The sequence below is a fragment of the Archocentrus centrarchus genome, chromosome 19 (genome assembly GCF_007364275.1).
Source record: "Archocentrus centrarchus isolate MPI-CPG fArcCen1 chromosome 19, fArcCen1, whole genome shotgun sequence".
Classification (NCBI taxonomy): Eukaryota; Metazoa; Chordata; class Actinopteri; order Cichliformes; family Cichlidae; genus Archocentrus; species Archocentrus centrarchus.
This window is the reverse complement of record NC_044364.1, coordinates 3,951,258-4,068,990: the sequence shown is the minus strand read 5'-3', so window position 1 is coordinate 4,068,990 and position 117,733 is coordinate 3,951,258. Positions and strand designations below refer to the sequence as shown.

The 117,733-nt window shown below is 40.6% G+C and overlaps 2 protein-coding genes across 2 annotated transcripts; one reads left to right on the top strand and one right to left on the bottom strand.

Annotated features, from left to right (window-relative positions):
* The first annotated feature begins 7,430 nt into the window (after window positions 1–7,430).
* Window positions 7,431–113,258, top strand: rab26 (RAB26, member RAS oncogene family). The gene is made up of 9 exons (XM_030755161.1): window positions 7,431–7,724; window positions 11,130–11,240; window positions 60,339–60,380; window positions 65,011–65,077; window positions 77,218–77,270; window positions 106,071–106,136; window positions 108,402–108,458; window positions 109,148–109,224; window positions 112,301–113,258. The coding sequence occupies exons 1-9, from the start codon at window positions 7,548–7,550 to the stop codon at window positions 112,401–112,403; spliced, it is 753 nt and encodes a 250-aa protein (XP_030611021.1). The 5' UTR covers window positions 7,431–7,547; the 3' UTR covers window positions 112,404–113,258.
* LOC115798339 (uncharacterized) lies at window positions 93,830–96,253 on the bottom strand. Its single transcript, XM_030755160.1, has 3 exons — window positions 96,215–96,253; window positions 94,720–95,768; window positions 93,830–94,080 (listed from the first exon to the last, which is right to left on the bottom strand). The coding sequence occupies exons 2-3, from the start codon at window positions 95,750–95,752 to the stop codon at window positions 94,019–94,021; spliced, it is 1,095 nt and encodes a 364-aa protein (XP_030611020.1). The 5' UTR covers window positions 95,753–95,768; window positions 96,215–96,253; the 3' UTR covers window positions 93,830–94,018.
* Window positions 113,259–117,733: the final 4,475 nt, after the last annotated feature.

Here is a 117,733-nt window from a genome sequence, read left to right as displayed (position 1 = left end):
ATGGTGATGGATGACAGACGTTTAACTGTTAATCAGATAATGCTGTAGGCATCTCCCCTGAACGAGTTGAGAACATTATGCATAACAGTCTTGGCAGGTCAAAGGGTTCCACTCAGTGGGTACCACAACTTTTGACGTCTGATCAAAAGCACATCAAGCTGGTCTCACCTGTACATGTGTGTATGTATATATACAGTATATATATATATATATATATATATATATATATATATATAAAATGTACACCTTTGTCACAGCAGAGGTTTTTTTAAATACCATACATTGACTTTTGATTTGTAATGGTTATTATTTTCTTGTAATGATTTCTTTTTTCTCTCCAGTTTTGGGTTAGAAGTGAACACGGGTCCCGATTGGAGTTAGAACCGCTGGTTACTGATTATTTTTCAGCTCTGAAACATATTTGTTATCTGGAGGCCTGAAACGGTCTGACCGATGTGATAAATTCTCCATTTAAAATGCACTTTCCAAACTTCAGAGGATCGTGTTTACGGTTGCAGTGAAATATGGGGCTGTTCTGAAAGTCTTCACAGTAAAATACTGGACAAAACAAGCTGGATTTGAACCAATAAATTTGACCCGTTCTGTGATGAAGCGGTTTTGGTCTGTGTTCGTGGGCCATCAATTTGTCAGCATGAACATTCAGCATCCGCTAAGGTCTGATTTATGTCTTTATATTACAGGCACAATTACTGAGGACTGCCTGAGAAATACACTTTCACTTATAATTATATACAATTTAAATTCATTTGTTCTAAATCTATATAGAAAATTCCCCCTTTCATATAAATGATATTGAAAATTTAGCTAATTTCTAGTAGGAATATTGCTTGCAGCATAAAGGGATTTGTCCAAGCAAAACAATAATCTGCACTAAGAACATAACACTTGCCTGTTTAGATAAAACCTGAATACAAATTAATCCTGTTTTACACTGAAGTCATGCAAATAGAAATTATGTGTGCATCTTTAGTAAGGATCCAAGTTTCTGAATGTTACAGTAACATAAAAAGGCCATTAGATGGTGCTGTTCTCCATGTAATTGATCAGTTCAGGGCTTGGTGACTTTATTCCTCCAGAGTCAGTACTTCACAAAGATTGTCCTCAAACTGAGTGGGTCCACAGTGTGTTTGTGAGGTGTGTAGGCGCTGCAGCACCGCCGTCCTCTATCTGTTAATGACAAACTGAGAGAATCTTCAAAGACTGCTGAATTCTTACAAACAGTCTTTGTATTCTGCTCATGTCTGAGATATATTTCAACAGCTGCTTTAATCATACCTTTTCAGCATGTGCATTGATGTTTAAATATAAACTTCAATGTTTGTCTCCAACAGCCGTGTGAAGTACCGCAAACCATCTGTTTAAAACTGATCTTTAAAGAGAAAGAGAGAAAAGGAGTAATGATATTTTTCTGTGTATTTGACACAGTGGATGTGTATTTTTGATAAATGAGCACTTACACTGTGGCTGACAAAGTAATTTCCACCTTGCTTGCTTCATAGATAAATAATAGCTCCCTAGCCTGAAGATGGAGGGTGCAGTATTCCCTGGAAAATCGTGATGACTGACTACTGTGTATCCTATGTAGACCCATATTTTTCAATCTTAAATAATCAGAATTGCATGTGAAAAAAAATGTGTGACTCAGCAAGGCTTCCTTTTATTTAATCCAATGATGCTCAGACATTTCCTATTTAACCGGCCATCTACAGATGAGTATTGTTGCTATTTAACTCCTGTGACATCCTGTGATCCCTTCACATATTCTTTGCGTCCCTCCTCCCATTTCGGGGAACCCCTGCTGTAAGCATAAACTGTATATAAAGGATGGACATCACCCACAGTGATGCAACCCCTTGAAGCCCCTTTGTGAAACCTCGAGCGTGTGTTTATCTTGGTGTTTTTACACCTGGCTGTAAATCCAAAGGGCACACATTGATTGGCTAGCGACTTGTGATTGAAAAATCAGTATCCAATGAGGATAATCAGGTTTACCCTCTATTCTGGCTCTAGTAATGACGGTAATTTACAAATAGAACTTCATTTTAGAGTCAGTATGACTTGAAGTTAACAACTGAGCCCATAATCGAACCCTTGATGTCCATTAAAAAGAATGCTGATTTAAGACACTTCCATGCTGCCTTCATTTTTCAGATCTGGATGCTACATCCATCTTTTATATGCAGTTATAAGAAATGGATGTTAGCTTAGTTTCAGCTACACCACACCTTAAGCTTGACACCAATGCATAACCACCTTAATCTGAAATTCCCCTAACAGCAGCTAGCAGACTTTGAATTCTTGGCTTCTCTCTAGTTATACTTTTGTCTTAATACTATTGTCCTGACCACTAAATTCAGGTCCTCAAACAAGTGGAAGCACTTCAGGGAATTGTTGCTCTGTCTTCCTGAACTTTGTGTAAGTAATAAAATGAGATTTCGCATACATGCCATTCTTGTGGTTGGGAAATTAAATTAGACTACGATAAATGTAGTCACACAGAATTTTGGTTTGTTTATGTCTGTACTTGATAACAGTACTTGATGTGATAACACAGTTAGGCTTGTGTGGACTTTACTGTAATCTAGTGGTCACTCTGTTTTGAGGCAGTTAAAAGTCCACAAGTTCTTCAGTGCAAACAATGGGAGGACGTACATCTCTACATACAGGTTGTGGTGGTAGCAACACTTGGTGCAGCCACCTTGTGGCAGCACCTATTGAGATGGTTGAATGCAATCATGATAGCCTATGTTAACTTTTAACCAGTTCCTCACTTATTTCACAGTGTTTAATTAATTTATTAGGATTCTAAATATCACAATTCATTAATTTGATTAAGTGCTTAATATATCTCCTTTTATTTATTAAACACCAAACTCTTCAGGTCTCTACAAAAATGCTCTAATGTGGCATATTCTATGGAGAGGGCAGCTAAAAGTACAGTCAGTCATTTTTTGAAAATGCTGTACTCATAAATATACATTGATTAATGTGTAATTATATCATCCAACAAACTGATGCATTCTCACAAACTTAGAATCAATCCCATCTTGAAGCTTGTAGCTGAGATGGACACGCTGTTCCACGTAATCTTGTTTAATGTATGTGACTAGAGACATAAAATGCCTTATAAGTTACTTTTAATTTAAAAATGAAAAATAATTCTTTCAAAATATATATGACCATTTAACATTTGTACATGTATATTTTCATCATCTCTTTCTCATTCTGTCTCCTCCTGCACCACTGCTCTCTCCCCCTTCATTTCCTCTTCCCAGTATTGTCTAAATTATTTATTGTCAGTAGATTAGACATGCGACCCTCTTGTCTCTGGACAGCTGACAAGGAGCCGGCTAAACAACAACAGCTGGTTATAAGCTAACGTCATGACAGCTAATGTAGCCTAAAAATCACACATTTAATTACATTCTCACATTGTGTCCAAGTCCAACAATGTTGGATCCATTTCAAAGAAAGTTTTATTAACAGCGGCTAACAGTGGTAAAAACAGCAGTGCTTACTGACAGAAAGGTTCAGGATATCCTCAACAACTCACTTCAGTATCGCTTTCACTGGTCAGAGTTGAGCTTCACTGACTCATCAACTTAAATCAGACTCCTGTCACAAAGTTTTACAGCCTCCTCCAGAGTAAATGGATGTGAACGCCTGGCATTATTGACAACAGCGGACTGACAGCCGACACTCACTACAGAACAGCAGTCAGTTTTTGAGGTGACTCAGGGTTAAAAACATAAAACACTGCAAAATATTTAATTAACACATCTGTTTGGTTTTACTGATTTATTGCTAAGTGTTTATTATTCAAATATGTGAAACTATAGCGTGTACAAAAATGTTTTTATACAAAAACAGTAGCAGAAACATGCCAGCCGGCTGCGGCCTTCATGGGATACTGTCTAAATTTGATGTTTTTTGATCTGTCTTGGCTGACAGAAAGATGTTTTTCCTACAGTGGCATTCATAGCTGGGGTTATGCCTTTGAATTGGGAGGGGTATGAAAACAGGACTCTGCAATCTACTGACATCTAGTGGTGAGATTTTACACACTGTAACTTTAAGCAGCTCAACAGCTAGTCAGTGTGGTGGATGGGTGTGAATTTGGCTTGCTCCTTGTTGGTATTTGACACTCATTGGTTCTGACAATGCAGCACTCTCACATGGATATTTTTAATAGCCTGATCATCAAACATATTTACCCCCCCCCAACACACACACACACACACACTCACATACACGCACAAATAAGTCTCCCCTGCACTATCACTTCTGTGGTCTGTCTTGAAATTTTACAGTACCAGTGTGCAAACTTTTGACTCTTACTGTATGTGACTGTTATGGTGAACTTACAGACTGGATGCTGCATCACATAGCCATCCATTGTGCACCCTGATTGCATGAGCCACAGCAAGGTGGTGCATCTCTCCACAGCTCCAGTGTGCCACGTTCCCAGTTGTCCTCTGATATAATATTAAAGCGGAGGTGGCTGCAGGCTGGCTATGATAAAAAGGGGTGTGGGTTGCAGGTTTGATTCTCTGCTGGGAAACTCAGGCCAGAAGAAGTGAATGAATCACATTGCAGATGCATCAATGATTTCTTAGAGTTGTCTAGCACCCACCGGTTTCTCTGGAAAGGTGTTGGTGTGAAAGCTTCTAACTGAATTAGGCTGCAGTGAAAAAGGATGCTCAGCAAATCTTCTATGAACATAACAGGTCATATACAGTACGCATCCCAGCAAAATGAGTCAGCAGTGCAGCGCATCATCCTTTGTTAACCATTACATAAAAAGCTTTTTAAAGTGTGTGTTGTCACAACGCACGTAGGAAAATGACTGTTTACTTGCCAGAAGGTAGAGCGCTCCTGAATATAAAGGAGTGACTCATATGGTCCTTTTCTGTAACCTGGTAGCTACTGTATTGTCTTCAGCTCGGCCTGAGCCTACACACACACACACACACACACACACACACACACACACACACACACACACACACACACACACACAAAGTAATAATTGGTTGGGTCAAATCTCAGTGCACAGCGTCAAAATCATATGTTGCACTAGACGAGCGCATCATCCACCAAGGCCAGCACCCTATATTGTAGTTTTAATGAATGTCGGCAGGATCTGCCCTGCAGTGTAATGGGTCACGCCATTGCTGATGCTCCATGTTTCCACCAAGTTTCTTGAAATTCACTTACTTTATTGCCTATTGATCACATACGTGAACCATGGCGCCCAACTTAGTAGAAGAAAAATGATCAAAAATTAACGATCAGCTGTGAATTGTCAGAAAACTGAAACGCCCCAAAAACAATGAGCTAGCTACACTTTATGAATTCATAATCAACTGGTGGGTCAACCCAGAATGCTAAGTCTGCACCGGCATTGCTCTGAGAGCTGCTGCTTAAAAATATGCTGTATAAAAATTGATAACAGAATACTAAATTATGACGTAATCAATACACAGTGTGCAGCACTTTGTATCTTGGAGGATGCGGTACATGACACGGTGGATCCCTTACAGTTTGTGGAGGATGCAGTGGCGGCGCTCTTAAATCTTGCACCGAGACTTTGAGGGATGCTGGAACCACACATTTTCTTTTTATTGACATTCGCTCCTGGTTTGAATTGTATTCAGCCACATCTTCTTGCACACAGACTCCAATATATATAGATTTTAGCACACTGTGTTGGCTCACTGGCTTTTTATCAAACAGATCCTGAGGGGCTCGGTTATTGGAACCCTGTCCAGTAGGCTTTCATTCTCAAATGGATCCTCTTAGGACTGTGTGCTTTTTTTTTATTTAATCTTTTCTATAGCTTATGTACTCTAATGAGTATGAGAGCAGCCCTAGATCAAGATTTGTCCTTAAGGATGTCGACAGCTTTATAATTATAAGATCCCGGCCCAGTCCTTGATGAATTTAACCTGTATGTTCTCCAAAGAAACATCGTTGAGGTGTGCTGTGATAGTTTCTGGTGCCAGTGACCTTCGGCATCTGTACAAAATGAAGGTCTTCTCAAGGGCACGAGCCACTGCTTTGGAAGCCTCTGCATCATTTATGTGTTGAGTTCTGATGGTTTGGGCTCCCCTAATGTAAGACCTATAGATGCAAAGTCATTTGATCCATCTGCGAGTGTTTTTCTAAATCAAATTTTAAACATTTACCATCATGGTGACAGTAGAGGACAGTGGGAATTTCTACTGTGTTTTGTACATTATACTGTATGTATGTATTGTGTTGAAATCTTACCTGCAAAGCAAATCGCCTCATAGGGCAAGTTTTACTCTACTCTGACATAAGACTGAGTATGGGCCTAATAAAAATCTTTGCCCTTTGATCCCCAGGACCAATTTTGATATGTTTAAGGCTCTGTGGTGCTTTTGCTTTCCCCTCTTGAGCTGCACAGTGTTGTCATATCTTTCCCTTTTCTGGTGCCTGAGATTATAGTCCTCTACAAATGTGTATGGCCGTACCAAACCCTCTATTCCAGTTAAATAATTGACGATACTCATTGGACTAATGGGTTAAGCATAACCATTTAGGTTTTTTTTTTTTTTACTGCTCTAATGCAACTCTGAATCTCAAACATAACAGCTAATAGTTTACACTGGGCAACCTGAAGTCCCACATTTTACAGGATGCCTGCTTTACAGCTGTTGCACCTGTGCACCCTGTACCCAGGAGGTGCTGCCTCAATAGAATTGGACACTACAGAGATGCAGCCTTGAATCTGAAAGTGTCTGTAAAGACCAGCAAGTCTTCCTATTATGAGCAGTTCCACCGATTCAAAGTCTGAATCGGTGCCAGAAGCAAGCTGGACCTTTAAGAGAGAAATACACCCAAAACAGAATTTACATTTTTATTGTGCGGTGGGATTTGCATCAAAAACTGAAGCCGTAGCCTATATGAGATGTGAAAGTGCCGGCAAGAGAGCTGCATCGTATTGTAAAGCTTTCCAGTGAGCTAATATAATGGCGGATTTCGGTCTCTTGTCCTCCCTAAAACAAATTTCATGTGGATTGATCCATCAGTCAAGTCCAGCAGTTTCAGGAATCTTCTTTCTCCAGCCGTAACAGGGCTGCTTTTGTCCAACATGATTTGAAAAGTGTGTGGCTTTTATGTTTTTTTATTTATTGATTTTCATTTTAGGGTGGATTTTCCCTCTGAACGCACGCTTTCTCCCGCTCCCGACATCACATTACGAGAGAGAAAGGGAGAGAGAGAGAGCGCTGTTTACATTGTGAACAGATCTCAGATTTACAGTCATCCAGCTGCACCGCCGAGCCCACAGCTGCCTCTCTTCAAAGCCAGTTTTTTGTCCGATAATCAGTCCCTAATTGACGCTTTACGCACAGTCATGATTTTGACGCACAGGTGAACTTACTTCACCTCAACGCACCCCGACCAGAACTCAACGAGGTTAAAAAAAAAGTGTTCAGTTCACACTCGCCTCCTCGTTTTTCTTTCCTAATTGCTCGAAGCAGAGCAGGTTTGTCCAAATCATGTCCAGGAAGAAGGCAGCGAAAGGCAAAGGGAGCTCCAAGAGCCCCAAGGCATCTCCGAGCAGCGGGAGGACGGGGAAAGGTCTGACCGCAGCCGCTGCTCCGTCCTCCGGACTGGTCTATCCCAGCAGACCGTCCATCAGCAACAGCGGAGAGTTTTATGACATTTCCTTCAAGGTGAGTTAGGTGTGCTCGATTTAGCGACTTTACCGGATAAATTAAGTGCGAGCTGCAGCAGCCGGTTTAAACAAAGAAACTCACTTTTAAAAAGTGTGGTGGTATCTTCTTTGTTAGAGGTGTGCTTATGTGCAGTGGCTGAGTGAATGTCTGCAGAGATGAATTTTAGAAGATGATTAATTTGGTCCTAAAAAGCAGTTTTTTTTGTTTGTTTTTTTATAACGGTAGTGGGCTTTATGTCATTAGTTTTGAAGTTTTCAGATGTGTCAGTATGTGGAAGTTAGTTTGAGCCTATTTTTTGTCTTGTGTATATTTTTATTTCAGAATTTCCTTGTATGAGTGAACATTTTTCCAAGTTACTATCTAATATTTTGACTGCAGTGCAAGTAGCTTTATATACATTATACAAAGCCTTTTATTCATTTTTAAACAGGCTTCTTTAGCCAGTCATGAAACAAAACTTTAAATTAGAAAAACATATGTAACATATACAGAAACACATGCTGTACGCTTGCAAAAATAAATAAATACACAAGCTGGATTTCAGATCTTCATTTCCACAGTCATAGTTTTTCTGCTGTGCTTGAAATTTCATCGTGTTTACCTTCCAAACTGCTCTCACATGCACGAAATGCTGCTCAGTGCATCCGGTGTCTCCTTTCAGGCTCCAAAGTTTAGGAACACTGAGTGTTGTGGCGTACATGTAGTCCAGTGCAATAACATGGAAATGATGTGATGGAGAGGGGCTTCTATTATTAATGAGATCAGTTAACAGCACTGAAGGAGAACAGAGGCGCTTTTTGTTTAACAGGAGTGGAGCTGACAAAATAAGTAAATGCTACCGCCGTCCCACGGTGAGGTTACTTTTTTGGGCTGACCTGATATCTGTGTTAGGGGGCAGATGCCATCAACACTGAATGTCAGTTTAAATTTCCCTCACAAAATGTAATTTCGATGCTTTCCCTTCTTTCCTGTCTCTCTCCACTGTTGTAGCTGGCTAAAACACGACATTTTCAGACCTTTAAAACCATATTTATAAAAAGTATCAGAAGACCCACTGGTTGACAGTTTCAGCAACCGCTATCTCTGTATTCTGAGCTGAAATGTACAGAATTAACACTAAATTATATTCATTATGACTTGAAACAAGCAATTGAGCCCAAAAGCTCAACAGAAAAGTGTTTGCTGAGGTCAGAAAACAGGTGAGCTGACGGTTGTTTTCCCACAGACACTCATTTCTTTAAGAGTCTTCAGGAACAGTTCTCCAGGCCTCTTGAAAGACATCCAAAGCTCTTCTTTTCTTTTCTTCTGTTCTCTCAAAATCATCCCCCAATGGTTCATTAATGTTAAGGTTTGGGCTCTGGGGAGGCCAATCCATGACTCATAGTGTTCAATTATGTGTTTGTCTGCAGTGCATCGATGTCATGCTGAAAAATGAAGCAAAAATCAGATGTTATTACATGGTGGATCAAAATCAGATGGTGCTTCCCCGCACTAACTTTTCAGTCTGGTTTTTGTGTAATTTGGCACACCTCAGCCTTTCCTTCCTGTTTCCCTTCCTTAAGAATGGCTTCTTGACAGCCACAGCTTGACACTGAGACCATTTCTGATGAGGCTTCAGTGAACAGTAGATGGATCAACTGAAGAGCCAGATGCACCTCTCAGGTGTCGAGGACATAACTTTCAGATACTGTTCATCTGCTTTACATAGTTTTTAGGTCAGCCACTTATTCTTTTGTCTTCGCCTTGTCCAGTTTCTTCAGTTTTTTTAAGGACACAGTGCACTCCATGCTGAAGTATACCAAGATAAATTTTCATTTAATAGTTCTTTGGGAACCACCTTATTGGTAAATAAAAAAATATATATATATATAATTTTATGCCTGTCAAACTGTGATGAAAAAGCAGCCAATGTCTAAAGAAAAACTGGAAAGCCTGAAGATCTATTACTCAACACCACTTTAAAAATTACGCCTGGCTCCTTGGAAGCAAAATATAAAGAAGAGAGGTGGCTCAAGACTTTTACACAGTACTGTAGATTTTGTTTTAAATAAAACATTTCAACTCTTAACTTTTTATGAATGATAAGTGACAAACTAGAAGAGCCAGATTTGTATCCCCACCCAAGTTTAATGGTTCTACCTTTGTGAAAGCGCCACAACTCCACCACCAAATTCGGTGATGTTTGCATACTTTTGCTAAGAGACAGACAAGGCAAGCAAACTGCAGTGATCCACATGTATGTATTCTGACAGTGGAACAATTTTCATTTATCATTTTGTCTTTGTACCTTACTGTGTAACAATGGCTTTAATTAGAAAACAGTTAAGACCAAGCTTTTGTGAAAGCCCTTGAATTAAACCTGAAAGTCTGCAGTTCAATCATATCTTGATTGTTTGAATTGAACTGGCCAAATACTTACAGACCTTGACTGTAACTCTGCCTCGGCTCTCGCCTTGGCTGAAACAATTAATAATGACGGAGCATTGACACAGGACATACATAATTGAAACTATGAAATGGAGATGAAAAAGACTAATGATATTCTACACTGGGCATATGCAAATCTAAATTCTCATTATGTGGGTGGCAGCTGGTATTAGTATTGCACCCTGATTAGCAACTGTTCCCATGATAGACTGGCCAAAATCACAGCTCCACTTTGACTTCGTGTGGTACTCCCACTTGTAACAGTTCAGTGTCTCAAATATCACCTCTGATCACCGCGAATTAAACTCAGTCAACGTTTATATCAGAGTTGACTGCTAGACTAGAGGTAAAAATATGTTATATATAAAATGACACAAAAATGAGCAGAATTTTGTGTGTTGGATGAGAAAGAAAGAAAGAAACACAGTGTGGATTTCGGGGTGGCTGTAGCTCAGTAGGTAGAGCAGGTCACCTACTGATCGGAAGGTCAGCGGTTCGAATCCTGGCTACTCCAGGCTACATGCCAATGTATCCTTGGGCAAGATACTTAACCCCAAGTTGCTCTCCGACCGTTCTGTCGGAGTATGAATGTGAGTGAATGTTAGGTAATTAAAAGCACTTAGCTTCATAAAAATGGAAGTGCTTGTATGAATGGGAGTGCATGGGTGAATGCAAACAGGTTGTATAAGCGCTTTGAGTGCTCTGACTGAGTAGAAAAGCGCTATATAAGAACTAGTCCATTTACCATTTATTAGTCTGTACTCTCTGCTCTTTCCCAGTGGAGTCAGTGGAAAGAATATGGGAGTGTGTATGTGTGTGTGTGTGTGTCTATTGCCTAAACTCCTGTGTATTTGTAGATAAGTTTTTCACCTGAACTTTTTCCCTTCCCTACCTCAACCATCTTCCCACGCACACATGTGCAAGACTTAGAGTTTTATCAACCAATACATTTTCACCTACTCTGCTCTGTCTCAGGTGATGCTCGTGGGGGATTCAGGTGTGGGAAAGACTTGTCTGCTGGTTCGCTTCAAAGATGGAGCCTTTCTGGCTGGGAGCTTCATCTCCACCGTGGGAATTGACTTCAGGGTAAGCGCTGACTTACCGGCCACACACTGAGGAAGAAAAAGTGTCAACTTTTCAGATGTGTCACTGTGTTTTGTGTACATACAGCCATTCCTAAATAATATTTTAAAAGTGTTCTATCATGACACAGAAGTGGGGAGCTTAAATTTAGCATGATCCACAATGAACATGTTTAGATTCATGTTTATTAGATTTTTCTTTTAAATAAACACTGCAGATATTTAGTATTGTATGGTCATTAGACAGAATAACAATAAGAGGCTACATTCTCACAATCACATCTTTATTAAAGCTCTTGATACCCAGTAAATACGATTTTAATAGCTTCAACAGCAAGTGTAAACTTATAAATATATAACAATGGTTTTCAGTCAAATATGAGACATTGTAGGCTTAAATCAGGACTGGCACTATTTTCCAGTGCCAAAGAGGAAACTTCCAGCCATAGTCTCCATAATGTTCTCCTTGACACTGGGCTGCAAAATCAGTATCTCTTAAAATCTTCACTTGGGAAGTGCATTGATTTTCAAGGACAGCAGCAGCAAGTGGGAGAGATTGAGGGTGTATTGGTGTGTGACTGTCTAATGACCAGCCTTTAAACCCTGCCTGTCCCCGAGGGGACGCAACAAAAAAGTTTTAATTAAAGTAAGTTTATTTATTGATGGGTTAATTTTATTTTTTATTTTATTTTCTTACTGCTAATAGCTAATCCAATGTCTGCCCATTGTGCTCTAGGGGAAATTACAGGTGAGGGTTACAGTGCCAGTAAGAAAGGAAAGAAAAGAAAAACGGCCACACTTTAAGTGTCCCAACTTGGGACTAGAAGCAGTGACCTGTTACAGTTTTATACTGTCTTGTTGCTTCCCTAAGCAAGATCTCTGTTACTGCAGAATCTGACACAGCTGTTTAGAGCAGGAAAAAACTCCCCTAAGAGGCTATTTCTTGATGCTGTCATCCAGAGCGGCTTATGGTAGAACAAGTGTAAGAGCAGAAAGCGGTTAAATTACATAAATTAAAGGCGAATGCACAATATCTGAAAGCCCTGTTAATGTGGCACACCAGGGTGTCTTTGGTTGTATGTTAATTAATACCACTAACACAAATACTGTAGGAGCCATGCTGTATACTGAGCAACATACTGGTTGCTGTTTCACAAGGGAAGTCAGTGTCTCAAGATACATATGAGGAAAAGGAGCAAAAGTAAAATTGGTTTGGTGTAGCCAGCAAAGGCAGTAACTGGGGGGGGCAAACACACCATTAGATGCAAGAAAACAGAACAGCAAACGAGGTAAAAATAGATAAAAGTGTTTTATCGCCAGTTGACAGACAAAAAGACTGAAAAAGGAAGAACTGGTCATTATCACTTTGCAAGCAGAATACAGAGCTTTAAAAAACTTTCAAAGATTCTGCATCAAAACCATAATTGTTCTTCTGACCAAGCTTCGGCTGTTATTGTGCTCTGTGTGTCTGTGGCCTCATTATCACTTCGATGCCATGAAACCGTCTTTCCTGGAAATACGAGGGGACGGTGTGAGCAGATTACTATGATAAATAATGTATTGGTTATTTCAAAGATGCACATTTGATATCTGTGATCACTCAGTCTTTGTTTTTTGCTGTATCTGATTTGTTTTATCGTTGGTGGATTTGTGCATTGCATTAGTGCTCACTTGTTCGCATATTGTTCTTGACATTCCCTAGTGTCTAATCCCAACCATATTCCCAAGAAATTGCTTTTGCTACATGCTTTTGTTATTGTGATGAGAAGAGTAATATTATTTCATAACGGTAGGCAAAACATGAACCATGAGCCTGATTGTAGCGTCTGTATGTACTGTATGTATGTCTGTATGTACCCCATCTCCAAACTTTGTGTGAACATCGTCACACATACAGCAATTATTAGCTTTTATATATTTTTAAAAAGCAATTATAAATCCCTGTCTTTGGATTTTATATTCCTCATCCCTCTGAGAATGCGATGTCACATTCTCTGTTTGCGTTCAATATTCGTCGCCTGCGCGTAACTTAGAAGTCACCAAAATTTGTATCCGCGACAGAATTGTATTTGCGTCGTCACGACTGCGGCCAAAGACACTTATCTCCCCTGTTTGTTTTGAGTTGTCCTCTTGGATGGGTGTTCTGGAACTTCTTTTTGTTACATGTTTCATGTAATGACAGTAAATTGATTCTGATTATTGAATATATAAGAATTTGATATAGCGCCTTGCAAAAACTGCTTCTAGGACAGGTTTTTGTGAGGAAAAAGATTAATGTAGCCACCTATTTGTTTTGGACTCCATATTTTGAAGCCTTAACATTTTGGCTGCTGACATGTTGCCTTTTGTTTTTGGAGCCACAAGTGAAAATACTTGGATGAGAGGCTGATAAGCTAAGGTATCAGCTAATGCTAGCTAGCTTGGTTAGCAAGCTATAAACTGCGTGGTGCAATATTCATATATCTGCTGATTAACGTGGAGTATCGGTTAACCAAATACTAGAATTTCATTCACAAACTAAGACCAAACTTCTTGGATGGTCATGCTATAGCATCAGTCAGATAATCTGTTAAAATGTTGCACACACAGTAGGGAGGTCCAGTTTAATGAGTCCAATTAGCAGAGGTGAGGCCTAGCAGGCCTAGGCTTCAGCTGCTTTTTATCATCAACCTGTCAATCAAAGTGGCCACACCCCCCAGGCCCAGTACACAGGTGGATTTTGAGAGTCTGTGGGTTTTTATTTATTTTAAAGCCAGCTTCAAGTGGCACTTAGAGGAACTGCAGTTTTTGCCATTTCTTCTCAGGCTTCGGAAGTTACCTCTTAGCCAGGTGATGCTTAGCCTAGCAAAAATTTTTAGCAGCTGTATAAAATGAGAACGTTTTTCATTCACACACTCATACAAGGTGCTGGCCAGCTATTAAAGGGGCAGGCTGGGGATCAGTGTTCAGCCCAGCAACGCTTTGGCATATGGAGGGGATCAAACAGCCACCCCTGGGCTTAGTGTGCAACCTTTCCTGTCACTTGAGCCACAGCCAACCTGATGTGAGAGTCAGATTTCTCTCTTGGCAAAAAAAAAAAAAAAAGAAAATAGCCATACTTCTAAAACATGTGGAGCGATTCCTTTAGCCCTTTTTAAAATGCCTGTTTTACTTTTGTCAGAGGTGGCAGCTAGATAGCCTGCCCTGATGTTCAAGGTCTAGAACTCACAAGCACTCCCACGCACGCTGACATTAACGTTTACTCCTCATTAATGCGTCTGCTCAGGCTCTCTTCTCTTTAGTCTCTTCCTCTGTATGTATGTTTTTGAAGTCTTGAGCACTTGGTGACAGATTTCAGTTATTATTAGCAGCTTGAATATCTGTGCTGGAGACTGAAAGAAACACTCCTCAACAGTCGTTTGAAATGCATCTGCTTCGTCAGGCTACTTATTGGATCATGTGCTCATTAGACATGAAAATAATCCATGTGTGGTTTACACTTTAGTGTGGCTGTTTTTTAATTATACAGATTTAACGGGATGCTCTTTTTTTTTTTTTAAGACAGCAGAATCTACTTCCTGTGTTTCTTTAGTGAGCTAAAAATTACCATGAAGTGTGTGGCTTCTCTTGGCAGACAGTATATCTGCCTGCATTAGCTTTGCTGAATTAATTTCACTTTCAAAAGATGATTGGAGGCGCTTGCCATTAACATTTTGTCTTTACTTTACCCCTCTGCTTCAGATACTGCTATCAGCTCGTGCTGAACTGTAAGTGATGGGCGTCAGAGCTTATCTGCGAGGACACTTGGGTAATTAAGGTGTCTTTGTTCTCATAACTTGACGGGTACCTGAGGGCAGTATCCTAAAAGCTCAGTGAAAATCTTTAATTGGCACTGTCAGTGATATTTGAAGATATGTAATTAATATTTAGCAGCTCGCAGGCGACACAGTGCTGCACAGGTCACCTCGACTCTCACCCCATGCTTAATTAAAATGAACATTCTGAGTTAAACTGCTCAAATTGTTACTTGGGTGAGTTTTCAGTATGAAAAAGAAACGTGAGACAATATAAAATTATATTAGCAGGTTAACAAAAAACTTACCTGGTGTCATAGCTGCAGCCTGTGTGTTCATGCACCTATTGGGACAGGAACGGTGAAACTGAAGTGTTGTAATGTGCGGCTGTGAAGTTAAACTATGATGTGTTCCAGCACTGAGTGTTTAAAACGGGCTCTTTCAGCTCTGTCAGGGATCTGCAGCAATGTGACCTTTTTTATATTTAAGATAATGAGGAGTATGTGTCAGCAGCACCCAGCAGGAAAAAAGTTTTTGGAAGAGGGTGCAGCCTAACTTCTGACTGCTTTTTTATTTATATTTTTTTTAACTTGACAGGAAGAAATGATGAGTCAGAAATCAAACTTCAAACGCTGCTCTCACACTCGTCTGTTTTTTTTTTGTCTTTTTCTGGGAGAAGTTTGTCAGAATTGCTGATGGGATTTACCTGTTTCCGTGGTGGGCGAATGGCAGGTTGTATTCCCGTATTTTTTTGCTCTGCTGTCAATTATTTGTGCTTTCTCTCATTACCACAGTGTGGCTTTTCTCTCCCTTTCTCCACCTTTTCACTCAGCTTTAAATGATGCTGCACAGCACCAGGCTGGCTAATCATTAAACAAAATGCTGCACAGCTCACGTCTACATACATGATGTGTGTGTGTGTGTTTTTTGTGTGTGTGAGAGCATGACATGTAGGCCTTTAGAGTTAATAGCCAGGTTTGCTCATGATTGTGGGAATACAGCTGTCTATACAGGAGCAATTACAGAAACCTGCATCTGCACTGAGAACAGTTTAAAGTAGATGGATCCCTGATGCATCTTTGTGGCTTAGAGGACCACATACTGCAGTGTAACTCACATTAGTATTACTGCACATGTGCTGGTGGCATAACTGAATAGAGCATAAATCTAGCCCAAAGTTGGTGGTATCTGCAAGCCACTTTGCAACCCACGTCTACCCTAGCTCCTCCTCTCAAGCTGACTAAATTAGTGCCATATCTGTAGTCACCAGTGGCTGCTCTGTGCTGTGCTGGTGTCTTGCTGCTTCTCTCCTTGCCTCTGACTTTCCTTGTATGCACACGGTGGAGCGGCGGGGTGTGCTTGCCCTAATTTATGCATTCCACGTATCCACATGGAAGAGCGGGGAGGTCCCAGAACAGGGCTATGCTGCCAAATATAAATTACTGCAGATGGAAATAACAATCGTCTTTTGACTATAATGGTCCTAACTGAGCTGTAGAGATTTTACTTTGCATAATCATCACGTCTTAATATCTGAACTTTATACTTTTCAAGATATAACTTTATAAACCTGTGGGTTGGATTCGAGGAAAATTGCTCAGCTCCTTCCACAGCGAATGGAGCTCAGGATTTTAACATATATTTTATGCCAAATGAAAGAAGGACTGAAAATACACAGGAGAAATAATACCCATTGTGTTTGTCCCCCTTGGTAATGACTAACTAGAAAATAAATTACTTTGCAACATGGGAGCAATAAGAGTGCAGCAAATGCAACTGAAAGTGTCTTTTGAGAAAACGAGGACCAGGAAAACAGACTCTAGTCTGCATTTTCATTAGAACAAAAAGGAAAGGAAGACAAACTTAAAATCACATTTTTAGACAACGAGCTACGCAGCAGGCTCATCGAGCTAAACATGATTGCATGCTGTGGAAATGTACCTCTTCTCCTGTAAATTACCCACTGAAAGAGAAGTCACTTCCTGTTTTTCTGTTTTACTTTGTGTCCCGAGGTTAGATTTGGAGAAAAAAAGCTGCAGGACTGATTTATGGGGAAAAAAACTGGACGGTGCTGTTTCTCTTCCAGGGAAAATTAAAGTAGCTCCTTTTGAAAATGTGTCGTGAGCGATAAGATGTGAGAGAAAATGTTTGTCCTCCTCACCAAAGACAAAGAGAGAAGTTGGACTTTGCAGGGGAAGATGTACAGCGACGTTCTTTGGTCTGGGTTGGACATTGGAAGAACATGTGGTAGTTGGTCAGTTTTCCACGTGGATCATCAAAGTCAAATCATGCCACTTACTCTTAAAATGACCCAATTTCCCTAAACTGCTCACTGGAAAGGTTTTCTAAAAGCTTTCCTTTGTTGACTGCATTATGGGGCAAAATTATCCATGTTTCCTGTTCCTCCTGAGCAAACCTCCAGAGCAAAAAATTGGACGAGGTTGTCTGCGGTGGAAGATGATTCTGAGTTTGTGGTGAAGGCAGATGGTGGATGGCGGGAAAAACTACCAGGAAATCGTGGTTACTCTTCAGTAATGGTGAAACGCTCCTGACAGGCAGCTCTGGTAATATCAGAAAATGCCATCTTTATTCAGAAGGTTCTCCATGAATGTTTCCTGAAAATGTTGAAGCACAGAAGGTAAAAGCTGCTCGTAGTTGCAGTAGATTCTCAGTAAATGTTTGCAAGCCTAAACTGTTGCAGTGAACATTAAGCATGTGAGGCTAAGCCTGCTTTATAAGGCTGGGAAGCAGCAGTGTTAATGGAAAATGTGTTAATTTTAGACACTGGCAGTATTACTCCTGTGAGATAAAAGCTACATCTCCTGGCTGTGATCTCAGTAATTCAATAATTCAGTGATCTCAGTTCTTACCAATCAGTATTGGTATTTTGTCCCTGTATACTTTTTTTTTTTTTTTTTTTTTTTACACACATATGCAGAGGGGTGTTAGAACATGCTGCCTTACTATACACATTCACAGCAAATCTTTATTTTCTGAATAAACATTGGGAAATTCAGCAAATTTCCCAGTCATGTGCTTTAATAAATATAATATTTATGCTTTCTGCTTCCTTTTTTGTAATTTACCACTGACCGCATTGGACAATACTGGTTGTCATGGTAACAACACACAGGTACACCAAAGGCAATTTTCTGTGCACAATTTGAAAAAGGTAGAAGGCAGAGTCTGCATTATGCATGCACTGGCAAAGACATCGACAGCCACACACTGTGACTCAGTAGGACACATGCTCCTGTCATCCACTCAGTATTGGATCACTGTGTAATTGTAGAATGAATCACAGACGTCTTTACAGCCTACCTGTGTGTCTGTGGTACCTGGAAGACTATATGTTGTGGGATTTGCCAGTGACCTGATGTATCCAGGATTTACATTACGTATGCAGATCTCTTGACATCTCTTGTGTAACACTGTGTAAGCTCAGGACTCTGTTGTGTACAGTGAGATGCTCTGAGACAGTGTGGGCCCTATAAAGTGGAGATGTCTCAGATTATGATGTATTATACAATTATTTTGTATTTCCCTGTAATAGTGATCTATATGGAAGGTAGGTTTCCTTTGCTGACTGCAGTTCTTATTTATTTTTAAGAATATCTTTATTAATCATTAATAATAAATACATTTTCCTCATAGTACTGTCACCTTTTCACAAAATGTTTTCATCTTCCTACACTGCCAAACACAGGGAGGATCATAAGCAGTATCTGTAATTATCAACAACAGTTCAACATGAATTAACACTTTCAGCACAAAACATAAAACTGTTAACTGCAAACTGGTTTGTGCATTCAAAGCTGCCATTTCTCCTACTGATGGCAGCTCAGGTGTCTTTATAATCTTATGATCTCTCCAACCCGTCATGTGTTATCTCAATGGGAACGCTGCATTTACGGTCTCGAGGTCCCTCTTGAACTCTGGTACCATTGTCCTGTTAAAAATTCACGCAGACATGGCACGCACACAGTTTCAAGAACCCTTAAAACCAACATTTCCCACAGTTTGACCCATGTTGGTGGACGGGAGGTACGGGTCAAAATGGACTCGGAACAGTTTCAATGTCAAAAATCAGTAATATCTGTGTCAAATTAGAATATTTTCATTTTTGTGTATTTTGGGCAGCTTCAGGGTCGTCAAATTTTTACTGCTGTTAAATGACAAAATGTATCAAACTAGACTCGAGCACCACATTTGGAGGTTGATGGGGTTGATGGTGGAGGCCCAAGTTTGGTTAAAATGTGTCAGATTTTCTTACCTCATTTGTATTCGATTTTAATACATTATTAATTCAAGTTGCCTTACTTGGATCGGTAAAGGCGTTACAATCTGCTGGGTTTGGGAAGACTTTTTCACATTTTGCTGTACAGTTGCAAATGATATTCTTTTACAAACTGTTCCCATTTTACTTTTTAGTGCTTAAAACCTTTGCATATATTTGTGTTTGAAGCACACACTTAGTAAATGTGCTGCATTCATAATAAGGAAGCCTACAAAGGTTATGGTACCAGGCTGTGCTGTGGGAAGAAAACAAGCAGAGGACCGACAGCATAATAATCATAATATACTTCATGATATCAAAATGTGTGATCATTTTTGCTCGAGGCACTGATCCATAATTAAATCGCCCCCTTTCAAAAAATTTCAAACCCTGAACTCACCTGCATCGCCATGATCGTTGTGGGAAGTTTCCTTTCAGTCTGCAGCTCACGGTCTTCTCCTGCAGTATCTGCTGAAAATAAGCCATATGTAGATGCACTTCAGTATTCATGAATAAGCAAAATGATGAAACACACTCATGCTAATAAGCTGCCACAGGATAACATCAGTACAAAGCCACATTTTCTCCACTCTTACATAACCTATCATTCCTGTTCTTTTTGCCTTTTATTTAAAGCCTCCTTCTAGATTTTAATTTACGTTTACCTCGCTCTTCTTTTTGTAAACCCTGGTTAATAATTTCTGTAGTTTAAGAACATTTATCTTTTTTGCTAATAAACAGTAGACCTGGAAACCCTGGGGACAGATAACCAGTAAACTGAGATGTTTACAGAATTTAATGTATTGGTCTGCTTTTAGCATTTTTTTTTTTTTTTTTTTTTTTCTTTTGCATCACGCAACTGTTCATGTGCTTGTTGGGTTCCCAGGAGACCGTTGTTATGGACCAGTAACCTTGACAACGATGCAATGCGATGAATATGTGGCACTGCTTCCACCAGACTCAGTTCGTTTGGCTGGCAGATGGCTTTCAGGCTTTTTTGAGCTTCAGGGTTATCAGAGGTCTTTCTCTGGTGACAGGGCATGTTGAAGTTGTTGCTGTTACTGTTGCAGCCACGGAGCAAACTATGACCATAATCTCCACGTGATAAATTTACAGACAGGTTTGCTCAAAAGGAACATTTTAGTTCCCATTCTTACAGATTGGAAGCGTTCCAATTCTATCACAGTGTTGTAGTGAAGGCAGCTGAACGCCTCCACTGGAGCAAGTCTGGGTTGAAGTGTCAGCCTGTCCCAGCTGTCATAGGGCGAGAGGCAGGATATACCCTGGACAGGTCGCCAGTCTGTCGCAGGGCTAACACAGCGAGACAGACAACCATCCACACTCACATTCACACCTAATGGGCAATTTAGAATTACCAGTTAACCTAACCCCACTAACTGCAGACTGCTTCTACAAACATCTGTGAAAGAATGGGTCGCTCTCAGGAGCTCAGTGAATTCCAGCATGGTACCGTGATAGGATGATACCTGTGCAACAAGTCCAGTTGGGAATTTTCCTCATTACTAAATATTCCACAGTCAGCTGTTAGTGGGATTATAACAAAGTGGAAGTGATCGGAACAACAGCAACTCAACCATGAAGTGGCAGGCCGTGTAAAATCACAGAGTGGGGTCAGAGGTTGCTGAGGGTCATAGTGCACAGAGGTCACCAACTTTCAGCAGAGTCAATCACTACAGACCTCCAAACTTCATGTGGCCTTCAGATCAGCTCAAGAACAGTGTGTAGAGAGCTTCATGGAATGGGTTTCCATGGCAGCTGCATCCAAGCCTTACATCACCAAGCTCAAGTTTGGTGGAGGGGGGGTTATGGTGTGGGGGTGTTTTTCAGGAGTTGGGCTCGGCCCCTTAGTTCCAGTGAAAGGAACTCTTAATGCTTCAGCATACCAAGACATTTGGGACAATTTGATGCTCCCAACTCTGTGGGAACAGTTTGGGGATGGCCCCTTCCTGTTCCAACATGACTGCACACCAGTGCACAAAGCAGCTCCATAAAGACATGGATGAGCCAGTTTGGTGTGGAAGAACTTGACTGGCCTGCACAGAGTCCTGACCTCAGCCTGATAGAACACCTTTGGGATGAATTAGAGTGGAGACTGTGTCTGACCTCACAAATACCTTTCTGGGAGATTAACACTATCCCAATTCTTGTGGAAAGCCTTCCCAGAGGAGGTGGGCCAACTTCATATTAAACCCTATGGTAACATTGAAATTAATCAAATCCTGATTAAGTATATATTTCATTAGGGATGTAATGATTGTCGGCCATTTGAGTCATACCTCAGGAGAATGAATAAGAAAAAAAAAAATACTTTTTTTTTAACCATATGATCATAATTGGATTTCAAACCCTAAATGAAGTCCATTATTCTGATGTTTTTCCAATTCACTCTTTACCAGAGCAATTTTTTTAGTAATGAAAGCTTTCACCAGCCCAGCTTTTACCAGGCGTTAATGACCAACAGCTCCATTTGGCTAATTAGCCTATCATTACCGACGACATTTCTCTAGCTATATTTACACACACACACACACACGCGCACACACACACTGTTTACACCAACACAAAATGTGCTCTTAATTAGAAATGGACAAACAGACCGCTCAGCTAAAGTGTGTGTTTTACCACAGAGCTCGCGGGCTGTGACTAGAGACTGTGGAAGTCCCGTCTGGCTTTCAGAAACATTGCAGCCTTAGTTTTTATTGATGTGTAACAGTGGAAGCTTTATCATATAAACAAGTGGGTCTCACTGCTACAACAGTTTTCACTGTCACTTAAAGTAAAACACATTGGATGATGACAGATGACCAATCATTATGGACCCTTCCAATGATTTTTATGGCTAGCAAAAGGTAATTGCCTTGTGATGCACTCTGAAAGTGTGGAGCAGAGTCAACCAGCATTTGTAATCAATCAGTGTTTTTGGCACCTCATCAATGCAAGTCAAATTATTCTTATCATTATTATCATTATTACTTAAATTGCTTTTCTTATCATATGATGTGAGAGGGAAAAATGCAAAAGTGGCCACTGTCATGAGTTAATCATAGTATAAGAGATAAAAGTCTAATAAGGCTTCTTTTTCTTATATGGGATACCTGCCAGCAGTCCTTCACTGTGCTGCTCTTTCTTTCCTGTGTCAGAGAAACCTTCAGAGCTCTTACTGTAGGCCAAAGACCTCATATCACACCTAGAAATATCATTCAATTAACAAAAAAATCAAGAACTGTGGTATTGATCTCATATCTCCTGCTCCACCTGGGAGAAGTAAAGGCTTTTCTTTATGAAAACCTAAAGCTGCTTGTGGATCTTCCCAGGCACAATTTGGAGTGGGCACAGCTCAGTGGGAGAGAACTCATTATTTGCAAAGGAATGCAGCTAACCTGCGGTTTGATTTAAGGGACTTCAAAAAGCCTCTCCTTTCTCAAGACTGGCGGTCTTACTGCTGGAGGCTGGGTAGAAGCAGAAGATTGCTCCAGCAGTCCTGATATATTTGATGAGGTGCGGTACTCCCATCTGTGACTCAAAGCAGTCGGGCCGGATTGAGGTTATGTGCACAGTGCTTGGTGGTAAGGCCAGGAAACGAGTTCTAGTGTCTTTCTTCAACTCTGTTTTTTCTCTTTTAAACTCCTCAGCATGATCACTCTGACCATCACCAAATACCAAATCTAAAGGTAAAGGAAAAGACTCACCAACCATCACTCAGGACTCTGTCACTTGTGAAGGAGCACTTTGGTTTTTTTAATGAACCACTTTCCACTTTGTCAGATCTCCAAAAAACTATATAAACTTCATCTATATTCAGTGAGTAATCTCATCAACGTTAATCCCCATTCTGGGAATTTTAACAGCTCTGCCACCAGCTGGTCATTCATAATCTTGCATATTTGGTGGTGGCACTGACCTAGGGTCAGAAAAGCAATTTTGTTGACCTACTTGAAGTCATAATGTAGAGATGTTCAATATAAAATGATTTAATTGAATGGCTTCAGGATTTACATCCAAACCGTGACAGTAAGTACAGTTCAGTCAGCTGCAATAAGCAAACATTAAGGGTTCATAGCTGCTGTGTTGAGGCCACTTTTCCCTAAAGCATTGATTCATTATTGTGAAGCAGCCTTCATGAGCCCCGAGTCCACTGCAGCTTTCCTCCTAAAGACAGAAAATTCATTTCTAAGCAGCTGTTTTCCAGCTTTTATAACGCAAAGCGTTTGCAAAAGTGCAGCCTCCACTAAGGTGTTTTTCCTTTTCTTCTTCTGATTTATGGAAAGCTGCCATCAGCCTATATCCATCCAGCAGTTTGTGAGCAGCTCTCATAATCCAGCAGCCTTTTACGGTGCTTTTGGCACAGGTGACATGTCCTGCCCTCCTCATTATGTCTGAGCCAGGTACATTTGTGGGTCATAACCACTGACTCTGTGCCTGGGAATTTTTTTAATAATGTAAAGTTAATAAAATTATGGAAACACAAGTTTTGAATTGATACACACCTAATAACTTGGCAATTGAACTCTCTCTGTCTTCCAGTCTGACTCTGATCTGCTCCTTCATTCCTATCAGAAGCTGATGAATTTAACGCACCTCATCAGTGGAAAAACTATCATGTTTATGATGTTATGATTGGTTAGTTTGTTGATTTGTTAGCAAAAGTATTCGTCTGTTCTGAGAGCCGCACAATACATTCCTGCTTCTGTACAAAATGGAAAATGGCAGCTCTTTTCTTTGGCACTGTAATAATACTGTGCCAGTATACCAGTGTAAAATGCCAAATGACTAAGCACAACTATAGACTGTATTTAAAAGATTGAGTAGCCACATTGACATTAGTGGAAGTCTGTTTGTGAAGTCTCAAACTGAGTGCATTTTCCATCTTTCCATCCACCACAGTTGCTGACCTGACTGAGAGGCCATTTTCCCGTAGACGTACTGATCTCCCGACGGTCCTGTTCACACTTGATTTTGCAGGCAAAATAGCAACAAGCATGAAACTGAGGGGGAAGTAGAGGAAAAAGGGAGCTCAAAGGACAATTTTGTGCTTCCTATTAAACATAAAATCCCAGGAGCTTGTTTTATTTCTTATCTTCATAGACTCACAAGGATAACACACTGACATGTTGCTTAAGGAATATTTATTAGCAATAGCTGCAGGTAAACGTGCATCTTATCCCAGAGCATCGTAACACAGACCAGAGGGATCCAATCAATCAAGTCGCATGGTCCAATCAGATTCAGGTACCTTCAGTGACCTGCAGGACCAAGCATTATCAGAGAATATTACATACATAATATTATCTAACTGTTCACCGTTACTGAATTAGCAAGCTGGCACGGTATAATGTTTAGCATAATGCTAATTAGCCCCTACTCCATCACACATGCGCACCGAGCTGAAATTTTGTTTTCTGGCTAGAATCCTGTAATAATTGTAAAGGAAGTGAATTTATTACTTATCCATGTGGATACTGGAGTTAGGGGCATGCTTCTTTGATTGACAGGTGTACTGACGAGGAGCTTTAGGCCTCACTTCTACTTACTGAACTGATTGAACTAGGCTGGTTTGTCTTGTTGGTGAATTTAGTAACATTTTAAATGTAACTGTATTTGATAAATATTTTGGTCAATCCATGAAGTTTTCCATTCACGTTTGGTAAAATTCTAGTATTAGCACTAATTAGCATCTGCGCATTAAAAGCATACAGTTTGATTGTAGCTTGCTAACCAAGCTTGCTAGTCTTAGCTAAGAACTTAGCATTCTGCCCTTTTGTCCAAATATGGTTACTTCTAGTTGTATTGTAGGCAACATCTTTCACATTATATATGCTTAATTGTTGTAAGCAAATAAATGAATATATTAATTTTTATAGCTTTAAATAAATTTAAATATTAATTATTGAAATTTTATATTGAAACTTTACATTTACCTTTGATCCAGTGTGGTATCCTGCGAGTGTTCATGCTTAAATTTTAATTTTAATTGTATGCCACAAAACTATTCACATTCCTGTAAGTTGCCACAGAAAGAAAAAGGAAATCATCCTGCTTCCCTCACACAGGGATGCCCGCTTCATTTACACAAACTCACAGAATTGTACTGTGGCGCTCGGCTGGAAGGCACGAAGCGCACAACAGGCATAATTGTTGACGCGCTGAAACACACTGCTCATTCACTTTTTTTTCCCAGCCTCCTTTTCTCTGCCACTTCATGGATCCAAACTGGCAACTTTGAAGGCCCTGCGAGTTTTTGTTTTTATTGGCTTTGCACAGCCTTGGAGCAGCATCTTCAAACACGTTTCTATAAATAAATCCGTGCATAACTTTGAGAGGTTTAAGGCTGACCTTCAGGTTATTATTGTCACGGGTGGGAATGAGATTTATAATTAGAATTTTTTTTTATACTAAGGAGGTGAGGTTGGAAAATGAATTGTAAGACTAGCTTTGCTATTTAATAAAAACATAGAGTGGATGATGATTACTTGGCAGTTTCTGTGCCCAAAGATGACAGAGGATAATTTTGAGTGAGCAGCTGGTTTTTTTTTTTATGCATCTGTTAGTGAATGAATACTAGATGGATGGATTAAAATTGTAGCTAACAATCTCCATTTCAAACTCTGTGGATAAAAATGTGTGCGTAATTTGTTATGAGAAGTAACAACACAGCTGTATTCACTTCTGTTCCCTCATCTGTATGTATCCCTTCATGTCCACAGAGCACAATTTCACAGTGCAGTGCTTTCATTTGGTTTCAACAAATTATTTACACAGATGCTACACTTGTGTCATATTTAGGAAAATGCATACTAAGGCTCATCAGGACATGAGTGGCACTCAGTGGAATTTTTAATATTTTTTTGTATTGTTACAGAGATTAGCACACTTCAGTGACATAATTACATGCAAGATTTAAAAAAATTAGCTTAAGCAGCAAAGATCAGCCCTCGCGAGTAAGAATTTCAGATTTTGTATTTAAATCCGTTTTGGATAAATAGGAAATAACAAGCAAACTGCGAACATAAATGGTCAAAAGAGGCACCTTTGCCCAGTACAGAGGAGATGATAAAAACCTTTTACCAAATGGGAGTGATTATACACATATACAGCAACACGAAGGTGAGACTTTTTCAGCAGTTGTAGTGGAAGTAAATTAGAAAAGTTACAGTCTCTATGCTACAGAGCACAAAATAACCTTTGCATCATTGATTTTTGAAAAGTTTCAGCAGCAGCCACCGGGCACAGTTACAGTCAAAGCCGCAAATGCTAGCATAAAGGAAGGAACTCTGAAATACTTCCACATACTGTGCAAAATAAATGAAATCAAAGTAGTCCACTGAAACAAAAAAGTTATTTATAATAAAACCCTCATCCAGTTAGCTGACTTGCACGGGGGGAGCAGACGAATGGCAGGTTTCGGCTGTGCAGGAAGGACGATTCTAACGTGTTGAACGAGCTGCTGCATTTCAGATTCTTCCCAGAGCGCCAAAGCTCCCACTCCACATCATTAGACCCCTCCTGTTCACGCCGGCTCTTCTTCCGGCTCTCGACTGAGGCGCACGCGTTTCTCCTCTCCCTACTCCTCCTGTCCCTACCCTTATGTTTTACCCGATTTTGCTGCTTCGCTGTGCTTTAAGAGCCTCTCTTTACATATGCTTCGAACTGAAATTAAGATTATGGATCTGGTCAGCTGGTCTCTCAATGCATCGAGCAAGTTTTTCTCCACAAGGAGACTCGGAAAAGGAGAACTGCCTGCCTGAGTGGAACAACCCGGCATGCCTCATGGATAACCCCCTACCTGGCCTTGGGACAGCAGGGAAATCTCATTATCTCCTGGAGCTATATAAACAGATGCTCTTCCCCTGCCTGTCCCGTGACCTCTGTGATCTGGTATCCCAGCAGCCTGGCTACCGATTATTCCCCTCTTATCAGGTACTGTTTAGTCGAGGACAGCTGGAAGGCTCCACAGTATCCTGGACTTCTCACCTCAGCCGGCTCCCCTCGCCCCGCCCTACCCTGTTGCTTTTCCATGCATTTATGCTGTATGTGCTTACTATGCAGAGGTTTTTCAACATCATACTGTGCCCCCGATTATGGGGCAAAATATGAGATGTTTTTTTTTTTTCCCTCACCTATCCTATTGTTGTTTTCACTTGCTTTCCCTCCCTGCTACGGTAGCGCCTGTATAACGGCTGCATGACCGCAGACACCTGTCTCCCCTGTTTGTTCTGTTTGTATTCTTCTTGGATGGGTGTTCTGGAACGTACTTTTCATTGTATACTTGTGTACAATGATAATAAAGTTGAATCTAATCTAATCAGGACTTGTGGTGAACGTCAGATGTTTTGAAGTTTAAATTTCCTCACTTCTTGAGTAGCAAGTAGCAGACGCAGAATGAAGCAACTTATCCACAATTTAGTTTGGCAACAGGTGATGTTGCCCCAACTGTGACGCTGTAGCCTCTGAGGTAAAACTCACTGGTTAGTGAAATCCCATTAAGGAGCCTTTTAGCTGAATGATTGTTGCTGTTGCCATCTTGGTTGGTTAAAACATGATGTGACAAGCGAGCAGTTCATCTAACTGTGAAATCAAGAAAACTTTGTGATCAACTAGTTGTTAGCCAATGAGTGTATTGTGGACTTTTATCTGTGCCTAGCATTCTCACACACACACACACACACACACACACACACACACACACACACACACACACACACACACAGACACACACACTCTGATGGACGCACTGGAGGAAACTGGGGTCTAGTCCAAGGATACTTCAGCAAATGGACTCAAGGAGTCAGGGATCGAGCCACTGACCTTCAGATTGCCACCTGCTTGACCCGCTCTACCAACTGAGCCTCAGCTGCTCTTGATAAAAAAAAACAAAAAAACATATATTGCATAATATTGCAGTTCCCCCTAAAAGAGGCACCAACTAAAAATCTTGTCAAATATGCACGCTGGTGGGAAATCTTGTTAGTATCTAGAAAGTCTTCAAAGCTGAAAGAAGACCCTGCGGGCCACAGGAGACCGAGATCATCTAAGGAGTTGAGCCCAGTCCAGAAATAACTGCGAGAGTCACAGAACGCTTCATGTGCTCGCTGGCTTAGTGGAACAGCGGCTTCAAAGAGCCTTTGGTTCTTCTTCTGATCACAGTCAGAGGAACCAACGAACACTTTGTGTACAAATTCTTAAATGAGGAACTTTTGGGATTGCTTTTACCTTCTAAACTTTGGGTTTTGAGAATCCGTTACCTATGCTTACATCAGAAAGCATAACAGCTGGCGTCTGCATTTTCATGCATATTTCATACATATTCATAGGCTCTCAAAGCAAAATATCTGGTTTTAAACTTGAGAAAAGTAAGTATTATAATCAGATAGCAAAGTCCTGTTTAAATGGTTTTCGTTTTGCAGCTCTGTACTGTAGAAACTCATATGCACTGAATAATAAGGTGCAAACTATACTGTGCTTGGATGTAGGGTTACCACCGCGGGATACTCAATAAAACCAGTGTCTAGTAACACTTATTTAAATGCGACGAGTGGAAGTGAAGTGTGTCATCTTTTTTTCATGCCTGCCCTTTTCATGTCATAGATCAAACTTCCTTATATTAAATTCTTATTAACGTGTTGGAAGGGCGAGACCGTACCCAGGTGATCAATTAATGCTCCTCCAAGACGGCTTCTCTGGAAATATTACAGTCACAGCTCCGCCTGTGTGCCCCATCTGCAGTGAATCAACCCTAATCCCATACAATGACGTTTACAAATCATAGCTTTGCACAAGCTCTGCTGAAAGGTGGCGCCGGGGTTGTATTTCTTTTTTAAGCATGAAGGTGATGTTGCCACAGCACAGCATACAGTCACGCAACCGCACACGCTGTTGTAGAGAAAGCTGTAGTGGTGTTTGACTCAGTGTGTGTTTGGAGAGCTGGAATTTTATGTATGCTTGGTGCCACTTCCTCATCCCGTGAATGCAAATGTGTTGTTACATTTTAGTCACTGATGTGTTTACAGGTGAGACGGGCACATTTTACTTCTGTGAATTAGTTTGGTATTTTTACATTTGCTATACATGAACTCTTTCTCTTAAATTAGCCAAAGCTCGCTCGGGAAAGCTAAGCTAACTAGCATGAAGAATAAGGCTTTAAATGCAGCGAGATGCCAAAATAATATTTAATAATTAGCTACATCACTGCACATAATTTTAAGTGAATTAAGCGATGTTGCTGCTGTTCAATTAGCTATTTAATTTTAGCCTTAACGTTCATATATGTATTTTTTTTGCACTACCTCACAGTATAAGGGCTTCACTATGGGCCTGTGGTTTTTACTTTTAACAATGTTGTTTTTAATGTAGATTAAACTATTGTTATTCCCCATGTAGCTGCTGTAACACAGTAATTTCCTTTGCTGCATCAATAAAGTATCTGTCTGTTTTAGCTAAAATGCAAGATGTTACTTAAAAGGATACTGTTAATAATGAGCTGTAGTTTGTAATTACTTAAATACATGCAGGTTGCATTAGTTTTAGCCTGGGTAATTTTATGTAAGTAGTGTGAATATGTGTAGAGGGAGTTTCAGAAACCCTGTTTTTATATTTAATTTTTATTTACTTACATTTATTAAGTTGATATGCAGTGATGAAAAATACCATCGCTCTGGTCATTACTTTCAGAGCTAAATAATCTTTATACAGGGGTTGGACAATGAAACTGAAACACCTGTCATTTTAGTGTGGGAGGTTTCATGGCTAAATTGGACCAGCCTGGTGGCCAGTCTTAATTAATTGCACCAGTAAGAGCAGAGTGTGAAGTTCCAATTAGCAGGGTAAGAGCACAGTTTTGCTCAAAATATTGCAATGCACACAACATTATGGGTGACATACCAGAGTTCAAAAGAGGACAAATTGTTGGTGCACGTCTTGCTGGGGCATCTGTGACCAAGACAGCAAGTCTTTGTGATGTATCAAGAGCCACGGTATCCAGGGTAATGTCAGCATACCACCAAGAAGGATGAACCACATCCAACAGGATTAACTGTGGACGCAAGAGGAAGCTGTCTGAAAGGGATGTTCGGGTGCTAACCCGGATTGTATCCAAAAAACATAAAACCACAGCTGCCCAAATCACGGCAGAATTAAATGTGCACCTCAACTCTCCTGTTTCCACCAAAACTGTCCGTCGGGAGCTCCACAGGGTCAATATACACGGCCGGGCTGCTATAGCCAAACCTTTGGTCACTCGTGCCAATGACAAACGTCGGTTTCAATGGTGCAAGGAGCGCAAATCTTGGGCTGTGGACAATGTGAAACATGTATTGTTCTCTGATGAGTCCACCTTTACTGTTTTCCCACATCCGGGAGAGTTACGGTGTGGAGAAGCCCCAAAGAAGCATACCACCCAGACTGTTGCATGCCCAGAGTGAAGCATGGGGGTGGATCAATGATGGTATGAGCTGCCATATCCTGGCATTCCCTTGGCCCAATACTTGTGCTAGATGGGCGCGTCACTGCCAAGGACTGCCGAACCATTCTGGAGGACCATGTGCATCCAGTGGTTCAAACATTGTATCCTGAAGACGGGGCCGTGTGTCAGGATGACAATGCACCAATACACACAACAAGACTGGTGAAAGATTGGTTTGATGAACATGAAAGTGAAGTTGAACATCTCCCATGGCCTGCACAGTCACCAGATCTAAATATTATTGAGCCACTTCGGGGTGTTTTGGAGGAGCGAGTCAGGAAATGTTTTCCTCCACCAGCATCACGTCGTGACCTGGCCACTATCCTGCAAGAAGAATGGCTTAAAATCCCTCTGACCGCTGTGCAGGACTTGTATATGTCATTCCCAAGACGAATTGACGCTGTACTGGCCGCAAAAGGAGACCCTACACCATACTAATAAATTATTGTGGTCTAAAACCAGGTGTTTCAGTTTCATTGTCCAACCCCTGTATGTGACCTATGTGCAGGATTCATCTGATTGTGATGAAGGCCATGATTCTCTGGACCTTTTTTTTTTTTTTAACTAAAGTGATCACTGGGACTCACACAGAACAAAAATATGATATATATATATATATATATATATAATATATATATATATATATATATATATATATATATATATATATATATATATATATATATATAATATAATGTTTATATAAAAAAAACCCCTCTGTAAGCAGCAGGTTAAATCACTGTGTTTCTACTGTAGCATTTTTGAAACATTTTCTTTATTTTCATTTAATTTCCTTCTGTTCTCTCTCAATAATTCATGTAGCATTGCCGGTAAGATCTCCATGTCAGGATATGATGTTTTTCAGGGTTATGACCATAAAATAACAGTATCAAGTAGTAGGGAAATGGCTACTTAGATAATGTTTGAATAGCAGTTGACACTGATTATAAGGAAGCGAACATCAAGTTTGAAGGATGACAAGAAAATGAAACATTGGTGCCTCTATTTTTTTTGTAATTATATGGTCATTATTTAACCCATAAAGCAGAAATCTATTTCTTTTTGTTTCCTGTTTTGTCAGAATGGTTAAAAAAAAAAAAAATCTGTGTATATACAACATCCTAATTTTTTGATTACATGGTGAAATTCAGCTAAACAAAGGTTATAAGTCTGTAAACATTCTCTGACAGCGTCTCACTATTCAAAGCTACTATTTGTGAGTGCAACTCAAGGACACAGGAAAAAGAAATAAAGGTATTTGATCTGAACAATGAGGACTGAAGCTGAAAGCTCTGACAAGTGCATCAGCCTCCTGGCTGAAAATAGTTTGCTCTGTGTTGTAGCTATTTCCAGGCACTCTACCAATCACTGTTTCTCTGTGCTGTGGCAACATCCCATGCAGCCTTCAATTTATGTTTTGTTGATGAACAGCAGTGTATTTGCACCATGCCTCAACAATAAGGTAAATTTAGCTTCAGTGTGTCTGAGCAGTATTGCAGTAGTAGCAAAAATACTTAGTCCAAGGAAGACTAAGTAATACTTACCATCTGTTGATCCGGGCATAATTCAGCAAGTAAAATATAATAATATACATTAAAAATGAACAACTGTTGTATAATAATCAAACGTGTCAGGGAAAAAAATTCTACTGGTTCCAAAAACTAAAGAAATTACCAAAAAATAAACAATTTCAAGACAAAACCTTAACTTTGAATATTACTGGCTAAAGAAATCAGTAAATTTTCCTTGGTCAGGCTACTGTTTTGTTTTTGGTTTGTTTTGTTTATTAATCTCAAGTTTTTCTCTGGTTACATAAAATACTCGTGTTTAACTATACTCCAAGTTATTATTTATGTAATGTAGAATTGCACTGAAAATATATATGTGAATCATTTTCATCTCTATTTAAATAAATAATAGAAGTATTTGTTTTATATATTAAGTTTTACCTAATATATACAAAATCACTCAGAACTGATCATATACAATTAACTAACTGCAATAAATCTTTACTTGGTGTTTTGAAAATACTGTTATTTATAACTGTTCTAAAATTGGCAGATTTATAAATGAGCTAAATGTACTTTCCTGAAAACCAGGATCACCTACAGCTGTTACATGAACTGCAGTTGAGTTCTCTCGTTATACACAAGACGTCCACCTGCTCACACTCTGTGTACAAGCTAGCATCATCCAAATTGGTAATGAGGAAATAAATTCAATTGGCTGGCTGATCCCAGACCAGCCCCCAGTGTAGTTATCTACTCAATCATGCAGGCGTTAGCTAACATAGCCCATACAAAGAGAACTCAGATGGTGACTGTAGTTTTCCTCTTGTGTTGGTTAAATTCTAGTTTAATGAGATGGATTTTATTAGATAATAATAATTACCTGCAAATTACCTACACATGTGGACAAATTGCCTGATACTCAGCAGGTTGTTTGCAAACATTATTGCTAGCAAAATGCTTCCTGAAGGAGCATTCACTTTTCTTTTTTGTTTTTGTGGCATTTGTTTCGGAGTTTGTGTTGTGTTCGGAGACACCTGTTTGTTGACGTTTGTTGGTTATTAAATTTTTTTAGGCCACCGTTAGCTAGTGTAGTTCAGTGTTGACACTAGGAGAGGAAGACAGGCTTTGAGGCAACTGGGAGAGTGGAGGGAAGGATTAATGTTTTAAGTTATGCCACAATCTGTTCAGATATTGGCAATATGAATTGTCTAATACGGCGGTTTTCAAAGTGTGAGGCGCGCCTCCCCTAGGGGGCGCCAGAGCACTTTAGGGGAGGCGGGGTGCGAGGGAAAAAATAAACCGGGAAAAGAAGCTATCTGCTTGCTGTCTACTGATGTGAGAGAAAGAATGGACAAATTTTTAGTAAAGAAAAAGGCAGGGGAGACAAGCTCTGGCCTAAGTAGAAAAATGAAAAAAGGGCGTATTTGCCATACAAAGGCCCTGATAAAATAATTAAAATGGGAGGAAATGTTTTAGAATGTTCATGCGTTAAATTTCATTCAGATAAAGTGTCATTTTAAAAGATTAGATGGTTCTAAAATAAAAGCAATTAGAAGGTGTTTTGTAGTGGCATTTGTTTGTGTGTGGGTTGATTATTGGGGGGGGGGCGCAGCAGGCATTGTGCTCCTTGGAGGGGGGCTCACCCTTTCATACTTTGAAAACCCCTGGTCTAATACATATATAAAAAACCACATGGAGCAAATTTAATGTTACCATACATATGAGACCAGAAAATTAGAGATCTTAATTAGTCCTTTATGAACTCATTTGAAAAAATTTCATATAACCTAGGTGCTTTTCAAGTCACGGTCAAGTCCAGATTGAAAAACACAACAAGTTGTTGTATCACACAAAATATGCGTGAGTGTTGACTGGTGCTGCTGTACTCCTTTATCACAGTGTAACAGTGTTACTAATCCTGGAGAGCGAGGGATGAGCATCAGAACTGGAGGAGTAGCAATGCATTATACACACACAAATTTTAATGCATGCAGAGACACACACATACACACACATGTGGTGTATATACACATAATTAAACATGCAGGAAAGCAAGCAAACACGCACATTTGCTGTTTATTAGGCTATGTCATCTTTCCTCTCTTCTCCACCCTTTGTGCCATCTTCTTAAAGTGCGATGGCAAATGCCAGCGCTACTCAGTCATCACAATAATCAAACTGTAGTTCCCGACAAAACAAAGGCGGAGTGGATGAAGTGAGGCGACAGCTACCAAGATGAGAACCTAATTTCCTCTCCGGCTTTTGATTATGAGACACAAACACTGTTCCTCCTGAACACACAAGCCAAGGTGGACCACATCTAGAAAACAGCAGCCTTTAGAAAGCTCCCTCATCATTGCCAGACCACAGAGATACACAGCGACTATTCATCAAGCTGTCAGCCTCTACTTTCTTTACTTAACAATTTCAGAGCCTCTACAAAATGCTGCACTATCACACAGTGCTCAGAGAATACTTTAAAAGAGCTTGTACACTGTGTCCAATGAATATGGATAGATAATACTGAGGCTTAAGCAGACGTTTTAAAGCCTAGTGGGAACGTGACATACCCTAATAGGATTTCCACCCTATTGTTTGGTAAAGCTATCATGTTTTGCTGAGGATTGAATGGTGTATTACATGCTGCACACTTAAAAATTAGAATTCCTCGATAAGCTCTTCTAATACTCAGACAGAGACAGTAAGCACCTGAGAATACCTTGGAGAAAAGTATTTCACATAAGTTCTTTGAGAATGAGCTCATGGTTTAAGTCTATTGAACTACATCTGCATCAATAGCTTTACAGTCACAACAAATACAGTGATTATGTGTAATGTGGAAGATTTTGGTTGCAGAGAAGAACCTGCAGATTATCATCACGCAGCTCTGCACTAAACCCTCTGAAGTCTAACTTTTCATTGGTCACGAACCCAACCCTAACTCTAAACCCAACCCTAGAGTTAGAATATATAATTTTTTTTTTTTATAATAAATTGATCTGCCAAGTCTTGGAAATCAGAAAACAAAGAAAAATAGCCATTCTACCTGAAGTATGTCCAAACTATTCACATTGTTTCCCCCTTTTCCAAAATTTAGGGTTGGGCTCAAGGTAAAGGTTGCCACCAATGATGGCTTAGACCTGAGAGCCAGTGTGAGGCACTTTAGTGTCTTTGAGCCTATTGTTTTGGTTCTGTGGTTTACAACTTTACTATTTTGCCTTTCATTAAAGTTAATTTCCAGCTGTATCAGTTAGCTCTGATATGCATACATACAAAAGATGGATGTAGCCACTGTGACATCACCCTCCTGTGAAGTCTCACTGTGAAGCCGAACATTTTCTCCATCACCATCTTAACTTTTTGAAACCAGAGGTCATGAGCACTGGCTGGACCTGACTGTGAAACGGAGGGACAGTGCTCTCTTCATTGGCTAACGACTTGTCAATCAGAAGTCATACCCTGGTTTATCCTTCTTTTTTATTCTAATAGGGAGCATAATTTGCAAAATGAACTTCACGTTGTATTCAGCATTACTTGAAACTGTTCCTAAAATCATCCGGAAACATTTTACTGAGGTCGTAGAGCAACAGAGCCGATGGCCATTGTCCAATATACTTTTAAATATCCAGAAGTCTATTCAAAACATGGCCATGCTGGCCATGAAAAAGAATGCAGGCTTAAGGCACCCGTGGGATGGCTTCACTTTCACTTTTCCATCTTTCGGTCTGTGGTTATATCCCATAGTCAAGGTGTCAGCTGCATAAATACAAATGTAGCAACTAGCTGATGAATAAAGTAGTCTATTCATCAAGCAAGTTGTGCCAAAAGCTTAATTAATTCCAATAATTTCTTATAAGGTTTTAATGCAGTTCGTCACCTTAGCTGAGGTTAGTATACTTCAATATTATCTGGAGATGCTTTTCAGTGAAGTCCTTGAGCTGCCAGCAATAACAAGTGTCTTCTGGCCAGTCTGAACCACTATAGGCTTACCTAGTTACGACTTCTTTTAGTGGATCAAGACTTGCTTCATAGAATGAAAATTCTTGGGTACTGCTTAAAAAAAACAGTGTGGGGCAGCTAACTGTAAAGCCATGAAGGTCAATTTCTTTTCCCTTGATTATGTATCCTTCATCATGAAAAGCCCTTACATTATGAATTCTTAATGCATCTGTGAGAACTGATTTATGTGAGAAGAAATTATTTCTTACTCACTTTGTGTTTATTAAAATCAATGCAACGAAGGCTCATTACACACAGTTATTTAATATCATAGTATCAATTCAGATGATTTGATTGCAACAATGAGCGACTTCTTGAAGAAAAATACAGAGTGAGGGGAATGTTTAAGATTTCTCCTGAGAAGGGGAGAGTAGACCGGTGCGGGCCAAGCATTAAAGTAGACAAGTCAGTCTTGCTGTGGTTGGCTGCCCACTAATCTAAATCTTTGCTGAGATTTGTGACAGTAAGACAAGAAGGAAAGGAGAAGGAGACAGAGCTCCCATGGACCCAAAGCTATCCAAACCTTAAGCCAGACTTCTCAGAGACAGAGAAATATATTTCATATTAGCTGCAGCCATACTAGTCTACACGGGGAAGATCATGAATGCAGAAGGATAAAGAAAAAAGGAAAGCCTTGTCTTGGGACATAGCTGTTGCGGAAATGAACACAAGGTTAAAAATTTCCACAGTAATTGACAGGTGAAGCTGCACAGAATCACACGGGTCATGACAGAGCACTGCCCGAAGGAGCGGGAATCTAAAGGAAGTGGATAGAAGGAAGAGAGGAGGCTGAGCAGGGACATTTGAAATTAAGGAAAGGGGAAAGTGCAGATTGGGAGGCTTTACGAAAAGACATATTAAAAGACTCATTCGGGAAAGAAGTAGATGGATATAGAGAAAAAGAGGAAGTGGAGAGGAAAAGAGCCGCAGAGGATGACAAATCCGGGATAAGCTGGTCTTCTCGCAAAATGCTGGATGGAAGCCATTCTGTGCCGAACCGCTGCAACATGAGGGAAGAGGAAAAGAGGAGAATGTGTCTTATAAAACCAGCTACCAAATTTAGCCCCACTTACTGTGATCTACAAGATTTAACATGCATTTACCTGAAATTAGTGCATCGTTACTGCAAATAGACCAAAATTAGCCCATCAAATTGCTTTAGACAACAAAAAGTTGTCTGAAGCAATTTGATGGACTTGGTAGGCTTAGATGTCATTTTAAATTATTATTTTCTATACAGTTATCAGTGTCTTTGAGCAACATTAGCCCCTGTATAGGTGTGCAGTGCACTTTGCTGTGGTCTGCTGGGGGAGCAGGATTGGAGCTGGGGGGACACCAGCAGATTCTGTGATTGGCTGCAAACTGGACACCTTTGAAGCTGTGGTGGAGAGGAGGTTATGCATCATGGATAATAGCCACCATCTGCACTGGACAGGCAGCAGAACACCTTCTTTTTTCACAGATATAGGCTTTCATACCACAGGCGATCACCCAAATATGGGATAGTGAAAGTATTTCTTAGACTGCTGTGAAAGACATACCTTTCACTCATTTATCTTTGATCTACATAAATACAGAACAAGTGCATTTAAAGATGCTAGCTTTAGCATGGCCTTTTAAGTGGTTGCCTTTTCAATTCAGTTCAATTTTAGTTGTGTTGCAGGGGCAGCTGTCTGTGTGAGGGGGAGGGAGACAGGACAAAAGACACAGTGTAAGAGAGCCAGATATTAATTAATAATAACTAATGATTAAATGCAGAGTGGGGTATAAATACAGAGAGTTAAAAGAGGTGAGTGGGAAAAAAAAACCAAAAAACAGTGCATCATGGGAACCCCCCAGCAGCCTAGACCTGTTGCAGCATAACTAAAGGAGGGTTCAGGGTCACCTGATCCAGCCCTAACTATAAGCTTGATCAAAAAGGAAAGTTTTGAGTCTGTTATTAAAAATAGAGAGGGTGTCTGTCTCCTGCATCCAAACTGGGAGCTGGTTCCACAGAAGAGGGGCCTGAAAGCTGAAGGCTCTGCCTCCCATTTTACTCTTAATGATCCTAGGAACCACAAGTAAGCCAGCAGTCTGAGAGCGAAGTGCTTTCGTATGTGAGGAGAAGGATTTTAAATGTGATTCTGGATTTAACAATGAAGAGAAGCCAGTGTGGGAGAAATATGCTCTTAAATGTCTGCCTATCAAAGGTGGCAGTTAAAAGTTTTTTTTTAGTATATGGATGTAAAATATCACTGCAGCCCAGCATTTCTCATTTCTCTGTAAACTGACAACCAAATGGCACAAAGCCAATATGGAGATATGGGACTTGAACATTGTAGCATAGAGTCGGTGACATGAGATGAAGCCACAAGTTGTATGCCAGCATTATTCGCTGCCCTCGTCCTAGGACTCACACTCTAACAGTTCGTCCGTGCTGCGTGGAGAGAGGTTTTCAGTTATCATGAGCAGCTATGTTTTTTGATTCAGACTTAGTCTAGATAATGCCAAAGGCACAAACATCCCAGTAACCCAAAATATCTCAGCAGCACAGCAGCAAAGTGTAAAACCGTTGTCAGCTGTTACACACACTGTGATACATAATGTTCTAGTTAAATATAAACCAGAAAACAAACACACACGCGTCTGTGTTCGAATGCTTGGACCACTTTGTCTTTCATGTGGTTTTTTTTGGTGTCTGAACTGATTTTAGTCACTGTATTGGCTTTTTTTTTTTTTTTAAACCAGTACCAATGCCGGGTGCCTTGAGACTACTAAGCTAACATGATAGGGTGCTCCAAGTGTTTTAGTCACTAACTTAAATGTGCATTTGTGTGCACGGTGAGAGTTTGAGTGAATTAGGAAATGTAATTAGATACACGCAGGAGCTATATGTTGATGATTGGAAGAAAGTGATGAAAGCGTATGGGAGAAATTATTGACTTCCTGTGACTACTAATCAATTAGTAAGTTGATTTTATGTCATGTTGCAACATTAACTGAGTCCTGAGTGAATGTCTGAACATTTCAGAAAAAGGTGTGGTGGAAGACAAAGGTAAGGGAAATAGATTTTTATGAATTCTGGTGTAACAGAGAGGCATCCGGTCTAGGGGAAGAGATTGCTTCTATGGGAGTCTCTTCCCAATCAAAATCAGCAGAGCATGTTATGGTGATTAAGGTGTGTGCGAGATGAGGGATTCTTTGATTTCATTTTCCTCTCATCAGTGAAATAGGTCCTTCATTAGGCATATTTTCTTTGCAGACTTTGTCAGGACCGGTTTCTTTGACAGTGTTCATGCTACGGTGCTTTATTTGAACCCAAGGCCAGTGAAAGGAAATGACTTTCTTTTATTTCTGAAGTTTTGATTTCAGTAACTGCTGCAGAGTACATTTGTCATTGTCAAATGACTGCCTACAGTAGTTTCTGTATTCATCTCTCGCAGAAGCACTTTGCCCCCCCCAAAAAAAATTTTTTCATACTTTAGCTTGTTTCCTCCTGAAAACATGAAGAGCCAGCGAGGTAAAATAATTAAGTCTCATTTTGTCTGTGCTAATTAGACAGTGGGCTGCTGCGACGTGTGTGGATAACGCATGTGTCTGTGTGTGTGTTTGAAAAGCTCGCGGGAGCCTGCTCGCTCTTTCTCCGTTTACCTCTCTGCGGTGAAGAAGAAGCTGAGACAGGGAGCAGCGGCCGACAGCCAAACGCTGACAGTTCTGTTTGCGTCTGTCAAGTTTGTCTGATCTGCTGCGTTGCCAGATAAGCACCTGTTTTTCTACTCTAAATATCGATTTGGCAGGTCAGCGCTCAAGCCTCTGCCCAGACAAAAGGAAGCGTTGTAAAGTGGGTCGAGTCAACACAGCTGCCGGTTAACTGCATTATGTTTACTGATAACAGAGGTCAGGATTCGTTTTGGTGGTCAGTCTGCTGTTAAATGAATTCAGTGTAACAGGAATTCTTCTGGAACTGTCATCATTTTTTTTTTTAAATTATTATCATTATTTGAAATAGCAGCTACAACCACAATTGATTTTATGTTGGACTTTTATTTATTTTTATTTATTTATTTATTTGTATTTTTATTATTTATTTATTTTTTATTTAATTTAATTAATTTTTTTATATAGTGGACTTTTATAGTGTGCTGTGCGTGAAGGCTTTGATATTCCTCCTCACATTTATTTACTATATTTTGTATCTAAGACTGATTTGTGGTCATCATGGATAAATTAGTGGAACAAACCTGCAGCTTTTGGGACTCCGAGCCAAGGTACTGTTTTTCTCTAAACTTAAGTGAGTGCTGTAAGCATCACACTTCAAATTTAATTTATTTAATTTATTAATTTAATCTGTGAGTATATTAATGATGCGTTCAATATAAGTATAACTGTAACTTGCCAAATGGCAAATATAATTAACATTTCATCATTAGAGATCATAATCAGATCTCCTTCTTTTTTTTTCCCTGCAATTTAGTTGTGTAGGAAGATGTAGACAGGATTGTTGTAGCAGTTGATTTGTAGATTATTGGTTGGATGAAAGGAGACATTTGAATCATAATTTATCATAATTTAGGGAAGTGGATTTTTTTTTTACAGGCCACTTGATTAATCACATAGTTGATAAACTGCAGTAGCAAATGTCTCACATCAAAACTGAATTCAATCATATTTGTGAGGTTGGCAGATTTCTGGTGTTCAAATCTCAGTGCTGGTACTTTGTTTCAAAATTAGTGCATTATTGAAATGAAAGAAACCACAGAGCTGTATTTTTTTCTTTCTCGTTTAGAATCAAAGGAACACAGCTGTGTTAAAAATGCTGCAGCAGTGAGCAGGAATTGTGTTTTTAGTATAGTTTTGATTTGGTTTTTACACGGCGGTGGAGTCTGAATGTGCTGCAGCTCTCTTCTGGTTGCCTGGGTGTTTTTGGTGTAGAATAAGTGTTTGTGCTGATTAGCCTACAAGTGGTTTGAGCTTTTCCTTTTCTTCGGTTGGAGGACTTCATGGGAGTTCTTATTGCTCATATATATTCAAAACAGGGACTGGCCGGGCTGGCAGGTTGATTGACAGGTAGCTGAGGGCTGTCTCATTCTCACGGCCGCTGTTGAATATTAATGGTCATTTGTCAGTAGCTCAGGATTGCGCATAGGTGTTTGAGTCCTGGTCTGTGTACCTGTGTGTGTGTGTGTGTGTGTGTGTGTGTGTGTGTGTGTGTGTGTGTGTGTGTGTGTGTGTGAAGTGTCATTTCATGTTTGTAGCTGGCAACTGTTTTTTCTTTGTATGTTTATAATTGTACGGTATGTGTAGCTGCTGTTTAACATAAATGCCAGTCTTTCCGACTTGCTGTTGTTTAATATGCATATATTCTTTGTGTGTGAGTTTGTGTGGCAGCGTGTGGGTGTCTACACTGCGGAGCGCTCTGAAAATGTGTCAGCCTGTCAAAGCCCATTCCAAAATGTGTCACTTTCCTGCTGCCATGCATATCAGTTACACCTTAGAAAGTATCACCTCAGACCTTTTTCAGTGGCAACTCTTAACACTGATTTTCATAACTCCCTACTGAACACTTTTAGCTTATTTTCTGGCAGCAGGGGCACCAAAGGAAAAATGGGCACACAATTTAGGAAAGCTGACATTTTATTCCAGTGCTGCCTGATGAAGAGCATAAATGATTAATTTGCGTGGCTGTGGCTCGGGAGGTTGTCTGCCAGTCAGCAGGTCGGTGGATCGATCCCTTACTCCTTCAGTCTGCATGCTGAAGTGTCTTTGGGCAAGGTACTGAACCCTGAGTTGGCCCCAAAGCATCCATCTGAGTGAGTGAGTGTGTGTGTGTGTGTGTGTGTGTGTGTGTGTGTGTGTGTGTGTTTGTGATTGTGTGAATGAGACTTGTAGTAAGAAAGTGCTCAGCTGAGTAGAAATCCACTAAGTATATAAGTACTAGTAGTATAAGTATTAGAGGTGGAAGTCACAGCACATCCCAAAATATAACATTGCCATAATACTTCACTCATGATATAATATTATTGTGCTTTTTAGCATTTTGTGATGTGCTTAGTATTGCTAAACATACATTAAAATTTATCACTTTTTTTTCAACTGCAAATTATGTCTTCAAAGTTAAACTTTGTCAGTATCTGATACCAACACCTGCCACAAATGCTACCAGTCTGCTACCAGTCTGCTACCAGTCTGTAATTTAATGGGGTCATGTTGGCAATTGCATGCAATCTGTTTCTCATAATACAGCAACTGTGATAAATTGTTGAAAATCATATATCTGTTGCTGCATACTTCAACAGAAATTCACATTTAAGTATTACTATTATTTAGGTAAAGGTTGTAGTTTGGGTTAAAATACACTGCTTCACAACAGTAACTCTGAAAAATGATGCTGCTGCAAAAGGTAAACAGCCTGTAGGCTGGACTGTAGTCCTCTTTAGATTTTCATGCCCTCAAAGACTTCCTGTTGTAACAGTTTGTTTTCTAGAAGTGTTGAAGTCCAAAAGAGAAGACGCTGTGAACAGAGATAATCACACATGGAGAAAAAGAGAATGATGAACTCCGTTAATCACATACAGTAAATTCCACTGAGTGTTTTACTTTATTCAGAATGCATATTCTTTCCCTACTTTAGTCACTGAGCAGGAGGGGCAGACCTCCTCTCAATATAGGAGGTTCACAACAAGTGATGGAGGTGAGAAACACAAAGACTAAGTGGATAGGTCAAGGGGACAATGAAAAAAGGGAGGATATGGAAGGAGATGAGGCTAGATGAGATGGAATATAGCCTGTGATTGTTGAAAATTAATTCCCAGTGTGACCATGCATATTACTTAAATGTTAAAGGGAGGCTGAAGGAGCTTGAGTGAAGAAGTGAAGCTCACACATGCACAAACACACAAGCATACACAGTCTAAGTTTAGGCATTCTGGTGTCTCGTCAAGCTTTGACTTGGTCTTTTTGGTTTGATGAATGACTCTTGTTTACATTTGGAATTAAAATGTCTTTAATTGATTTTTTTTTTTTTTTTTTTTTTTTTGGGAGTGCTGGAATGCTGCAGATGAAATGACATCAGTGTCTTACAGGTGATTGGTATACAATGCTGTGACTCAGTGATATTCCCGAGGTTTTCAGAAAGACTGGCACACTATTTTCAAAAGAGGAAGGGATGTGAAAACTGTATTCATAAAGCACATCGGATCCTATACTCAGTAAAATATGAATTGCTTAACTGAAGCTAAAAATTATCCTTGGGAGTGACGCCATAAAACAGGGGTGCCAAACATACGGCCTGTGGGCAAGAACTGCCAAAGCATCAGATCTGGCCCTCTGTATGGCTTTGCAAAGTGTGAAAATGTGGGGATTTTTCACTGTGTTTTACACCAGGAAGTGTCTATAAAGTTGTAAAGACTGGATCACATAATGAGAGTTTGTCTAAGTTGTTTATGTCATCGGAGCCAGAGGTATGAATCGATGTTTCCTGCCATACTGCTCTGACGTAATGGTTAAGCTGCAGAGCGGTGCCCATGTTACATTATGTTTATTTTTAATGACAGTAGCCTGCTAGTTATGGAAGCTCTGAGGTATATTTCTTGAAATTCTCTAAAATCTTACGGCATTTCAGGCTGATGACCTGTTTTATAAATAGATGGTTCATTACATGTGGATAATGCCGTTCTTGAACTCCTTAACACTAAAAGAAAGGACAAAGTTTACAGAGGTGTTTAATATCTGTTATGAGGCGTTGGTTTTACTGCTCTGTCCTAAATCATGATCTCCTCACATTAAGTGAAAACAATAAACTGGTGAGTCTATAATGTGAGATCAGCCACTTCAGCCTATTAAAGCCAAACCAACAATAGCAGTGGCAGTGAACACGGCTGTGATCTCAGGTGAGCAGACTGCACTGAAGACAGTTTTAACTGTCACTCACACTTCCCCTTCTCCTGTCACCAGCTCATTTTCATCACCTGTAGCTTTGTATAAATCACCAAAGCACAGTGGGGAAAATAAGTATTTGATACACTGCTGATTTAGTAAGTTTTCCCACCTACAAAGAATGGAGAGGTCTGTAATTTTTCAACTGAGACACAGAATAAAAAAGAAAAGATCCAGAAAATCACATTGTATGATTTTTAAATGATTTGCATTTTATTGCATGAAATAAGTATTTGATACAATGCAAAAACATAACTTAATATTTGGTACAGAAACCTTTGTTTGCAGTTACAGAGATTAGAGTTTGACCAGATTTGCACACTCTGCGGCAGGGATTTTGGCCCACTCCTCCATACAGATCTTCAGATCTTTCAGGTTTGGGGGGGCTGTCGCTGGGCAACATTGAGTTTCAGCTCCCTCCAAAGATTTTCTGTTAGGTTCAGGTCTGGAGACTGGCTGGGCCACTCCAGGACCTTGAAATGCTTCTTACAGAGTCACTCCTTAGTTGCCCTGGCTGTGTGTTTGGGGTCATTGTCATCCTGGAAGACCCAGCCACAACCCATCTTCAATGCTCTCACTGAGGGAAGGAGGTTGTTGGCTAAAATCTCGCGATACATGACCCCCATCCATCCTCCCTTCGATACAGTGCAGTGGTCCTGTCCCCTTTGCAGAAAAGCACCCCCAAAGTATGATGTTTCCATCCCCATGCTTCTCGGTTGGGACAGTGTTTTTGGGGTTGTACTCATCCTTCTCAACACTGCGAGTGGAGTTGATACCAAAAAGCATAGTGTGTTACTGACGGTCATCTTTGAGACTGTGGTCCCAGATCTCTTCAGGTCACTGATCAGGTCCCCCCATGTAGTTCTGGGCTGATTCCTGACCTTTATCAGAATCATCATTACCCCAAAAGGTGAGATCTTGCATGGAGCCCCAGACTGAGGAAGATTGACAATCATCTTGTGTTTCTTCCATTTTCTAGTAAATGCACCAACAGTTGTTGCCTTCTCACCAAGCTGCTTCCCTGTTGTCCTGTAGCCCATCCCAGCCTTGTGCAGGTCTACAATTTTGTCCCTGGTGTCCTTAGACAGCTCTTTGGTCTTGGGCATGGTGGAGAGGATGGAGTGTGTGGACAGATGTCTTTTTATACAGTTAACAAGTTCAAACGGGTGCAATTAATACAGGTAATTAGTGCAGAATAGGAGGGCTTCTTAAAGAAAAACTAACAGATCTGTGAGAGCCAGAATTCTTGCTGGTTGGTAGGTGATCAAATACTTATTTCATGCAATAAAATGAATATTAATTATTTAAAAATCATATAATGTGATTTTCTAGATCTTTGTTCTAGATTCTGTCTCTCACAGTTGAAGCGTATCTATGATAAAAATTACAGACCTCTCCATTCTTTGTAGGTGGGAAAACCTACAAAATCAAAACTTAAAAAAAAAAGTTCAAGATATATAAAAAAAAAAAAAAAAAAAAAAAAAAAAAAAAAATTATATATATATATATATATATATATATATATATATATATATATAAGGGGTGGGACTCGATTAAAAAAATTAATCGAATTAATTACAAGCTTTGTAATTAATTAATCGAAATTAATCACATTTTAATCGCATTTCAATATTTGACATGAGAAATATTAATTTAAGTTTAGTTGATGAATGAATCAATATACATAAGCTTAAACTTCAAAATTTTGTTTATTTTCCCACCAGTCTACTACACAGACCAACGAAGGGTGGAAGTACTCCTGTGATAAGCAAACTCCTGAAATTAAAGTTAAGCATCATAACTGGATAGTTTTATTCAACATTAATGTCTCACTTGTTATAGTTGGAAATTAATCATTAACTCAGCTGTATTCCTTGATGTTGAAATGTGTTATGCTTGTTTTAACAGCTTATTTTGAATTAAAGACTTAAAATTAAACCACAAAATGGAGAAAAAGTTCGTTCTCCGTTTAACAGCTGCTTTTACACAGCTGTGCTTCAGGCTCACGGTTGCTAGGCGACATGAGCTACGCAGAGGTGACGGCAGCTGATATGAAGGCTAGCTGCTCACTTCCGGCCTTTGTGGTGTTCGTGGGCTGCGAAAGACGTGGGCCGGGTCCTTCGCAGGATGCGGCCCCTAATTTGGACATTGTGCGTCGATATAATCTGTATGCCGGGAACTCGCGCACTGAGAAACGTTCCACGGTGCAAAGTGCGATTAAAATGCGTTAAAATTTTTAACGCGTTAATTTCCCCATAATTAATTAATCGAAATGAACGCGTTAAAGTCCCACCCCTAATATATATATATTACACACTGCTCAAAAAAATATCCTAGATCTGAATGAATGAAATATTCTCATTGAATACTTTGTTCTGTACAAAGTTGAATGTGCTGACAACAAAATCACACAAAAATCATCAATGGAAATCAAATTTATTAACCAATGGAGGCCTGGATTTGGAGTCACACACAAAATTAAAGTGGAAAAACACACTACAGGCTGATCCAACTTTGATGTAATGTCCTTAAAACAAGTCAAAATGAGGCTCAGTATTGTGTGTGGCCTCCACATACCTGTATGACCTCCCTACAATGCCTGGGCATGCTCCTGATGAGGTGGCAGATGGTCTCCTGAGGGATCTCCTCCCAGACCTGGACTAAAGCATCCGCCAACTCCTGGACAGTCTGTGGTGGATGGAGCGAGACATGATGTCCCAGATGTGCTCAATTGGATTCAGGTCTGGGGAATGGGCGGGCCAGTCCATAGCTTCAATGCCTTCTACTTGCAGGAACTGCTGACACACTCCAGCCACATGAGGTCTAGCATTGTCCTGCATTAGGAGGAACCCAGGGCCAACCGCACCAGCATATGGTCTCACAAGGGGTCTGAGGATCTCATCTCGGTACCTAATGGCAGTCATGCTACCTCTGGCGAGCACATGGAGGGCTGTGCGGCCCTCCAAAGAAATGCCACCCCACACCATTACTGACCCACTGCCAAACTGGTCATGCTGAAAGATGTTGCAGGCAGCAGATCGCTCTCCACGGCGTCTCCAGACTCTGTCACGTCTGTCACGTGTGCTCAGTGTGAACCTGCTTTCATCTGTGAAGAGCACAGGGTGCCAGTGACGAATTTGCCAATCCTGGCATTCTCTGGCAAATGCCAAGCGTCCTGCACGGTGTTGGGCTGTGAGCACAACCCCCATCTGTGAACGTCGGGCCCTCATACCATCCTCATGGAGTCGGTTTCTAACCGTTTGTGCAGACACATGCACATTTGTGGCCTGGTGGAGGTCATTTTGCAGGGCTCTGGCAGTGCTCCTCCTGTTCCTCCTTGCACAGAGGCGGAGGTAGTGGTCCTGCTGCTGGGTTGTTGCCCTCCTACAGCCTAGTGTTGTAGTACTCGAGATCGGTCTTGGTCTCGAGACCGGTCTCGAGACCGCTTTTTGATGGTCTCGGTCTTGTCATGGACTCGACCGCATTTGGTCTCGGTCTTGTCATGGACTCGGACCTTGCGGACTCGGGATTTTATTTCAAGACCAGTCAAGACCACAGCTGTGGAAATATCACTAAATTGCCAGAATACTGTCCAATTTATTTGTTAACATCTTTGCTTTTATTGGATGCAAAACGTACTGATTCAAATCCAACAAAGTTTGAGCTCCTCTGCCTCTCAAAGGAGCACCTCGCAGACTCCGCCCCGGCTAGGTCGCTGCTATTATCGCTGCTTACGCCTGTATCATTTCACCGCAGTTTGCAATCTACCACAGAGCACGGACAGTTTCATTCACAGTGTGTACGTTTGATCTCACTATGGTCATGCGTGTGCTGCATAAATCGAAATAACCGCATGAACACGAAGAGAAGTAAGAGGGAAAATGAAGATCAAAGGAAAATTTCAGGCTTCCGATTCAACAAAAAAATCCCAGCATGAAAGGTAAATACCAACCTTCATGTATTTTGATACACAAACTAAAAATTTAATGCAAGTTTTAGGGCTGCAACGATTCTTGGAATAACGCAATTCGGTTATTAAAAATCCTCGACACAAATTTGTTGCTTTGATGTTTGGTTTCAGCTCTGCAGCTCAGGTGTCTCTGTGTAAGCGGAGCATTTCCAAAAAAAACAAAAACGACCCTTTAACACGAGTGGATCGCTGAGATGTTTTTCCACGCCCCCACTTCTCTGTGCTGTGAGTGCGCATGTTTGAATGTGCGCACGTGTTGTGCAGAGGATGTCAGCTGTTATTTTTTTCTTTACGTCAGCTGTAGCCACCAGAACAGATCTATAACCACAGTGTACTGGGGAAAGGGGGGCTGCCATTAGCACTAGCAATCGTTCGGTGCCCCCCCACCCCCTTCAGTACAGAGGGGATCTGTCAAAATGTTTTTATCAACCACCTGATCAGCAACATGAAGAACAGAGAACTTTGTAGCTGCTCCATCCACCCTGTTTGTTTCACCCAGAGAAACATCTGCAGTACGGAAGTTAAAATATGCTGATGAATTGTTAAAATGAAAAATTATTTCTTATCCAATTACTTGATTAATTGACGGAGTAATCAACTGAATACTTGATTACTAAAATAATTGATAGTTGCAGCCCTACTTGTATTCAGAAAGCCATAGTCAAACATTAGTTTTCAGCACCAGTAGAGCTATGAGAGGCCTTCAAGAATAAAATATTACAGTTCCCAGCAAGATGATGTCACTTCCTATTGTTGCATTATATATATATTTATATATTTTAAATAGGTGTCATTTATATATATTTATATATATAATGACACCTATTTAAAAATTTTTGCACTCACAATTTTCATATGTGTATAGATTTAGATGTGTATATAGTCAAAATATCTCTTTAGTCTTTATACTTTTATGCCTTTAGTGTATGTTATTGTGTTTTAGGTTTACTCGTTTAAATGAAACGGTTGCAGCTGTAACAGTAGTAATTTCCCTTTGGGATCAATAAAGTATTCTGACATTAAAAACGTGATAGTTTATGCTCACAACATGGTGGCTGATATTCAAATGTAGGAAATGCTATTAGCAGCTGAGGAATCTGGATTATGTTTTTGTTGTGTATGTTTTTTATGTGATTTCTGCAAACACAGTGGAAGGAAACGGCACTCTGGGACACATTAAATGCTTGATGTATAAATGTAACTTTTCTGGATTATATGCAAAAATGATCATTCTATCAATCTAATAAGGCCTGATTTAGAGTTCTGCATTGATCCTTTGTGTATAACTGAAAATCCTCTCTGAAGCAAACCTGACATGCACCTCGAGAAATGTAACTACACATCCAAAGAAACTGATTACTGCTTTCTGGTTACGTCTTAGGTCCCATCACTCAATTAACAAGTGGGAGCGGCATTTAGTGGTTAGTATTAGCTTACTAATTAGCATTAGCATTAGTACTGGGGTGAGAAATATTTCTTGCTAGAACCCGGAAGTTACCATGGCCACCACCAATGGTAACAGCAGAGAAGTAAGTAAGTTATTTCTCCACCATTAGTACATTGAGCTAGTGGTGGGCAGATTGATCCTGATATCGATAATATGGATACCAATGTTGGTATTGGTATTGATCAATATCAGTGTAATGAGATCGATACTTTGGCTTCAGGTTCTCTCCTGTATGCAGTGCTGAGGTTTCATCAAAGATGCGAGCTGACTGTCTAAGTGTCGCTCCTGTCACAGCACAGAGCACTTTGCTCCCCCCCTCCCCACAGTGTTTTGTTATACTGTCATGTGATGCATAACATATTTTATTTGGGAAAAAAAAGGATTTTGCTATGAAACATTTAAATCAAATTTAAATTTAAATTTGTAGAAAATTAGTGAATGAAGGAACATTTTTTATTAAATTTTTTTATTATACTTTCTGAAAAATCTACCTGGAAAAAAGTTTGCATTTGTTCTTGAGTGATGATTTTGTACACTTAATTTATGAAAAAAAAAATCCAGACATCAATTTATGGGGAAAATTGTTTTGTTCTATTGTTTCAGAACAATAACTTTTATTTTGATAAAGCATTTTCTACTTACACATAAACTTTGCCCAATTCTATTCTGGGCTTTAACTAATGATCCAAAGGAAAAAAATCTCAAACCCGTTAAACTTCATTGAAATTCTTCATAATTATTAAAAAGTATTGGTATCAGTATCGGTGATAATGGCCCTGTGTTTACTTTACATAGGATCGATACCAAATTATGAAGTGTTGCACACAACTACATTGAGCAGCATACACGAGGAGTGATTGACAGTGCTAAGACCCTCCTCCTGGCTCTGATTGGTTGTTTTTGACTGGGAGTGGTTCAGGGAGGAGGTGGAGGAGCTCCATTTTTTTCGCAGATTATCGGTCTCATACTGTCTGACATGGTGACAGTTTTAACAAATATGTAAAAACCAGATTTTTTTATAAAAGTTACATCCTGCAGCTTTAATCTGTATAAGATTAAAGGCTTTAGTTCTTACTGTTGATGAGTGTTTGCCAGTTTTTCAGTTTTACACATTTAGCTATGTGGTTTTGAAAAAGCACCCATTTTTACAAAGGTTGTTGCATTAAAAACAACACAACTTTATGCATTGTTTATGAAAGGCAGAGAAAAGTTAAGACTATTGTGATGAACTATGAATAATTGTTTTACATTCTGTGATAAATGATGGAAGTCACCCAGGAGTATTAAATAAAGATGGTTATATTTATTTGAGCTGTGAGTGTTTAATATCAGGGTAATTTTATGGGAATGCGGATCTTTCAGATCAATTTGAGAAGTGATTTTGATCATGTTTCACATTTTATTGTGTCATGTAGTGTCAGGCACTGGTCTTGGTCTTGTCTCGGTCTCGCCCCCCCTCGGTCTTGGTCTCGACTGGTCTCGGACCCTAAAAGTCTTGGTCTTGTCTCGGTCTCGATACCCTCTGGTCTTGGTCTTGTCTCGGTCTCGGGTTAGGTGGTCTTGACTACAACACTACTACAGCCTCCTCCACGTCTCCTGGTGTACCGGCCTGTCTCCTGGTAGCGCCTCCAGCACCTTCTTGCCACAGCTCGCATTGATGTGCCATCCTGGATGAGCTGCACTACCTGGGCCACTTGTGTGGGTTGTAGAGTCCGTCTCATGCTACCACGAGTGTGAAAGCACCACCAACATTCAAAAGTGACCAAAACATCAGCCAGAAAGCATAGGTACTGAGAAGTGGTCTGTGGTCCCCACCTGCAGAACCACTCCTTTGAGTGTGTCTTGCTAATTGCCAATAATTTCCACCTGTTGTCTATTCCATTTGCACAACAGCATGTGAACTTGATTGTCAATCAGTGTTGCTTCCTAAGTGGACAGTTTGATTTCACAGAAGTTTGATTTACTTGGAGTTATATTGTGTTGTTTAAGTGTTCCCTTTATTTTTTTGAGGTGTGTGTGTGTGTGTGTGTGTGTGTGTGTGTGTGTGTGTGTGTGTGTGTGTGTGTGTGTAAATAATGTATTGGCTTTATGTTGTTAAACAAAAAAAATAGTTTATCTGGGTTATAGGGTAGCATGGTGGTGCAGTGGTTGGTGCTGTTGTCTCGCAGTAAGAAGGTCCTGGGTTTGAATCCACTCTGGGGCCTTTCAGTGTGGAGGCTGCATGTTCTCCCTGTTCCACCCACGTCTCTGTGATTTGTCTTCTGCTTCCATGCATGGGATTTGGTCAATTGGTGATTGTAAATTGGCTGCAGTTGTGAATGGTTGTCTGTCTCTCTGTATTAGCCCTGTGCAGGGTGTCCCCTGCCTCTTGTCATATGACAGCTGAGATAGGGTTCATCCTCCCCATGACCCTGAATTGGATAAGCAGAAGAAAATGGATGGATCTGGGTTATTCATGCAAAATAAATAGCTTAACTCTTGTGATGAGAACTAATTGTTTGAAGCCATCTGAATAGCAGGCTGTAAGGAAAGACTGACAACTATGAAAATGTGTTGTATTGATACATTCTACTAGACACTCTGTAAATGGAGAGTTTGACATCTTCCATTGCTCAAATCCTATTTAAAAACTTTTCCTTTCCATGAAATGTGTGTACATATCTCCACACCAGGCCTGACCCTCTAATCTCCAGACATCATAGACAATGTTTTCTGGGCTAAATCTGGTTGCCTTCTGTGTTTCTTTAAATATAAATTACAGCTATTACAAAAGCTTGGGCTGTGTCCACATGTACACGAATATTTTTTTAAATGATAATTTCCCCCTTTTTTTAAAAAAATAGCTCCATCCACATGAAAACGTAACAAAATGATGTCAAGAGGAAGCTAAAGCAATAGGTGGCAATATAATCCTGACCACATACAATCAGAAGCCTAAAAAAGGAGTCGCACACCTTTGACATCACAATACAATATCTTCATTTTCCTTGTTCACATGTAAACGGGGAGAAATGGAGTTTCTGGAAATCTTCATTTTTCAGTGAAAATGAAAAAATGCTAAATGCTGTATAGGTGTGGATGTAAGGCCAAAACACATTAAGCTGCATTTACAAAAATACCCATGTATGAGTGTGTGTGGACAGGGTCTCGAAGTCCACTCTGTATTAACCACTTATGTTCTGGTGATTTCAAGAGCAAGAGAAGAAGTGTGTTGCTTATTTGAGGTTAAATGTATGAGTAGCAGTGGAAGATGTACAGTATGGGAGTGAACAATGACAATGCTGTGTCAGGCTTCAGGATGGTGCTACCATTGATTCCATGCTCAGCAGACCCTCTTTGGGCCCAAACACATGTGCCAGGCAGTATGATGTATATAGATCTATACACAATTGCTGAAATTAGTAACAAAAGTATATAGGGAAAAGCCTACATTTCCTGTAGCCCTGTATTTCCATAGAAGTTGCTTCACGCATGTCTTGGATTTCAGATGTATCAGAAGCACTGTGCAGGTTTGTTCTGTGGACTGGTTCACAGTTATATAAACACCCTGCCTACACACAGTGCTGCTAACATCTTTACTCTTTTAAAGTAAAAAAAAAAAAAAAAAATCATTAGTAACACAGTGAGTCACATTCCTACTTCAATCCCTGTTGGTGTTCCTGCGATCACACAACAACATTTCATTTGTGGCTTTTCGTATAAAACAAAAACAAACAAACAAAATGCAAACTGCTTAAGTCTCTATATATCGCTTACTGGTTACTTATGATTGCTGAAAACCCTGAACTTCCACTTGATGGTGCAGCAGCAGTATGAACATCTAATGGCTCCAGTTGTAAGTCTTACCAATGTCATTTTTATTGAAGTGTTGTTTACTTGGTACAATGTAGCAACATTATTTATTATTATTATTATTATTACTAGTGGGTTAAAAATGAAATATTGGAAATTCTGAAACCCTCTGGCATTTTGAGGCACACCATAACTCTTGAATTTTAAGATGTTTTTGGATCTTCTTGTTGGTCTGTACTAATGGGTCTCTATTTCTTCTCTCTAGTTCTCCTGTCAGAATTTGAGCATACGTATCTTAGCATTACCAGACACAATTTGGTAATTAAGGCCTATCGTGATTCTCTGCACTCTCTTATTAAAAAAATAAAAACAAAGGGCTGCGGTGGTACAGTATGTACAGCTGCAACATCTTCACTCTTCCATGAGGCATTTTTAATTTACCAAGAGGCCCTTATATTGGATCTTCCCTCTTTTCTGGGCTCAAGAAGCTCAGCATACTCTTACAACTAAATATAGATGCAATAATCAAGAGTTCATAAGTCTGTAAGTAAAAAGCAATGTTGCTCCTTCAGCTTGTACAAGCCACAGCTGCTCCGCTTTTAAAAAAAATCAGCGAGACTGTTCTTTAACTCCTGCCTTTCTTAAGTTCTTACCAATAATCTGTTATTGTAAAAGTATTTAGTTCATCTAGGTAGTGTAATTAAGTGTAAAAGTAGTTCAGGCATCAAAGTTGTGGTTAATGGATATTATGTAGCAAACTTTATATATTTGATGGCTAGTGAAGCCAGATTAGTTGGCTTATTGGATTATTAATTAAAGTGAGAGTAAGACTTTGAATAACCAGAATGGACATTGAAGGTCAGTCAGTGATGGACAGCAGCATTGGTGATAGCTATTCTTAAGAACTAGTGGACACATTGAGCCTGTCCAATACTGATGTGGATATATATACTGTAGGGTTGTTTTTTGGGGGCAAGTCCTATGTGGGTGTTGTGTGGATTTGTTTGTATTGCAGTGTGAATTATGGCATGGCTAAGGCTTTGTAGCCTTACCATCCAAGCCCTAGTGCTGAAATGTATTCATGCCCCGCAGTTTGTTTTTGACCCTTGGTCATGGTCTTATAGTGTGTTGGTGGAAGGGACTTTAAACATCTGCCCTTGAACCACTAAATCATTACTGAGATCCAAAACAGATTTGCAATGGTAAGTAGTGGTAATTTAAATAAAAATGAAGAGATCTGTAAGAAGGGTTTTTATAGCAAAACACTACACAGATGCACAGATGTGTATGATTTCACCAAACAGCTGGAAAGCTGTTGTAAAGTCTTTTTATTTTGCCCTGCACCAGTGACGAGGTTAACGGTAGTGATGCAGCCTTCACGTCACAGAGTAATCCACCAGGAATGTGGGCTAGCACATGATTTTTGCTACATGACTTCATGTGAATTTTCTCTCAGTACGTTGGAGTGACCTCAGCCAAAGGCTCATAGAAAAAGTGTTATGCACTGCATGCCAACACTACTCTGATGGCTTTGCTTTTAGCTTTGGGCGATGTACAAACCTCCACCCTTCATACATTTGGGACAGGAAGTGATGCTGTCTTTCTTGGTGGGGAGACATTGAGAATAAATTAGATCAGTTATTAAGGTTACAAGCTGCTGTGTTTTTGCTGGAACAACTCTGCACCGGAAGACATCTCTCAAGCGTCTGTGTGCGTAGACTTCCAGAGGCTGCCTTTGAGCAACTATTCTTTCCAGGCATAAATGCCCTTTAATGCAGTCAAAATGAGGCTTAGCAGCTGGTAAGTGGTTCCCCTTTGTAAAGTAAACTAACTCAGACTCACAATATCACATGTAATATGGATGAAATGCATTAAGAATGAGGGGAAGTGTGCTGCTTTTTAGAGAATGGGTCAATTGCTCAAGGCTTCAAACTCCAAAACACAGTTTCTGTATCTACAAGGCAGAGATCAGTATGTAAATTAAAAGCTGGTAATGCAACATTAAGTAGATTAACCAAATATTTTTGCATTACTTTTGTTCCTGTAATGAGCTTATAATCATGCATGCCCTGTGGAAGCGAGCGCCTACACACTTGCCAGCCTGTGATTTGTGGTTCTCAGACTAATTCACTAATCAGTGTTGACCCAGACAGAAAATAAAATATCAGGTTCTATTGGGAGTCTTGATTTTGTGTGTGTGTGTTACTTATGTGTGTTGGCATGCTTTTAACTTATGAGACTGCTGGCCCTTCTGTATGTTGCAGCTTTCTTTCATTAAAAGGTGGGTCTTGCCGTCTGCCATGGCAGTCTGCCCACGGTGGTTAGTTGTGATTGAGAGTCAGGAGATGCCACCTCAGTGAAAAAGGCTTTTTCATCTGCAGGTGGAAAGCAATCATAACTTCAATTTTTCAGCAGCTAAAACTGGAGCAACAGATCACACAATTCAGCAGTCAGCTCCTGTGCTGGTGCACTTGTGACTCAGAAGATTTCCCCTTTAGGTCTTTGTCTGAATTTGATGTGTGTTTTTTCTTTTTTTAACAGCGATAACTTGTGGTCCCACTGAACTGTTATTTTTCTTTTCTTTCCATGTTTTTGCTGTACTGCTGCTGGTTACTGAAAGCAAAAAGCTAGGTTATCCTTTTTACCTCCTGCTCATACGTCGGCCCTTAAATGTTCAGAAACATCCATCCATCAAAATGGAAATTTAAAGGTCAACAATTTTACAGCACATGCTTCACCCCCATGTCTTTGCAGGTCCCTCGGTGAAAGTTTCTGTTTTGATGGATGTGCTTGCAGAAATAATCAATTGTTGCCTCAAACTAACAGTGCAAATTTTACATTTTTTTTTAACACATTGTTCTTTTATTGTTGTTATATATATAAATTTTACAGTACAAAAGTGACAAATTTCCTTTTTAAATTTTGTAATTATATTCAACAAGTCTTTGATTTGAGAGTAAAGTTGACAGAAACAGGCTTCTTAATTCTTTCCTCCAACCAACACCTGTTGTTTGGAATAAGAACTGCTGCTGTTATAAGAACTGTGTGTCCCAGGGATCCCAGGGGCTTTGTTGTAGGGTCTCCCAAGGCAAATTGATCCCGGGTGAGGGGCCAGAAGAAGAGACAACCCCTGTGGAAGAAAGATCAAGGGAACAGTTTATTGTGCCCCACCCTGGAGCCAGGCCTGGGGAGGGACCTCATGGGAGGGTACCTGGTGGCCAGGCCTTGGCCCCAAAGAGGAGACATGGGCCCGCCCTCCTGTAGGCCCACCAGGAGGAGGTGTCGTAGGGGCCGGGTGCAATGTGTGTTGGGTGTCAGCCAAGGATATCGGATAATCGAGGCTAGCTATTGGGACATGGAATGCCACCTCTCTGGTGGGGAAGGAGCCTGAGCTCGTGTGTGAGATTGAGAGATACCAGCTAGATATAGTTGGGCTCACCACAATGCATGGCCTGAGCTCTAGAACCAGTCTCCTGGGGAGGGGCTGGACTCTGTTCCAGTCTGGAGGTGCCCTCGGTGAGAGGCTGCAGGCTGGGGTGGGCATCCTTGTACACCCTCGGTTTGCTAACTGTATGTTGGAGTTTTCACCAATGAATGAGAGGTTCGCTTCCCCTCATCTACGGGCCAGGGAACGGGACCTCACAAAACAACACTGCATATTTATTTCTTTACAGCTACTGGTATACAACTGCAAGCTGGTGATTTATTTAGGTCTACAAATACATAGCTGTGACTGTAGTATGTACAGAGGCATTTGTTAGCCTGCTTCCTGCTTGGAAGTCTGCATCTGTCTGTGGATAATCATGAATTGACTCACTACTTACAGCAATTTCTGAGAAGTTAAACGTACTATTTTTGTTATGCAATATAATATAATGGAATGTAATAAGGCACAGAGGAATCAGTTTACTTAAATGGAGAACTATCAAAAATAAATGTACAAAATACACTGCCTGGCCAAAAAAAAAGCCGCCAACTGGATTTAACTAAGCAAATAGGTATGAGCCTCCTATTGGATAATTACTGCATGGGCGATTATCTTTCAGCTGGCAACAAGTTATTTAACCCCAACTGGTGCAATGAGTTGCTTCTCATTTCTTAAACAACCGTATTGAAAGACACAAAAGATGTCAGTTTGAGAAGGGTCAAAACATTGGCGTGCATCAAGCAGAGAAAACATCTGAGGAGATTGCAGAAACTGCAGAAACTACTAAAATTGGGTTAAGAACTGTCCAGCGCATTATTAAAAACTGGAAGGATAGTGGGGGCCGATCGTCTTCGAGGAAGAAATGTGTCCAGAAAAAAAATCCTGAATGATTGTGATCGGCGATCACTTAAACGTTTGGTGAAATCAAATCTGAGAAAAACAACAGCAGCACTCAGGGCTATGTTTAATAGTGAAAGTAAGAGCATTTCCACACGCACAATGCGAAGGGAACTCAAGGGATTGGGACTGAACAGCTGTGTAGCCTAAAGAAAACCACCAATCAGTGAGGCTAACTGGAAAAAAGGGCTTCAATTTGCGAGGGAGCATAAAAATTGGACTCTGGAGCAATGGAAGAAGGTCATGTGGTCTGATGAGTCCAGATTTACCCTGTTGCAGAGTGATGGCGCATCAGGGTAAGAAGAGAGGCAGGTGAAGTGATGCACCCATCATGCCTAGTGCCTACTGTACAAGCCTGTGGGGGCAGTGCTTTGATCTGGGGTTGCTGCAGTTGGTCGGGTCTAGGTTCAGCAACATTATGTGCTCAAAAAATGAGGTCAGCTGACTATCTGAATATACTGAATGACCAGGTTATTCCATCGATGGATTTTTTTATTCCCTGATAGCACGGGCATATTCCAAGATGACAATGCCAGGATTCATCGGGCTCGAATTGTGAAAGAGTGGTTCTGGGAGCATGAGACATCATTTTCACACATGGATCGGTCACCACAGAGTCCAGACCCCAACCCCATTGAGAATCTTTGGGATGTGTTGGAGAAGGCAAGGTGGTCAGAATCTGCCATCATCACTGCAGGATCTTGGTGAAAAATTAATGCAACACTGGATGGAAATAAATCTTGTGACATTGCGAAACAGTGCTACAACGAATGCATGCCACAATCAAAGATAAAGGTGGTCCAACGAAATATTAGTGTGTGACCCTTTTCTTTTTTTTTTTGGTGGTGACTGTTTTTTTGGCCAGGCAGTGTATGAAAGCTTTATACTGTTGCACTGACGCATTTCCCCCAAGAATAGGTATATCTGTACATTGATGATACGCAATGACAGCAACAACAATGGATTGACGAAGCTTTGCCAACAAATGTATGTCTCTAAGCAGCCAACTCTGCTATTTTATAGATTCTTTTTAAGGGGGCAGACGTTTCCTCCAGTGTTTCAGCCGCGTGCTTTTAAGCTGTTTCAGACGAGGATAAGTTAGTGTCCCAGAGTTCAGCATTGAGCCCAAAATAGACAGTTTGTAAAGACGTAAAACTTCCTGCTCAGACATATTGATTATTTTACATCAGTCCATAAGTGCTAGATGGAAGCAGTATATAGTTAGGATGGAGGCATTGGTTTTATTCTCCAGCAAGGATCCACTGAGTTTTTGAGGCATTTGTCATATTTTCTTTTGAGCAAACCTTTTACTTATTTCCTGTGAGGTTGTATTAATAATGTTATTTAAAGATAAAACTTTAGTTGGCAGAATATGTTTATACAATCACATCTCTTTCCCAATATTGACCTTGAGCAAGCAGATAAACATGGTTAATTCAGCCCATTTTTGCTCCTCAGTTTATTTCCCTTGTGACAGGCATAAGAACTCAAAGTTCTTACAGTCATCATCTTTCCCTTTAAATCTTTTTTTGTTTTTCCTACAAAACCACTGATATTCCTTACCCAGCAGTGGTTTCACCCCACAGAGAGCTCAAAGCGTGCCACTGAATACCAAATTATGTGGGCTCATCAACAAAGAAACAGTTTATGGAGTGTATGTGCTCTCAGCATTTGCATGCAGGAATTCTAACAGCCTGTTCTTCTTCATCCTGAGGGGCAAACAACTGCCAAGATGGAGCAAATGTATAATGTGCAAGGGGATCAACATCAAGGCTGAGACATAGCAGCAACATGCCATCAAGCGTGAAATGGACAGTGATGTGTTGGATTTCAAATATCACATCTGCAGTGGGATAGCAAGACATTACTAAGATGCAGAGAAATGCAGTTTTTTTTGGGGGGGGTGGCAGCCGGAGATCAGTTTCCATGATGTATTTTTTACCTGTATCTGTGACAAACGAATCTTATTTGCCCTGTAATGATAGTTAGAAAGATTAGGTCTGCTCTCTGTTTATCTAAGAGAACAGTAGGAGATAATACAGGAGCGGCAGCCATCAGTGACCATTAACTTTGTGCCAAACCACCAGCCAATCATATTTCCCTGTGACGTGGCACGGCAGAAGTATTGAAAAGGTTTTGCGTGTGTGTGTGTGTTTGCGTATGCTGCTGTGCTTTGACAATCATCATGCTGGTAAATGATGCAACTCCCTGAAACAAAGGGCTTCATCATAACAAAAGGTATACACGCATAGAGCTATAGATAGCACAGTGTGCTGACAATATTGCAGTGATAAAAGAGAGCCTTGCGGCAGAGGCCGAGCCCTTATTACAACTGCGGTCACAGTAAACCAACTGTAATACATCAGCCTCTGCATGCATAGCTTGTCTTACTTTCCAAGCTCTTCTTTTTGGAGAGAAACAAATCCCTTCAGCAGTACCCGAAAGCATCATTTAGTCTACCTCTGATGTCTCTTTATTCTTCAAAACAGCTTTTTTATGCACTTGTAGCAAATGTCCTCATCATTGTTTGACACCCCTCCCCCCATGCTGTCTGACTTTCTCTCTGCACATTTGCAGTTGTGTTTAGCACTTATGAGTTTTCTCTTTTGTCTTTCAGAATAAAGTTATGAGCATTGATGCTGTGAAGGTCAAACTGCAGGTAAGAACTAAAATTCAGTCTCTCTATAAAACTTCATTCTTCTTGTTTCATTCCTGTCCAAGTGTGCGTGTGGGTTCTTTTTAAATAAGAACTCTCCTGGAGCTGTTTCCCATGGTGCAGATACCTCTCTCATACATCTTCATTTCCTGCTGTGGGAGGGGCAAAAAGTGCAAACGATGACTTAATGAGGCCTCAGTTAATCTCTATCAGTCAATTAGCTGGCTGCTCTGCCTGACTGAAGACACTAGAGGGAATTGCAGACTTTCCATCAGATTATCAAGCCTGGAAGTTATCAACGAGAGACACAGGCAGGCAGAGAAGCCAATGACTCTTGGTCGTTCAAAACCTGCATTAGCTACTGTCTGATGGGTTTTGCACCTCAATTACACAATGCTAACGTTCTTTCTCTTTCGTCATCGTTGCCATCTCTAATCCATCCGTGTTCATCCATCTGTCTGTCAAATGGTATATTTTAGTTGATAGCTCATGAATTAGTTTAATGACACTTGCAAGCATCTACAGAGTTCTTAGCTTCCAAAGAGTGTACTTCAAATGGTTTAATTATATTATAGCATAAATGAAAATGTCACTGGCGAGTTTAAGCTACACTGTTTGTGGCACTGAAAATCCAGATGACTGTCAACCTCTGGACAACTGTTTTTGATTGCGAGATGATTGCACAGGTTTCCTGGTGGGAGGCAACCTGTCTCCAACAAACGTAATCTGGCTCAGACTAACTGCAATCACTCTCAGACAGATTTGTGAAGGTTTTTCTAATAATTTCTGTTTAATTTATAAATGCAGACAGTTTGCCGACATGTTGCAATCAATCTGATTCAGTCTGCGCCAATGAGCCCCACTCGTCTGTGACACTTAAGGACATAATTGCCAACTTGACCCCATTCAAGCCCAAACTGATAGCAGACTGGTTGCAGACTGTTTGTGTCTTATTGCTGTCTTTATGCACCAAAATTGCTTGAAGAGAGGAACTGACGAGTGCAGGTGGTCACAGACCTGGTCCCTGTCTTTGAAGCAACGATTTCAACGTCAAGGAAATTGCAAGTTTATTGGACACATTATAAGTTTGGTCATGTCAGTCTTCAACCCCAGTGTGCTCGGCGTGAACCTGCTCTCTTCTGTGAAAAGCACGGGGCACCAGTGGTGGACCTGCCAATTCTGGTGTTTTTATAGCAAATGCCAATCGGGCTCCATGGTGCCAGGCAGTGAGCACAGGGCCCACTAAAGGACATCTGGGCCCTCAGGCCACCCTCATGAAGTCTGTTTCTGATTGTTTGGTCAAAAAAAATTCACACAAGTGGCCTGCTAGAGGTCATTTTGTAGCTCTGGAAGTGCTCATCCTGTTCCTCCTCGCACAAAGGTGCAGATACGGTCCCACTGATGGGTAAAGGACCTTCTATGGTCCAACTCTCTTAGAGTAACTGCCTGTCTCCTGGAATCACCTCTGTGCTGTTGAAACTGTGCTGGGAGACACAGCAAACCTTCTGGCAATGGCACATATTGATGCACAACCTGTTTCCTGTTTTCAAGGTTGTCTCATTGTTGCCCCTCTAATGAACCTGTTGTTAATTTCATTAATACCAAAGCAGCTGAAACTGATTAACAACCCCCTCTGCTACTTAAGTGACCAGATCAATATCCCAGAAGTTTAACTGACTTGATGTTATATTCTGATTTAAAAGTGTTCCTTTAGTGTTTTTGAGCAGTGTACATATGTACACTCAATCTTTTAATAAGAGGTGCTGAATGTTCTACATGAAAAGGATTAGTTTGATAGAACTCACTGGATTAAGCACTACTAATAGGAAAGTCCAAGCAACTCAGTGGAGATATAAGAAGGAAAATTACTGATTTACACAAGTTGGGAATCTCTCTTGCAGCCATTTTTGAACAACTGCAGATTCCAACATCATCAGCTCAAGCAGTTGTATTCAGTTCAATTGAATTTTATTTGTATTGCACCTAATCACAACAACAGTTGCCTCAAGGCACTGTATAGTATAGTTATTTGGATGTGCCACCACTGTGCCAAGATCTGCAAGATGTCCAATGTGTATCTATATATTTAAGCTTGTACATATACTTTTGACCCTGTGTGGATTAGAGAAAATCCAAAATAAATTCAAACTTAGGCACCCAGTTCTTGTTTTTTTGTTTTGTTTTGTTTTTTGTGTTTTTTATAAAGTGATTAAAGATGTACAGTACCGGTCAAAAATTTGGACACACTCAAACCTTTGACTGGTACTGTATGCTGTACAATCATTCTATCCTGGAAAAAAGTTCAATGAAATCAATAAAAGCCCAAGATTACCATGACATTCATGCCCATGATGAGTGTATATGAACGTCTGTGAACTATAATTGTAGTCATTGTCGAGACTTCCTTTGTCTTTTGCCTCTTTTTTTCTTTTTAACCTTTTTTCTCATCACCACCTCCTGCAGTAACTATCCATTTGTTTGCTGCTAAAAGCTTCATTTAGACACTAGCTTGTTAGTGCTGGTTAGGAAGAATACATGGCATGTGTTAAGCACCTGGAAACAGAGGAGAGTTAATGAGATTAATGTAAAACGTTCCGGTTAACGTCGGTAAAGCCAAAACTCTGAGCTGAAACATGCTGAAACAAGGGGAGCTTTCAAGCTCATTGATGATTTAATGTTAAAAGTGGGTCCTGTTACATTCAATAAATCAGTCCAGAATATTTTACACAGTTATCCTTTCTCACATATGTCATAAAGCAAGAAATAATCCACTTTAGATGCACTTGAGACTAATTTATAGCACAATCGCACAGAGATAATTACTCACCTATGATAAAATATCCTCAACATTTCTGGTTCTATTTTTGCCTGTGTTCTTGACTCTCGTCTCTGGCGACGGCTGGGTGACCCGTGGAGAGTGTTTGGTCTGTTTTAATTGGTTTTTCACGTGAGCACAAACTGACTAATCATAAATTGAATTGAAAAGATTAAAATGAAGAGAGGGGGGAAATTTAAGAAGTATAAAACTGGGAGCAAAACCAATTAATCGCATGCTGGGGATTCATTCAAGAGAGCACGAACTGCTCTGGAGAATGATAACACAAATTACAACAGCAGGTAGCAGCAGAAAAGGAGAAACATGGGATAATGTTAAGAAGTGAATGCCGTTAATGACTTCTTGAGTACAAAGCCTCAATGATGAGGTCCAGTGTGGGTATATTTGACTCGGGTTTTCGAGCAGAATGCTGTTTTTCACTGGGCTGTTACTTTGTTTGAAAAATTGTGCTGTTACATTTAAAAGCACTTTGAAGGTTTTATTCCAGATGTAACGGGACTCAAACCTTCCAAAAAGTCAAAGTCTCGGGGATCATCAAGTTGTTTTTTGGCAAATGTGAGATGGGCCTTTGTGTTCTTTTTGGTCAGCAGTGGTTTTCACCTTGGATGCTATTTTTGCCCAGTCTCTTTCTTACTGTTGAATCATGAACTCTGACCTTAACTGAGCCAAGTGAGGCCTGCAGTTCTTTTGATGTGGTTCTGGGTTCTTTTGCGTCCTCCTGGATGAGCCGTCCATGAGGTCTTGGAGTAATTTTGGTAGGCCGGCCTCTCCTGAGAAGGTTTACCACTTTTCCAATTTTTCTCTATTTGTGGATAATGGCTCTGGTTCACTGGAGTCCCAAAGCCTTAGAAATGGCTCTGTAACCCTTTCTAGACTGATAGATGTCAATGATTTTGTTTTTCATCTGTTCTTGAGCTGCTTCAGATCGTGGCATGATTTCTTTTTGGGCTCATTTAGGCTGCTCCGCTTTCTCAGACAGGTTCTGTTTAAGTGATTGTTTTTTGTTGGATTCAGCAGGTCTGGCAGTAATCAGGCCTGAGTGTAGCTGGTGAAATTGAACTGAACTTTCCAAAGAATTTGGTTAATCACAGTTAATTCAAGATCTAATTACATTTTCCCTTAATAACGCTGCATTTTGTACTTACTTGGTCTTTGTATATTGTTAAAATTTGTTTGATGATTTAAAAAAAAGTGTGATAAATGGAAAAAAAAAATTCCAGAAGGTTTTCTTTAACTTTTTCGTGACACTGTATTGCACGTCTAAAGTCCATCATTTCATTTTCGTGTTGAAGTGTGTGATTTTACACAAATTGTAGGGACCACAAAAAAATCTGTCTGGTTCTAATAATGAACATTTTATTCACTAAAAAGCTTTAGCGGGTGTCTGAAAACCCTGTACTGCTCTCTAATTAGTAAAGACAAGTGTGATGTGGTCCCTGGCTCAGAACAGAGCTGCTAATGTCAGCCTAAACTCTTAAAAACCTCATTACATGACATGCTATCAGTTACAACTTTTATTATAGCAAACACACAATTTTCTCTTTATCCATCAATGACCCCTTTGGATTTGTGTTCTAAAAACATCGTCCTCCACGCTTGATTTGTCTCATTGCAGCCCTAGAGGTGCTGTTTTAACTATAGTTGCTAAACTGCTAAGCTACTAAGCTGTGGCTGTGGATGGGAAGGATTGTCAAAGAATGAATTTGAGCGTGAAATTGTTTATCATAAACGTTATCAACATGGCATCAACAAGTTCTGTTAATGCCACTCTTCCTTCCTTCCTTCTTTCTCTCTCAGATTTGGGACACTGCTGGTCAGGAGCGTTTTCGGAGCGTCACTCATGCTTATTATCGCGATGCTCACGGTAGGATTCCTCCATTCGTGTGTGCGAGAACCTCTTTGATTGTGACTGACATCCTGCTCTCTACCTTCTATTTTCTCCTGACACAGTCAGACTGTTCTGACTGACATTTCTTTGCTTTTGTTTTCTTCAAATGTGGGACTGACACCAGCAAGCGCCCTGCTCCCTGTTGTTCACTCATTCCTGTTGGGATTGCAAAAACATGCTGGTTGCAGTTGCATTGATAGACTGTGGTGTGTGTGTGTGTGTGTGTGCATTTCTACCTGTGTTTCTCATGTTGTCGGGTCATAAATTTTTAATGTAATGAATGCATTTTGGTTTGGAGTCTTGGGTCGAGCTCATGTTTAAGTTCTGTAAGTATTGGTTAAGGTTACAATTAGGAAATTAATATAAGTCAAAGTGATCTCCTCAGAAGTGAAGAAAACACCACTCTCACTGTGTGTGTGTGTGTGTGTGTGTGTGTGTGTGTGTGTGTGTGAGAGCATTTGCGGGTTCTCTTAAGCGTGAGGCTAACCACTGGGTGGGAAAATGAGCCTGCCTCTCACACTGTCGGGGAATGGGGAGGGATTGGGGAGATTGCTCTGAGCTATTCCCATGTGTGTTTGTGAGAGTGTATGTGTGTGTAGTAGTTATATCTCGAACAGCCCCGCTGAGTACTGATAACAGTTTGCCTCGGGCCAACCTGAATGAGCAGGTGTAGTTGAACACACACACACATACACACACGCTGTACAGGCATTATCTCAAATGCAAATCTGCTCGGTAGCGTACAAAATATCATCCTGATGGGAGGTGGTTGAAAACATGTGTATCTGATTGTGTCTGTTATGTATGGGTGTGTGCTTGCCTTTCATTGCATGTGTGCAGAGGTTCGCCTGTGTTATCTGTGAGTACATGTGCAGTTTTTTTTCTTCAGTGTGTGAATGTAGGCACATGCGTATGTGTGACTGGCCACTTGCCCAGCGTTATTCTGATCTGTCAGTGCAACAGTTTAGCCTCACTGATCTTTAACAAGGCACCAAGGGAGCCTCAAACCAGCTCCTCTGAGTTGTCCTTCTGTTGCTGACTTTTAAATAAAGCTCATTCGCTCTGACAGGCCGGACCAGGGGAGGGGATGCAGCCCAAATGCAGCTGTCACGAAAGCTGTCTGTTACTGTGAACTAATGGACAGTTCTTCATGGCTCAGACTTTGAAAAGTAAAGATCCCTCTGTCAGGGGGCTCTTTTCCATTTCTGAGCATTGTCAGGTAAAAGTGACCAAGTCCAAATGAAACAAATTATATATGCATCTATATACAAAAGCATGAGGTTTTTGAGTCAGTGGTTTAAAAACTGTAGTTTCTGTCAAGGAAGATAAAGTTTCACTGCTTATACTTCTTTATTATTTTCTTTCATCCCCACATGGATGATTAACTGAGTGCATATGCTCTCCGTCAAAATCATTACTGGTTACTGATTAGATTTCTTTGGAACTCGTCACTAGAGCCCATGCTCTCTGTCACCGAGCAGCTCCACTGCCATCTGCTGAATGGAGCACATAAGGTGCTATGCTGAAAAGTGTCTAGATGAAAATGTCAAGTTAGCGGCCCGCCAGTTCAGACAACGCACTTCAGACTGCTGCTTATGTCACTACAAAAGACACAATGAGTCACAATTCATCATCACCAGTTCTGCTTGTATCTGTTAGTGACTGACACGTCGTTAATAAGTCATACCTGATGTAATCAGACTACAGTGAACGTTTGGCTGCAAAGTGGGAGAGCAAGGGAGAGATTTAAGCAGTAACACTCTGTCTATGCTGGGGAAAGTAGCCTCTTTGCTAATGACTTCACTTAAATACTTTTTGGACTCAGGTGTTCTAGTTGAGGTGGAATCCTAAGTGTGACTTGTAGACGTGCCCCTCCCCCCATAAATAAAGGCTTACAAAGTCTTGTTTATGATAGTTTGCTCTTGGTTGGTAAGAATCAAACCTTTATCCCAACAACTTTCTGAGCACTGAAGAGTTGCATAAAGCTGGAAAAGCCTATGAAAGCATTTCTAAAGACCTGGGTGTGCATTAACCTTCTGAGGTCTATGTTGTCACTGGTGACACCCCCTACCCCAGTGTTTCTCAAACTGTGGGTCATGACAGGTGGGGCATGACCGCCCTGGGGAAAAAGCCATGTGGAGCACATTTTGAACATCAATTCTCAAGGCGGAACAACGAAATGTTAGCAGGTATGTTAGCACAGCGACTAGCGAAACTCTCCACTGTCAGCGTCTGCTGTATACATAGAGCCGTCGTGCTGCCGCTGTTCCATCGAGTGGACATCCTATACAGAATTTATAGCAATCCATCCAATAGTTTTAAAGCTATTTTTGGAGAAGTAGTGGACTAACTAAATGTGACAAATGACTGCCCAGGACGGTTCAGTAGTTGTTGCAGGAGAGTGAAGCATGTCTCAGAGTGCTGCTGTGCCCTCTAGACAGCTTTTGATGTTTGTCATATTTAACTTTGGCCACACTCTGTTTTCATTATGCCCATAAATGGAGAGCAAGAAAATTCAGACAAAACAGTACAAATGAGCTGGTGGTTGGAGTGAGCCCAGTGCAATCTGCCAGGCCCATCTGGTGTAGAGGGTGATGTGAAGGTCCAGCTGGGTCCAGAAACCAGCCGCAGACTTTTTCCCCCCTCTACCCCAGTGAAACTGACAGTTTGTCATTTCCGCAGCATGGAGCGAAACCACGGGGTGCTCAAAGAGGAAAAAAGAAAGCAGACTTGGTGGTTGAGACAAGTAACAAGAGGGGGGAAAGCTGAGGAAGGGAGGTATTGAGATGTAAAATACCACGATGTAGGGAGGGGGTTCATGCAAGCATGACAGAGTGAAAAATTGAGAAATGTTTAGAAAGACAAATGAATTTATCAAATCAAGAATGGAAAGCAAGACATCTAGAGGAGCAAAGCAGTCAGAACCATTCAACATGGCGCAAAACCAGCTTTCATCACAAAAGGCAACTGACACAAATCAATTAACGTCAAAGCTGAAAACTGTGAATAAAAGGGTGAAAACACTAGAGCTTAACACACACACACACACACACACAATGACTATATTAGAATAAAGGACGAGTGGAGCTTAAGGTGTTAAAGTGAGTAGTTTCGGGCCCTTCGTACATTCATCTGTTATGACGAGACATGTTGAAACTGAAAGCAGCTGCCATCTTAAGCTATCACTGAAAAATAGCCATTACCTCTAACTGGGTGTTACCAGTCACTTTGTAACAAATACGTCACATCAGAAAATGGCAGACATTTCAGCTTGAAATTAAACTCTTCCAAAGTCCTTTCCCATTTCTATATCTCTCAAACGAGAGGAAACATGATGAATTCAGTGAAACAGAATAATTGAGTTAATAGATTTAGTGGAACAGGTAATGGCTGCATTAGAGATGGCGCCGCCAAAGGGTGTTTTATGATTGAAAGGGTTGTTCGGGCTGTATTGTTCTGAACGAGGTGCTTTGGCTGCTTCATTTCCTTATAATGGCCTTCATTGCTTTTGCTACCCATGGTGTAAGGAAGGGAAGGGTTATGGCCTTGAAGGCACTCCAGCAATAGTGCTGCAGAGATGAAGCTATTTAAATATGTTACAGGATTTCTGTTTGTCCTTAAGTCTAAAATGCAATAATCTGAATTTTCAGTCTTTCAGCGCTGCCCAAGGTCTTAAATGCAGTCAGCTGTTGCATCTTATGCAAGAAAGCACTAAGAAGTTTGAGTATACGGACAGGAAGCTAAAAAACAACCGAAACCAGCCACCAGCAAAGACCTGCTGTCGCCCAGTATGGAGCATCGCCCAGCACAATCCACTGTGCAAAGTAATTCAAAAAGCTTATAGGCATTTAAATTACAGTGAAAGAGGGAAAATCAATGCTAGAGCATTTTAAGTGTCACAAAAGCTTATGGCCCAGAGTTACTGTCACTTTTACCCAAATTATTTCATTAACGTCTCTATTGATTGAGCTGAATCAATAAGTTAGTTGCTTTTATTATATTTATCAACCAAAGTGTGAAAACCTTTTCCAGGTAATGGCTCCAGCCAGAATCAGCTTTGTTTTTCTTTTTCTGACATGACTGTAAATACTTTTGGGACCTCAGATTCCCCTCTTGATGCATTTCAAGCAATTAAAATGCAGATGCCACTAAAGGCTGTCAGTATTTTTGGCAGAGGTCTTCTTTGAGATGAACTAATTAGTCTTTAAAGGGATGCTGTAATTATTAATTGAATGGAGTCATACAAGTGACAGCAAAGTCGCTGTTTAGTGCTTACGTGTCTCAGTTAATTGGTCTATTTTAGAGGGTGTTGAGACTTCTCTCCCAAGCTGGATGCAAAAGGAGAGACGCGATGCAAAGATACTGCAGGAGGTGGGAAAAAAAAAAAAAACAATGTTTGGCTTGCTTGTCAACATTGTGACTGATACTCATAGAGAAAATTAAGCTTTTAATATCCACCAAGTCACTGGAAACCCATTAAGCGTTACGGGTAACGTTTGGGTCTAACAGTCACTCCCTTTTTAAGTAATTTTTCCTCTTTGTGACCCATTTAAAGAAAAGCTTTTAACAGAAAAAGCTATAATGCCAAAATTAGCCTTTTTTTTTAGCATGTGGCTATAATATAATCCGATCCTGACCTTAGATGGGTCACTGGTTCCGACTTAAGTTTGCAAAGTTGCATCAGACAACTTGTCTGATATCCAAGAGATTTTTTTTTCTGGCTTACTGCCAAAGTGGAGATTGATGTCCATAATGTGCAGTGCCACATTTGTTGAAAACGCGCATAGCAATACGAACACCTCATACCAACTCTCAAGCATGGTGGTGGATGGGTGACGATTTGGGCCTGTTTTGCAGCCTCAGGACCTGGGCACCTTGCACTCATTTAGTTGACCATGAACCATCTATTGCCAAGAGGTAATTGAAGTAATTGCTTGACCCAAGTTGGGTCCTGCAACAGGACGATGATCCCAAGCACAGCAGCAAATCAATAACAGAATGGCTGAAAAAGTCAGGGAAGAGTGGGCTTTTATTCCTCTAGAACGATGTGAGAGACTCATAAAGCCAAACAGAACAGAATTACTTATAATCAGCTGTTGCTGCTTAAGTTGGTAGAACCTATAGAGGCTACATCTATTTCATATTAAATCAGTGTCATTACCTCATTATGTTGCTGCTCTGCTTGGCCTCATCATGTCTTGCCTGCATCATTTTTTATTCCTTCTATTGCATCTTATCGGGACACTATTCTTGTCACTAATGAGCAACTGTAGGCCTCAGTCTGCAGCAGCAGCTTGTGGGGGCAAAACGTACCCCAACTAAGATCGGGAGGACGGACAGCAGCAGGGAGAACATTGATCAAGAGATGTGTAAAGAACATCTGCATCAATAAGGAGAAAGGTTGAAAAGAAAAGATGGAGGGAAAAGGATGAGAAGAAAAAGAGAGGGGATTCAAAGGGTGTGCATGGAACAGCAAGAAAAGGTTGATTGGAAGCACAACATTAATGATAAGCTGTGCAATCTATCATCAGAATCCTGGGGTGTCTTTCATGTGCACGTGCACACACAGAGGCACACATCTTTGATCTTTTTTGCATATGATAAATATTATAATTCATATGCAAGGTCACCATAAAAGGTATTTTTAATGCTTTTTTTTTCTTAGTTATTTGAAGTCGGTTAAGAAGAAGCTCAAAAGTTTCTGCATCAGTACGCTCGCACAGAGGTGTGTATCAGCTTATACCCTCCGCTGAACTCATTAATATCTTCCTGACCTACTTAACTTCAGCCACTGGGCCGGCTCACGTTCTTCTTACTTTACCTGCTTATATATATATATATATATATATATTTTTTTTTTTCACAGTTTTCTGAAAAGACAGGTGTCAGGTGACAGGTGTGGATTCTTCCTAGAACATTCATTAATCGCTCTTCACAGTGATCGAGCCATTTCTTTCTATAATGCCATCGAATGAAGACTTTCCCATGCTTGTGCAGGAAAAGAGGTAGAAATAGTAACTGCTGCTAGAGGACTGTCAGAGCAATAATGAAAGTGATGGAGGGGACAGCGTAGCAATGTCACACACTCGCTTTCATTTTTGACGTACAGTAACATCAATGGCAGGACAGAGACTTGCCTGAAGGGATAAAGTGAAAGTCATCAGTGAGAAATATCACAAACACACAGGCTTTTTATTAGCGGGCGTCCTTTGAGCTGAGCAGGTTCCGGTAATGGATCGTGACTGTAGTTGATGGAAATGTTCTGGCACCTAAATTAGTGCAGTCTGTAAAAGTCACTCCTGAAACATTTTTTAAAAACTTTCAGTCGTAGTTCTTTTGCCTGTGTATGCTGTATGTTTCCCATTAATCAACAGACAGGCCGCCAGCCTGTCGCAGGACTAACACAGAAAGACAACCATTCACACCTATGGACAGTTTAGAGTCACCAGTTAACCTAAAGTCACTAACTGCATGGAAACCCACACAGACACGAGGAGAACATGCAAACTCCACGCAGAGAGGCCCGGCCGAGGTGGACTCAAACCCAGGACCTTCTTGCTGTGAGGCAGCAGTGCTAACCACCGCACCACCGTGTTACCTAATTGCACAATCAGTTAATTTAAACATCAATTAAAATTATAGTTCTTTATTTCACAATTTAATTAATTATTTCATGGTTCTTGTGCTGCAGTGCATCATGGAATAATTCAAACTGTCGCTGCACAGACCCTAAAAGCTGATTGGTTAATCTGCACATGAAGTCGAAACATGTCAATCCCAGATAATTGATTGACGGGGTGTCACAGTCAGTTGAATTGGAGGTGGTGTAGACTTAAAGTTATTTTAAAGTTATTTTTATTATTTTTATTTTAATAAAGTGAGGAGCATTTTCACAGAAACATATTCACAGCATGTAGATTCTGTTTGTGGATATCCTGAAGACAAATATCAATCCTGCTCAAGAAATGATCAGATCATCTGTTTTTAGTATTAATTCAGCTGCATTCTAAACACCAGCTGTCTGTTATAAGTTTTGGAAGTCTACTAGAATAATCATGAAAAAAAGTGAGATCTGCTAAACAGTCTGTTGATTAATGACTTATTTAATTTAATATGTGGGTGTGCAGTTCTTCTCCACCTTTTAAAAGTAGTTTTTGGCCTTTCAAAATAATTTCACATTAATGGGCCTTTGATAGCTGAGCATCTTCCCAGAAAGATAAAATTGTATCTATATTTTAAAACACCACTGGTAATTACATCTGTTATGTGCTGTTTTCATTGTAAATATTAATCATAAAGGTTAAAAAAGGCAGTAAAATACAAAGTGAAGCCAAGCTGATGTCATCAGTCGTGCTGCTGTCTCACTGTGAGCTGTGTCCTCCCGTTTCCAGGAACTCCCACAGAAAGAAGCGACTCCAGAACAAAGAATAGACCAGCGTTACCCCCCCACCCCCCACCCACCCACCCCCCGACTTTGATGGGTGAGCTTGACTGATAAAATCAAGTCATCATGTGTTGCAACACAGGAGTTAACTCCTGTGGCAAACCCTTGTGAATAAGGGAGCAGCTGAAAGTAGCTCTATTATACATAACTTGTACAGGGCCGTGCTGCTTGGTTTGTTCATGCAAACTAATATAATTAATCACATTGAAAAAAAACTAAACATAACAAGGATGGCAAATCTTGTTTATATAAATGAATAAAAAAATAAATATGAGACTGATTTTATTGCTGTATACAGCAAAATGCATTTACATCTATGTTGGATTAAGGGTCAACCATCCATTGTTTTAAAGATAATAATACTTAGATAATAATAATAATAATTACACTACTCCATTTGTCAGTCAGTCACTGTCCACCCCCTTTAAGTATGGAATAATTAAAACGTATGCAAGGTTTTGTTCAGTCGAATATACTCCCATGTATTAAAGAGGATTTCATAACTGTTGTTGTGGTTGCATATTTACATGAATTATGCTTTGCCTGTACACACCAATACAAAAATGCATTTCATGATTTAAAAAAAAGAGGGGGGGGGGTTTGTAAACTTCACATTTGTAAACCCCTTTGCCTCCAGTACATTTCTACATTAGGTACAATATACATGACATACTCTTGACAAAGTCCCTTGACTTCATGAGTTAATATGTCAAATGCTGTAATGCATGATTGATGTTGGGCAATTTGGAGAGCTCAGAAAGTGGTGTCTTAAAAATGTGCTAAACTAGTTGTTACCATGGCAAAATAAAAATGATGCAGTGCTGTTGGAAGGTGCTGTAGGTGCTAGGCAACACGATGACGTCATATGGTACCATTCAAGGGCCTAAGACGTGCCAAGTTCGATTACTCGTTTCCCGATCATGTAAGAGAAGTTAGCGGAAAAACAAACAAATGGTATCAGAGTAAGATAGTAAGATATGATGGATTGTTAAATAAATAAATGATGGTAACAATTACATCTGTGATAATATTTATAAAGCAGCTGTTCACGTCATCCTTCATTGTTTAACTGTAAAAAACGCCAAAGTCTGATTCAACATTAAATGATGATGATTATGAAATGCTTCAGTTTGAGGTAAAGCCTGATATTTAGGGGGTCATGGTTTGAAAAACTTAGAATTCAGCAGTCACAAAAACCCCACAGCACATTGCTGACCTGCTCGTATTTGCATTTATATTCAAATATGTTTTGTGTATTCAAGGGAAGGAGAGCAGGCAAGGTCAGCGAGTGATTATTGACACAGATCATCATCTGAGAGATGATGGATGGCAGCACTCTTTACGGATCACCTCACTCGCCATCTCTTCCTACTCAAACTTTCAGGCAACGACGAGGATCGTCAAGGTGGCAGTGGCTCAGGAAGCCATTCGAGTTATATTGTGTGTATTACTGATAATAGTTTGGGGTCATATACAAAGATGGTAGATTGGGCTGTCTGAAACTGATTTGATGTGAATGAAGAATCTGGTTTTCTCAAAGTTGTGGAATGAGTCACGCCGGGGCTGCCAGCTCTCACCCTGCCTGCGTATAAAACACAGGCCTTCAGCTATTTGCTCTCACACTGCCCAAACAAATGTCACCGCAATTAAGGGGAAGTCTCAAAGCCCTTCATTTATGACAAAAGGCTTTTTTCCTGCTTGCAGTACAAAGTCTGAACATCAGGCTGTTCCCACATTTCAGCACCAAACATCAGAGAGCTCCAAAAACCATTTTATGTGTTTAAGCTGCTGGACTCGCACACAGACCCGTCACAGGTTATAAACGACACTCATTAATGCATGTTTTTAAAATCATGGAAATCACATACGTTTACACCATTACAAGAAACAGTAACTGAGACAGAAAGTAAAGTACTCTTGCATACTACACATTTAAACACAGGAAGCACCAATTATCTTAATTGTTGCACCACAGCTTTAACTCTATTGATAATTAATAGCTATTAAATATTCTTAACACACAGGAGCCCTGGCATTGGGCTGTCTGTTCCAAAAATCTCCCATCTCATTTACACGCATGGTTCAAAGTTGGCAGCCTTGAATTACAGCTGTTTAGTATGAGGGATAGTAAATAGTGTAATTCATTGCTTATGCTCTGGCACATCCACAGACAGCTAAGAGAGGGGCCGTCTGAGGGCACCGAGGCCATTCACATTCATTTGTCTGACTGGTTATATTTGCATATTCTTTCACGTGTGCAAATCATACTCGCATTTATACGTTTGTGCGCCCGTTTGCAAACTGCACACATGCAGATCTGAGACTGCAGATCCCTCTGAGTTCCCACACAGAGACCGAGGCACAGTTTCAAGCTTTCCTCACACATTAATATGCAGTAATCATACCCCAGGAGCTAAAACCAATGGTGTTTCTCTTTTTATTCGCTCTCTAGTTTGGCTTCTTCAATCTTTCATAGTTTGTCTTTCTTTCTTTTGCCCACTAGTTTGCAACCTGTGATAACAAAACTCTGTGAGAAAGTTCTCCAGCTTCATCTGTCTTGCTTTTGGCGAGATGTAATTGGATTAGGGGAGGGTGAAGGAAAGCAACTCCTTGTGGTTTACCCTCATCTTCTTCTAGAGTCTTATAAACACAGGAGCAACGGGAGAGGAAATTAACTTGTGGGGCAGATCATCTCTCTCTCTCTGCTTCCCTCTTTTCTCTCCCCCCCCCCTCGCTGCACTCTTTCAGTTTGACACCAGCAGACACACTGACGGCGATTACAACTCATTAAACACCCTTCACGCGCTTGTCTGGCTGGAATGAACAAACAAAGGATTTAATCCAAAACAGATAGGTGAAAATGCGGCCCTGGCTCTGGTATACAGGGGTCGGGGATGGATAAGGAGAGTAAACAGGAGAGATACTTAGGGTGTGGATGGAATTAACTGGGAGAATGAGGATGGAGTGAAGATGTAAGTAATGGAGAAGGTGACTAGAGGGATTACATGCAGTAGGAGGAGAAGAGGTGCTGAAGAGGGAAATAGCTTAGGCTAATTCTTCCAAGTGAAGGTTGTTCCAGCTGTGAAAATAAGTTAGAATTGCCCTCGCAGGTGTAATGAGTTTTCTTTCTGACTAGAGCTTTATAATGCACTCCCTCCAGTAACACCTGAGGCGAGATTATGCTCTATGGCTGAACAGTGCAGCTGGAGGTAATTAGAACTCATGCGTGCAATTACGTTGTCAGATGCAATGCTAATGCCGTGGTAAATGGTAGAGATCAGCACTTTGCTTAGCTTAGGTGGTGGTGGGGGGGGGCATTTTTAGAAGTGTGCAAAATCCACAGGTTTCTGTGGAACATGAAACACCAGAAAACAAGCGTTTTACTGTCGCCCTGCACGTTTTTCTTTCTTTGGTTTTGAAGGTGAAGCGCCCACTCAGAGTTAGGCAGGAGATAGATTTGTTATAACCAGGAAAAACACACCCCTCCACTTCGATTGCACCTCACACGCTGCCCCACACAAGCCTTTATATTTAACTAATCACGGATATCATGTGGAGAATATTTCTTGTAATGCATAAATTTATAGGAAAATTGCAGAAACATTCATATACAGTATGCAACAGTTCAATTTGTCAGGCAATATGACGCGTGAAATTTTTTTGGTGTATTCTTGCATGTAGTTATGGTCCTATGGTTAACGCAGATGACAGAATTTCCCACATGCATCTAAGCTGACCTTTTGTTAGCAAATCTAATTAGACTTTGCAGAGTTCTGCGAAACTTGTTTGGATAAAACCCTCAATATTCATTATTCATACAGACTTCTTTAATCTGTCTGCTACTGTGACATTTGGAGGAGGATATAAAGGAAAAAACAGCTGCACGTGTCACTGAAACCTCGTCATCATTGCCATCAAATAGCTACATTATTTTCTGTTGCGTGAGCAAAAGCTGAGAAAATTGAAAGGAAACAAATTCAGAAAGATTTGCTGGTGATTTGAATTAAACGAATTCAGACATTCCCGTGTCATGATTTTAGAAAAGACCTCATCTCAAGTCATGGCCACTTCAATTTGGAGTTTCCACTTTGCTTTCCTCTCGATCATTAGTGGTAACTCCGAAAAGCTTGTGCCGGTTTCCGGATGCTCTGATCTCACAAATTTAACTGGATCAAATTATTCTCACCGTGTTTTGAAGGCCAGGCTGTACCAGTGGTCACTCCAAAATCTGTGTTGGCTATTTCATTACCAGCTGCATTGAGGGGACCACTGCAACAGCTTTGTGAAAGCAGAAAAATTGGCACCACCAATAGGAAACTGTCCAGATGACCTCTTTCCAACCTAGGCTGTGGGTTGAACCTATGCAGTGCATTTCCACTGAAAAACAAGGCTATTACTGGCACCTGCCACACATTTGCTGGGCCTGAGTAACGTCAGTGACTGTGAGGGACTGCAGCAGGGAATTCAGTAGTCAGCTTGCTGATTGTGTCACTGCTGTCGTAGAAAAGAGGTACATTATAAGAGGGTACTTTCTGGATGGTAAACTGTGTTAAATAGTCTGATCATTTTTAATTTTGGGAACTACTGAAATCAGAATTGTGACACTGATTTGTTAGAAAATGGCTGCGATTTGATCACATTTCAATATGTCCTCTTGATTTTCTCTCCTCAGCTCTGCTCCTTCTGTATGACGTCACTAACAAAGCATCCTTCGACAACATCAGGGTAAGATCAAATTCACTTGGCCTCCCCTGTCTGACAGTTTCACCCTATTTTTCTTAAGTTTTTGAAAAGATGTTGATCCGTTTTTTGTTTTTTTTTTTTCATGCAAACTGGTCTGAGTTTGAGCATTACCTTATTCACAAGCAGAGATGATATGGATGATGTACTGGACCAGCAATTTAACGGCACTAACTAGGAATTTTTGGCTGTGGTGAAATTACACTAACCTGCAGGTGGAGGGGAGCTCCCTACCAGGAGCATGAAGCAGAGCAGATGTCTGAGGGTTAGGATTCCTTTACTCTAAGAGTGTCTCTCAGACATTTACAAGGAGCTTAAAGAAAGGGAGATATTAGAGGGTTAGAGTTTGCCTCCGAGTAACACTCAAATGTCTGCAAGGATCTTTGAGTATCTGCTCTATCAAATACAAAAACCATTAATAGGGGATTCCATCTAATGTTTTAGCTGGATTATCTCATTTGCCTTGGAAACATATCTGGATACCTCAGGAAAAGCTATAAGACTCCTCCTGAGGTACGGACATCTGCTCGTTTTTAATGACAAGCTGCCTTCGTGACCAGCCCCGGGGTACCAGGCATGATAAATAGCTTTATTATATGTTACTGAGACTTAGGAGGTCGTTTCATTATTCATTGACTTTCTTCCCACGTACTGGCAGTTGGCTGTCTCTCTGAACATCAATTCCTGTCTAGTTCCAAATTGTTTCCTTTCATGTAAACAAAGCAGAATTACAAAGATGCTGTTCCTGTCTGGTAAAAAAAATTGCATTTGATTACATTAGTTTTCCAAGCCGTCTTCAAAGTTAAGCCGTATAATCCCGTATTCTGCCTCATGCTCAGAGCACGGATCAGATGGAGATGATGGCGATGATCATAGGAGAGCTGAGGATGACCACAGTAACACCAAATGAAGGGAGGGGACAAAGTTGAAGAGCACTGGGGTGCAGATTACAAAACTTTTATCTCAAATGGATGCATCTCTTTGAAGTGGCAGCCTGTCTGTCATCTGAACTCAGTTCCCACTGCGATTTTTCCGGCCATTTCCTGCCTCATTTGGTGCCTCTCCCCACCGTGCCTCGTAGGTGCACGATTCTGCTTTGATTAACACAGGGCAGAGTTAAGAGCAGAAGACGCCTGTTAAAAAAGTGAGTATCTCACACATCAAGCAGAGGAATGGTTCCACAGCCATCTGGCAGGACTGAGCCACTTACACCTGATGTATGTGTGTGCGTGCAACTATGGATGCATGGGGCTACCAGTGTGACCTTAACATGCTCTTGCGCTCACACAGGTGTGTGTGTGTAGGTGTGCAAATGCCTTCATTAGCAGCGGAAGGAAGAGGAGTCCCCAGAGAGAAAGAGACACAGAGCTTAGCTTCTGTCCAAACAGCCGCTTACCATCATTATGCCTCCCATTAAATAGCTCTCTGTTGGGTATATGGAAATTTGAATACTGGCAACGAATGCTGGAACCAACCATGGATAAATACAACATACAAATGTTCCCAATCTTGTCTGTGACGCTCACTTTTAGCCAGTTGATTGTTACTGAAGATGTAAGCCTTGAAATTAGAGACTTTATTTTTTATTCATTTAAATTCATTCTAGTTACAGGAGTAATCGTGAAGTTGTTGGAGACTTTTTTTCTGCTGTGGATTAATACCCATGGAGTGATTTGTACCAGCTTTGTGCTTTGGCAGGGTATTCAGTGTGTTTCAGGTACTGAAAAAAAATGTTATCTTTTGCAACAGTGTGGTGGCAGTGTGGTGGCCAAACGCATCATATCAGCACAAGTGCCTCATATCAACCGTCAGCGTGGTGGTGGAGGGGTGAGGATTTGGGCTTGTTTTGCAGCCGGGGGACCTGGGCACCTCCCAGTCATTGAGTTGTCCAAGCTAAATCTTGGCTGAAATTGGTTCATGCAACAAGCCGATGATCCCAAGCACAGCAGATCTACAACAGAATGGCTACAAAAGAAAAGAATGAAGTTGTTGCAATTGCCCAATCAAAGTCCAGATAGCTGTGCATAAACAAATGCCTGCAATCGTCAGTGAACCGAAGCAAAGTTGCAACGATGAGGGGGTCAGAATTCCTCCACAATGATGAGAGAGACTGATAACAGAAATTATTACTTCATGTTATTGTTGCTGAAGGTGCTTCTAGCAGCCACTGAATAATGCGGTGTACTTAGTTTTTCACAGGACTGCACATCCAGTCAGGAATTTAAGGGTGTCACAGAGAATGTGGTGAACAAGGCAAGTGGATGGTTTTTTTTTTTGTTTTTTTTCCTTTGGAGGTTTCTGTGTTTTAAGTAAATAAGTTATCGTGTTGTGGATTTTTGTGCATTATGCTGTTTAGGCCACTTTTTAAAGTGTAAGTTTCCATGACTGCTGCCTTGGCCAGGCTCTTAGAAAGGACATTTTTAATCTCAAAGGGGGAAAAAAGGCTAAAAAAGAAAATGTTAAGACATACCCAGGGCATTTCTTTTCTGTCCACTTGAGTGCCAGAAGTTTATTGTCACTCAGAGAGAGTAGCACACACACAAAGCATTTCTCAAACAGCCTTCAGTCCTGTTCATGTGAAGGGCAGCGGTGTGCACACCATGATTGGTCCTGATGGTGAATAAACTTTAACATTGGCCAAAATGAAAGAGGCCTTTAGTTGCTTAGGAGTTATCCATGGTTCCTTTGTGGCCCCTCAGACTGTGACTCACTGTTAATTGCTCTCACTGATCAGCCACTCCTGGAGAGGGTGACATTGGTCTTGAATTTCTGTCATGTGCACAGAGTGTGTATCACTGTGGTTTGGTCGAGCTCAAACCCTTTAGAGATGGTTTTGTATGCCTTTCAATCCTGATGAACATCCACAACTCTTTTTTTTTTTTTTTTTTTTTTTGGAGTCCTCTGAAATCTAATTTGCTCCTGCCATGATTAATTTCCCCAAGCATGTGTTTGTGAGCGATCGGGCTCCCTTAGGTCCCCGTTCTTTAAATAAGAGCCAGACTGTTGTTGTAGTGAGTGTAAAAACCTGGCTGTAATTTTACACTTTCTGTAATGTTACTGTTTTTTTCTTTCCTTTAGTAGGTTTCTCTCTTTCCATTTTTAGAACTTGAAAATCTGATGAGTTGTTTTGTTATACAGTACTGTATGAAAGTCACGAGTCACCACTCATTTCTTTATATTAGGCTAGGAAACTGGGAATTAGGTGCCCCGAACTCTCTGAGGCAGCTTTCCTGTAATTCAGTCTTCAGGAATAATTCTCCAGGCTTCTTGAAGGACATTCAAAGCTCTTCTTTGGATGTTTCTGCCTTTTCTTCTGTTCTCTGTCAGGATGATCCCACACTGCTTCAGTAATGTTGAGGTCCGGGCTCTGGGGAGGCCGATCCATCACTGATGATGTGTTTTTCTATCCAGGAATGCTTTTACTGGATTGGCAGTGTGTTTGGGGTCATTGTACCTTTTGCATTCATAATTCAATCACCTTTGATGAGATCCCCAGCACCGCTGACTGAAATTTGACAGACCCTCCACTGTGCTTTATAGATGGCTGTCAGCACTCTCTGTTTTACTCCTCTCCTGACCTCCTCCATACATCTCCATACATCTCTCAGGTCCTGTGTCAGGTCTTTTTTTTCCCCCTATTTCTTAAGGACATGACTTTCAGATTCCAGTCATTTTCTGTAGCCAGTGTTTTAGACCTGTCACTTCTTTTGTCCTCCACTTGTCCAGTTTTCTATTTTTATGCCTGTCAAACTGTGTTAAACTGTTATTTTTTTTTCTCATGGGAACAAATTACATGCTTTTTGTTCCAGGCTGCTAGTAACAAATTACCCGATGATACAGACTGGACTGAAAATGAGTGAAAAAGCAGCCAATGGGAGGCCTGAAGAAACTGTTGCTCAAGATGACTTAAAAAATGACAAGAAACTCTATTGTCAATAAAAGCGATGTTACCTGTGTTAGCAGCAGGTGTATTATATAGTCCATTTTGTTATCCGTTTGTTGTGTCTTCTTCAAAAAGGCCCACAGATACATGAAATGCTCGTGGGTCTTGTTTCCCTTCTCCAGAGAGCTGCAGGAGCACCTCAGATCAGTCTGCCAGGTGTTCATGTAGCAGTCAAAGCCACAGAAACAGAACGCCAGAAAGCTTTTAAAATACAAACTGGAGATTATACCAGGAGAGATACAAACGGTATTAAGCCACACGCCAAAGTATTAGACATGACTGCTTGATTTGCTGAATTATTTTTTGCTTAATTTAAAGTTATGAGGCAGTAGCACTGTTATCATTTCACATCAGATGATAAATCCTCATTAGCCTGTCATGATTTGTCTCAAGACTATGCAGAGCAATTTGCCATGTGTGCTACTTGTGTAAAGCATCCACCCTCCTCTCCACAGAGATTTGTGCATGTTTCAGAGTGTTGGGTGTTTTTATAGCTCTCAGCATCAGCCCCCCCCCCCCCCCCCCCCCCCCAAACAAAAACAAACAAAAACACAAACAAAACAGCTTTAATGCTCGAGAGCAGATGCAAACACAGTAGGATGCTTGAGGACAGTTGGAGTGTGTGTGTGTGTGTGTGTGTGTGTGTGTGTGTGTGTGTGTGTGTGTGTGTGTGTGTGTGTGTGTGTGTGTACTACTGCAAGCCCTAATCCCTTCAGAGGCCTGAGAGAGCACACCTGCTCAGCACGGAGAGCCACGACAGTCTGAGAAACAGGCACCCACACAAAGGTAATTTGGGTTCATTAGTGTTCATTAGTTCTAATTACAACGCTCAAAATGCAGACACCCACACTCCCTCATCTTTATTTGCGCTGTGGATTGTATAAGGTTCACAGGGCGCTGTGGATTGTATAAGGTTCACAGGGCGCCGTGGATTGTATAAGGTTCACAGGGCGCCCTGGATTGTATAAGGTTCACAGGGCACCGTGGATTGTATAAGGTTCACAGGGCGCCGTGGATTGTATAAGGTTCACAGGGCGCCGTGGATTGTATAAGATTCACAGGGCACCGTGGATTGTATAAGGTTCACAGGGCGCCGTGGATTGTATAAGGTTCACAGGGCGCCCTGGATTGTATAAGGTTCACAGGGCGCCGTGGATTGTATAAGGTTCACAGGGCACCGTGGATTGTATAAGGTTCACAGGGCACCGTGGATTGTATAAGGTTCACAGGGCGCCATGGATTGTATAAGGTTCACAGGGCACCGTGATTTGTATAAGGTTCACAGGGCGCCGTGGATTGTATAAGGTTCATGGGGCGCCGTGTTCTTCACTCTTACCTGTTTCTAGTATTTGGCTGTTGTGGGAAGAGAAGCGGTCCTGTTTGCAGTCCAGCAGCGCTGAAATCATGGTCACCTTTACTGCATGTTGTCCTGGCTCCATGCCCACTACAGCATAGACTGTATATATCATCAGCAGAGCAGCTGTCATTAGCTAACGCTATCAGCTAACAGTGGCAGCTCTGGTCAGCAAAGTGCACCTCAGACAGATGTCTCTTAAACAGTGCAAGGAGTTCTTAGACGGTCTATTTATTGACTTAACTGCAATATTTATTTGCCAAACTACATTTTTATTTTCATTTGCAGTAATTTATATTTTGTGGAAGGATGGAAAGCGCACATCTGCTCGCCGTTGCACTGATTGAGTCAGACACGGCGAGATAAGGAGGGGATGGGTTGTAAAGCGGCTCACAGCAGCTGAGCTCTCAACTGATGTGGACTGACACGGCCATCAGCTGTTATCAGCTGACAGACAGGGATGGCTGACCAAGCTTGAGTTTGTGGCATGCCTTAATTCACACAGCTCAAAGTAACCCCCCCCATGCATTTGTCATGAACATGAGAATTATGTGGCTAAAATCCCAAACTGTTGATCTAACAGGCTGCAGACATGTGTGTAACTCTGTGGGGATCAGCTAGGTTTCAAACCAAATCATCAAGATGCTGTTGAACTGCTGTCGTTGCTGCTAACGCTTCACATTAAAGTGAGCAAGTAGCTTTAACTGCAGTCTACACAACAGTGGATACAAATGTAGAAATGAAGCACCTCTGTACTAAATGTAACACTTTAAGCAGCACTGTTTTGCCTGCATTTTGGGAATTATACATCTAGTTGATTAAAAATCCGAATGCAGTAAAAACTGAGGATTTTTATAAAACAGCTGCTTTTATTCAAGTAAAATAATTGTTTTAAATTTTGTATGCATTCTTCAAACAAGCTGTTTAAAACTGAGAACCACTTTTAATAAGTCAAAGTTATTGTTGTGATGGACAAAGACGACATGGACGAGATGTTTGCAGATCATCTGTTTGAGCTTCAACAGAGATAAATGCAGTCGGGGGGCACGCGGCTCTGTGAGGCTACTTCAGCACCCTGTATGTCACCCATGGTGTGAATCCATTAGCAGCAGAGCCTCAGCTGGAGAGACAGCCCCCCCCTGTCCTGTCCATCTACAATTCTCTCTCGTGGGGTCTCCCATGTGTTTCTTTTCTTCATCCTTCCTCCTTTTCAGTCTAGAATCACAGATTTGATCTCTTCTTCCTCTTTTCTGCCCCCCTTTTTTTCCTGTTTCTGTTTTGCTTTCAATCAGGAGACATCAGCTTCTTGAGCCCCTCTATTGATTTATTTATTTTAAGCCATAACTCACCATATTTGGAAGAAAAGATGGCTTTATATACAGTAAATAGAAGCAGATGCTAGCTAGCTTAGGTGACAAGGTGTGTCCACAGACTGTCCAGTTTACAGACACAGCAGAGGTTTAGAGAACTCCTGCTCAGTAATTATTTCATAAGATCAGATTAATTAACAGATTAATGAGAGCAGCTCCGCTCTGCTGTGCTTTCGGTCACGTTGAAATTTAAATTCAGTCACAGATCAAGTTAGTGGCAAATAAGAAATCAAAAAGACGGCGACCCTCGCCGTGCCAGCTAATCCGCTCAGTTTTCAGGAAAAGCTCCGTTTAAGGTAAGAAAGATGCTGAGCAAATGATGCGTTTATAAAGTTAAAAAATATATCACCAGTGTAGCTCACGAGGAAAGAGAAAATGCATATTTTACTGGCATCATCACTTTCCAACCCAGCTAATCTCTCTCATGCGTCAGTTGCTGAATATTGTAGAAGCCTTTTCCACCACAGTCTGTCCGTGTCTGAGGAGTCACTGAGTATAAAATCCTGAACTCTCATCGTCTTTTAAAGTATTGAAGGTAAACTGTTTGCATACTAACTCTAACAGTAAAAATAGTGTATAGCACACAGATACAGTGTATACTTGAGGAGTGACAAAAAAGCCTCTTTAACAGATGATGGAAATCATCAGGCAGGCGACAGGATTTCTAAACTTTCTCTAATTTTTTTGGTCCTCAGACTGTCAGACCTCTGCCTCTCTGTTGTTCAGTATATTGTGTCTCCACTGACACCTACACTGTCGGGAACCATAAACCATATGAACAAGGACATGTTGATGATGCTGTGTTTTGCTGGTTGTCATGCCAACAGGTGCACAATTGCACTTGGGATCGTTTTTTTTTTCCACCGCCATCACAAACCTGTTCGACTGGATTGTGTCTCTTTGCACCCACCTCAGGTGGGGTAATATCATACTGCACGTGCTTCAGTTTGTGTGGTCTTATGATTTTTATCAATATGAAACTCAAATGTGCCTCGAATACTCAGAGAAGAATGACCTGCATCACTGAAGGACAGGACTACTGTTGGGAGCAGCCAGATAAAAGCTTTTCAGGCTCCATTATTCATACTAAATAAAGTTGTAATTTTTCAGTAGCCAGACGCCTCGAATGCTTTACAGCCTCATATCAGGGCTTTACAGCTGCTACTGCGGCACCATGCACTAAAGATTTACGCTGACATGCAAATCACACACTCGAACACATACGTACAAAGGCAGCAGCAGCACGCACACACGCACAGGCAGATTTTATTGGTATTGACCAACGCGCTTGGACACAGAGGTCACAGAAGAAAAAAAAAATCATTAAATCATTAAATCACTGCAAGCCTTCTCGTTGTGTGTGTGGGGGGGGCTTTGTTGTTTAAAAGATTACCTCAACAGTAAAGTAAAAATCAATGTGATGTACACTCGGTGTCAGCGGGCACACTGCCAGCTGAATGTTTAGGGAGAAGACTAAAGGCAGCGAGAAAAGTCTTTGCAAACTGAATTAGTGCATTCTTTTGCATATGCCGTGTGGTCCCATCTTAATGCAATGCCTGTTAATTTATTGGAATATTTATCGATTGCTTAATCATTCTTCCCATGTGCACCGGCCCTGAAGCCATCCATTCTCACTGTGAAGACTCTCAAAGCAAATTTTAGACGAGGTCCTTATCGGGTTTAAAAGTTAAACTGAAGCTAATATGAGACTTGAATGCTATTCACATTCAGACCTCCTGTTTGAGACAAGTAATTATTATCACTGATTGCTGTTTTACATGAATGATGATTCATTCATCCAAAATGCTGCTGCTGTGAGCCGCTCTAGTAGCAGTATAATTTGGTAATTTGTGCCGTTGTACTGATATGTGTGTCTGAAAATTGGCAGTGTACCTTAAGTTCCACTGAAATGGCAGCAAGCACATTGTGGGCGCTCTGTCATCTAAAAGGCATGCGAAATCAGCCGGGCATACATTTAGCAGGCATGAAACACCAGCAATGTCTCAAGCCAGTTACCAAATCAGAGTAGAGGTCTAATAAGACTTTTTAACACCATTTTTACACTGTTGTCAACACAAATTAGGCCACAAACTGTGGGAAAGGTGGTGTTTATACAGTTGGGTGCACTGATCATTTGGGCTTATTGTGCTTTCCCCTGTTATCGTCATATATATCCGTACACTCTTACTGTGGTCGTTGCTCATATCAAACATGGAATGGATGACGGTGCACAGAAAACCTTCAGAGTTTCTTACTACTGTCATATCTCAAGCACACAGTTCTGTGAGCACAGGAGCCCCACCCACCTGCAGTTCAAACCTTCTGTTTGCAAGGGGCACCCAATCCGATGGACAGGTAGCTTAACGGGGGGGAGGGGTAGCTTGTTTCAGACAGTTAATGAACCAAGGCTCAGCATAAAATAAATATGGATATTTTGAACTTTGAATCATGCAAAGCTACTTGAGTTGAGGAATGAGAATAACAGGACCCCTTTCAACACAGACTGTTCACAGACATTTATTTGTCTATGTAAGAAAACTGAAACTGAACCAATAATATATATATCTGAAATATTTGAGGTATCAAGCAAGAGGAGAGCCTAATAAGTAAAAAAAAAAAAAATGTGCCATTGAATTGGTTGAATTCTTTTGCAGTAATTTCCATCACAGCTCCTCTAGTAGCAGCATAAAAGTTCATAATCTGTACCAATTTGCTTTGATTGAGCTGCAGGGATGCCTAAAATGTCTCGGGTGCAGATAAAACAGAGAAAACAATAATGCTGATTGGCAGACAGGGGTTTGCTCTTCAAGGCCCTCTCCTTTGCCAAGTAGCACATTAACAATGCAGACACACTCGATCACTCTCTGCCTGTTTACAGCACCAAATCAAATAAATGTTTGTCCTTCCTCCTTCCTTCTCTCTCTTTGACACATGAGTAAATTTGCTGATTTTTCTCCGTCTCCCCTTCCAGCCCCGATACTCTCTGTTTCTCCTCTGTTTATTTGCTCGCTCCCTTCTGTCAAGGTTGCATCTTCTTTAAACCAAGTTATCTTTTCGCTCTCTTCTCCCATGATAACAGTATTTTTGGCAGAAAACATTCCTGCAGTCGTCAGTTTATCAGACAGCAGTTAGAAAACAGCTTGAAAAGGCCAGTGTGTGTCCTATGAATATGTAAAAGACAAGAAATGGCCGATTAAGATGTGAAATCCTGGTGGCTAATTGGTTACTCGGCTTTTCAGGGGAATTTGACAGAAACTTTAATGCCTCCATCTGTATTTGGCTTTTTTTGCAGAATGTGAAGGAGCTGGAAGAGGAGCGTACACACTAATGCCCCTGCATGTGCTGTTGCCTCTTGACTTACAGTCGCACAGCGGTGTTTACACAGACACATGCTGCACGCCAAATAATCCTGTTTACATATGTAGAGCAACCCAACTGTGCAATGACTGCTTTCTGTTTATTAAGATTAAATTAATTTTCAAGATGTAGCACCACGCTGAGAAGACATATGAATATATGAAATGGGAAGGAACATTCAGGAGGACCGTTTGGCACCATCGTAGGCGGGAAAATGTTCACCCGACCAATTTTCTGATGAAAATGGTCAACTTGAAATGATCCGTGTGCTTTAGAAGCTCGAATTTACACGAGTTTAAAGTAGGCTGTCACCCTGTGGCTGGGGTATGGCTTTTTCTGGGTTTGTGTACTTTGCACACAGATTGGATCAAAACCAAAATTGCTTCTGCATCTAAAAAGTGAAGGCAGTGTGCATACCATCCAGTGGCCAGCAGCGGGTGACTCCTCTGGATTCAGAAGGGAGACTGTGCAGAACTCTATGGGGAAATGACCTCATAAATCTCTTTCTGACGAGTTTATGGTGTCTCTAGTTTAAAGTCATGTTGAGTACAACATAATATATTATCTCTGTTAGTGTGAGAAAGGAGAATAAAGCAGTGTATGAGCATTGTTTCTCAGGCACATCAGTTTCTTGTTTGTGGCGTCTAATAAAATGCAAATAAAAACAGGAGGCAATGTTTGCAAATCTCATAAACCCATTTTATTCTCAGGAGAATATAGGAAACATATCAAGTGTTCAACCTGAGAAAATTTACCATTTTAAGAAAAAGATATGAAAGTTTGGAGACAGCAACATGTTGGGACAGGACCATGTTTACCACTGTGTGGCATCCCCTCTTCTTTTAACAACAGCTGGTCAGTGTGTGGGAACTGAGGAGACCAACTGCTGGACTTTTGAAAGAGGAACGTTGCCCCATTTTGCCCCATTCTTGCCTGATATAGAGTCTTTTTGTCAGATTTTTCATTTCATGATAAACCAAATGTTTTCATGAAACATTGCTGCCACAAATCCACGCTTTTGTAAAGCTGCAGGATGCGGTTTAGCACCATCTACTTGACTCTCTAAGATTTTCTGTTTATACCCAATCATGTTGCTGACCAATCACGTTGCTGACCAATCACGTTGCTGACCTGTTGACAGTTAACCTGATTAGATGCACAATGTTCCTCCAGCTGTTGGTTTTTTTGAAGCAACCTTTTGTCGCCGCGTTACAACTTTTTTTTTTTTTTAGATGTGATGCTGCATCAAAGCCACAGCGAGATAATATTTTTCATGAAATAGTAAAATGTCTCAGTTTAAACTTTTCATATGTTTTCCATGTTCTGCTGTGAATAAAATTTTTGGGATTGTGGTTGTATATAAAAAGATGGATGCAGGCACCTGTTGGTTTGAAGTCTGCCTCCGCTACATTAGCCTGTGCTAACTGCACTAAACTGCTTAGTATTTTCATTAAACTGTTTAATAACATCAGTTTGTTTTCCAAGACATTTTAAAATGTGGAAAAAACTTAACTTCAGCAATATTAGATCTAATATCTCATTTTAAAAACAGAAATGACCTTTATATTTTACATTTTATCAAACGTCACTTGCTGAGCAGTCCTTACCTTTGGACAAGAATCTCTCATCTTCCTCTCCTTCCAAGATCTTTCTCCATCTCTGAGAGGATCACACACCAACACTGAAAAATACAGCGGCTGAGCCGTTAGCTCGCAGACTCACTGCACAGACACAGTTTGTGTTTGGTCATTTCTGCTGAGCTGTTTGAAAAGTTGCATCAGAAATGATCTTCCATTGAAAAGACATTACTTCCTTTAGTCTTGGTCTGTTTCTAGTAGCATTAGCTAGATGCTTACCATGACAAAAGCATTATTGACATCTGCAGCATGAACGGCTGACAGGGTTGAGAGGATGTGTTGAGAGTGTAAGCGTGACTGTGGGATGTCATTATTTTCCTATTTTTTATTTATATAATATATATATAAGATGGATGCCATGAAAAATTAACTTGCTCAACAGTGTTTTGCATTCATTGGCTTATCAGATTTGATTGCTCCTTAATTAAAGGTGCTGGAACTTTGTTCTGGATTGTTCTGGTCCAGTTTAACCTGTCACGTTGCCACCACTGGGTTTAATCGCACTGTGTGTAAAGTTATAGAATTACTACAATATTACATATTAACAGCTTTGAGGAAAGATGTCTCAAACAGTGGAAACCTACTGTAGTTTTGCGTGTGTGTGTGTGTTTGTGTTTTCTTGACAGCCAAGCCTGATATCTATTTTAAGGTAGTCTTGCTCCTGCTGGTGATAAGATTTGCTTTTCAGGTACTCACTAGAGCATCTGGCCGTCCTCATCTGCCTTTACATCAGCATTTAAGACTCAGGGTCCTACAGGAAACTTGCAACACCATATGTTACACCAAAGTCTGTTCCATACAATAATAAGATTCAGGGGAGTATTAAAAAAGACAAAAACGAGACATAAACGTTTGCATTCTGTTGATAGATGTAGTTCATTTTAGAAGGCTCTAAACCCTTTAGGTTTGCATGTATCTTCAAGCTACAGTCCACATGTGGACTTTTATTTGCCATTCATGGGAATTTCAAGCTCAGGCTGCACTACAGTCATGTGAAAAAAGAAAATTGTCATATGCAGTCTGTGAAAAGCTAAACACACACCATGATTCTCTGGCTTGTAGGACCACCTTTAGCAACAATAACTTACATTGTTGTGGAGGGATTTTGGCCCACTCTGCTTTAGTGTTGCTTCAGTTCATTGAGGTTAGCAGGCATTCATTTAAGCACAGCTCTTTCGAGGTCCCGTGACAGCATTTCTATCAGGTTGAGGTCTGGGCTTTAACTGGACCAGCCATTCAGCATTCTGTTATAGATTCGTTGGTGTGCTCGGGATCATTGTCCTGTTGCACGACCCAAGCTTTAGCTGTTGATGTTCTCACAATTGACTCTAGAATAGTGTACAGAGGAGTTCAAGGTTGTTTCAGTCACTGCAGGGCGCCCAAATCATCACCCCTCCACCACCGTGTTTGGGTTTCTTCAAATGTGGTGCTGTGCATTACTGTACATCTGCACAATGGAGCAGCTTTGTAAACTTAGGCCATGCCGGCATGAGAGAAGTGCAAAACAGCTGGACTTAACCAGCTGTCATAATGGACTGTAATAGACATGGAGTCATACTCAACTCCTGTGTTAATTAGATTCAACTTAGAAGACAAACTGAAGGCTGTTTTTATTCGTGCTAACATATTTTCCATAATTTTATTCGTTCTGCTTTGGCACCAACAATAGGTCTTATACCACTCACACATGCACTGAATCCAAGCAAACTCTAACATGTACACTTTTACACACACTCACACACAGCCAGCAGGCTAATGAGTGTCAGCATGTTATGCCTCTGCTGTTCTCTTCACTCCGAGGGAAAAAAGATTGCTTCCTCTCTCCCTTTTCACCTTTTTTCCCCTCTTCCAGTTTCTCCATCTAATTTAGGCTCCTGAGACTTTTGTTATTTATTACTCTTAAAGTTTCAATTATTAATCGCTCAGTTTAAGTGAAACCTTAAATCTGATGTTTGTTCCACCTCAAGGCTGTTTGATCTTTCAGTTCACTCAACAATGATCCTCATTCATAAAAAGAAATGTGTAGAAAACCTTTTGCACAAACATGTCACTGGCAAATTTTTTGCTCCTGCTGCCATACGTCTGTTAGGCTACAGCCACACTAGAGAAAACGGTGGCTGGAGACCAAAATTACTGCGACTGCGTGCAATCAGCTTGCGATCTCTTTGCCTTTGAAATGTCCATTTCAAGGACAGGGACCAGATCTGTTCTGTCTCCAAACTGACTTTGATACGTTAAGATGACAATAAACGGGCGATAAGACGAAGTCATTCTGTCAGTTTTTGATTGATAATTTTTTTAAGTTTCTGTAATGGTCAATCCACCAGCATGTGTCAGCTCTTTAATCCCAGTGATAACAGGTCTACCTTGGGGTGTATCGAGTTGAAGCTGCGAGGCTGCTGTACAGACTGTAGGTGTGATGGTGATGATTCTGAATGGACTCCTCCTTAACGTGTGTGTCTCACTGCGGTGAAGGAAACTCAGCATCCTCTGCATCATTTCCCTGCGAACTCCTGAGGGAATATGAGATGCAGCAGGTTCAGATTTGCACACGCAGGATGTGTGTGGTCTCTGCATGTGTTTTTGTGTACATGTGGTATTCTGCAGTCTCGCTGCTCACCTGCCTGCAGCGTTGCTTCCAGCCTGCACTGCAGTTTTCTCTCCTCTTTGCTCCATCTCAGTGGACCAAACCCAGATTCACAAAATTCTACTAGACTCCATCCAAACTTCTCTGTCTGCATTTTTTAAAATTTATTTTTTAATGTTTCGCTTACAAAAGTAAACTTAAAAATTTCTTTGCCGTGGATTTTGCTGAAATTAGACCAGATTTTACTGTTATCACAGGCATTAACCTGGTAAAGCCTGAACTGTGAGATAATTACCAGAAAATTCAATTCAATGAAATAATAATTTGCATATATGAGTATTAATTTGTATTATATTAGCTACTTCTGGGTAGGGGGGTTGAATGATGATGTAGAAGTCTCAAAAACTCTCCTGAAATAAAATATGATACACTTTTGGTTAATAACGTCTGTTTACTTCAACCACTCCTCATTCTTTCATCATCATTTTTTGGCTCTCCCTTTAGCCTCAACCTGTTGTGGCAGATGACCCCCCCTCCTGGTTCTGCTGGAGGTTTCTTCCTATTAAAAGGGATTTTTTCCTTCCCACTGTCACCAAGTGCTGCTCATAGGGGTCGTTTGACTGTTGGGAGTTTCTCTGTAATTATTGTAGGGTTTATACCTTATAATATAAAGCACTTGGAGGCGACAGTTTGTTGTGATTTGGTGCTATATAAATAAAATTGAATTTTTGAAAATAGCTTAAATAAAGAAAAGTATTGAATCTGGCTAGGATCAACATCTGTGACATGAAAAAGAACTGAGTCGTATGTGTTTCCTGTTAATTCAATATAAGCAGCAGCCTCTGTGGCTGAAAAATGAAGCCAACATGTTCAGGCCCAAAACAGTGCAGTTCTTCTAATTGCCACTTGAAGTTCGCTTCAAAAGTGAGTTAATTAGAGCCCGACCAGTATAGGATTTTCATATTTGGTGATTTAAAAATCCAACATATCGGCCAATTTTTTTTTCATTTTTCAGACTCAAAACATAAGCGGATTTTTGCTGTGTAGTTATTTATATTCTCATGAAGATAATATGACAGTGCAGTTTTAAATAAACTGGTTTCATTGTCACAACAGGCCTTGTATTAGTCATTGATGCTGCGCTCACCTCTGCTTGGATCGGCTGTTTGCAGAGAGCCCTCTAGTGGACAGACTATGCAACATCCACACTGATAACCTGGTTGAAGACCGTCTTTTCTTTACTTTTTCATTTTTATTTATCAGCCATTGTAAATGCTACTATATTGTCAAAGAGCTAATATTTGTATATTGGTTGGACTCTACCATTAATCCCTATAGGTTAGGTGACTCCACTGCAGCAACATTCATCTATTATACACAGTTCCATTATATTACATTCAGTTGATTGTGGCTATTATTTGTTACCAGTCTCATATTTATTCTTAGTCTGTACACTCCTCCACCTACAAGAAGGCATCTCATTCAGTGACTCAACAGTGACTCATATTTTGTGATTTTGCCTTTGTACACTGCCTCAGCCGATTTGAAATCAATCACGATGTAATTGAAGTGCAGATGTTCAGCTTCATTTAAAGGGGTTTTACAAAGATTTTAACTGTTAAGGAATTGGAGCAGCTTTTACCCCTCAGCCTATAAAGGCTGATGGGTTACGGCCGTCATCCTGCAGGGCAGGGACCCAACCTTCAATTTTGTGAATGCGATAAATCGAGAACAATGTGACCCAGGATGTTCAAGTTGTTACCAAAGGTGCATCTATGAAAAATCTCAGATGACTTAGTTCTTAAGTGGCAGTATTCTCAGTGATTTATATTATATTTATATTCCTGCTTCTTACTTAGTCATTTGGTTTTTAATTGACCTGGTAATTATGCGTTCTTACTGCCAGGAGGCTGATGGGCAGCACTGGCGGCATTATTGAGTACTTACTCCCCCAATTTAAGCTGCTCAAAAGTAACTGGTCAAATTCACACGATTTAAAATCACAGAGACTGTGTTTAACTCATCAAATGCTTTGTTTCCTTCCTCTGCCATGCCAGGCCTTTTCTTGCAGCCACTTTCAGTTGCTTCTTGTTTCGAAGTCTATCTTCGAAGAATATCACACTGTGTGTAATGTGCTATCAGCTGAATTACACATGACACACAGGCAAATATACCCACGCTTATTTATGTATTTGTAAGCTGCAGGAGTTGCACCGTCTGCACATCATCAGTCCCAGTACAACTTTTACTACATCTCCATAAGTTGACAAAAAGAACAAAGTAAAAGTCTCCTCAACAGAGAGCAAGAAATGAATGCTGAGAAAATATAAAAAATTGTAATGCAGTAATAAAATGTATTTTCTTTGGTGTAGGAATTAAAAAGTGTTGAGACAGAGTAATCAGAAATACTATACATGTCCCATCTACTTTCTACAGAATGGTGACAATGATTAGACACGTCCTCGTTTCTTGTCTGTCAGATCTCTTAGCCGGGGAAGTGTGGGGTGGACCTCTCGCTGGCACAGCTGATGTGAAGCTGCTGCATGGCTGAAAAACAGGAAACAATGTTACCATCGACTTACACTTAAATACTGCATCTGATCTCAGCACAGCGTAAAGGAAATCAATCAAAAGTGAATCAGCATGAAAGACAGGCGGAGCTCTGCACTTAGATCTTCTGCAAAGGTGATGTCATGTGTCATCCTCAGAGGTGATAAACTCACCTTTATGAACATGCATTTACATTCTGAAAAAACTTATTCAGCTAGAGCCTATTCTCAGTCTCAGACCTAACCATAGTGCCTAACCCTAACCCCCCTAACCCTAACCAAGTAGTTTGTGGTGCCTAAACCTAAAAACTTTTATTTTGAAAGTGCACATCTAGAAGAGTCATTTGTAAGGAATTCATCTTAAATACAGGAAGAGAAAAACCAAAGGGTAGTTTGTGAGAAACACTACCAAGATTATCTCAGTTGTTTCAGCAGTCATTGTAACCCGTAGCACAAAATATCTCATTAATATTTCAACTCTATATTGATGATTATGATTATTCATGCATATGACGTGCAGACTGCTACTGTATGTCACATATGTCATAAGTTTCTCAACTTTTTAGAAGTCTAATATAAAATTGATGACTTGTCCCTTTTAACTCATAATCGCATGATTTTTGTGAGATCTTCTTACCATTTTTCGTTGCATGCATGCCGTCACGGGTCACATTGTGATGTGAATATTTCAGTTTTGGCTTCATGATGCTGGCATAAATGTTTTCATCTTTGCTGCTTGCAGCTGTATCAGGTCTGCAGCCCTGCAGGCGTGAGTAGGCAATAAGGTGTGCTATTTGTCTAGCCATGGCTGTTTTTCCTGGAACAGGTGGTGGTATTTTATGAGTGGTCACCCCGTCCTCTTCTTCCTTCCCCTCACTGAACACATCGTCAGACTCATCTGAAAGAGCACGCGGGCGGAGATGCACAGCACAGATTTCATCGAGCGTCACCGCAGGCAGAGGGTTCCTTGGAGATTGGAGCAAGGCCGCTGAGTCGGAGTGGCGTCGTCGTGAAGGTTTGGGTTTAAGGGGAGGTTTGGTTTTGGGCGAAGGCGTGTTAAGATCAGGGATTACGGGGAGGGGAATCTGCAGGGAGAGCCTTTTAGCGCGCGCTCGGGAGTTGAGGGAGCTGGATTTGGGATTCAACTTCCAGCCGAGAGGGTCGCGGCCGGTGATGACTGACGTCTTAACAGAAGGAGAGGAGCAGGATGAGGAGGTGGAGGAGGTGGAGGAAGATGAGGAGTGACCTGATGAGGTTAAGCTCCTCATGGGGGGGCAGGAGTAGCGTTTGACTGCATCGTGGGATGCTGCAAGGGATCGCGGGAGCGATACACTACGCTCAGGAGGCTGTGGTTGCATCGTGTTCTTGCTCACCATGATGACCGGGGAGGTCCCGCATCTGCAGTAGTGGACCGACCACCATCGCTTATGAAAGTTGGGGGTCAAGTTAGACGTGGAGACCGCAGACAAAGGACGCTCTGTGCTGGGCTCCTGGCTGTGTGTTGGCCTCTCTTTGAAGCATCTCTTTTTCTTTCTGAGGACCACCTGATTCCCACCGGCCACGTTTTTACTTGTCTGGCCCCACTCAGCATCATCACCATTAGAGAGCACTGGGGTAGAAGTGCCATTAGAAGCAGTGGAAGCAGTTTTCATCTTGGTGGTGCGGGACATTAGTATGTAGATAACCCTGTAAAGAAAAAAAAACACACGGAGAGGGAGGGGGGCTTTCAGGATGTTTCACCTTAAAAAGAGGAAGAGTAGACGCCCGTTTTGACTTCTCAAATTCACATTTCACAACCAGGGCTTTTTCACAACGGTTTATTGCTGAACCGTGTCGGTTATTTTGCCCTTTAATAAATATAGTGAAGTACATGCATAAGAGAGGGCCGTCACTTTTTTCTTTTAATTTATGACATTTTTTGCTTTTTGATCGACCATCAAGTCAAATGACTCACCAATGTTCCCCAATTTTGTTACTTATGAATTTCTCTTTTTTTAAGCCTTTGTTTTAGAAAAAAAAAAGTACTACTGCTTTCCACATCAGTATACAAGTAATTTACTAAGCATCATATTAACTGCTAAAACTTACAGACTCTGTACTAAAGTTAAAGCACAAAATATGAAATGTAAGACCTTGTTTACCTCCAGTGCCGCACAGGTCGCTCTTCTCTTTCACTCTCAGCTAATCTCTCGCACTCATCTGTCTTAATAAAGCTCTCTGTGGGTGTTTCCCTCCTAAATCTGACCACAACTTCCCAAAAACAAACGCCCAGAAACCCACATTTCACACATGGGTCCTCGTTTCACATGTGTGCGTGCTTGGCTGTGCACACGTACACATGAAGACACACCCATCAGACAGGCTTGAGGAGCAGCTGTTTTCATAATAGCATGGAATAAGATATAGTATATTATAGTGGACTATATTATATATTATATATTATAGTGGACTGATATTATAGTATGTAGTTGTTTGCATGAAAGGTATTTGAGCTAAGAAGCTAACCACTCAAAATCACTACTAGACTAGAAATCTTTAACTGTATGACTTACTATTGTTTTACTGTTTTTAGTCATAATTCACAGCATTTTTTACCCAAGAGCTTTTCCACTGAGGGCGTGTTCTGAGTGCTACCTGTCTTTAATATAAAGAGAGAGAAATGGTGAGAGATGATGTCACACAGTCTTTGGAGAGCATTTTAAAACCTCGCTTGTGTGGTGCAGCTGATTCACAGATAACCAGTCTCAACAATTTGGGATTTCAAGCATTTGAGTCATCGCTCAAGCAGTGGATGCCCAACAGTTGGTAAAATCAGTCAGCTGGTTGGTCCATCTCTTTGGTCCAGACAAAAAAAAAAAAAACCTTGGCTGGAGTGACACAAAGTTAGTAGAAACTCTTCCTCACGTTTCCCTTTAGTTCTATCATGAATATGAGATTTGTGGTTAAGATGAAGATGCAGAATAAGAATATGATCATTTTATTATTATAGCACTTTTTTATTTAGTAAATATACATACTCAAAAATTAACAAAGGAACACTCTGAAAATTCTGGGATATTGATCTGGTCAGTTAAGGGGGGGGGGGGGGGGGGGGGGGGGGGGGGGGGGGGGCAGAAGGTTTGCTGTGTCTCAGCACAGTCTCAGAGCATGGAGGAGACTCCAGGAGACAGGCAGTTACTCTAGGAGAGCTGGACAGAACCGTAGAAGGTCCTTAACCCATCAGCAGGACCGGGATCTGCTCCTTTGTGCAGGAGGAACAGGATGAGCACTGCAGAGCTACAAAATGACCTCCTGCAGCCACTGGTGTGAAGGTCTCTGACCAGACGATCAGAAACAGACTTCATGAGGGCGGCCTGAGGGTCCAACATCCTCTATATACGAAAGCTTCAGGGCTTTACTCTACACACTTAAAAATGTGCAAGGACATGTAGGAAGGACACAAATGTGTTTTGTAGCAGATCTACTTTACCCTACATGGCACAAACTCATTTTGTGCGAGCATGCTGCAGTAGAGTATGCACTGGCATTGTTGTTATGTAGTGGTAGCTTGGCTATGGATATATAAATTAGTGAAAGCAACAAGGTGCAGGTGAGGCCAAAGGAAGACTCCTGTTGCTGTAGCAGCACACAAGTCTTCTTAGGGTGGTGAAGATGGCTCTGTGATTGGTTTACAGATAATTTTGTTTGCAAATGTTTTTATTACAACAAAGTGATGATTTCCAAGGAACACCTTATGATAATATTTGTGTAAATCATAAATGCGATCATTCGGGGCACACTGGGGGAGCTCCCATTTTATCCCTTAAGGAATGGAGCAACAAATCAGTGATGTGCTGCTCCATCCTTTAAGGAATCGAGCAGCACATTACTGATTTGTTGATGTGTTCAAATAAGATGATATTGACAGTGTGTTTATCATCTGATCATTATGCCAAAAAAAAAAAAAGACAGATTTTGTTCCCTCGTTTTTATGAGCATGACAGGAGAGCGGAGAGTCGGGATTGGAGGAGATTAGAATTGTGACACGTAGGTGAGACACCAAAAGAGCTGCAGTAGAGGTGAAGAAGAGAGAAGAGCAGCTCATCAGATCGACAGATTTGCCACAGTTAAAAATGAGTCCTTGTCAGCTCTGAGCACAGGAATAGCAACATACTATCTACCAGGATTACATCAGTGAAGTCACTGGCCTTAGTTTATAGCCAACAGTGTGACAAGGTGTGCTGTGTACAGTCACTACCAAACTGAAATGAAAAAAATAGTGCTTAGAGGAACATATTGTTTGCTCTGGGTCTACCTGTAGTACCTGTAGAGTCGGGTTCTTGTAAAAGAATACTTTTGTGAATACACTGTATCAAGTATCCAGCTGGCCCTACCTGAGTAGTTTCATTGCCTGAACCTAACCAAAAACAAGTGCAAGTAAAAGGAAAAGAAAGTCTAAGGGGAAAAAAAGGTCAAAATTTCCGGTTTCATGTCAAAACCAAACTGTGGTTGTCGGTGTGAAATGACCTGATGCAAACTCCTTTGCCCTGGAAAACTTTGGTTTCTGAACACAGACCAGCCAGTAAGAAGAAAAAAAATTATGTTCATGTAAATTAAAATGGGAAATTTGTGTCCAGAAGTATTTCACATCCTGCTGAGACAGTGTTGTTTAAAGGGCATTTTAATGGCTAAATGGAAAAATGAATCCTAACTTGGTCATAAAATAGGAAAAAACTTATTTCCTGCCAATTATAGTCACATCATTTTTTGTGGAGTCTTATTTAAACTGGCATGAGGAAGATGCATGTTGTGAAGTATTTTGAAATATTTCACCACAGGATGGGGGAAGGATACAAGGGAAGACACGCGGGCAAATTGGCGACAGGCCGGGACTCGAACCCGCGCCGGCTTCACCACTAAGCCACCCAGGCACCCACCACGGGACATTTTTGTTCATGTATTTAGAAGAGATGCATGAGGTTCAAGAAGCCGTCGTAATATGCAAAGTAGAACGTGACATGATCTGCTGGCTTCTAGTGACTGCTGCTTTTTTTCTTGGCATGGGTTACACTAACAGTTTGAAGTTGTTTGCCTCTTTTTCTGAATATCAAAACCAAACACCCAACAAAGTGAAAGTCAGGACATTCAGTATGACCCCAAACACAGTGTCGGTCTCCCATGACTGTCTTTGTACAGAATTGGCTGGATCACGGTTGTAAATCTGCCCATGTGTTACACGCTGTCACATGTACACCGCATGTGTCTTCACATGCTCGCACGTACTGCAGGAACTGCAACGCTTACCATCGACAGCGAGGCCTTTGAAGTTTGATCGCTTGACTTCAGAAGCAGTGTTCCTTCCCTCACTTCCCCGTAATCCACCCACAGACCGCCTGGATCTTTCAAGGCTGTGTGAGTAATTGGCAGGTTCGCATGTTGGGGCTGCGAGGTCAGAGCTCAGTGCATTAATCTCGGTGTAATGAAGCGATGTAAACCTCACAGGACACTGTAAATCTAGAGATGAGAGCGAGGATTACTGCTGATCTGAGTAGTCTTTTCCCGATGATACACGCAAAGAGAGAAGGCGGAGGGAGGCAGGAGGAAGTGTGTGCGTACTGTATGCTGTTTGTGTGTGTGTGTGTGTGTGTGTGTGTGTGTGTGTGTGTGTGTGTGTGTGTGTGTGTGTGTGTGTGTGTGTGTGTGTGTGTGTGTGTGTGTGTGTGATACACCTGACCTTTTTTTCTTTCCGTTTCACAATGAAATATATTTGCCTCTGCTCTGCACTCAGTCAGCATGTGGTTATTGATGCTTGAAATGTTAACAGTAGCTCTCTGCCCTGCTGGCTGTCTCTACTTATGTCGTTTGGGGTTATATTACTTTCTGTATTGCACATCACTTGGAAAACCCTTGCTGAGAATTTTTCAGTTCAGTTTGCTCAGAAAACTGCCGTAAAAAAGTAGGTTGCCTTTTTTTTCTGCAGTTTAAAAAGGGTCTGTGGTGCGTTCGGCACCAGAGGGGAACGTAAACAATGTAAGGTCCGATAGCGTAAAATACAGCATTCATAAATAAACGTGGGAAAATGTCTAAAGATGTTTGTTTTGAAGTTGTCAGGAGAGATTTGTTCACAGCAGCTGAGCACAGAAACGGCTCGACCGAGGCACGCGGTACAGCTCTGAGGAAAACCGAGAGATTTGGAAGCCCGATCCCCTCGGGTTTGCTGGCAAAATGATTAAAGACACTCCTCAGATTTTTCGAGGAAACCGTCAGAGATGTGAGTATGACAGCCAGTGACACACTGGCAGGGTTTAGGAGGAGTTCTTGGAAGTGTAAATGAGCTAATGTTGCAAACATATTTAAAATAAAACTGAGTTATGCCATGGAATACATCATTTTCTGATTTGAATGTCAGCGTGGAAAAAACACAGTGTATATTCAATGACATGGAGCTCATGGGTTTCTGTAGCTTCAGCAAATATGCAGATACCTTCAGTGTTTTCATGTAAATGTTTTTGATACAATTCCAAAAATGGCATCTTCAAAGCTGAACAGTTTTAAAGACAAATTCCGAAAGAACATCTGTTTTGCTCCGTAGGTATTACTAGAGTAGCTTTGTGTGATTTATGGTGCAAAATAATCCATCTTATACTGGGCCATCATTTTGTCACAAACCTCTTTCTTTTGCTCTCGTCCATTTTAAAGGTGCAGTCAGTTGTTTTTTGAGTATATTTAATAGAAAAAAAGAACGTTGTACTCGTAAATGTTTTTTGTTTTTTTAATGTAATTACATCTTCCAACAAATTTATGCTTTCTCATAAACTTAGAATTAATCGATTACAAATACATAGGAGCGAGTGCCAATTTGTGTATGCCACCATGTTGCCCTGCCATCTTGAATATTGTGGCTGGGATGGACATTGCTGTTCTGCCTAATTGCATTTCATGGATGTGGCTAGAGACTGGCCACATACGCAGGAGTCATAGGCATTCGCATGCCATGGAGACAAATTTAAATTCGTGTCTTTGCCTTCAGACTCAGGATATGAAGGATCATACCTGTGTTTTAACATCTGAGAAGGGGTCCCCTTCACCAAAGAAGCAAAAAAACAAAGGAACGAGACAACACGACCGGCATGTAGATAAAATGTCGTCTTCTTCCTCTTCAACTCAACCCTCATCTCCTGAACTGAAGTCAGGGATCTAACAAACATAAATGTGCATAAACATGCTTATTTATTCCTGATATAACTAATTGTCAGCTGATGAGACCCTGATTCAACCCTCCCATCTCTGGATAGCAGACAACAATCCAGCTAACAAACAACAGCTGGTTATACGCTAACACTGAGCTAATAATGTTAGGCTCGAATGTCCTAAAAATCACTTTCCTCTGATAAATTGATTTGATTACATTCTCACATCAAGTTTATTTAGTAATTGATTCCAACAATGTTAGGTCCACGTCAGAGGAAGTTTCACTAACAGCAGCAAAAACAGCAGCAAAAACAGCAGCAAAAACAGCAGCGCTTCCTGACAGAAAAGTTCAGGATATCCTCAACAACTCACGTCAGCATCACTGTCATCGGTCAGAAATGAGCTTCACTGCCTCATCGACTTGTATTGGCCTCCTTTCACAAAGTTTTACAGCCTCCTCCAAAGTATATAGAGATGGACACATTGAAAGCTGAGGTAGACGATAGACTGACAGCCTACACTCGCTACAGATGAACAACAATCAGAGCTGTTTGTCCTACAGTGGCCACCGTAGCTAGGATTAAGCACGTGAACTGGGAGGGGTAAGAAAACAGGATTCAGTTGATTGCAATCGGAAATCTACTGACACCTAGTGGTGAGATTTTACATTCTATAACTTCCCTCACTACCCTTCCTTTAAGCCATCTTTCTTCTGATTGGCTGACTCCCTCAAACATTTGTCGTTGATGTCATACATTGTAAAGAAGTCATTATTTGAAACTTTGGCCATATTTAATTTGAGCATTAACTGTAAGTGTATGTATGACAGAAAACAAATGAATAATGGGTTCACATCAAAGAATCAAGAGCAACATATTTAGGACAACTGCTGCGCTCAACACGACAGATATCTATCGTCTGGGTGCTGATTAAATCCGTGTCAAGGAGGAAGACAAATGCATGACATATTTTTCACTTTTACGCGAGGTCACACCCTTCCAGTTAAATGAAATCTTTAATCTGAATGCAGTTGCAGTCCTCTTCTTTGTTTTTTGCACAAGTTTTCCAGGTTTTATAAGCCAACATTATCCTTCATGAAGAGTGCTCCATTCGTGGTGTGTGGCATCGAGGAAAGACAGCGCGCGCCTTTTTTGTGGATGCTGCCGTGAAGGGCGTCAGCTTCTAACATCCTACATACCACCATTGTGCTGATGAAATCAATTCTCTTTTTATATGACAACAGAGTAACCTTCTTCTTCCCCTCTTTCAAACAGTACAGATGTTTTTTGTACACAACCTTGGAGTGCACATAAATGCACCTTCGCTGTTGCGCAAGCTCTCTGTTTCCACTTGTGTTTATCCTTATGCTTAATAGAAAAATCTCAGAATATCTCGCAGGCCTTCAGGATCCTCTGTGAACAGCAAATTAGAAAAGCTAGTGCAAATCCAGTGATCCTCTGTGGCTCGTTATTTAGTATCTTTACCATCTTAAAATGCATATTAATGCCAAGAAAATAACTTAAGGATTTGAAAACAAATGGGAAAAAAATGGAATTAGATTTAATCACACAAAAGCACACACTCTGCCCACAGAATGAGGGATCATAATTACCATGGCTGAAATAGTTTTCATCATCATCCTGGCTAATTAGGAACATGAAAGTAGGCCAGCTACACTGTATTAATGTAAATCATTACTGCCTATGTTAATAAACCTGTTTTCCTATTAACATAAGCTGCAGTTTTGGTAGGGGACTGGACTTAATAAAATAAAAATATTATATAAATCTTGTTTCTGGCATAAACTACTTACTTTCTCACAAATTTGCTTCTTTACTTTTTCATCTTTGCTAATGAGGATTTGGATTAAAATGAAGAGCTTTTTAATTTTTTTTCCTTTCCTCAAAGTTTTAGTGTGGTGGAATTGATTTAAATAAATAACTAACAGGACGAGCATTGCTCTTCCAGGTTCAGAATGAATGCCTACATTACCCATAAGACTTGAATGTATCTTGTTTTTGTTGTGTATGTAGATGCTTCATGGGTCACTACCATTCTTTGAAACCTTTTAAAGCCTGAGCCATGAAATAATTGCTGGAGTGTTTATTGAACCTCTGACAACTTTTTAAAATTAAATATTAATTTGCATATGACAGGGTTCAAGCCAGAAAAAAATTCTCAGCCCGGCACGTGTGTGTGTGTGTGTGTGTGTGTGTGTGTTGGGGTGGGGGCTAATTAGCATTAGCTTGTTAATGCTAAATGCTGTGCCAGCTTGCTAATTCAGTGCCAGTGAGCAGTTAGATAATATTATATATGTAATATTGTGTGATAAAGGTTGGGCCTACGGGTCATTGAGGGCACCTAAATCTGATTGGACCATGTAACTTGATGACGAGTGTGGATCCCTCTAGTTTGTGCTAGAATTCTCTGAAAATAAAATGCACATTATCCTGCAGCTATTAATAAATATTCCTTAAGCATCAGTGTGTTATCCTTGTGAGTCTACGAAGACAAGAAACAATTCAAGCTCCTGGGATTTCATATTTAATAGGAAGGCCAAAATTGTCCTTTGTGCTCCCTTTTTCCTCTACTTCCCCCTCAGTTTCACGTTGGTCGCTATTTTGCCTGCAAAATCAAGCGTGAACAGGACTATCGTGAGATTGCACGTGCACATGGTGAACAAAACTGGCCGTGCCCGGTGGTAGAGTCTGGTATCTGTGATGGGTGGGCGTGTGTGGGGTGCGTTCCCGCTTCCTAATTGCAGTGACAGAACAGTTCCGATAACGAACTGGCGAAATTCAGCCTGGCGAAAGGCGACCTCAGCATGGTGCAGCGCCGGGAGATCAACCGCTGGCTAGAACCCTATATGAGTTTTAATTTTTATCATATTTGCTGCATCTGGCTTTTTTTTTTTTTTTGCATTTTATTGGTTACAAATATATATCGAAACATATGCAAAACTCACAAAAACACTTTGTATCAAATATGATACACTAATGCCTCGTGTATCATATTTGATACAGTGAGTTTTAAGGGGTTAAAGAAATCATTTACACTCAATTTTCAGTGAAGTTTCCAGCTCTTTGGTTTGTTGCAAAGTTCAAATATGTGTTTAAACTGTATGCTTCTTTCATACACTGCAGAATATAGTTAGAATTTGTCACCTAAGCTCTGAGCTCATCATTTGCAGTATATGAGGTAAATATAAAAAAAACCTGCTGTGATGTAAAATGTAAGGATGATGGACGGACTGAAAGGCAGAACTGCAGCAGCAGCATTGACATTTTCGAGGGAGAGACGGGGAAGTTCACATCTTAAATAGACCAACAAACTGGGAGGGTGTTCGCTATTTGATGTGAGGCTCCTGCCATCAGATTGTCGTCATAAATCATAAGCACAAAAGACATTCCCACAAGCCAATATCACTGCCACGTCTTTGCATATAAATTCAACAACTGCGAGCGTAAAACTGCGCCCGATATGAGGTAACGTACAGCAGACTAATGGGAGAAGTGTGGAATTGTTTCAGAACTTTAAATTCTGAGTGTGTATATTAAAATAAAAGGATTTGCACTGTTCAAATGACCAGTTCATGTAGATTATTGCACACATTACACTTGTGACTTATGACAGAAACCTATTACGGACCTCAGTCAGTGAAGGTGGTTTGCCTGCTCCTGGTTGAGGATGAATTGCTACTTCAAACTCCTTATCTTGTGGTCACAAGTTGGGGGAGAGTGGAGCAGGAAATTGGCAGATGAATTTGCCCAACGTCTGCACAAATCCAGTGCTGTGGTTGTCTTTTGTGATAAAGAGCTTACTGTGAGGGTGAAGCTATCACGTTACTGGCTGATCTACATTTCTATCCTGTGTGTGCTAACAGAAAAATAAGGCTACAGGTCCAACTGACCCAACGGAGATTCTTTCAGATTAGGTTTGGTCTCAGCCTTAGGAGGAGCTAAGAGTAAAGCTGATGCTCCTCCACATTGAAAGGGGCCAGTAGTTGAGGCAGTTAGGCTGTCTGACCAGGATGCATGCTGGGTGCTTCCTTTGCAGGGTGTTTGGGGCGTGTCCAACTGGGACATGCTGGAGAGATTATGTCTCTTGGCTGGCTTGGGAATGCCTTCATATCCTCAGTTTACTATTGCTGAAAAGTCCTTCCCCTGCAACCCAGACCTGGGTAAGTGGGGATGGATGGACAGACAATCTACTGCAGCACATTTGTTTTTGTTTGTGAATTGAATTATAAAGTATTACCTCACAGTAAAGAAGGACTTGCAGATACTAATCACATCTCTCACCTTCACTCTCCGTCTTCCAGCCTCCATCTTTTTTCAGTCAGTTTTAACTGCTCACTGGCGTCATTAGAAGAAAGTTTTAGGTTTGCACAAAAAAAAAAAAGTTGTATTAATGTGGGATGGAAACATGATTTTTCTCTGGTGTACAACTAATAACAGATAAGAACATCTAAGTGTGATTAACCAAGCCAGCAAAGAGCCAAGTGACCACTGACCTGTAATTGGAAGGAGATGGATGCATAGAGATGCACGAAGGAAAGAAAAGGGGCAAAGAGGGGAATATCTGAAGGGTGAATGGGAGGACAAGATGAAGTGAGGGCAGTAAACAACAAATTAATCTTTTTTCCCCTTTCGCCTTCCCCGTGGATCCATTCGTCTCCTCTGTCACTAGTCTTTATCTCCTATACCTCCCCTCGATCATTCCTATCTCCTCTGAACAACCCCCTTTCCTTCTCCTTCTCCTCCTCCTCCTCTCCTATTTTGATTTCTTCACCACTCTTTGCTCTGTTTCCATCTTCAGGCATGGCTGACAGAGATTCATGAGTACGCCCAGCAGGATGTGGTCGTCATGCTTCTGGGCAACAAGGTGAGACCTTGTTGCCAACACTGGGAGATAGATGGACAGATGGACTCATAGAGGGTGGGAAGGAGGGTTCATAGGAGGAGGTATAGTAGGACCTGGAGTTGGAGTGTAGCGGATGGATGGATGGATATGCATGACAGCAGGGAAAAGTATGTTATTACATTTTTTTCAGTCAAGATGTCACATTATTTCAGTGGTTACATCATCATACAAACAAAGCAAAAAAAATGCACATTACTAAAGCTTAACTAATCAATAGTTCACATTTATACTAGATCAAGTTGCTTTAAGTGTGACATTAAGTAGTTGCTCATATTGACAAAGCCAAAGATTTACAATCCAACTCTGCAGTCCCTTTTAGCTTTTTAGCATTGTTTGATTTTAGCCTTTAAATTTATGCTTTTACTGGAGCTGCTCCTCACAGTGGGACATTTAGCAGCCATGGAGAGCTGGCTGTGAGGCTTATTCTACAGGTGACCTGAAGCCGTTAGTAGCATAACTGATTTGAAAGTTGGCACCTGCTAAATGGTGAGTTAATGCTACTTTTTTCCCTGTGAGAGACCAAACAACGTGTTCATACAGGTTTAAAGACCATTTAGGTATTTTTTCAGTAATGTTTAAAATTGTTAAAATCGCCTTTTTTGAAAGTCACTAAATACCTGCAAACCTCACTGCCTTGAATTTTTCTGGATACAGTGCACACCCTTAACCAATGTTATGCCCACACTTAGCAACTAGCAAAGGCAGACCAGCCTAAATCAGCCATATAGGCTGTTTTGCTCATGAGCTGGTGGAAACAAAAGCTTCAAGAAGAGTTAGATTCATATTCTTTATGCTATAATCACATGAGGGGAAAACGGTGGTTGGAAACTGCATCATGACCAAAATTATCAACCATGTACAATGAACTCATTGGCTCTGAAATGGCTGCTGTGAAGACCGGGTCTGCAACCACTCAGTCAGTTGTGGTCTTCAAACCGACTTTAGTGTCAAGACGGCGAAAAAATGGCAATAATACAGAGTCGGTCTGCTACCAGTTTGTGATAGAATAGTCAAGTTGGCAATTACATGCAATCTGTTTGTGATAATAGAAACATTAACTGTGATAAATTGGCGAAAATCTGTTGCCATCTGTTGCAATCTGTTCCTGTCTACATGCACAGAAATTCCCATTAAACAGAATTCACATTAGCTGTTTACATTCAGAGCCAGAAGCTGAAAGATTTTAAACAATAATTCAGAAATTCCTCCACAAATAGTGACGTAGTTGCTGCAAGACGGCAATTAAACTGCAAAATGCCAAAAACGCATTTTTATTGGAATTTAACCAGAACACAACCCGCTGAGTCGAGTCTCCTATTGCAGAGAGATGCATCACAGATGGGTTGCGCTCATCAGCGCAGACTGACTCAGTTTGATTGCAACATATAAATTAGACAGGTTATCTGCAAACCTTGGCCAGTCAGTCAGAGAGTGATTGCAGTCAGTCTGAATCAGAGACAGGTTGCCTCCCACCAGGCAATCTGTGCATTCACCTTGTATTTGAAAGCAGTGACCCAGAGGCTGAGGGTCTGAGTTGGTCACTGCAACTACTTACAGTTAGTCTCCAACTCCAAAAAAATTAAACGGAGGTTGTTGTCCTGTTTTTACTCTTATGTGACTAAGCTTTAAATTAGCCACAATGCTAAATTAATGCTAAGTATTTTTTTTCTGTTCACTGTGCAAATAGTAGTCATCCAAGTCAACAGCTCTTTTTACAGTAATAGTATTCTGTTCAAAGCCGAGAACAAAGAAAATATCTGCAAAAATCTGTAATGACAGAGCTAGCCACTAACTTGTAATAGAAGTTAAATATTTAATGGTAGAAAGTTAAATAGTCCCGAAATTGTTAAAAATAAGATTACACAATAGCCAAACAATTAACGTTCATGTGTGTAGTGCAGAGTGCAGAGTAGAAAAGCTAACCATGTAGCAACTGTGTCAAATTAATTATGCTACCTTAAAGAAGGAAAGTTCACTGTCTCTTTGTTTTTCTTGCTGTCTATAAAGCTACAAAGCAAATTGTTCGAGTATTAAAATATGAGATGTAAAAGACAATAATATAACAGCCGTATACAGTACCAGTCAAAGGTTTGGACACACTCACCCATTCATATGGGCAACAAAATGACATATTTCCTCATTAGGATCAGCTACACTCAGGAAACTCTGTGAGAGGAGTTTGAGTGACAGTTTCTGATTCTCTGCTATCTGCCACATACGTTCCAGGCTGACGCCACACATGACCGGGCGGTGAAGCGAGAAGAGGGGGAGAAACTGGCAAAGGTGAGTTTTCTATAATACACACTTACACCATGATGCATACATAAGGTTTGACACATGTAGCAAGAATAAAAGACACACACACACACACACACACATATGACTTGCATGTCTTGATTATTGCGTGTAATTACGTATTCATGCAGGCACACAATGTTGATATTGTTTGGAATAAATGACGGGGGCTTGCTAACCTAATTTTCCGAGCCGTTTCACTCAGATCAGCTCTGAGAGGCGTGTTAGAGGAGGCTAAATATGAAGTGGTAGAGAGTTGTGTGGCAGATGCACTGCAGCTGTCAAGGTAACACACTCAGCAGGAATATTGAGATGTTCACGCATATACGGACTGAGATTGCTTCACCCGGGAGCGTCTCTCATCGACTGCGCTCTGCCTTCCCGCTCGTTTTTTCGAATTACAACAAAATGAGGAGAAAATTAGTTTTGAAAGCCAGAAATCTCAGCAGCCATCACAAGTATTTTGGAAATATTAGTATCGATCACCAACCCTCTCAACCCTCCCCAGGCACCGCGAACCCCTCTGCACAAATATGCTTCTAATCTTAAATTAATCATAAACCTCATTTTTCTGCCAGTTAGGTCATTATGTCCTCGCAGTGAAAGACAGAAGAGTGTCACGACCACACATACACACACACACACACACACCTGATAAGAGATGCTTCTCTGTGCAGGAGTTTGGAGTGCCGTTTATGGAGACGAGTGCTAAATCTGGGCTGAATGTGGAGCTGGCGTTCACTGCTGTGGCCAGGTGAGTCTCAGCACAGCGGCACAAACATCAGATCCCAGAGGGAGATTTGATGTGATCGCAAACCAAGCACATATTACTTTAGAAGTAACTTTTCCTCATTTGACTACACTAAGTGGTTTTTATTCAAGCGAGTAAGGCCTTTTATCTGAGTGTTCACCTGAGTCCTAACTATACGAGAAAGTACTCCAGTTCACTTGGTAGCATTTATACTTAAAACCATATAAATTTGCCATATAAAGAAAGGAACATGATTTAAGTGATGTTTTGCAAACACAGTAATTGAGACCATGCTGGAAAGGACATGAGCAGTAGCAGCAAAGTGGGTTTAAATGCTAGACCTAAAGTAAATGGGTTTTACGAGCTGCTGCTAAGATTGACCACTATATAACTAAAATGGTAAATGGACTGAAGAGAGCACTTTTCTACTCTTACTGAGCACTCAGAGTGCTTTTACGGCACTTTCTGAAACAGACTGGCAGCTCTGCCAATCATATACATTTAGTGTTGACCCTGCCTACAAAGAACCCGAACGTTCATGAAGTGCTGCCTATGGGCAGGAAATCTTTGCGGGTTAACATAATGTATCTGCAGCTGTGCACAGAGTTCCTCCAAAAGTTCTGAGTCCCTCGAGAAAGTTCCTGCATTAGCAGCAGAGCTTCTGTTGCTGCTTCTTGTTGAACTTGTTGCAAGTGTTGTTAAAAGCACTCAAATCCTTTATTTAACACAAAAAGTATCCAAAATAAATACAGCATTGCAAGTAAAAGTTCTGGAAAGTGCAAATGTATTATCAGGGAAGCATCATCTCTCCTCACCCCCAAAGTGTAACCAGAACACAGATGTAGATTAACTGCAATAGATGCACTTCACTTTTACAAATCAAACCCTCTGAAACATTCAGAGGGGTAATTGTGGCCTGTGTAAAATTCGTCCCTTTATGTCTAAATTTGGCTGAAAAGTGAAAGGCACCTTAAAAAAGACTAAAAATTGTAAAAGAGCAAATGTTCAGTAGACTTTTCCATCTCACTTAGTGGTTATTTTACAAACACTTACTTTCATTTTTTTTTCTTTCCCCAACATTTTGCATTTTTTTTTAAACTCTAGGTAAACAGACTACTGTTACCAGATGACAATTTAAAAAAACAAACACACACACACACACCCAAAAGCATGTTTATGTTATTTATATACACTCACTGGATCTGGTGTGTTCATCTGTTCATTAACACAAAGCTCTAATCAGCCAATCACATGGTAACAACACAATACATTTAAGCAGGTAGATCCGGTCGAGGCAACCTGCTGAAGTTCAAACCCAGAGCGGTGCAGGAAGGTGATTTATGTGACTTTGAAAGTGGCAGCAGAAGACCGCAGCAGCTGCCAAACCTGTCAGCCAAGAACAGGAAACTCAGGCTTCATTTCACACGGGATTAACAATAAAGCATCGCCTGGTCTGATGAGTCTCCATTTCTGTTGCGACATTTAAATGGTAGGGTCGAAATTTGGTGTAAACAACATGAAAGTGTGGATCCATCTTGCCTTGGATCAGTGGTTCAGGTTGCTGCTGCTGGTGTAATGGTGTAGGGTGCAGTATATTTTCCTGGCATACTTTGGGCCCCTTAGAATCTTCTAAACACCACGGCCTATCTGAGTATTGCTTCTTACCATGTCCCCGCAGGGTATCCATCTTCTGATGGCTGCTTCCAGCAGGATAACACACCGTGTCACAAAACTCAAGTCATCCCAAAGCGCTTTCTTTGACCGTGATAATGAGTTCATTGTATTCAGGTGGCCTCGAAACTCACGAGACTCGATGCAGACTCACCACCATGGTGTGCTGTCTTGCAAGATGCCAAAGACACACAGGGACGCAGATTACCAGCTCAGATATAAGATCAGTGTCTAACCCAGAAGTTTCTCTTAGCATTAACTTTAATGGAAATAAAAACAATGACAGTAGTATTTTAATTGTGCTTCTCATAAATGTGTGGTGTCGGACAGTTTGTGTGGGAGCTGTTTCACATTTATAGTCTTGTTATGGTAACAGACTGGCACAGTGGGCTGTTGCCAAGAATAGAGTAGCACAGTCTGGCACACAATCACACTGCAAACAGAATATGAAATCAAATATTTTCCTGCTGCCGTCCTCTAGTTCATGCGAACACCTTCTCGGTTTTTACATCTCTCTGCTTTTCTTGCCTCTCCATCATCGGTGACTCACCTCAGCTCTTCTCCCCCATGTTTTCATTTATTTCACTTCGGTGGTCCTTTTATTCGTACAGAACACAAATTCAACAGCAAAAGGCAACAAGACCGCGTAACCAGGCAGTAAATGTTTGGTATGGAAACAGAGAGCAACAAATGGTTCACTGTCAGAAGTGATCTGTACATTTTCATACTACATTTATTTTTATGATAAACGATCACTCGGATCTGTCTGTCAGTATCACACAGAGAGATTATCAAGTCACTAATCTGTTCTAAATGACTACAAACAGATACAAACGACCCACAAGACACAAATGACATGAGACACAGATGACCACAGACGTGCAAAATGACCAAAAAGAAACTTCAGTGACCTCAAACAGACACAAACGACTACAAGGAAACACAAATGACTAAAGAGAGATACAAAAACCAGAAACAGAAACCAGCGACGTGCAGCTACGGAGAGATAAAATGACCACAAAGAAGACACAATAAATGCAAAGAGATACAAAATGGCCAACAAGAAACTTCAGGGGCCACAAGGAGACACATGCATGTCACACATGACTACAAAGAGGCGCAAGCGACCACAAAAACGATGCGACCAACCACAGAGATACAAAATAAACACAAAGAGATAGAAACTGTCTGAAAATCTGCCCATAATTATTACAGATCCAATTCCATGTGGAAATTTAAAATTTTGCCATGATGTGCTCCTACTGCCCAGCATTTTGGACAGAAGTGTTGTCATTACTCTACATTGGTGTGACCACAAAAAATTTGGTTAATAATGAACACTTTAACAGACACTTTCGGTGCCTCTTTAGTTGTGTGTTGGTCTTCATCGCGTCTCTCTGTCTCTCAGAGAACTGAAGCACAGGACCATGAAGGAACCCGACGAGCCAAAGTTTCAGCTGCAGGAGTACGTCGACAAAGAAATGAGGACCGCCGGCTGCTGCCGCTCGTAGACCGCATCCTACGTGCGTGTTGTGTGTATTTGTGCAAGAGAGAGAAGGAATACAGGTTCACTCTGTTTGACTATGTAATAAGTTAGAGTTTGTGTACCTGGAAATGGCCTCAAATTCTCAGTGTTTCTAATATTTCTCTGTGGCCAACATGCTCTCTCTCTCTCTCTCTGTCCTGACCCACCTTCCCTCTGCGACTGTGAATGTAACATAATTCCTGTCTACATACACATGCATGTCTACTCAAACACACACACACACACACACACACACACACACACACACACACACACACACACACACACACACACACACAGAGCTATGTTTGTAAGCCTGTTTAATCCATTCTGTGCCAGTTTCCATGAGTGATGTACATATTTTAACTGTAATTTTAATTTTGTGCCCATCTCACTGAAAGAAACTATACAGTAAAAACAATGTTGAATATTAAATCAGTCTTAATTAAATAACAGAAACGAATTTGTACAAACCACCGCTGCAGATGATGTAAGCTGACAAACCGCACCATGTGCTGTTTATGTACAGGATAACATATGATAACTGTTTGAAAAATACTGATGTGTCTGTAACCCATTTGACCTTTTTTTGACCTTTTTATACACAGTTTAAGTTTGACTTTAGGACTGTGTGATGCATTTTTAACTTCAATGACTCTCCAGCAGTGATTAACAGATGATATTAAATGCATAAAAACAACATAATCGCCAAAAGGCAGCAGACAGTCGGTGGCAAACGTGTAAAATGAAGCGCTGCTCCTGAGAAATGGTTTTCTACTAATCCTGTTTCAGCAAACGAAAGAAAAGACAAATGCTTTTTGTAACAAAATGTAACCGTTTTTGTGGGAAATATGGTGTTAGAGGGCAAAACCCCCCAAAAAGTTGAATATTGAAAGGGTTAAAGTTCCCTGAAATCACTAATTTCTCCCCCAAACCTTGAATTAGCTTTATACATACAGTAGTGTGCAAAAGTCTTGAGCCACCCCTCATTTCTTTAGATTTTGCCATGAAAATGAGAAATGGGTGAAAAGGGCAAACATACATGGAAATACAGCATATGAGGCCAAACGAAAGTGAAAATTTGGTTTGACCACCTTTGTTCTTCAACACAGTCTGAAAGCAGCTTTCCTGTAATTTAACTTGTCTTCAGGAAAAGTTCTCCAGGCTTCCTGAAGGACGTTCAAAGCTCTTCTTTGGATGTTGGCTGCTTTTTATTCCGTTCTCCATCGTGACTGCTTCAGTAATGTAAGTGCTGGTTCTGGGGAGGCCAGTCCATTTTTTTTTTATACAGGTATGCTTTTACTGCATTGGCAGTCTGTTTGGAATCACTGTCATGCTGAAAAATGCTTGAAGTACATAATTTTCAGATAGTACTTCATGGTGGATCAAAATCTGATGGTAATTTTCTGCGTTCATAATTCCATCAATTTTAACAATATCCCCAACACCACCGGCTGAAATGCAGCACCAAGGCATGGCAGCGCCTCCATCTGGCTGTTATACTGCTGTTGTGACCATCAATGCACACATTGATGATCACATTCCAAATTTGGATTGGGGCTCCATAAAACCCAACACCACTGATTTTCACTCCTTAAGAACCTCTTTTCCTTCCACTGAGACCATTTCTGATGAGGCTTCAGTGAACAGTTGATGGATCAGCTGAAGAGCCAGATGCGTCTCTCAGGTTCTGTGTCAGGTCTTTGCTGGATTTCCCTATTTTTTTAAGGCCATAACTGTGAGTTACAGTTCATCTGCTGTAGGTAGTTTGTCCAGCTTTCTCCAGATATTTTTTTTAAGGACACATTACATACCATCGCAAGATATGGCATGTTTTTGGCTCATCGCTCTTGGGTGCAGAAATATTATCAAACTTTGTTAACTTTGGGAATTTTTGTACAGATAAAGAAGTGGAAACAAATGAATTTGCGACAAGCTGCTAGTAACAAAGTGACTAAAGACAATTTAAAATGGGTTCTTTGCTGAGTCGTCTGTGTAGACACAACGCTGGTTCATCCTTTGAGTTTGGTGCCTTTTTATGCTTTTTTTTTAAATGTTTTAAATGTTTTTTTACATAAGTTCCACATATTCTTGAGTGGAACTTAGGTCAGTGCTAAGTGTCTTTACAGACAAAATGTATTCCTCTGAAAACTGTCAGATACAAGGACTGGACTGAAAATGAATGAAAGGAAAGAACTAGAAGGAAAACTATTGCTCAAGACCACCTTAAAAAATGAACATCTGACTGCTTGGAAGCAAAATCTAAAGAATTGAAGGGTGGCTCAAATTGTTTGCTCAGTATTTTATCAACTGTGCTCAGTATGCAAAAGCTTCTGTAGTAGAACCTATGAATAAAAATATGGAGCAGATCCCTTTATCTCAAACTGCTCTCCGAGCTTTTTCTGTATCTTTCCATCACATGTCCCGGTCTTCATCAGCCAAAGGAAATGATTTCCATTCGATGGCATGATGAAAACTCTGATGTGTGGTTGAAAGTTCGTTAGCAGACCTTTTTGATGGGAAGTTACATATTGCTGCTGGGAAAGAAGCTTTTGATTGCCCTTATTTTTGTTTTGTTTTTTTATATAAAGACAGCCACAATAAACATCAGGGGCTAGATGTATAAAACATGACACTCGTGACTAAAACAGACACAAAGGAAGGAAAAGAAAAATGTGCACTCTTTCTTTTTTTTTTTTTTTTTTTGTCAGATATACAAAACCATGCATGAAAATGTTTTTGTCTTTATCATTTAGTGGAAGTACACACTCTCTGGTTTCAGAATTTACATATATAAAAGATTTTCAAGAAGCTGTGTTTCCTGCTTCATGTTTTCTTTGACAAGACAAAGAAAACATGAAGCAGGAAACACAGCTTCAGCAAATGAATAACCGAGATCGTGGTTGGAGGAGCAGAGAAAGGGAAATGTGTATTTGTTGGTCACAGCTTTGGAATCATGAACAGAAGAAAAAGTAGTTGGAAAGAAGTACTGGAGGCTCTTAACTAAGTCCAAAGAAAAAGACCAGCAGAAGCAGGAAGAAAGGCAACACTGGACTACAAAGCAGGAGGAAAAAAAGAGCATCAGTTCACACAGGAAAAGCAGATTACTGTGCACATCTATTTATAGCACCTACAATTACCATTAATAACAAAAAGAGGCCAGGTAAAATTTAAGGTACATAAAATTATTCTCACTGAAGTTTGTGAATAGGAAATCTTTGGTAAGTACACTGGAAACAGCATTATATATATATATATATATATATATATATATATATATATATATATATATATATATATATATATATATATATATATATATTTCTGTACATCATATCAGGCTCCAGTTTCTCCAAAAACGTGCATGTTTTTGTACGCTGTGTAAGTCCCACATATTCTTCCTTTATAAATACCACTTTATGTGTGGTGACAGGCCTACACGTGTTTTTATTGCGTGCATAGGGTTTATGCACCCAGCCCCTCGCTTAATTTTACCACACTGCACAAAATATTCAATGCAAAACAAACTTGCAACAGAGTCACGTAATCTATGAGAGTGAACTGCAAAGGTGCATTCAGACCTCTGAGGACAGTTTGATTTTTCTATTTTCTCTGCAGTTATTGGTAGAAACATGTTCTTTATTTCCAGATGTTTTTATCAAGGATGGTTTCATACATGATTTCTGCCAATGTTGTAAGCTCTATTATCAAATATTACTGCAAAGTACCTGCAAGGATTTCACAGTGAATCATACATTTTTAGACTTAATCGGTTATCATGGATTTATTGTTAACTTGTAATATGTATACTGTATCTTAACTGATTTGTATTGTATCAATCTCCTGTGTTCACAATAAAAAATCTGTCATAAAACTTCAGCGTATTTTTTGTGGATCTTTAGCGCCATCATCTGGCAGTAACCTGTGATTACGACATCTACACACTGCTCTGGAAATTTGCAACTAAGCCTGGATCTGCTACCGTGGCTTCATCAGGATCAACGCGTCTACAGCCAGAAGTGTGAGGATGAGAAATGTCCTGAATGGCTTGAACACTTCTGTAGACATGCATGTGTGTGTGTACCTGTTTGGATTTGTGAGGGTTATCGTTACAGTAGTTTACAACTTGGAGATCAGGACATTTATGGAATGTGGGACAGTTTCATGCTCCCAACTTTTTGGGAACAGTTTGGGGATGGCCCCTTCCTGTTCCAACATGACTGTGAGCCAGGACTTCTCATCCAACATCAGTGTGTGACCTCACAAATGTACTTCTGGAAGGATTGTCAAAAATTCCCATAAATACTCCTAAACCTTGTGGAAAGCCTTCCCAGAAGAGTTGAGGCTCTTATAGCTGCAAAGGGTGGGATTTTTTTTTTAAGTTACTTCAGCTGTTTGTATGTTATAACTTCACTCTTCTTCTCAGCTGACTGAAGGACCAACAACAGCACAAGCAAAAATAATCCACAGAAAGTAGACAGGCAGTCCGAAGCTGCTCACAGCCTGCCAATGCAATACCACCACTGAACTATAATTTCCCCATGAGTCGGTACGTTATATTGTAGTGTCTCTGGCTGAGGTTGAACAGTCGATTCTGCTTAGGAAGGTTGCTAACTGAGTGAAATGACCCAGACATATCTGTGTGAATGGGTCAGATTCTCTAAGTGATTAATAAAGGTCCTTCAGTGCTTGCTGTGATGCAGATCACCCCTCAGGTGAACCATGAAGGGTTCACTGCTGTCATTAAAATCTGCTTCTTATGAAGATGTCTTGTTTAGAATAAATAAAGTGAAGGTTATAAGTTATATTAAAATGGTCAAAGCGCATTCCATTATCATCTCTGATGTTGGTAGCGGCAGAGTTTGAGCTACTTTCATGTGGCTGCAGATACAAATCACCACAGTGCAGGACTAATAGACATGAGTGTTTCCTTTGTCACTGCTGCTTTAAATGAGAGGCTGTGGAGTTGTGTTGTTGTTTTTCTTGTTTGTGTCTGTTTGATTTTATTCATTGTGTGCTTGTTTGCTGCTGGCTGTACCACAAATTGCAACTCAGTGATAACAAAGCTTGCCTTGACCTTGACAATATCTGCCATTAAATGACTACGCTCGGACCTTACCATCTGAATGTTGCCATATTGCCATATTGTTGGTTATGCTTTTAATCAGGCAAGAAAAAGTTTGATTAGAGCAGCCATACTGATGTGGGAAACATCTTGGTGAAATACTTCGGCGGTCACTGCACTGCTGTGTGTTTGTCCTGTTAAGACAGGTCATCTGCTCCAATCGATGTGCTCTGTAGTAAATCTCCAGCTGA

Excerpts from the sequence above, each read along its gene's own strand:
- rab26 (XM_030755161.1), top strand. The coding sequence starts at position 7,548 with ATGTCCAGGAAGAAGGCAGCGAAAGGCAAAGGGAGCTCCAAGAGCCCC. Across the intron at positions 108,459-109,147 it reads AGGGGGAGAAACTGGCAAAG|GAGTTTGGAGTGCCGTTTAT; the intron begins GTGAGTTTTCTA and ends TTCTCTGTGCAG. Across the intron at positions 109,225-112,300 it reads GCGTTCACTGCTGTGGCCAG|AGAACTGAAGCACAGGACCA; the intron begins GTGAGTCTCAGC and ends TCTGTCTCTCAG.
- LOC115798339 (XM_030755160.1), bottom strand. The coding sequence starts at position 95,752 with ATGTCCCGCACCACCAAGATGAAAACTGCTTCCACTGCTTCTAATGGC. Across the intron at positions 94,081-94,719 it reads CATGCATGCAACGAAAAATG|CCATGCAGCAGCTTCACATC; the intron begins GTAAGAAGATCT and ends CCTGTTTTTCAG.